The sequence below is a fragment of the Macaca fascicularis genome, chromosome 2, assembly GCF_037993035.2.
Source record: "Macaca fascicularis isolate 582-1 chromosome 2, T2T-MFA8v1.1".
Classification (NCBI taxonomy): Eukaryota; Metazoa; Chordata; class Mammalia; order Primates; family Cercopithecidae; genus Macaca; species Macaca fascicularis.
The window spans coordinates 41,723,459-41,867,637 of record NC_088376.1 but is presented as its reverse complement, the minus strand read 5'-3'; the positions used below and the strand labels follow the sequence as shown (position 1 = coordinate 41,867,637).

At 46.2% G+C, this 144,179-nt stretch overlaps 3 protein-coding genes, 1 long non-coding RNA gene, 1 other non-coding gene and 1 pseudogene across 8 annotated transcripts; 5 read left to right on the top strand and 1 right to left on the bottom strand.

Annotated features, from left to right (window-relative positions):
• The first annotated feature begins 9,181 nt into the window (after positions 1-9,181).
• PRR23A (proline rich 23A) lies at positions 9,182-11,781 on the top strand. Its single transcript, XM_005545913.5, has one exon. It carries the CDS (start codon positions 9,403-9,405, stop codon positions 10,249-10,251), a length of 849 nt encoding a protein of 282 aa, XP_005545970.3. The 5' UTR covers positions 9,182-9,402; the 3' UTR covers positions 10,252-11,781.
• A 55,171-nt stretch (positions 11,782-66,952) lies between these two features.
• Positions 66,953-70,453, bottom strand: FOXL2NB (FOXL2 neighbor). Its single transcript, XM_005545911.5, is given in 4 exon segments — positions 66,953-67,400; positions 68,014-68,040; positions 68,043-68,132; positions 70,206-70,453. Coding segments are annotated over 4 exon segments (525 nt in total). The 5' UTR covers positions 70,306-70,453; the 3' UTR covers positions 66,953-67,092.
• Positions 70,454-70,554: 101 nt separating this feature from the next.
• Positions 70,555-73,454, top strand: FOXL2 (forkhead box L2). Its single transcript, XM_074031159.1, has one exon. The coding sequence runs from the start codon at positions 70,948-70,950 to the stop codon at positions 72,076-72,078; it is 1,131 nt and encodes a 376-aa protein (XP_073887260.1). The 5' UTR covers positions 70,555-70,947; the 3' UTR covers positions 72,079-73,454.
• A 218-nt stretch (positions 73,455-73,672) lies between these two features.
• LOC102115069 (uncharacterized) lies at positions 73,673-82,538 on the top strand. The gene is made up of 3 exons (XR_012430754.1): positions 73,673-73,697; positions 75,049-75,283; positions 79,235-82,538. It is a non-coding gene; the product is annotated as an uncharacterized protein (transcript).
• Positions 82,539-102,456: 19,918 nt separating this feature from the next.
• Positions 102,457-119,904, top strand: LOC135969638 (uncharacterized). 4 transcript variants are annotated; one of them, XR_012430753.1, is made up of 4 exons: positions 102,457-102,561; positions 112,976-113,187; positions 116,299-116,420; positions 117,666-119,904. It is a non-coding gene; the product is annotated as an uncharacterized lncRNA (long non-coding RNA). The 4 variants fall into 4 exon arrangements; XR_010584959.2 differs by having other exon boundaries at positions 112,888-113,187; positions 116,299-116,369; XR_010584958.2 differs by having other exon boundaries at positions 112,888-113,187.
• Positions 119,905-129,475: 9,571 nt separating this feature from the next.
• On the top strand, positions 129,476-130,737 carry LOC123571708 (ATP synthase F(0) complex subunit C1, mitochondrial-like; annotated as a pseudogene).
• The last annotated feature ends 13,442 nt before the right edge of the window (positions 130,738-144,179 follow it).

Genomic DNA, 144,179 nt, shown 5'->3' with positions numbered 1-144,179 from the left:
TCTGAAAAGAATATACCCTATACTCAGGGTTAAGAATCTTCTTGGAGATATCATAAAGGGATTCTAAGCTAAATCAAAGAACACAGATGGAGAAAGGTAGGAGGTAGTAAGAAATGCCATGTATTGAGAATTTTATTATTTCAATCTGGGGTATGGGGAATGAACAGATTCCCACCACGAACTAGTGTAAAAGGCATGAGTACATTAATCTTTATCATCCTATGGCAGATACAGGTGCCAAGGCTTTCAGTGCCCTAGAGAGGAAAAAACAAGGATATTTCTAAGAACATACATAGTTCTGGGCATAGCATAGTACCCTCATTAAGGAAGCATAACAATTTTCACAAATGATAAATAAAAATAAAAACACATTTAAGATTATTAGAATAAGTCTACAAAATGCCAAAGTCAAAGAGATTTTTTAATATGCAAAAAGAGAAGGCCACTACAATGACAAAGCAGTTAGATAACAGGCTTCTCAGCAGCAAAAAATGAATCCAGAAGACAGTGGAATAATAGTAGCAATGTATTGGTGGGAAACAAATGTTTTGACTTGGAATTTTTCAATTAATGCCATATTTTAAAAATAAGCAAAAAAAAAATTATTTCACCTATATGTGAAATTCTAAAAAGTCAGACTCTCAGAGGTAAAGAGTATAATGGGCTTTACCAGAGGTGGGAGGGGTGTGGGGGGATTGGGGCCATGTTGGTCAGAGGGTACAAAGTTTCAGTCAGACAGGAGGAAAAAGTTTCAGAGATCTATCTTACAGCATGATGACTAGAGTAAACAATTATGTGTTACATATTTCAAAATTCCTGAAAGAGACTTTAAATGTTCTCACCAGAAAAAAAGGGGGGTATGTGAATGATGGGTATGTTGATTAGCTTGATTTAATCATTCCACAATCTATACACATATTAAAGCACCACATTTTACCCCATCATTATTACAATTGTTATTTTTCCATTAAGAACTTAAAATTGTGTGTGTGTGTGTACACATTTAGTTTTATTGTAACAAAGCAACTTGTACACTTTTAATGTTTAAAACTGGGCATCATCTTTCCTAAAGATCCAGTGAAACAAAAAGAAAATTTAAAAATAAACAGGAACAAAATTACAATAGAGAATGTCAATTCCAAATAAGATCCTACAGGTTCTGCTGATTCTCCCATTGAGTGGCAGGGCTCAAGTCATCATTAGGAGATAATTTATTTTAAAAGTGTCATCTTAAACTGCAAGGATGTCTGTCAAATACCACAAGGCATTTAATAATCAAACTACCAAAGATCAAGGGTAAAGAAAGAATCCTGGCCAGGTGCAGTGACTCATATGTGTAATCTCAGCATTTTGGGAGACCAAGGCAGGAGGATCACTTGAGCCCAGCAGTTCAAGGCTGCAGTGAGCCATGAGCCATGAGCCATGATTGTGCCGTTACACTGCAGCCTAAGTGACAAAGCAAGACCTTGTCTAAAAATATATATGTGTGTGTGTATGTGTGTGTGTGTATCCTAAAAGCAGGAAAAGAAAAGAAACAAATAACATATAATGTAGCTCCAACAGCAGACTTTTCAGTGAAAATGTTAAAGGCTGAGAGAGAGTGGCCCGACAAACTTAAAGTGCTGAATGAAAAAAAAAACTTACCCTAGAACAGTATATCTGGTGAAAATATCTTTCAACCGTGAAGGAGAAATAAAGACTCCTAGAAAAACCAAAGCTGGCTGGGTGCGGTGGCTCACAACTGTAATCTCAGCGCTTTGGGAGGCCAAGGCGGGTGGATTACTTGAGGTCAGGAGTTTGAGACCAGCCTGGCCAACATGTCTCTACTAAAAATACAAAAATTAGCCGGGCGTGGTGGTGGGCACCTGTAATCCCAGCTACTTGGGAGGCTGAGGCAGGAGAATCGCTTGAACCCGGGAGGCAGAGGTTGCCATGAGCTGAGACCGTGCCACTGCACTCCAGCCTGGGCAACAGAGCGAGACTCCATCTCAAAAAAAAAGAAAAGAAAAACCAAAGTTGTGAAATTTCATCAACATCAGGCCTGTCCTATAAGAAATGCTAAAGGGAGTTGTTCAATCTGGGGAAAAAAAAGAAAAGAAAAAAAAAGGACATCAATGAACAATAAGAAATTATCTGGTAATTTCTTTTTGTTGTTGTTGTTTTGTTTTGATATGGAGTCTTGCTCAATCGCCCAGGCTGGAGTGCAGTGGCGCCATCTCCGCTCACTGCAAGCTTCACCTCCCAGGTTCACCTCCCAGGTTCTCCTGCCTCAGCCTCCCGAGTAGCTGGGACTACAGGCGCCCACCACCACGCCCGGCTAAATTTTTGTATTTTTAGTAGAGACGGGGTTTCACCGTGTTAGCCAGGATGGTCTCGATCTCCTGACCTGACCTCGTGATCCGCCCGCCTCAGCCTCCCAAAGTGCTAGGATTACAGGCGTGAGTCGCTGCACCTGGCCCACGGTAATTTCTTATACAAAACTCACTGGCAATAAGAAGTACACAGAATATTATAACACCATAATTGTGGTGTGTAAACTATTCTTAAGTAGAAAGAAAAAATGATGAATCTATCAAAAATAAAAACTACAACAACTTTTCAAGACATCAACAAAGAGATAAAATAAAAAGTCAGAAAGTGGAGGGACAATGTTAATGTAAAGTTTTTATGAGTTTTTTTTTTTTTTTTTTGCTTGTTAGTTTGCTTGTTGTCTGTGCAATGAGTGTTAAGTTGTCATCCATTTAAAATAATAGACTATCAGATGGTATTTGCAAGTCTCAGGGTAACCTCAAATCAAAAAACATGTAACAAATAAACAAAAAATAAAAACAAGAAATTAAATTATACCACCAGAGAAAATCATCTTCACTAAAAGGAAAACAGAAAGGAAGAAAAGAAGGAAGAGAAGACCACAAAACAACCAGAAACCAAATAACAAAATGGCAGGAGTAAGTCATTACTAATTAATAATAACCTGAAGGTAAATGGACTAAACATTCCAATGAAAAGACACAGAGTCGCTAAATGGATACAAAATAAAATAAAATAAGTCTCAATAATCTGTTGCCTACAAGAAACACACTTCACCTATAAAGATACACATAGACTAAAAATGAAGGAATGGAAAAAGATATTCCATGCCAATGGAAAGCAAAGAAAGAGCAGGAGTAGCTATATTTATATCAGACAAAATATATATCAAGACAAAAATTGTAAGAAGAAACAAAGAAAGTCACTATATAACGATAAAAGGGTCAATTCAGCAAAAGGATATGACAATTTTAAATATATATGCACTCAACAGTGGGGTACCCAGATACATAAAGCAAATATTATTAGAGCTAAAGACACAGATAAACCTCAATACAATAATAGCTGGAGTTTTCAATCCCCAACTTTCAACATAGGATAGATCTTCCAGACAGAAAATCATCAAAGAAACATCGGACTTAATCTCCACTATAGAATACATGGATCTAATAGATATTTAGAGAGCGTTTCATCCAAGGGCTACAGAATACATATTCCTCTCCTCAGCATGTGGATCATTCTCAAGGATAAACCATATGTTAGGTCACAAAACAAGTCTAAACACATTCCATAAAAGTTGAAATAATACCAAGCATCTTCTCTGACCACATGGAATAAAACTAGAAATCAATAACGAGAATAATTTTGGAAACTATACAAACATGTGGAAATTAAACAACGTGCTCCTGAATGACTAGTGGGTCAATGAAAAAATTAAGAAGATTGAAAATTTTCTTCAAACAAATGATAACAGAAACACAACATACAAAAACCTATGGGATACAGCAAAAGCAGTGCTAAGAGGGAAATTCATAGCTATATGTGCATACATCAAAAAAAAACAACTTTGAATAATTAACCTAACAGTACATCTCTTTTTTTTTTTTTTTTTTTTTTGAGACGTAGTTTTGCTCTTGTTGCCCAGGCTGGAGTGCAATGGCACAGTCTCAGCTCACTGCAACCTCTGCCTCCCAGGTTCAAGCAATTCTCCTGTCTCAGCCTCCTCCCAAGTAGCAGGATTACAGGCACATGCCACCAGGCCCAGCTAATTTTTGTGTTTTTAGTAGAGACAGGGTTTCACCATGTTGGCCAGGCTGGTCTCAAACTCCTGACCTCAGGTGATCCACCCACCCCAGCCTCCCAAAGTGCTGGGATTACAGGTGTGAGCCACTGCGCCCAGCGAGTGCATCTTAAAGAACTACAAAAGCAAGATCAAACCAAACTGAAAATTAGTAGAAGAAAGGAAATAAAGATTAGAACACAACTAAATGACACTGAAATGAAGAAAAAAAAAATACAAAAGATGAACAAAATGAAAAGCTGGCTTTTAAAAAAGATAAAAGAAATTAATAAACTTTTAGCCAGACTAACTAAGAAAAAGAGAAGAACCAGCTGGCGCGGTGGCTCACGCCTGTAATCCCAGCACTTTGGGAGGCCGAGATGGATGGATCATGAGGTCAGGAGATCGAGACCATCCTGGCTAGCACGGTGAAACCCCATCTCTACTAAAAATACAAAAAATTAGCCTGGCATGGTGGCACACGCCTGTAGTACCAGCTACCCAGTAGGCTGAAGCAGGAGAATCACTTGAACCCAGGAGGTGGAGGTTACAGTGAGCCGAGATCGCGCCACTGCACTCCAGCCTGGGAGACAGAGCAAGACTCTGCCTCAAAAAAAAAAGAAAAAAAAAAAGAGAAGAACCAAATAAATGAAATCAAAGATGAAAAAGGAGACATTACAACTGATAGTGCAGAAATTCAAAGGACCATTAGTGAGGCTATCATGAGCAACTATAGACCAATAAATTGGAAAATCCAGAGGAATTTTTAAATTCCTAGATACATACAACCTACTAAGATTAAACCATGAAGAAATTCAAAACCTGAACAGACCAATAACAAGTAATGACATGGAAGCCATAATAAACAGTCTCGCAGTTAAAAAAAAAAAAAAAAAAAAAAAAAAAAAAAAAGGGTCTGAGAGCCGATGGCTTCACAGCTGAATTTTACCAAACATTTAAGGAATAACTAATACCAGTCCTACTCAAACTATTCCAAAAAATACAGAAGGAGAGAATACTGCCAAATGCGTTCTATGAAGCCAGTATTAACCTGATATCAAAGCCAAAGATACTTCAAAAAAAGAAAACTACAGGCCAATATCTCTGATGAATATTGATGCAAAAAATCCTCAACAAAATACTAGCAAACCAAATTCAACAATATATTTAAAAGATCATTCATCATGATCGACTAGGATTTATCCCAGGGATGCAACGATGGTTCAACACATGCAAATCAATCAATGTGATACATTATACTAACAGAATGAAAGATAAAAACCATATCACTTCAATTCATACTATAAAAACATATAATAAAAGTCAACATTCCTTTATGATTAAAAACTTCTCAAAAACTGGGTATAGAAGGAACACACCTCAGCACAATAAAAGCCATATATGACAGACCCACAGCTAGTATCATATTGAATGGGGAAAACCTGAAAGCCTTTTCTCTAAGAGCTGAAACAAGACGAGGATGCCCATATTCACCACTGTTATTCAACATAATACTGGAAATCCTAGCTAGAGCAATCAGACAACAGAAAGAAATAACGGGCATCCACACTGGAAACGAAGAAGTCAAATTATCCTTGTTTGCAGATTATATGATCTTATGTTTGGAAAAACCTAAAGACTCCACACAAAAACTATTACTACTGATAAACAAATTCAGTAAAGTTGCAGGATACAAAATCAACGTACAAAAATCAGTAGCATTTCTAAATGCCAACAGTGAACAATCTGAAGAAAAAATCAGAAAAGTAATCCCATTTACAATAGTCACAAATAAAATTAAATACTTAGGAATTAACTGAACCAAAGAAGTGAAGCATCTCTACAATGAAAACTATAAAACACTGATGAAAGAAATTGAAGAGGACACAAAAGAGTGGAAAGATACCCCATGTTTATGAATTGGAAGACTCAATATTGTTAAAAATGTCCATACTACCCAAAGCAATCTACAGATTCAATTCAATACCTATCAAAATGCCAATGGCATTCTTCACAGAAATTTTTTTTTAAATCCTAAAATTTTTATGAAACCACAAAAGACCTAGAAAGCCAACGCTGACCTGAGCAAAAAGAATAAAACTGGAAGAATCACATTACTTGCTTTCAAATCCTACTACAAAACTATAGTAACCAAAACAGCATGTATTGGCATAAAAACAGACACACAGACCAATGGAACAGAATAGAGAACGCAGAAACAAATCCATACATCTACAGTGAACTCATTTTCAACAAAGCTGCTAAGAACATACACGGGGGCCAGGAGCGGTGGCTCACACCTGCAATCCCAGCCTTTTGGAAGCCGAGGCAAGCAAATCACTTGAGGTCAGGAGTTCAACACCAGCCTGGCCAACATGGTGAAACCCCATTTCTACTAAAAATACAAAAATTAACCAGGCATGGCTGTGATCCCACACACCTAGAATCCCAACTACTCAGGAGGCTGAGTCATGAGAATCGCTTGAACCCAGGACCCAGAGGTTTCAGTGAGCCAAGATCACACCGCTGCACCACCTCACTGCAGGCTGAGTGAAACAGCGAGACTGCATTTCAAAAAAAACAGAAAAAAAGAAAAAACAATAGATGAAATAGAACAGCAGAAAAATATGGCAAACACATTATATCTCTTTCTTAATAATAATTTTTTAAAATTGTTCAAGGAATCTGCCCACCTTGACCACCCAAAGTGCTAGGATTGCAGATGTGAGCCACCACACCTGGCCAACACATTATCTCTCTACCCATTGTTGCTAATGACAAGATCTAATTCCTTTTGATGGCTGAATAGTACTCCATTGTGTATATGTACCACATTTTCTCTGTCTGTTCCTCTATTGACGGATACTTAGGTTGCTTCCAAATCTTGGCTATTGTGAATAAAACTCCAACAAACATGGGAGAGAAGATATCTCTTCAGCATCCTGATTTTCAATTGACGGAGCTGGGAAACTGGATATCCATATGCATGAGACTGAAACTAGACCCCTATCTCTCACCATATACAAAAATCAATAAAAATGAATTAAATATTTAAATTTAAGACCTCAAAATATGGCCGGGTGCAGTGGCTCATGCTTGTAATCCCAGCAGAGGATTTGGGAGGCCAAGGCGGGCTGATCACCTGAGGTCAGGAGTTAGAGATCAGCCTGGCCAACATGGTGAAACCCCATCTCTACTAAAAATACAAAAAAAAAAAATTTAGCCAGTCATGGTGGCAGATGCCTGTAATCCCAGCTACTCGGGAGGCTGAGGCAGGAGAATTGCTTGAACCCCTGAGGCGGAGGTTGCAGTGAGCCGAGATCACGCCATTGCACTCCAGCCTGGGCAACAAGGGCAAAACTCTGTTTTAAAAAAAAAAAAAAAAAAAACCTTTAAAATATAAAACTACTATAACAAAACATTGGGGAAACTCTCCAGGACTTTGATCTGGGTAAAGATTTCTTGAGTAATAATCCACAAGCCCAGGTAACCAAAGCAAAAGTGGACAAATGGGATCGCATCAAGTTAAAAAGCTTCTACACAGCAAAGGAAACATCAACAAACTGAAGAGACAACCCACAGAATGAAAGAAATTATCTGCAAACTACTCATCTGACAAGGAATTCATAGCCAGAATACATAAGAAGTTCAAACAACTCTATACGAAAAAAAAATCTAACAATCCAATTTAAAAATGGGCAAAATAACTGAATAAATATTTCTCAAAAGAAGACACACAAATAGCAAACAGCTATGTGAAAAGGTGCTCAACATCACTGATCATCAGACAAATGCAAATCAAAACTACAATGAGATATCATCTTACCCCAGTTAAAATGGCTTTTATCCAAAAGACAGGAAATAACAAATGCTGGCAAGGATGTGGAGAAAAGGGAACCCTCATACACTGTTGGTGGGAATGTAAACTCATAAAAACCATTATGGAGAGGAGAACAGTTGGGAGGTTCTGCAAAAATCTAAAAATAGAGCTACCATATGATCCAGCAATCTCACTGCCACGTATATAATCAAAAGAAAGAAAAGCAGGATATTGAAGATATATCTGTGCTCCCATGTTTATTGGAGTTTTATTCACAATAGCCAAGATTTGGAAGCAACCTAAGTATCCATCAACAGATGAATGGATAAAGAAAATGTGATACATATACACAATGGAGTACTATTCAGCCATAAAAAAGAATGAGATCCTGTCATTAGCAACAACATGGATGGAACTGGAGGTCATTATGTTAAGTGGAATAAGTCAGGCACAAAAAAACAAACTTCTCATGTTCTCACTTATTTATGGCAGCTAAAAATTAAAACAATTGAATGTACGGAAAGAGTAGAAGGATGGTTACCAGAAGCCGGGAAGGGTAGTGAGGGTGGGGGCAAATAGAAATGGTTAATAGGTACAAAAAAATAGAAAAAATGAAGTAAAACTTAGTATTCGATAGCACAACCGGGTGACTATAGTCAATAATAATTTAATTGTACATTTTAAAATAACTAAGAGAGTATAATTGGATTGTTTGTAACACAAAGGATAAATGCTGGAGAGGATGAATATACCATTTACCATGATGTGATTACTACATATTGCAGGCCTGTATCAAAGTATCTCATTTAACCCATGAATATATATACCTACTATGTACCCACAAAAATTAAAGTTTATTTACCAAAGCAAAATTTTCATTTCTAATTTCTATCACAAATGAAAGAACTTTTTAGTACCACGTAGGAAGGATGGGGAAGGAGCAATGAGTATTTTTCGTATATTCCTGGAAAATCTTAGAAGAGACATTTAGCTATAAGCTACTTATAAAAGTAAGCAAGCAGTTTTTGAAATTGTGTTTTGGCTTTTCTTAACCAAGAGTAAAAGCAATTACAGCCATTGGGTCCCACGAGCACACCCACGGAATCTTGCCCTCCAGACACAAAGACCCCCCCCCCACCTCCCCACCTCCCCACCTCCCCACCTCGCTCTTGCTCTAATTGATCCAATCATCTCTAGGCCACGCCCGCCGCAGAGCACTGTCGGGAGGCGGGGCATATACTGACACATTCTGGCGCGCCCAGGTCACCTGACGTCCCACGTTATTAGTCATCGGACGTGCATCCGGGTCCGCGCTAGAAAAGCCGAAGATTCCGTCGCGCGAGGCTCTGAGAGCAGCACAAACTGCGGTCCCCGGGAGGCGTCCCTGGATCTCTGAGGACTCGCCCAGCGCCGCGCGGTCCTTTGCCGCTTCTGCCCCAACCCGCCTCGCCTACCAAAGTCCTCAAAGAGGACTTCGCCGCCCGCTCTCCCCATGTCCTCTGCTAGGCCCAGGAGCGCCTTCCACAGCGCCGTCGAGGTGATGGGCAGCCGGCCCCGCAGCCCCAGCGCCTGCCCTGCGCCCTGGTGGGGGCAGCAGCCGGGAGGACCCGGCCCTGCCAAACGTCTCCGACTGGAGGAGCCCGCGGGTCCCGAACCCCGCGTGACGCCCAGCCTGGAAGACCCGGTGGGGATCCCGGCCGTGGACGCGGTCATCTCCGTGGTGGTCCTGGCCACAGGCTGTGCCCTGCGTGTGCCCCTGGACACCGTCGACCTGGTGCTGGAGCTCCCGCCGACATCGATCCTGCGAGTGTCTCTCGGTGGACACATCCTCATCCTGATCCCCGAGGTCCTCCTGAGCTCCGTTGACGAATGCTCAGGAGCGCAGGGCGACTCGTCTGCCGGCCTGGAAGTGGACGTTTTCCTGGGCGCTCTCAGAGAGGACGTCGTCGTCGAGCAGGAAGTCTTCTGCGCATCTGTCCCAGAGATCGCCGCCCAGGAAGAGGCCTACGAGGAGGAGGCGGACCCCGAGTTCCCGGAGCTCCGGATGGACTCCCCAACCGGCTCAGCCGCTGGGCTATACCCCTTCGCTAGTGGTGTGTTCAGTCTCTACCGGGAGGGCCCCATTCCAGGGCCCTGTGCTCTGGCCCCCAACCCCAGTTCAGAGAGACTCTCTCCACGCCCCATCTTCGACCCAGAATTCCACCTTCTGGAGCCTGTCCCCAGCTCACCTCTCCAACCTCTACCTCCCTCTCCGCGCGTGGGGAGTCCAGGTCCCCATGCGCGCCCACCTCTCCCGGAACGCCCTCCGTGCAAGGCCCGCAGACGACTGTTCCAGGAATGAACTGCTTCCCACAATCCCTTGCCACCAGCTGCGGGTTCTTGTGGATCCTCCAAGACTCACTTTGAGGACTTGCCACCGCCCAGAAATGCAGCATCTTCATTCGTCGACAGTGGGCAGTTGGATTACTGTTGTTTGGGTGGGTGGGTTGGTTGGCTGGCTGGTTGGTTGGTTTCTTGGCAGAATTCCTTGGTAAATGGCAAGCAAGGACATGAAAAAAGAAAAGCAGATTCTGGCAAGCACCTTTACCAAGAAGAGTAGACCACACATAACCAGTCATAGATTTTCAGATCCATTGCCTTTGCTGCAGGAGCTGTTACTTCTGCCTTTACTGCAGGAGCTGTTACTTCTGCCTTTGTCCCCTTCAGCCAACTCTATCCTCAGTTTCACCCCTACTCTTGCTTAAAGCTCCCTTCAGTGTTCTTTCAAATTCCCCCCTTTTTTTCATCACCTCCCTACACCTATCCGTTCTCTCCAATCCAGATCATTGTCTTTCCTTCTTTTTGCAGTTATGAATTTACCTATACGATTTTCTCCCAACATCCTCTGAGGTGCTTCTGATCACTGATTTTACTTTCCGCTTGCTTTCCTTAACTCCTTTTCCTGGTCCTGGACAATCAAGATAAATGCATATTAGATTAGATAGCAAACAAACAACATTCAAATGTAATGAATGCTCTGGACCTTTTGGAAGTGTTTCTACAAATAAGAATTTAAGGGCCCAGCGCGGTGGCTCACGCCTGTAATCCCAGCACTTTGGGAGGCCGAGTGGGGGGTGGATCACCTGAGGTCAGGAGTTTGAGACTAGCCCTGGCCAACACGGCGAAACCCCGTCTCTACTAAAAATACAAAAATTAGCGGGCATGGTGGCGTGTGCCTGTAATCCCAGCTACTAGCGGGGATGAGGCAGGAAGATCGCTTGAACCTGGGAGCCAGAGGTTGCAGTGAACCGAGATCATGCCACTGCACTCCAGCCTGGGCAACAGAGTAAGACTCCATCTCAAAAAAAAGAAAGAAAATGAAAAAAACAAGAATTTAAAAATTAGTGAAAGCAATATTTAATGAGGGAAAGTAGGGAGGAAGTTGTGACACTTTCATTCCAGCAGCAGCTTGTACAATGACATATTCTATGTACTTTAACCAGTGGGTATTCCTGAATTTCAGGGCAGTGTGGGCTTCACCTTGATTTCCTCTCAGGGGTACCCACTCAGCTTCACTGCATGGACATTTGGTCTAATTTATTTTTGAGAGTTTTTTTCATGCTCTTGAGTCCATCGCCCTGAATTGGCAGTCATTATTTCTTGGTAGTATTTCCTTAATGTCTTTTTAACTATAAAGGAAAGAAAATATTACAGATAATGTTGTCATATCCTTTGTGCCCACTCTTCTCCCCCGTTCCCAGAGGATTCACATCATGACACAAAGCTGGTGGATATCATCCTAGTCAATATATGAATGCTACATATACATATATATGTATAGATATAAATAAGCAATGTTTATGTTGTTTTCTGGACAATTAAATTTATGTAACTACCTCATATTCTCCAGTTTACTTTTTTTCTCAACTTTATTTTTGAGATGACTTATAAATATGTGTAGTTCATTTATGCTAAAGATTCCAGTATCCATCATATGATTGTGATATTTTATTTGTTCTTTATTTATTTATTTGTTTATTTGTCAGAGACAGGGTCTCATTCTGTCACCCTGGGTGGAGTGCAGTGGCACGATCAAGTGGACTTGAACTCCTGGACTCAAGAGATCCTTTGCCTCAGCCTCCCAAGTAACTAGGACTACAGGTGTGCACTGCCACACGCAGCTAAATTTTTTTAATTTTTTTTTTTTTTTTTAGAGATGGAGTCTCACTATGTTGCCCAGGCTGGTTTCAAACTCCTTGCCTCAAGCAGTCCTCCTGACTCAGCCTCCAAAAGTGCTGGAATTACAGGAGTGAGCTACTGCACCTGGCCTCAGATTTATTTTTATTTCTTTTTTGTTTTGGGGGGTTTTTTTTAGATACAAGGTCTCTCTCCATCACCTGGGTTGGAGTGTAATGGCACAATCATAGTTGACTACAGCTTTGAACTCCTAGGCTCAAGCAGTCCTCTCACCTCAGCCTCCCAAGTGGCAGGTACTACAGGCACAAACCACGATACCCAGATAATTTTTAAATTTTTTGTGGAGAGTGGGTCTTGCTCTATTGCCCAGGCTTGTCTTGAACTCCTGGACTCAAGTGATCATCCTGCCTCCCAAAATGCTGGGATTATGGGCATGAACCACTGCACCCAGCCTCAGATTTCTTAAATATGACACCAAAAGCACAATCCTTAAAGAAATAATGTGATGATGGGCTTCATCCAAATGAAGAACTTTTGTTCTCCAAAAACACTGTTAAAATGAAAAGACAAGCCACAGATGGAAAAAACATATATTCACAAGGCAAATTAATAAATGACTTGTGTGGCCAGAAAAACACTTTCAAAATTGAGTAAGAAAATGCTTTTAAAAAAGGCAACAAAATCAAGACACTCAAAAATACAACCTTCACAATGACTAGCATCAAATTAAAGATTATTAAATATATGAATGTGCAGGAAAATGTGACCCATAAACAGGAGTAAAAATAGTTGATGAAGTTCTTTATATTTTTTTATATTAGCCCTTTATCAGATGTATGGTTTGTAAATATTTTCTCCTAATCTGTGGGTTGTCCCCTCTTTCTCTTGTTTCCTTTGCTACGCAGAAGCTTTTCAGTTTGATTCAATCCCGTTTGTTTATTTTTGCTTTTTTTGCCTGTGCTTTGGGGGTCATATCCAAGAAATCTTTGCCTACACCAATGTCATGTAGCTTTCCCCCTCTGTTTTCTTCTAGCCATTTTACAGTCTAGGGAGTCTTATATTTAAGTCTTTAATCTATTTTGAGTTGATTTTTTTTCTTTTATTAAAAAATCTAATCGTATTTTCTTTGCCAAATTTACTTCCCAATCGTTTTGTTGTTTTGTTTTGTTTTGTTTTGTTTTGTGATGGAGTCTCACTCTGTCACCCAGGCTGGAGTGCAGTGAAACAATCTCAGCTCACTGCAACCTCTGCCTCCTGGGGTCAAGCAATCCTGCCACCTCAGCCTCCCAAGTAGCTGGGATTACAGATGCAAGTCACCATGCCCAGCTAATTTTCATATTTTTTGTAGAGACAAGGTTTCACTCTGTTGCCCAGGCTGATCTTGAACTCCTGAGCTCAAGCAATCCACTCAACCTCAGCCTCCCGAAGTGCTGGGATTATAGGCATGAGACACCATGCCCAGCCAAGTTAATTTTTTTATGTGGTGTGAAATAAGTATCCAATTTCATTCCTCTGCATATTGATAAACAGTTTTGTACCTGCACTCCCATATGCACTGCAGCATTATTATGAGTAGCTAAGATATGGAGCCAACCTATGTATTTATCATCATATAATGGATAAAGAAAATATGGTGTATATACATGATGGAATATTATTCAGCCTTAAAAAAGAAGGAAATTCTGTCATTTGTGACAACATTAAGAACCTGGAGGACACTGTGGTAAGTGAAATAAGCCAGGCCCAGAAGAACACATACCATAAGATTCCACTTATATGCAGAATCCAGAACAGCTGAGCTCATAGAAGCAGAGTAGAACAATGATTATCAGAGGCTGGAGGAGGAGGGTGGATGGCGAAAAGAGAGATGTTCATCAAAGGGTACAAAGTTTCAGTTAGACAAGAGGAATAAGCTTTGGCGCTCAATTGCACAGAATGGTGACAATAATAAATAAAAATGCAATGTATTTTTCCAAATTGCTGAAAGAGTAGGTTTTTAATGTTTTCACCACAAAAATATGTGAGGTGATGAATTTGTTAATTAGCTTGATTTAATCCTTCTACAATGTAAACACATATTAAAACATCACATTGTACCCCATAAATATATACAATTATTATTTGTCAAAAATAAAACAAAAAATAGTTGATAGAAAGTGGTGTAGATTAACAGAAATAATAAAACTAGCAGGCAAGAACACTAACAGCTGTTATAAAGATGCTCAGTATGTCCCAGGATTTTAAAGACAACCTAAGCATAATAAGGACAGAATTAAAGATATAAAAAAAGAACCTAATGGAACTTCTAGAGATAAAAAATATAGTATATGAAATGAAAACTTTATTGGATGGTATTAAATACTGCAGAAGAAAAAAACTAAGAATGTAAGACTTAAAATCAAATCAAAACTAAAGCACACAGAAGCTGAATAAATAAGTAGCTTTTGCAATAACATCAAGCAATCTAACATAAATGTAATTGGAATCTCAGGAGGAAAGGAATGGGAGAGAGGGGTGATTTTGAAGTTCAGTGAAAGCTATAAATCTCCATATATAAGAAGTTCAGTAAACCTCAAGAGGGTAATCATGCATACACACACACACACACACACACACACATCAAAACATATAGCCAATTTACTGAAAACCAGTGATAAAGATGAAATCTTTAAAACTACCCAGAGGAGACGGCTGGGCGTGGTGGCTCAAGCCTGTAATCCCAGCACTTTGGGAGGCTGAGACGGGCAGATCACAAGGTCAGCAGATCAAGACCATCCTGGCTAACACGGTGAAACCCCGTCTTTACTAAAAATACAAAAAAATTAGCCAGGCATGGTGGCCAGCGCCTGTAGTCCCAACTACTCCGGAGGCTGAGGCAGGAGAATGGCGTGAACCTGGGAGGCGGAGCTTGCAGTGAGCCGAGATCGCGCCTCTGCACTGCGCCTGGAGACAGAGCGAGACTCCGTCTCAAAAAAAATTAAATAAATAAATAAATAAAAGTATCCAGAGGAGGCCAGGTGCAATGGCTCGCTCCTGTAATCCTAGCACTTTGGGAGGCCGAGGCAGGCGGATTACCTGAGGTCAGAAGTTCGAGACCAGCCTGACCAATACGGAGAAACTTTGTCTCTACTAAAAATACAAAATAAGCCTGGTGTGGCAGCGCATGCCTGTAATCCCAGCTACTCGGGAGGCTGAGTCAGGAGAATCGCTTGAACCCTGGAAGCGGAGGTTGCGGTGAGCCGAGATCCTGCCATTGCACTCCAGCCTGGGCAACAAGAGTGAAACTCCATCTCAAAAAAAAAGTACCCAGAGGAAAAGAAAGAAACATTAAATAGAAAGAAAGAGATAAGAAATATAACAGTTTAAATAGAACAGTTTTCTTGTCAGTAACAATACAATGTAATGATATCTTTAAAGTACTGAAAGAAATAAAAACTGTCAAACTATAATTCTAAATACAGTAAAAATATCCTACATGAAGGCAAAATAAACGTTTCCAAGAAAGAAAAAGGCAAGAGTATTTTTAGTAAGTCAATGTGCCTATAAAGAATATTAATGCAAATTATTCAGTTGAAAGGAAAATGATACCATATGGAAACCTGGATCTACACAAAGAATCGAAGACCAGAAGAGGTAAATCATGGATAAGCATAAAAAGATATTTTTCTCACTTTTAATTTCTTTGAAAGATAAATGACTTTATATAGCAAAAATAGCCAAAGTGTATTGTAGAGACTTTAACATACATAGAAGTAAAGTATGACACAATAACTCGAGGAACGTAAGGTGAAATGGGAGTGTCCTGGTGTTAAGTTAGTACAATATTATTTGAGGGAAGACTGTGATGTTAAAGGTGGATATTGTAACGTCTAAAGCAATCACCAAAAACTAAAGCAGAGTATAGCTAATAAGTCAACAGAAGATAAAAATGAAATTCTAAAAATTACACAACTATTCAAATAAAGACAGAAAAAGAGGAGAAAAGGAACAAAGAACTGATGGGAAAAAATAAAATAAATACCAATATGATAGGTTTAAAATCAAATCAACAATTATATTAAGTGTAAATTGTTCACAAAGTCCAGGTAAGAGGCAAAATCTGAAAGAGTTATATACTATATAATTCCATTTGTATAACATTTTTGAAATGACGAAATTGTAGTGAGAAGGATAGAGTAGTGGTTTTCTACTTCCACTCTTGAGCACAACAGGGAGGAGAGAGCTGGGTATCACAAATGGTACTTGTGATGGAGCTGTCCTGTATCTTTACTGCAATGGCGATCAGACAATTCTACACATAAAAAACTACACAGAGCTAAATGTGTGTACACACACACACGAGTGCATGAAAAACTAGTGAAATTTAAATAAAACAGGTAAGTTATCAGTGTCAACTCCCGAATTAGTATATTGTGCTATAGTTATGCAAAATTTTACTATTGATTAAAATTGGATGAAAAGTTTACAAGAGCTCTTTGTATTATTTCTTACAGCTGCATGTAAATCTATAGTTGTCTCAAAATAAAAAATTGGAAAACAGAAACTGTATAAATTATGAACATATATTTAGCCTCTTTAATCATCAGGAAAATGCTAGCAATGTTTTATATTGATGTGGGTGTTCACCAGATGTGTGTGTTCATGATAATTTGTCATGATATACACTTATGATTTATGCACTCATAATTCATAGTTTAAAATTTTTATTTTTAAGTAGTTATGGTAATATCAGAAAAAGTAGACTTTAGAACAAGAACTATTACCTAGATTAAAGAGGACGCTTTCATGTGACTTAATTAATTAAGAAGACATAATCCTAAATCATAATAACAGAGCATGAAGTAGATGAGTCACAAAAACTGATACAACTGAAAGAAGTAGACAAATCCATGGAGATTTCCATGGAAATCCATGGAGTTGGAGATTTCAACATGCCTCTCTCAGTTATGGATAAAAAAGTAGAAAAACAGTAAGAATTTAGAAGAGTAGAAAAACATTATCAATTAACATGACCTGTTTGACATTTATAGATAACTACACCCAGGGGCAGAAAACACTGTATTTTCAAATGCACCTGCAACATTCATGAAGATAGACCATATTCCAGGCATAAGACAAGACTCAATAACTTCAAAGAAATTAAAACCAATCAGAATATGTTCTCTGACAAAATTAAACTTGAAATTAATAACAGAAAGATCAATTACTATTAAATTTAAAGGAAAAAAGATAATTTTTCACAACCAAGTGGCATTTATCCAAGGCATGTAGGTATGGTTTACCATTTAAAACTCAATAAGTAGAATTTACTATATCAATAGACAAAGAGACCATATGATTTCCACAATAGACTCAGAAAAAAATTAACAAAATTCAATATCCATTTGTGATTTTTAAAACTCCAAGGAAACTAAGAATACAGGGGAACTTCCTTAGCCTGATAAAGGTCATCTATGAAAAACCTACAGATAGAATCATAATTAATGATAGACTGGATGTTTTCCCCCTGAGATTGGGAACAAGGCAAACGATGTTTCCAACAATTTTATTCAGCATTATTCTAGAGGTCCTAGCAAGGGCAATAAGGCAAGAAAAAAAAATACATGTAAAAGCCATACAGATTGGAAGAGAGGAATAAAACTGTCTTCTTCGCAGATGACATGATCAAATATGTAGGAAATCCTAATGAATCAACAGAAAAACTTCTAGATGTAATAAGTAAGTTTAGCAAGATTTCAGGTTAGAAGGTCAGTATTCAAAAATGAACCATACTTTTATACACTAGCAACGAACAATTGGATACCAAAATTGAAAACTAACATTCAAATAGTATCAAAAATATTGAATACTTAGAAATAAATTTAACACAACATATGCAAAACTGTTCATTGAAAACCACAAAACACTGCTGAGACAAATTTTTAAAGTCTTAATTAAGAGATTTATTATGTCTGTGGATTGAAAAACAATATCTTTAAGATGTCAATTCTCTATCATGTCAGACTGATCTACACAATCAGCACAAGTCATAATCCCGGTAAGTTTTCATATACATCACCCAGATGATTCTAAAATTTATGTAAATTGCAGAGCACCTAGTATGGCCAAAAATAATTTGAAAAAGAACATAACAGGAGTACTTACAGTACCCAATTTCAAGATTTATTATAGAGCTATAGTAAGCAAACATTGTTATTGGTGTAGAGGCAGACATAGGAAATCAGTGGAACAGAAAGAAAGAGTCAAGAAATAGACCCAGATATATACACAATCAGAGGATTTTTGTTAAGGGTACTAAGGTAATTTTTAGGGGAAAAGATAGTCTTCTCAACAAATGGTGCTAGAACAAGTGGATATCTACATGGGAAAAAAATTAACCATGATCCTCACTTTACACCATACCAAAAAAATTTACTAAAAATAAATCATAACCCTGAACATAAAATCTAAGACTATGAAATTTCTAGAATAAAATTTCTAGATAAAATCTTCATGACCTCAGAATAGTCAAAAACTTCTTAGATTAAGACACAAAAAGCAAGAACTATGGAAAACGAATAGAAGGAAAAAACTGATAAATTAGACCATCAAAATTTAAAGTGTCTGCTGTTCGAAACACACCGTTAAAAAACTAAAAGGCAATTCACAGACTAGGGGGAAAATATTTGCAATACATATATCTGACAAATGACATGTACATAGAATATACATTTTTAAAACTCTTGCAACTTATTAATGAAAAGACAAACTGATAAAAACAAGAAGCAGAAAGGTGAACAAATAAGATATTCAAATGGTCAGTAAGCACATGAAAGGATGCTAAACATCATCAGTCATCAGGGAAATGCAAAATTAAGAACACAATAGCATACTGTTGCACCTCCAGCAGCTCCTGACTAGGTATTTATCCAACGGAAGTGAAACATGCCTCCACAGTATGTGAACATAAATATTCATCGCAACATTATCCATAATAACCTAAAACTGGCATCAACCCAAAGGCCCATCAAGAGGTAAATGGGTAAACAAATCGTGACACGCTTATAGAATGGGATGCTGCTGTGCAATAAAAAGAAATTAACTACTGATACATGCAATAGCATGGATGAATCTCACAAACATTATTCTGAATGAAAGAAGCCAGGCACAAAAGACTACACATTTATATTGTTCCATTTATATGAAATTCTAAGACAGGCAAAAGCCATCTATCATGACAGAATGTAAATCAGTAGTTGCCTATATTCAGCAGGTGGGAGGGATTAATTGGAATTACTTTTGGGGGCAATAGAAATGGTCTATGTCCTTTTTGGAATGGGATGTCCGTGTGTGTGTATATTTTTCAAAATTTATCAAACTGTATAATTAAAATACACATTTTGTTTCATGTAAATTATATCCCAAAGTTGATTTTAAAAGAAGAAAAGCCTGGGCGCGACGGCTCATGCCTGTAATCCCAACATTTTGGGAGGCCAAGGTGGGCGGATCACAAAGTCAGCAGATCGAGACCATCCCGGTCCACACGGTGAAACCCCGTCTCTACTGAAAATACAAAAAATTAGCCAGGCATGGTGGTGGGCGCCTATAGTCCCAGCTACTTGGGAGGCTGAGGCAGGAGAATGGCACAAACCCGGGAGGCAGAGCTTGCAGTGAGCGGAGATTGCACCACTGCACTCCAGCCTGGGCCACAGAGCAAGACTCCGTCTCAAAAATAAATTAATTAATTAAATAAATAAATAAATATTGCCAAGGTACTTTTGAATAAGAATAAAGCTGAAGAGGAAAGAGGGGACAAAATAAAAAAGAATAAAGCTGAAAGATTTACATTACTGCATTTCAAGTTTCATTATAATGCTTCAGAAATTAGGGGATTATTTGATTTACCTACGAATTGACAAATAGATCAATGGAATAGAATAGGAAGTCCATAATCAGACATACATATGTACAATCACCTGATTTATGATGAAAACACTACTGCAATTCAGTGAGGGAAAGGAGGGTCTATTCAATAAACTGTGCTGAGTAGGTGTTATCCAAATGGGAAATGAAAAAAATCTATCCTGACCCTATACTTAGGCTCACACAAAAATTAATTTCAGATGAATCGTAGATCTAAATGTGAAAGGTATAAAAATAAAGCTTCTAGAAAATAACATAGGAAACTATCATCATGACTATGGGATAGGAAAATTTTTCTTAAACAGGACACATCCAAAAAGAGCACTAAAATAAAGGAAAATGTTAATAAATTGGACTACATTAAAACTAAGATTTCTTTTCATCAGAGGACACTTAATAAGAGAGTGAAGCTGGACATTGTGGCTCGCACTTGTAATCCCAGCACTTTGGGAGGCCAAGGCGGGAGGATCACTTGAGCCCAGGAGTTTGAGACCAGTGGGGCAACTGAGTAAGACTCCATCTCTATTTAAAAAAAAAAAAACTTTAAAAATTAGCCGGGCATGGTGGCACACACCTGTAGTCCCAGCTACTCAGGAGGTAGAAGGATCGTTTGAACCTGGGAGGTTGAGACTGCAGCGAACTGTGATTGCACCACTGCACTCCACCCTGGGGGACAGAGGGAGACTCTCTCACAGAAAGGGAGAGAGACAGAGAGAAAGAAAGAGAGAAAGGCAAGTGGGAGAAGATATTTGCAACTTACACTGACGAACGGCTAGTCTCAAGAATATATCAAGAACCACAAAACAATAAGGAAAAGATAGAAACCCGATAGAAAAAAATGGTCAAGTGACTTGACAACAGTGACTTAACAAACAAATTTATCTAAATGGCCAATAACTATATGAACAGATGCTCAGTGTCATTAGTCACCATGAAAATGCAAATTACAACACAAGGTGATATTACTACATACCTCCAAAGTGACTAAAATTATAAAGACTGGAAACATCAAGTATTGGCAAGGAAGTGGAGCAACAGGCAAACAGAAAAGCATGCCTTGCAGTCATTCATCAACGGGAGAAAGGAGAAGGAATGTATCTGTCAACTCCTTCCTGTCTCCCATTTGTCTGAGTTTACCCCATGAAGAATTAATTTCCCCACACTTTTCAACTACATCATCTGGCCCATTAGGCAGCCTCTTGGGAAGACAGACTCCACTTTAATGTGGTGTCTCATCTGAGTCTGGAAGTGACAGGAGGATCCAGACAGTCCACATGTGAAGCTGGTTGGCCTCAGTTCAAGGAACAATGCAGGACGGAATGACTTTGGTCACTCATAGCCATAGTGATGGCAAGGTAGAGAAAGAGTTTAAGCATCCAGGGGCAGATGAGCCTGAGAGAGTCTGAGGGGATCCATAAGGTGAAATAATACAATTATGATCTGTGTACTTTCTACTTGCACTTTCACAGAAGTGATATTTCTGTGAATACATTGTTTTAAAATGCAATAAATGTAGATATTGTGAAGTGACGCTAGTCAGAACATTTTAAAGGTAAAATAACTGTGGTTGAGTAGTCTTTACTCCTTCAGCAAAGTAAGGGTGATACTGCCCAGCATCTCCTTCCCTATAACCATAAAATGGAGTTCATGAATCTTCTGCGAAGTACCCAACAACAGTTGTGTGCACCTTTATTTTCCTTTCTAATTGTGACAAATGTGACTTGCTCTTTACAAATTGTCATCAGATCTAATTTTTCCCAGCCTTGGACATCCAAGTCCTTCTCTTAACTTTTGATCTCACTCATCCAGCAACACTGGAAGGGATAAAAAATTGCTACATATCACTTTCACCATGAGGTTTTTTAATGAGGAAATATTAAAAAACTGGATTGCTGCAGAGCTGAGAAATCTGCAGCTCTCCAGCAATATAGCCATGAAACATCTGGCACATCACATTCAGAAAACAGCTGGATCCTATGCGACTATATTAAACTAAAAAGCTTCTGCACAGCAAAGGGAACAATTAACAAACCGAAGAGACAACCCATAGAATGGGAGAAAAATTTGCAAACTATTTATCCAATAAGGAACTAATACCCAGAATATAAAAGGAATTCAAACAACTCAACAGTAAGAATAAAACAATCTCATTAAAAAGTGGGCAAAGGACATGAATAGTCATTTCTCAAATGAAGGCACATGCCACCACTCCTGGCTAATTTTTATGTTTTTATCTTCATTTTTGTAGAGATGGAATCTCACTATATTGCCCAAGCTAGTCTTGAACTCCTGGCCCCAAGTGATCCTCCTGCATCAGCCTCCCAAAGTGCTGGGATTACAGGTGTGCGCCATCACACCCGGGAGACTATAAACTTAATAGAGAGGCATGAAGTAGCAAAAGAATAACACTGCAGCAGTGCTTTCCAACGTGTGGAACTGACGCCACTGGTGGCAATGGCAAAGATGATTTTAGGTTTTTAGAGGAACAAACCTAATGTGTTTGTATTGTAATGTATATCAGAAAACTAATCACATCAAATCCCTTTTTGCACTACATATTATTGCTTTGGATAAGGCTGAAAGAGGTAGCATGTGAAAAAAGTCAGTGGAACAAAATGTATCAAGTAAACATTTAAAAAAAACAAATACACTAAGTACAAATAATGCCTGGATATGAAAAATTGGAGAAGGTAGTACTGGCTGGGAAGACTAGAATCTAGGGAACATTGTGCTATAGAATAGAACCAAGTGTATATGTGTGTGTGTGCTTTTGTGTCTGTGTGTGTGTTTGTGTCTGTGTGTGTGTGTCTATGTTTGTGTGTGTGTGTGCATGAGTACATGCACATGCATTTGTCCACCCATACGTGGAAGCTCAGAAAGATGATGAAAAGGTCACCGTCTTAGTCATCCAATACCATACTGGATGTCTTAAACCACAGAAATTTATTTTCTCACAGTTCAGGAGGCTAAAATCATTCTTAAAAAGTTCAAGATGAAGGTGCCAACATGGTTGATTTCTGATGAGAGTACTCTTTCTGGCTTGTAGACAGCTGCCCTGTCACTGGTTCCTCACATGGCTGGGAGAGAGAGCATGCAAGCTCTCTACTATCTCTTCTTATGAGGGCATGAATCCTATCATGAGGGCCCTACACTCATGACCTCATCTAAATCTGATTATTTCACAAAGTCCCTCTCTCTAAATACCATCACATTGGGGGTTAGGGGCTCAACATACAAACTTAGGAGAGGGATACAATTCAGCCATAGCTGTCACAGTGGTCTGCAGAGGTCAGGAAATGTCAGGGAGGGGAACTGAGATGGACTTATGAGGATGGGCTAGGAAGAAGGAGAGAAAGGGAGGAACATCTCTGGCCGGGGGAACAGCCTGAAGGAAAGAGCACCTGTGCATGGCTCATAAGGAAAAGCAGGAGCCTGTTCTGGCTGGGATTAGGTGTCTGCTTCCTCCCAAGGGCCCTCTACCAAGGAGGAAGGGTAAGTCACTGGGGAAGGTCAGTAAGCAGAAGGTCAGAGGTGGGAAATCCTCATGAGCTGAGCAGTCAGAGGGGACAACAAGGAGGATCTGAAGTCTCAAGGATGGCCAGGATCTCACCAGAGGATGGAAAGTCCTGGTGACAGAATGCCAGCTGAGGCAGAGTGGTAGGGTAAAAGAAAGCTGTCATATGCAAGGGCGGGTGAGAGGTCTGAGCAAAGCTGATGTGGCTCCATCTGGGCCCAACTTGGCTGTCCAAAGGGCCTTGGATGCCAGGCCTGGATTGAGATATCATCCTGGACGTACCTTCTAACTTTCCCATCACCCAGAGTTCCAAGGCTTGCCCCTGTCCTGGTTATTACACAGCCTCTGTCCCTGAGTCACTAACTGGATTTCAACTCATAGAGGTCATGGAATGAGTCTAATAGCTACTGGCTTTTAGCCAGGGCCTCAGTCAATGCCTTCCACATTGGTTTTCCCTGGACCACTCCCAGGGTTTCTGAAACTGATCTGGGGTTAGAGAATCCCAGAGGACAATACCTAACTGGTAAGCTGGTTCCTGTCCCTGTGGTGATCCCTGGACTACAAAGAGGCAGGGAACTCCCTGTGACCCACAAGATCAGATAATTGCCCACTAACACACTTCGGAAAAGAGGAGACCAGCAAATAGCCCACATCAAAATGGGCAAAGAATTTGAATAGACATTGCTCTAAAGATCTACAAATGACTGATAAGATCATGAAAAGATGTTCAATATCCTTAGTTATTAGAGAAATGCAAACCACAATGAGATACCACTTCATACCCATTAGAATGGCTAAAACTAAGAAGACAATCAATAAAAAGTGTTGGTTAGGATACAGAGAAATTGTAACTCTCACACATTGCTGGTTGAGTTATAAAATGGTATAGCCACATTAGAAAACAGTTTGGAAGTTCCTCCAAATGTTAAACAGTTATCATATAATCCAAAAATTTCACTCCTAGGTGTATACCCAAAAGAAGTCAGAATGTAAGTCCAAATAAAAACCAGTACACAAATATTCATAACAGCCAAAAAGTGGAAACAACCCAAATGCCCACCAACTGATGAATGGATAAACAAAATGTGATATAGCCAGACAATGGAATATTATTAAGCAGTGAAAAGGAGTAGAGCAATGATACCTGCTGCAGCATGAATGAACCTTGAAAATGTTACGCTGTGTGAAAGGAGACAGACACAAGGCCACATATAGTGGATTACATTTATATGGAATGTCCAGAATACACAAATCCAGAGAGACGGAAAGTAGATTCTGGTTGCCAGGAGCTGGGGGAAAGGAGGAATGGGGAGTGGCTGCTAATGTTTATGTGTTTCCTTTTGAGGTGATAAAAATATTCTGGAATTAGATGGTGATCATGGTTACACAACTCTGTGAATAAACTAAAAATCACTGAATTATATACTTTTAAAAGGTAAACTTGGCCGGGCGCGGTGGCTCAAGCCTGTAATCCCAGCACTTTGGGAGGCCGAGACAGGCGGATCACGAGGTCAGGAGATCGAGACCATCCTGGCTGACACGGTGAAACCTCGTCTCTACTAAAAAATACAAAAAACTAGCCGGGGGAGGTGGCGGGCGCCTGTAGTCCCAGCTACTCGGGAGGCTGAGGCAGGAGAATGGCGTGAACCCGGGAGGCGGAGCTTGCAGTGAGCTGAGATCCGGCCACTGCACTCCAGCCTGGGCGACAGAGCGAGACTCCGTCTCAAAAAAAAAAAAAAAAGGTAAACTTATGGTATATAAATTATATCTCAATAAATCTAATTTTTTTTTAGCATAAATCAGATCATCTCAGCCAGGCGCGGTGGCTCACACTTGTAATTCTAGCACTTTGGGAGGCCGAGGCAGGCAAATCACAAGATCAGGAGATCAAGACCATCCTGGCTAACAAAAAAATTAGCCGGGCATGGTGGCGGGCGCATATAGTTCCAGCTACTGGGGAGGCTGAGGCAGGAGAATGGCGTGGACCTGGAAGGTGGAGTTTGCAGTGAGCCAAGATCGCGCCACTGCACTCCAGCCTGGGTGACAGAGTGAGACTCCGTCTCAAAAAAAAAAAAAAAAAATCAGATCATCTCACTTTCCTACTTACAATCATGCCTTCTCAGTGGTTTTAAAATAAAAATCAAATTATTTACCATAATCAAAAAGAAAGGGACAAAAAGTAGGAAGAAAGGAGCTAAGGAATAGGTTGCAGGCACAGAATCACAGGATCTGGTTCTGGAAGAAGAAAGCTATGAACACTGGGAGAGAAAACATAACACAGTTCAAAATGTGTTCTGAAATTAGAAAAATTTATCAGGGTAAAACTACTATGAGAAAATATTACTTCACTTAAAACAGATTATAAATTTAAGTGAAATCTTCAAGATTAGGGCAGGAAAGCACTATTGTCTAGTTTAAAATGCAAATGTGGGTCTATATCAATGTACAATTTTGAATGCAAATAAAAATAATTTTGACTTCAAAAAAAAAAAGAAAGGGAGAAAACATGAGTTCACAAACTCAGATTCTTGTCCAAGATGCTCTGCTAACAGACACGGTGTCAATCAAGGTCCCTGTGCTTAAGTTTTCCCTGCTGTAATGGGATAGTATGTGGGAGCATGCTTCTCTGAGCAGGTTCATTAGCTGGTATGTGTGCCCAGAAACATCCAGCCAGGGAATCATTTTTCTTCCTGTTCCTACAGAGTCCTGGCTCTAACAGGAACTCTCTTCTGAGCTGGATTCCTTTTAAATCCATTCATCAGACTGAGGCCTAGACTCTGCTGCCATCACAGGCTCAAAGCCCTGCAAGCTAAGCCTTCATGGATACAGATGTCCTGTCCACAAACACAGACAAGACTGAATAACAAAACCATCTGTACATGTCATGCTTATTAGAAGGGGTCTTCAGGTCAGGCACGGTGGCTCACGCCTGTAATCCCAGCACTTTGGGAGGCCGAGGAGGGTGGATCACATGAGGTCAGGAGTTTGAGACCACCTGGCCAACGTGGTGAAACCCTGTCCCTACTAAAAAGACAAATATTAGCCGAGCGTGGTGGTGCACGCCTGTAATCCCACCTACTCAGGAGGCTGAGATAGGAGAATCGCTTGAACCTGGGAGGCAGAGGTTGCAGTGAGCCAAGATCACACCAGTGCACTCCAACCTGGGTGACACAGCGAGACTCTGTCTCAGAAAAAAAAAAAAAAAAAAAAAAAAGTTGGAGGAGAGGTCTTCAGACATTTACTCGCGTTTTTCTTCCTTTTCCTTTCAAATTGGCAAAGATTCCAGAAGATTATCATTTATTAACCTATGGCACTCTTATTCCGCTCTATCTTCTACCAACCTATCCATCAAACTCTGTTTCCCTGGAGGCCTTTTAGAGGCCTAGCCCATTAGCATATTATGCCCCCTACCCTAGGCCTCTTGATGCAGCGTTCCAGAAATTTCCATACCTCCCCGACCTCTGGCCATGACTATATGGGCAAGGGCTGAATAGAGAACTGCAATAACAGCATTTAATGGTGGGCACCTGCTATGTAGCAGGCACTTCTCAAACATGATTTCATTCAAGCTGCTGCTAGCTGCTAGCCCTATTCTTACCCTCATTGTGCAAATGATAAAACTGAGGTTCACAGGATATTAAAATGAAGTGCATGTCTCACAGCTCTTAACAGTGAAGCTACACTGTCTGCTATGGTCTAAATGTTTGTGTACCCCCAAAATTCATATGTTAAAATCCCAAGGACAACTCTCTTGAATAGGATTACTGCCCTTATAAATGAGGCTCCCAGACGGGGCGCGGTGGTTCACGCCTGTAATCCCAGCACTTTGGGAGGCCGAGGCAGGCGGATCACAAGGTCAGGAGATCGAGACCATCCTGGCTAACACAGTGAAACCCCACCTCTACTAAAAATACAAAAAATTAGCCAGGCATGGTGGCAGGCGCCTGCAGTCCCAGCTACTCAGGAGGCTGAGGCAGGAGAATGGAGTGAACCTGGGAGGCGGAGCTTGCAGTGAGCCGAGATCATGCCACTGCACTCCAGCCTGGGCGACAGAGCAAGACTCCGTCTCGAATAAATAAAATAAAATAAAATAAAATAAAATAAAATAAAATAGGCTCCAGAGAGTTTCCCTGGCCCCTTCCACCCTGTGAGGACACCGCAAGAATGCATCAGCTACAAAGCAGGAAACAGACTCAGACTTCCCAGCATTCAAAAAAGTTAGAAATATATTTCTGTTGTTTATAAGCCACCTGGTCTCAGGTGTTAGGTTATAGCAGCCTGAATGGACTAAGACACTGTCTCTAGTGAAGCCCTAAGAGACAGAGCCCAAAGGGACTCTCCCTAGAGAGAGTCCCCTGAGTATCCTAATATATGTCCCTTCCAGGCTGCCCTGTCCAAGGGCAGGTAGGTATTATGACTCCCTGCAAAGCCCTCCCTGGAGACCACGAGGCAATGCCAAGTGAAAGGGCAGGGAGAGGAAGAGTGGTCAGGAGGGCGCCAGGGGCCACACAGAGGAGAGAACTGATATCAGCTTCCAAGAAAGGCTTTCTGGCAGGAGAAGAAGTGAGTCTTAGGCACGCAGACTCTGGAACAATAGAAGTAACTAGCCATCGTGCTTCCTTTAGCTGCTTCACTCTGGGCAAATCCCTCCTCCTCCGGGGACCTCATTATCCCCATCTGTCAAATGGGCAGGTCAGACTGGAAGACTTCCAAGGGCCCTACCAGCGCTATCTCTCGAAGCTGAAGCCCAGAAATGGGACAGGCTGGCATAGAGGGTGGAGAGGCATTGGAAAGGGCATGAGAAGTAGAAGTGAACAGAAGGGCAATGCGGCTGGCTAACTTGTCCCCAACCTTAAGACTCTCCCAGGAGTCACTCCTTCCAGGAAGTCTTCCCTGACCCCGCTGTCTTGGTCCTCTTTCAGGCTCACCTTTACCACTCAGCCAGTGTCCAGAGCAGTGCCTGGCCCAGATTGAGGGAACATTAGTGAAGGAGCAAACTTTTGAGGGAGAGAATGCATGAACAAAGTGAGCTGCAGCCCCTGTGAGGCCGGCAGGTGCCAGGAAAGCTCCATAGAATTGGGCTGACATGGTGTGTGAATCGATGATGTATGGGTACACAAGGGAGTGAGTTGGTGAAAGAAGGACTGAGACAGGGAAGCCATCTCCCCGGGAAGGGGCTTGGGAGAGCCAGACCAGCTGGCTGGTTCTGGAAGTGGTGCCAGGGGCTGGGGCCCAGAGGCAGGTTCTAGAATTGGAGTCCTGAATGCATGCCAAGTGCCCTGAGGCCCGAGTCAGGAGCTAAGGATTGGAGGGAAACATGGAGAAGCCGAAAAGCCAAAGAGAGTGAAGGAGTCTGGGAAGACTCCCTGCCCTGCAACTCTGCACCCTGCTAACACCTATTCATCCTTCTAAGGTCAGCTTGCTTGCGTCTGACTGCTGGCACACGGTTTGTTCCCCTATTCCAAACTCCCAAACACCTGATGTGGCTCCTCCCCTCCTTCCACCATAATTTTAGTCGAATGACTTTATTTGGCATCTGATTTCTTTCCCCACAGGTTCTATGAGCTCTGTGATAGCCTGCTCAGCACTGAATAGCCATTTCCCAGCCCTGGTCCCTGGGCCTAGTAGACACTCAGGAAATACTAGTTGAATACAAGAATGAATGAATGAAAGAGAACAGAGATGGCGGTCTGGAAGACCTCCAGAGGCAAGGTGCTCCTTTCAGGGCCCAAGCGGAAGTCAATCCATTGAGGATGGGCACATGGGGAGAGGTGGCCAGGGTGCATTTGGCTGGCACATGCCTGCCATATTGGCCATGATCCACTGTGGTAGGGAGGCAAAATCAGGCAGAAGGATGGCCATCTGAAGCTGCTCAGCACACTCCAAGCAGCAATGATTCTTATCAACGATCCTTTGCCCTGGCTTGAGGGCCAAGCCAGCATTCAAGGGAGCCTGGGAAATTGTTTCAACCAGCTTGCCTTGCCTAACATCATGCCAGCCCCATTTTCCTGCCCTCTCCTGTGGTTTTGTGATTAGGGAGCTTGCCTGTGGCTCGTTCCCCATCACACAAGCCCAAATGAGCTGCATTCTTCTCTAATTCACACATGGAACCAAAACATCCTGGGCCTGGTTTTACTTTCTCTTGTAAGCCCTTATGCTTCCCTGACCGAGGGTCCTTCTGAAATCCTAGAGGTTTGTTCCCAAGTGGTATATTCCACACACAGCCTGAAGTGGGATTACAGCAGAGATAAATAAAAGATTAGTTTCCGAGTTTCAGGACTAAATAAAGGATCGAATTCTTGGTGATTGGGAGATAAAAGGAATTCTAGGGTTTGTTCACGGATGAACCGATTCAGAAGCAGTTTGGGGCAGTGGGTGGGACCAGGAGCTCAGTTTTCCTTGGATCTTTTTTTTTGGGTCTCCCTCACTGCCCACCCTGGCCATCTGGTTTCACTTGTGAGACATGCTGCACAAGCTAGGGCAGCAGGGACCCCAAGAAAGGAGGCCAGTTAGAGTGTCCCTCCCAGCTGGGTACTGAACCAGGGATGGCTGAGCATAGGACAGGCTTCCATGTCCCACTAGAATGCAATGTCCAGGTAACAATTCATTTCTCTGAAAGGTGTTTGCATCGCAATCATCACTTTCCAGAACATCAATAACAGCCTAGGATTAAGGAAAAGCAGCCCTCTGGAGATACTGACTATTGTTTTTCCTACAAGTTTAACAGTGTCTTGCTTGTCCCTAGGGCCTGATGGATTTGGTACAGCGACTTAGAAGGAAGAGTACAGAAGATTCTCTGAAGTGGAAACAGTTGAGACTCTGAATGGGAAGTGTGCACCACAAATAACAAGGAGAAAAAGAACTCAAGAAGCACTGGCTCTGGGCCATGTAGTGGTCCGCCAACCACCAGCTGGTGTTCTAAATTCTGACCCCCACAAAACCAGAGAAAAATTAGGCTGTGCCCATCAAGCCCTGTTTCTGAAGACAGCAGAGTCCAGCATGGCCTGCATCCCAGGTGGCTAAAGTGCACAAGTCTCCTCTCTTAAAGTAAAAGAGTTCAGTTGGCTGAGAATTTAATGTCTGTAGGAGAAATAATTCCCCCATTAGTTTGGGATAATTCAGGAGCTTGCTCCAGTTGGATTTATGTTAACAGGATTGTGCATGTGGTAGTAGTAACAAAGAAGGATGGACATCATTTTAAGAGAATTTATGGCACTATTGTAAGGAAAGTTCACATATTAACTCATTTAATCACATAAGAAGCCCATGAGGTTAACAGAACTTGGCTGTGGAAGAAAGGTCCTGGGAAGAAAGGAAAAGAAAAGAAGCAAAATTTTTTTTATTTGGATTTATTTTGAATATTTAACAGGAATTCAAAATCCAACTCTGTCAGTAATTCATGAAATCAAGCTGAGTAATGAGGATGACGATGACAATGATGATTGTGAATGTAAAGCAAAACAACATCATTAAGAGTGTTGGGTTTTTTTGAGACAGTCTCGCACTGTCAAAGAGTGTTTCGGTTTTTTTTTTTTTTTTTTAACCAGTTGTCTACATATGCAAGATGCATTATCACATACTGAAACATAAAGATGAAACATTTGCATTTCCATCTAATACATGGGTGTTTGCAAAGATCTCCATGTTTATCGACATGCAGGAAAAAAAAATCCCAAACACTACATTTGGTTTTTGCTTTCTACTCAGTGGTTTTGGGAACCACGTAGACAGCCAAAATCACCAGAAAGCACTCTGTCTCTCTCTGTCTCTCTGTGTTTGTGTGTGTGTCTCTCTCTCACACACACACACACATTCCACCTGAGCTGGAGTACCCTGGCTGAGCCCAGGCCAGCAACCTCCTAGCCGCCCTTCCTAAAGGATATCTGTCTTCTCCAGTTTGTGGATGGAGTAGGGAGAGGTGCACATGAGTCACACAGGATAGTTAAGGATGAACAGCATTGGCAGCCTACATCCCAACACTCCTATTTTACTTGGGATAAAAGGGGAAGTGCCCCTAACCTGGTTGCTTGCTGCGTGGGCCACAAGGGTCAGAGCACAGAAACCTAAGAGCATCAGTCACTGAGGACCGAAATCTCAGAGAAGCAGCCAACGAGGGGTTGAGGGGCAGGCACAGTCATCCTTCCCGGTGACCCCCCACTGGTCCAGAGGCTCTGGGAACTCCAAAATGCCACTCTATTCAACTCCTGGTGGACAACTAGCAACAAACTGAGGCCTCTCCATTTATTTTAACTTCCATTCTGGGCCTCCCAACTCTGCAACCCTGTTTGCCACACCGTGGTTTCTGGATCACCTTCAACAGAATTCCCAGGAAACTGGGGGATTTCTGGGTCCTACCCCAGGCATCCTGCATCAGCTCCCTGAAGCGGAGCCCAGGAATCTGCATGTTGAAAGGGCTCCCAGAGCAGCACTGTGCTCCATAAAGACTGAAAACCACATCTCTAGAGACGTAATTGATTGGGTTATAGTTCCTTCCATTTTTACGGGTTTAATATTCTACCATGCTTCTACTGAACAAAACTTCATGAAGGATCGGCTTCAGGCCGGGCCCTCTTCTAAACACAGTGTGACAACGGCAGGGACCCAGGTCTTGCCTCCAGGGAGGCTACAGTGTTTTTGGTCTCACAACAATGCAAATGGCCAGAGCCTATGTAAGGACTCCCCTTTTACAAATTAGAAAACAGGGCTTAGAGAGTGTAAATAACTTGCCCAAGGTCACAGAACTGCTAGATGTGGCTAGAGCTATAATCAACTCCCCTCATTCAGACCCATGCTCTTTGCACTGTCCCACAGAGCAGTCAAGACCCAGCTGGTAGAGTCAGACTAACAGAAATGGAAGGGTCCTTAGACAGCAAACTGTTTCAGGAATACCCAAGAGGTTCTAATAGTCATTTCAACTCTAACCAGTTGGCAGTGATTGCCTCCATGTGTTGGGGAGGGCTCTGCAGCTACATCCAGTATCACCAACAAAGATGGTAAAATGGATTAATCACATCTTTAGTGGGTGCAGAACCAGGGAGTGGCTGCACCTGTACCACATAGGCACACTGGTCCTGTATATGGACACATCCTCCATTTTACTGATGGGAAAGCTGAGACCCAGAGAGACAGAAGTTGTCCAAGTCTCAGAATTGGAATTGGACTAAAACCAAGGTTAGCCTCAATTCTGGTCAAGAGCTCTTTACACTAGCCAGTGCTGCTTTCCCATGCAGCCAAGATGATTAAACTGAGAAATGGGTCATACTGTCAGGAACCAAGGACCTCCTGACACTGCTGCAAAGGGTTCTGTAAAGCCCAGGGGAGGGACACGATGCTGAAATGGTAGGAGGACCAACTAGAGAGAGAGTCCTTCCCATTTCTTCCCTCCCAAACTAAGACGTGGGGCCGGGGAAATAAAACTATATTACTGAGCCCTCACCTGTGCCAGGCACTGTGCTAAATATAACACATTGGCGATCTCATTTAATTCTTGCAATTTCCCTGTGTGGAAGCTCCATTTCACAGATAAGGAAACAGGGTGGGAGAGGTTAAGTGACTGGGTCAAGCTCACATAATCCAAGTGGCTAACTCAATACAGGTTCCCAGGTATTTGTGGCTCTATGTCCCACCCAGGGCTGCACAAGGGTGTTTAGAGCATAGGCTTTGGGTCCCAACTGTATCACATACTAGCTCCATGACTTTGGAAAGTGCCTTAACCTCTCCTCTTATCTTGGTTTCTTCATCTATATAATTGGGAAATAACAGCACTTAGCTCAGAAGGCTATTGTTACAATTAAATGAAATAATACACAGAAAGTATTCAGCCACATCTGGCACGTAGTAATTGCTCAATACATGGCAGCTCTTACTATTGTCCTGACACTACACTGCTCCAGACATATCACCTGGACCCCTGTGACCCAGTGCCGGCCTGAATGTCCCACCTGGAGAAGGCCCCATCCTGAGATCCTCTTAATTCGTTTCACTTTTCCTACCACTGGATTTAAGGACCCAGAGCCCCATATGCAAATGCAGGCAGGTACATGGACACAAAGAGGAACGTACACATCATCAAGCAAGTGCACATAATCACAGGGGAGCGTATCTTTGGAGATATTAGGAGCCCTATCACCCACAGACAAACTCACCTGAGAACAACTGCCACAAGATGGCAGCCTAAGAAGTAGTCGTAAATCGGCTGAGCTCTTCTGACCCCGGCCACGCCCTGGCCTTCTCTGTCACTGGGGTCTCTCCCAGTCTTATGGCAGGGGGGCTGGTTGTGCACAAGAAGCTCTTGAGAACACATGCTGCTTTCGTGACCTCATTAGGGAATGTTGGTACATCAAAGCAGGGTGGCTGGGGTTTTAACCTAGGAAAGTGAGGCATCTGTGCTTTTGTTTACTCTTTGGTGGCCAAGAGTTCCTTTTAAATGCCTCTTTGACAGATTCTGAGTCCCAAAAAATATACTTAGACAAGATGGGTTAGTAAAAGGGACAACAAATAAAACTACTTTATCTCTAAGATATATGCAATAAGGGGCTGCTGGCTGGGGACACTGCAATCTGTTTTATGTCTTCTGCTGGCATTTAACCTGTAAAATATGTGAGTTCTAAATCTGTGTCTTGCTTAACAAGATGGCAGTAAAGGGCAATGGTGTCTGTTTTCCATTTTTGGAAATCAGATCCAAAGGAGTGGTGAACTTAGAAGACCTGCGATTTCACCTCCAATGGTTTCCAGTGTATGCCAGCATCTCCTCTGACCCCCAATCCAGGAAGGAGGGGCACTTCCACCCTCCATTCATTCCATAAACTGGCATTTATTATGTATTTCCTGTTTCCAGGCACTAAACTAAAAGCTTTATATGCATTATTTCATTGACTCCACCTCACAAAACCTTACATAAGTAACATACAATAACTACTATTATGATCCCTGTTTTATAGATAAGGAAACTGAGGCTCAGCAATATTAAGTAATTTGCCCAAAGTTCTTAGCCAAGAAGTGGTAGGTACAGAAAGTAGATTTATTTCCATTTCTCTGACTCCAGTATTTAATTTCTAACTACTTCACAGCCATACCTCTGCCCCCTACCAGGGAAATCCTAAGAACCCATGAAGACCCAGATAGGTAATAGTGGAGAATGGAAAGTTCCTGGTTTCTGTCCTCAAGGGCCTTTCCATCTACTTGGGGGCAGGAACGACAAGTCAGAGTCGCCACTATGACACTGGGGTAGTTTTCCTGGAGAAGTGTCTTAGAAGATAAGGTTCAAGAAAAGGAAAGAAAAGCCCAGGGCCTGGGGCTTCTTCCCATGGCCCACTTTTGCCAGAATCCCACAGACACACCATTTTGGCCAGTATTTCACTGGAACAGGTGATAGGGGAGAACTGAGCCATGTTCTGATGACACAGGTGGCATGATATAATCTTGACTCGACCTTGCTGGCTACCCACGGATGCCCTGTTTCAAAGGTAACACAATCTATTACCTCAAGCAGAAGCTAATATCAAGAATGGAGTCAGAATCATCGTGTTTCCCCCTGTGAACTGCTGTGACCAAGAGAAGCACTTTCAAAGGGCAGCTGATAAAATTGCTATTTTGACCCTCCTTTTAGCTGAAAACCAGACACCATCAAAATAGCTTTTCTTTTTATTAGCTGCATTATTGGAGAAATAGTGAGGGATTGATTTCATAATCGATTATCCAAATAAAGATAATGTCTGTTGAGCAAGGAAGCAAGAGAAGGGCTGACCAAGGACGGTTGTGTGTGTGTGCACTCATCTGCCATGTCATGTGTCCATGTCTCAGCTCACATCATGTGGTTCCCTCAGACCCCCTTGCTCAACCTCCATAGACAAAACCGCTATGCTCCTCGACTTCATGGAATGCAAAGTCATCTAAGCACATCGTCCTGATTTCAGCTTCGTGATTTCATCGTCCTGAAAGCAGCAAGCCATAATGAAGCAGTGATTATATCAACAGCCCTCAAAATGAATAAAAAGTTTAAAACAGGTTATTCACTCAACAACTATTTACTGAGGAGACAAGTAAGATGTTGAGGATACAAAAAAAGCTAGTCCCTGCCCTTACACAGTGTATAAGCTAGTGAGGGAGGCAGACATAACCAAATAATCATGTAAGCAAAAAAAACTACCAAAAAGTAAAAAATTAAAAGAATAAATTACCAAAGATGATGGTAGCTTGGCTAGCGGGGTGGCAATGAAGATGAAGACAAGAGGCCAAGATAGACAGGTCCTTAAAAGGTACTAAAAGCTAAGAAGACAGTGGCTGGGCACGGTGGCCCACGCCTGTAATCCCAGCACTTTGGGAGGCCGAGGCAGGCAGATCACGAGGTCAGAAGATTGAGACCATCCTGGCTAACATGGTGATACCCCATCTCTACTAAAAATACAAAAAATTAGCCAGGCGTGGTGGCGGGCACCTGTAGTCCCAGCTACTCAGGAGGCTGAGGCAGGAGAATGGTGTGAACCCGGGAGGCAGAGCTTGCGGTGAGCCGAGATCGCGCCACTGCACTCCAGCCTGGGCGACAGAGCAAGACTCCATCTCAAAAAAAAAAAAAAGAAAACAGGTACTAAGAGGTGTTGGTGACAGACATGGGCAGTGAATGAGAGGAAACAGTCAAGTATGATTCCTGGTCCCCGGGCCTGGGAATCTGCAGAAGGACCAGGCTGGGGATAAAGGCAGTTCATGAGTTTAGTCTTGGCCATGTGAAGCCCCAGATGCCTTGGCGTGATCCAAGTGGAAATGTCAAGTGAGTCACTGCACATATGGGTTTGAGGGTCCGAGGACCAGTCATGAGTGGAAACATAACTTTGAGAGTCAGGTGGTGATGAAAGCCTTAAGTGTGAACGAAGTTGACTGAGTGAGAAGATGGGTTGGGAAGAGAATCAGCTGCAGAACTGGGTCTTGGAAAACTCCACCACTGAGCTTGGGGTCTCCCCAGTAACAAAGATCCCAGTCATTTTGGCACCACTTCAGTGTGATGACTCCCAGTTCTGCCACTGACCCTGTGTGCCTTCCGAATCCAGTACTTAACCTGTCTGAGCTTCCATGTCGCACACCCTACACATTCTTTGTCAGTCTTTAATCTCTCTGCTTTTACTAACTCCCTACTCATACACAATTCCTGCCTCGAAACTCCTCCTTCACTCCCAGCCCCCACCCCAGCCCGTCGGTGAAAGGGAATGAGAGCTCCAGAACCAGCTGTTTCCTTTCTGAGAGGTCCTCAGGCCTGAATGCTCTTTGGAATCACCAGGGAATTTAACAAGATACTAATGTCCTGGCCCCACCAGGAGATGCTGATGTCATTGGTCTGGATGGCCTGGGTGGTGTGAGTTTTTCAAAGCTCCCCAGGTGGCGCTAGTGTGCAGCCAGAGTTTAGAATCCGGGCTTAGAACCAGAAAAGCTGGCATCCCCCAACTGGCCAACTCATTCCCTGGCTTTGTACACAACACTGTGACAGGAAGGATTTCTCCAGCATTGCAACTGGTAGCCATAGCTGGCTCCCCCCAGGACAAGATGTGGATCTCCAGATCGAGGCCATCTTTGGCTCAGAAGGAGGGCACTCTTCACCTCAGATTTGGGGACACGTGACCCTTAGGGCCTGAGAGCCTAGACTTTGGCATCAGACAGCTGAGTCTTAGGTCCTCTTACAGGCCTGGAGATTTGGACAATCACCAAGGCTTTCGGAGCTTCAGTTTTCACCCTGTAAGAAAAGGAACACAGGGTCGGGTACCGTGGCTTACGCCTGTAATACCAACAGTCTGGGAGGCCGAGGCAGGCGGATCACAAGGTCAGGAGATCGAGACCATCCTGGCTAACAGGGTGAAACCCCGTCTCTGCTAAAAATACAAAAAGTTAGCCGGGCATGGTGGCACGCACCTGTAGTCCCAGCTACTCAGGAGGCTGAGGTAGAAGAATCGCTTGAACCCAGAGGCGGAAGTTTCAGTGAGCCAAGACTGCACCACTGCACTCCAGCCTGGGCAACAAAGCAAGACTCCATCTCAAAAAAAAAGAAAAAAGAAAAGGAACACAGTAGCCAGCAGTGTGGGAGTGTCGCAAGAGGGACTTGCTATAATCTCCATAGACAGTACCAGCTCATAGATGCTCTCAATAAATTGTTATGGGTGTGATTTTTAACAACAGCAAAGTTCCTCCTTCCTCCCATGAGTACCCTCTCTTCTCCCTCCTCTCCTTTATTCTCTGGTCACCCCCTTGACTCCCCAAAATGTCGAACAGGCTAGTGTCATAGGGCATATCCAACAATAAAAATATAATAACTATTACTTTTTTTAACCTTTATTTTAGATTCAAAGGTACATGTGCAGGTTTGTTATATAGGTAAACTTATGTCACGGGGGTTTGTTGTACAGATTATTTCATCAACCAGGTACTAAGTGTCGTATCCAATAGCTATTTTTTCTTTTCCTCTCCCTCCTTCCACCCTACACCCTCAAGTGGGCCCCAATGTCTGTTGTTCCCCTCTGTGTCCATGAGTTCTCATCATTTTTCTCCCACTTATAAGTGAGAGCATTCAGTATTTGGTTTTCTGTTCCTGCATTAGTTTGCTAAAGATGATGGCCTCCAGCTTCATTCATGCTCCTGCAAAGGACATGATCTCATTCTTTCTTATGGCTGTGTAGTATTCCATGGTGTACATGTACCACATTTTCTTTATCCAGTCAGCCACTGATAGGCATTTAGGTTGATTCCATGTCTTTGCTATTGTGAATGGTGCTGCAATGAACATATGTGTGTATGTGCCAATTTATATTGTTTTCGATATATACCCAGCAATGGGACTGCTGAGTCAAATGAGCTACCACTTATTACGTATTGACTCTGTCAGTCTTTACTGATGATTTAGACTTGAGCACAGATGCTCACACCAATGGCATGAGGCAGTAATGACCCCATCTTCATGAGGTTCTGGAAGTTTAAGCATGAAGTTGTGACACAGTAGGCAGTGGCAACTTAGGCCTGTCTGACTCTAGAGACAGAGCTATTCCTGCCCCTTGTAGTAATTCTGGTTCACAACATGCTTATTGGTCCACTTGTCATAGTTAGATTATTTTAGAATTATAGAATCTTAGTTTAAACTCTGGAATGGGTAGTATTAAATTATGCTCCACAGGGCCCTAGGGATCCACAAGGATCCCTTCACATGTTTCCTAAAGCATACCCCTACATGCTTTGGGAAACACGTGAAGCCAGGCTTTGATGCCTGCAACCTCCACTCCAACCAGAGCAACTCTGCTTCCATCTATTGGGAAAACCACCAATTTTACAGATGAGGAAATTTTCAGTTAGTTGGAGGCAGGGCCCTTTCCTCCTCCCAGAATGCAGAAGACACATGACTTTCTCATTCCAGAGCTTGCTCCGTGGTACCAACCCGCCATTTTTGCAACCACAGGGGCCCTTCCTCTGCCTGGTGGGCTGCCATTAGGACACAAAGAGGGGGCACCCCCTCCGCAGGGCCAGAGGCTTCACTGCCCTGTTTGTACTCGATTCCCGGGTCATTCCTACCAACCCCACTGACTGTGGTGTCAGAAAGTGCAGACTTGTACTGAGCGCTGGGTCACCCTGAGCCCCCTGTTTATTTTCCTTCCTGGATACATTGGTGACTCGGTGTTTGAAAAGCTCCAACAAGGCTGAAACAAGAGTTCATAGGAGAATGGACATTCACCTCAAGGAGGCCTGCTGGTGATTTGGAATGTCCCTTTGGAAGGCTTTTTAATAAACTTTGTTTGTATCTGCCTTGATGAGGAACACATTTGCCAGGGACTTTGCAGGGATGTTTGGTTTCGAGGCTTCCCTTTCTTGGCCTTAGAAGTTCTTGGTGGCAGTGGCTGCCTGCAGACCCTTGGGACTCCCCTGTGGAGCGCTGACCTGCCTCCAGCTTTGTCCCAGTAACTTTAGTCGTGCTACACTCCTGGCCCCTGGTGTCCCTGATAAACTCCACGGCGGAAATTACCGGGTCAGAAAGTGTGAAAGTTCAACAGGAAAATAGGTCCCACTGCCTTTTTAAGAAGCTTCCAAGCCTAGCACTGACATTTGTTTTTTCAATCCATCCAGCAATGTCTTTGACTCCTGCCTCTCCCAGTTCTCCACTTTTCCAGCCTACAACAATTATGAGAATCAATTTTAGTCTTTTGCACATGCGCATGCACACACACACACACACACAGCAGCAGCAGCAGCAGCAGCAGCTCCTGGCCAAACAGCAGCTCCTGGCCCATTATAAAGAGGAAAACATTTTTGCTCTTCACAACAATATCCTATTTGGCCAAAAAGAGATGAACATTCAGTCCCAAATGCTCAGTGGCTTGGGGTATGTGCACGTTGACCAGTCACAATCTGGGGAAGTGGTGGCAATGCCACCCTTGCTGGCAGTTATTTCCATTTGGCTCTGGAAGCAGAAAGCAGAAGGTGGTCTAACTAAAGCTGTTAGGTGGGCTGTGATTCCAGGCCGGGAAAAAGGGCAGAGGCAGCAGAGCAGAGGATGACTTCCCTGAGGCCCAACTGTATTGAGTGCCCACCCTGACTGACTGATTTGGCAAAAATAGTAACAACATGGAGAGAGGTGGCAAGAAGACACAAGTAAGAAATGCACTACAATTCATTAAGACCAATAAAAAAAAATTAGCCAGCCATGGTGTTGCATGCCTATAGTCCCAGGTACTCAAGAGGTTGAGATGGGAGGATCACTTGAACCTGGGAGATAAAGGCTGCTATGAGCTATGCTCGCACCACTGCGCTCCATCCTGGGTGACAGAATGAGATCCTGCCTCAAAAAAAAATGCCAAAGTCTGGAACCTGCTGTGGTCAAGGTGGTGCCAGAGGGACAAGGCTTCCCATCAGTCTCTGTAGTCACTCTGGCCTGAATTCAACCCAGCTCTCCTCCTTGCTGGCTATGAGATCTTGGACAAGTTACTTAGCCTTTCTTTGTCTCAGTTTTCTCATCTGCAAAATGGGAATATTAATACATTCCTTGAATGACTGTTTTTAGGATTAGAAATAATATATGATATACATGAATATAAATGCACAGAAAATAATCTGAACAAATAAATACCAAGGTTGAGAGGGGGTGGAGAGAGTAAGGAGGGGATTGAATGGGGGGAGTTCCACTTTCACCAGGCAGATAAGGATAGCAGGTGAGGGGGAAAGAGAGAAGAAACCGTGTGTGTGTGTGTGTGTGTGTGTGTGTGTGTGATTTATTATATCATGTGCTTAGCACATTGTACATAGCAAATGCTCACTATTAAATAGCAACCTTCACCCCTAAGAAGTCTGAGAAAAGAAAAAAATAAATAGTAACTATTATTGATTTTTTTCTCAAAAAGTCCTGAGTACTATAGATGTGATAAAGGGGTTTTCACCATCAAAAGCCCCTTGTAGAAGTCTCTTTTGACTCTGATGGGGAAGAAAGGAAAGAGTTTTGGTCAAGGGCCCCTAATCCCTTCTTTATTGTGATTCAAAAACACCAATGGGAGAGGAAGCTGGATATGTGGACACTCAGTGGGTCACTTTGTTGTGATGAAATCTGAGAGAGTACAGGTCTCCGCCTGGCCGGCCAACCCGTGGCCTCCCTTCCGGCCTCTGCTGGAGCTGCTCTCAGGCTGAGTTCTTGCTGGCCCGGACGGCCTGCAGCGCCTCGCTCCTGATGCCATCCTGGAGGGGCAGCCCAGATATGCGGTACAAAAACACACCAGCAGCAGCCCATTTCATAACATCACGTGTCCAAATAAATGGAGCTGTTGACTCAGGCTAATTAGATGAGGGACCTTTCCTAAAAAGCAATCTGTGTGAAGCTAAGAAAAACAGGATTCTTGGTGGAATTAGGCCCCTAATCCCTGGCTTCCCCAGAAGAGCCGTGGTCTGAAGGAGCCAGGGGACCTCCCAGAGATGCCCTGTCAAGAGCTGGAGAGAAGGCTGCATTCCTGTCCTGCCACCTGCCTCCAGGCTGGCTCATCCTGCCTGGGCAGGAGGATGGGAGACTCAAGGCCTCAGTGGGACCAGGACCCCTGAGCTGTGGACAGCTGGAGTTGGTGAAGCAGCCCCAGGCTCCCTGCATCACCCGAGTTGGGCTTATTTTGACCTCCAGAAAATGGGCATCTCCTCAAACTGTGGCCACTTGGCTTCCCTTCCAAGTGGAAATTAATGAAAGGCAGGGCTGGGTTTACAGAAGCACACACACCACTACCAGCAAACAAAAGAAAGAACAGAAAAAGAGAAGGGGGTGTGCTGCAAGGCATCTGCAAAGAGGCCAGCCACCTCACTGGGCCCTCACATCTCTTACCATGGGCACCTGCGAGCAGGGGCCTCATTTGAGCCAGCTCTATACCTGGGCTAGTCCAGATCCAAAACTTACTCTGGCTTCATGGGTACTCCAGGCAAGAAGAGGGGTCAAGAGTGTGGGCTCCGGAGTCAGATCAAGTCAAGGATGGTCTCCACATCCAGGCAGCCTACTCACCTTCTCTCTGAGTCTCTAGTTGCTGCATCTTTAAAAGTTAATCGTTGACTCATTGCTATGTCATAGGGTTTGCTGCAGGGACGAAACCAGGAAATGTGTGTGAAGGGCTTGGCCCCTTGCCCAGCCAATAGGAAACGCCCCCATCAGTGGCCTACCACTGCCCATAATGCTTGTGGAGCTTGTGGAGAGTGGGTAAGATTGTGACCCCTGCCTGAACATGGGGAGCTTATGAACTGGGGAGATGAGGCAGACTTTAGAAAGAGGCCTACGCACCCTCAACAAAGAACCAGGGCAACTGGAGTAATCAAGAAGCACTTTCAGGAGAAGCAAAAATGGCCAGGGAACCATAAAGAAGTGGCAAGGTTGCAGGCCAGGTGTGGTAACTCACACCAGTAATCCTAGCACTTTGGAAGGCCAAGGCCAAAGGATCGTTTGAGTCCAGGAGTTCAAGACCGACCCGGGCAACACAGTGAGACCTCATTTCTAAAAAAAAAAAAAAAAAAAAAAAAATTAGCCAGACATGGTAGTAAGCACCTATGGTCCCAGCTACTTGGGGGCCTAAGGCTGGAGGATGGCCTGAGCCCTGGAGGTCAAGGCTGTAGTGAGCCATGATCATGCCACTGTACTCCCACTTGGGTGACAGAGTGAAACCCTGTCTCAAAAAAAAAGAAAAAAAAATGGAAAAGGAAAAGGCAGGATTCGGATAAGTAGAGAGGATAGGGGATAATGAGGCTAGGAGGATGATGACATTCAGGTGGGAGGAACAGCAAAGGCCAAGGTGGGGAGCCAGAAAAGAGCCTAAAAAGGCTAATGTGGCAGAAAGGCAGCACATGGGGCCAGCTGGAGGAGTTTGGCATGCTGGGAAAGATGGGCAGATCAGACAGCTGCTCAGCCCTTGAGTGGGCCCAACAAGGCCCTTGACCAAGTAATGGGGCCTGAGCAGGAAGTTCTGCATCAATCAAACCTTCACCTCGCATCAACACCTTGGTCCGGCCACCTGCCTTTGCCTATACAGTTCCTCCCATCTCCAGCTCCTTCTAAGGCTTATACTGTCATCTGCCTCATATGTACCCAAAACTCACCTTCCCCCAGGAGCCTTCTGTATGGGAAAAACATGGGTTTTGGAGTCAGGCTGGGCTTGAGCAAGTCATTTAACTTCAAAATATTTCATGTCTATATTTATACTTGCACAGCTGTAAAACGAGAAAAATATCTACCTCCATGGCTGTAATAAGGATGAAATTAGATACAGTGTGTAGGGTGCCTAGTTGATGTCTGACACATAAAGGTCCTCAGTAAACATTTGTGTATGAATGGATTCAAAGCCATTTAACCTCCAAAATTCCCTCCACTCTATGCAGAAAGGCCTTCTCTCCAGCCCGTGAAACCCTAATCGCCTTCTTTCCTCCCCACACTTGCTATTGTAGGCTCCCTACTGGAAGGCTCTCCTTTCACTCAGCCTAACAAATCCCCCACAAAAGCCAACTCAGGCTCAGCCGCCTCAGGCCTGGCATCACATGGCCTGTCGATGGTGGACCCAGCATTGTGGGTTACTCTCTCAGCGGGCATGTCTGGCCATCCACACCTAGGAGCAGAGAACACTCCACCTTCCCCTGTGCCCTCCACAACACCCAAGACAAAGCTGGGCACATGCAGCATGCTGGGTAGGGGCTGCTACTCAAATACCTTCAAAAGCCAAGCAGGTAATGTAAATGAAGGACGATAGCTTGGTGGGGTGGGCTGGGTGTGGTGGCTCAAGCCTGCATTCCAGCACTTTGGGAGGCCAAGGTGGGAAAGAGAATAGCTTGAGCTCAAGGAGTTCAAGACCAGCCTGGGCAACATAGGGAGATCTTCATCTCTACAAAAAAATTAAAATAAAAATTAGTTGGGTGTGGTGGTGCACACCTGTAGGCCTAGCTACTCAGAAGGCTAAGGCAGGAAGATCTCTTGATCTCAGGCGTTTAAGGTTACAGTGAGCTATGATTGTGCCACTGCACTCCAGCCTGGGTGACAGAGAGAGACCTTGTCTCAAAAAAAAAACAAAAAGAAAAAATGAAAAAGCTTGGTGGGATACAGCAAGGCATGGTGGGGCCTGTGGCAAGGGCAAGAGCCGTGTTGTGTGTTGATTGGTTGATCAAGTGACACGAGGAAGAGGCTATATAGAGATAGAAGTCCTGGATTACTTACTCACCTGGTGACTAGCCAGCTGGCTTCCCCTCTCTCTGGACGGCAGGGTCATTGTGCAAAGAAGCCAATAAAACCTATCCAGGCAACTCCCAAGCTGTGAAAGAGATCAAATGAGTTGGCACTTAGGAGAACACTTTGAAAGCCTGACATTCCTTGAAGACCTGAGGGACCACGCTCAGAAGTCCTAATATTTTCCCCAAATCCCAGATGATCAGGAACAGGTGTATGGTTGGGAGAGCTTTAAAGGCCCCTGCTGCCCTGCTGGGAGCCATCTCCTATCTCCTTGGGATCTCTGCTGGCCCTAGCTCCAAAAGAGGGTGGTAATTGGGTCCCTCTGGAAAACAGCAGAGGCAGCTTAGGGCAGCTGGAGGCGGCAGAAACCCTATACCCTCCAGAGCCCTGACATTCTCATCAGTTCCCTTCCTGCCCGCCAGCCGAGCCTGCAGTTTCCGGGGACCACCTGGCTCCCTGCCCTCCCCTGTTCCCATGGCTCCCTGCTGCTTCCTTCCACTACCCTAGCAGAGGTCAGTGACTGGAGGTGGTCCAAGGCCATCTTCTCCTCAAGGTTTTGGTGGCAGCTGCCAAAAAGGCACAATGACCTCCTCAACCCCCAGCTCCAGCGTCACCCTCACCTCCTGGGGCAGGGGAACACTGGCCCAGCCTGACCCCAGACAGTGAGGCCAGCTGTCACCAGTCACCAGAGGCACAAGCCCATGAACAAGTGTGTCCACTGGCTTCACATCAAAAATGATACTCTGATAGTTACTAGGGCTCAGGCACCTGCTTTTTGCCCAGCACTTTCCATATGCACCCAGCAGCTCCAGGAGGCAGTATTATTATATTATTATATCCATTTTTCAGGTGGGGAAACTGCAGCTTAAAGAGGTTAGGTAACTTTCTAAGAGGCAGAAAGAGAATTCACTCCCAATTCTGACTACAAACTACATGCTTTTGCTATCAAAACGCCTCATGCACTAACTTCACAAACATTAACTGAGCACCTACTATGTGCCAATCTCTGTTAGAACACAGGATATAATGGTGCATAAAACAGATACGATTCTCGCTTGTATGACATTTATGGGGCAAGAGGAGAAACAGACACAAAGGGTGAAATCAGAGAAATATATAAGTAAAAATCATGCAAACACTGTAGGAGAACAGTGCCAGGAGGCTCCTCCCTGTGTGGGGCTCAGGGAAGGCCTCCCAGGGAAGTGTCGTTTGAGCTGAGTCCTGAAGCCAGGGTGCTGAGGGTGGGGTGGGCATGAAGGAGTGCTTCCAGTTGCAGAGAACAGCCTGAGGGAGGAAGGAGAATGACAAGAGCTGAAACACCAGTGTGGCTAGAGTGCAGGAACCAGGGAGAGCTCCTCAGAAAAGGCTACAGGGACAGACTAGGCTTTATAGGCCAAGATAAGGAGTTTGCTGTCCCTTCAAGAAGCCACTGGAAAAGAGCATCAGGTTGGCATATTTCAAAGCCCACACCAGCTGTCATTTGGAAATGGATTGTTCTCACACATACACACACACACACACACTCACACACATACACACACACACGTACCTCATGCCCATGCCAATCTAGGCACTTCCCCTGAGAGCATCAGGACACCCAAGAGCCGAGCTCCTCCTCAGACCCACATCCAGGGCTCGAGTCTTTGCCCTATTCAGCTCAGGTCACAAACATCCTAAACCCCAAACCCCATCTGCGTGCTAAGAGGCAAATGACAGCAACAGGTCCCAAAGACCATGTGACTGAAAGCGGGTTCACTGGAGTTTCAGTGTGGTGTTGAAAACCTCGTGTGTGCAAAGTGACGATTTTACTGGTTTACATTTTTCCGCAGACTTAAATGTCTCTATCCTCTCCAAAACAGTCGACTTTCACCACCATCGAAAGACTATATTATGGGAGTGTTCATTATCCTATCTTTTCAACTTTTCTCTATTTTGAAATTTTTCAAAAAAAAAATAATTTTCAGTTGGGGAGACCTGTTTTACCTCTAAGGGGGCAATTAGGCAGTATCTGCCAAAAATCACATCAAAATCACATGTTCATTAATCCTTTAATCCAGCAATTCCACTTCTAGGATTATATTGAAACACATGCAAAATTAGATACATTTTCTAAAGTACTGGAGGAAGATCCCACATACATGCCTAATTCAAACTGCATAAAAGGAATCACAAGAAGCTGATAATATATGATGCTTGTGAGGAAAAACCAAGTGGTTGGGAAATGGAGTGGGCAAGACTCGTGTATTTTTAATATTTTGAACCATGTGTCGATATTATCCATTCAGTACATTGGATATACGCGTGCAATGGAATACTACCCGAAAATCAACAGGAATGAACTACGGATGTGCTCAACAACATGGATTAATATACCGAATACTGCGCTGTGCAAAAGAAGCCAGATGCAAAAGACAACATACAGGACAATTCCACTCATGTGAAATTCTAGAAAGACAAATCTAATCTATAGTAACAGAAAGCAAATCAATGGTTTTCTGGGACTGAAGTAGAGTGAGGGATTGACTAGGAAAGGGCAAAAAGAACCTTTGGGGGTGGGCCGGGTGCGGTGACTCATGCCTGTAATCCCAGCATTTCGGGAGGCCGACGCGGGCAGATCACGAGGTCAGGAGATCGAGACCATCCTGGCTAATATAGTGAAACCCTGTCTCTACTACAAAATACAAAAAGTTAGCCAGGCATGGTGGTGGGCACCTGTAGTCCCAGCTACTCGGGAGGCTGAGGCAGGAGAATGGCGTGAACCCAGGAGGCAGAGCTTGCAGTGAGCCGAGATTGCACCACTGCACTCCAGCCTGGGCGACAGAGCAAGACTGTCTTAAAAAAAAAAAAAAAAGAATTTTTGGGGGTGACGAAAGTGTTCTATTTTGAGCAAGGTGTTCATCATATGGGTGTTTAAATGTGTCAAACATTGCTGAAATGTACACTTAAAGTGGGAACATTTTATTTTATGAAAATCATATCAGAAAAGTTAATTTTTAAAAGGAAAATATGTGTGTGCAATGTAAATCAATAAGTAAAGAGTTTTAAAGGAACAAAAATCCTTATTAAGAACCTAGTTGGAAAGGCACTGCATAACAAGCCTGACCTCACTTTGAAAGGGATAGTTAGAAAATAGTCAGGCCAGGCACAGTGGCTCACACCTGTAATCCCAATGCTTTAGGAAACCAAGGCAGGAGGAATGTTTGAGGCCAAGAGTTCAAGACCAGCCTGGGCAACATAGCAAGACCCCATCTCTATAAAAAAATAATTAAAATTATCTGGACATAGTGGTACACACCTGTGGTCATAGCTACTCAGGAGGCTGAGTTGGGAGGATTGCTTGAGCCCAGGAATTCGAGATTGCACCACTGCACTCCAGCATGGGGGACAGAGTAAGATCCTGTCTCTTCAAAAAGAAAAATCACAAGCGTTTACAGGTCAATTCTGCCTGCCTGTACCCAATCAAGCCCAAATTATTTTAAACATCAGACTTTTATTGATTCAACAAATATTTTAAGAACCAAACTTCGGCCGGGCGCGGTGGCTCAAGCCTGTAATCCCAGCACTTTGGGAGGCCGAGACGGGCGGATCACGAGGTCAGGAGATCGAGACCATCCTGGCTAACACGGTGAAACCCCGTCTCTACTAAAAAATACAAAAAACTAGCCGGGCGCAGTGGCGGGCGCCTGTAATCCCAGGTACTCGGGAGGCTGAGGCAGGAGAATGGTGTGAACCCGGGAGGCGGAGCTTGCAGTGAGCTGAGATCCGGCCACTGCACTCCAGCCTGCGCGGCAGAGCGAGACTCCGTCTCAAAAAAAAAAAAAAAAAAAAAAAAAAAAAGAACCAAACTTGGACAGAAGTAAATCCATGGGCTAGCCTCTGCTCCTGACTTGCTGTACATGTTTGTCAGCAAATGATCAAACCAGCAGCTCAAACCAGCAACTGCTGCCCACAAGGGAGGAACTGGCCAGTTTCCCAAGTCAATTTCCTTAACCCTGAAGGGATTCTCAGAGCTTCTCCCATGGTGAGGTCCATGTAATCATCACCACGAGTGATGGCCCAATTATTCTGAGCAGGTTCTTCCCCACCACCCAGGGGAAGCCACAACCCCATCTCTCACAGTGGATGCTTGCTGTCCTCTGCAGAGCATCAACAGCCTGAGCAGAGAACGAAGAAAGAATTCTGCTCTCTCTTCTATTGTCAGAATGGCTAATCCCAGCTAGACATCGGACTGGCAGAGGAAAAGATTCAGAACCCAGGACTCTGCCAATAGAAACCAGGGAGTAGCCACAGGGACCTCAGGTTCTGCCAGGGTCTGAGACAGAGGTCTAAGGGGAGGGCAGCCATCGGCTGTCCACTGAGGCCAGGATTCTTGTCCTCTCCCTCCTCTCCCTCTCCTTCCATAAATATGTTCAGTTTATTCTCATTAAATATGTACATTATATGTATATGTTTTATATATGCATATTTAAATCCCTAAACACCCCTCCAGCTGCTACTCTTTCTCTCCCCACTTTTCATCTAGTCATCTTAAGAAACTTGTCTGTGTTTGTGCTCGCTTCGGCAGCACATATACTAAAAAAAAGAAACTTGTCTGTGTTCACTCTGCACTTTCTCATCTCCCTCAACTAACTGCAGTCTGGCTGCTGTGCTACTCTCCTCGCTCCAATGTCATAAAAACTATTAATATTCTTTATAAAATGTTTATAGTAGCTTTAATTCATAATATTTATCAAAAAACCGAATACAACTCAGGCATCTAACAATAGGAGAATGGATAAACTAACTGTGTTATAGCCCAGCAATGGAATACCACTCAACAATAAAAACAAACTACAGATACACACACAATATGAATTAATCTCAAAATCATTATGCTGAAAGAAGGAAACCATACCCAAGAGAGTATACCTGGTAAGAATCTATCTATACGAATTTCTAGAACAGACAAAACTTGTCTACAGGGGAAAATATCAAAAGAGTGACCAGGCACAGTGGCTCATGCCTGTAATCCCAATATTTTAGGAGGCCGAGGCAGGTGGATCACCTGAGGTCAGGAGTTCAAGACCAGCCTGGTCAACATGGTAAAACCTCGTCTCTACTAAAAATACAAAAATTAGCTGGGCATGGTGGTGCACACCTGTAATCCCAGCTACTCAGGAGGCTGGCTGAGGCAGGAGATCGCTTGAACCCAGAAGGTGGAAGTTGCAGTGAGCCGAGATCACACCACTGCTTGAACTCAGAAGGCGGAGGTTGCAGTGAGCCGAGATTGCACCACTGCACTCCAGCCTGCATGACAGAGAGAGACTCCATCTCAAAAAATATATATATATTATTTATATATATAATATATACATGTATTATATGTATGTGTATATGTGTGTGTATATATATATATTTTTTAATATATATAAAAAGAATGGTTGCTTCTGAGGAGGTGTAGGGATTGTCCAGGAGGCGACAGGAGCAAACTGCCTGCAGAGATGACAATATTCTATACCTTGACAGAGATTTATATTACACAGGTGTATGCTTTAGTCAAAACTCATGGAATGGTAGAGTTGAGATTAGTTCACTTGTATCCAGGGAAAGAAACTTTAAAGAAATATTTAACTGTAGTTAATGATATGCACGCTAAACTGTTTAGGAGTATAGTAGACTACTATCTGCAACTTATATTGAAATTCATCACAAAACAAGATAGACAAATAAATAGAAGGATGGGTAAGTGGATATATATATAAAATAAAGAAAATATTGCAAAATGATCATTAGAATCTGGGTGATTAGTAACGTAATGTCTGAAGATTTTTTTTTTTTTTTTTTTTTTTTTTGAGACAGAGTCTCGCTCAGTCGCCCAGGCTGGAGTGCAGTGGCGCGATCTCGGCTCACTGCAAGATCTGCCTCCCAGGTTCACGCCATTCTCCTGCCTCAGCCTCCTGAGTAGCTGGAACTACAGGCTCCCGCCACGGCGTCCAGCTAATTTTTTTTGTATTTTTAATAGAGACGAGGTTTCACCGTGGTCTCGATTTCCTGACCTTGTGATCCGCCCACCTCGGCCTCCCAAACTGCTGGGATTACAGGCGTGAGCAACCGCGCCCGGCCTATCTGAAGACTTTTAAAAGAAAAGGTGTGGGGATGCTATTATCCATAATTTCCTAAGTGCTACATTAAGTGGTATCAGAGAAACCTGGATTCAAATCTGGACAAGGCCAATTCTTCCCTGTCTCATCTGGGACAAGATTTAAACTTGCCAAGCCTCAATATCTTAATGCATGAAAGGAAGTTGATTTGAACATGTTTGTGTTGTGGGGTTCTCATGAGAATAATATGAGAGAACATATGCAAAGGGTTCAGAAAGGTTCATTGTGACCTGAAGCTCTTTTTTTTAAACAAAAAGAACCTCCCATTACAAATTTACAGAAAGTCTATATTATAAAATAACTAATAAAAATGTTCTTTTTTTTTTCCATTTCCTAGATACTAGAAGTGGAGGGAAATGAAAACCAGAAGAGTGGCACATGAGCTGACACAGAAGAAACCCTAGATGGGGGTAGGGGGGTTATAAATTGGAAAATACCCACTAAAGATGAGAAGCTTCAGTTCTAACCTTCCCACAGGAACAAGATACAGGTGTTGGGATCACTCAGGGTAAGGTAAGAGTGAGAATTCTGCATAAAGTCAGGACTTTTGAAAGGCTGCACCCTTAAAAGGACTAGAAAAACTTCCCCACCAGTGCACAGACATAACAATAGGACTTGTCTTTTCCTAGTCTCCCATAGAAGCACTAAGTTTGCACCAGGGATGGTTTGGAGTTGAACTTATACCATCCACATTGTACAGTATTCTCTACTCAAAAAATTAACAAATAAACAAAACACAGATCCCAGGCTGGTTAAACCTCCAGGTAAATTTGGTTTACCTCCTGGTAAAACCAAATAAAACCTCTCTGTAGGGCCATTCTTACAATTCGGGCAGCACAGCATTCTCACAGGGAAAGAAATCATCAATGAAAATGGCAAACTGGGCCTGGCACGGTGGCTCACGCCTGTAATCCCAGAACTTTGGGAGGCTGACGTGGGCAGATCACAAGGTCAGGAGGTCGAGACCATCCTGGCTAACACGGTGAAACCCCGTCTCTACTAAAAATACAAAAAATTAGCCGGGCATGATGGTGGGTGCCTGTTGTCCCAGCTACTCAGGAGGCTGAGGCTGGAGAATGGTGTCAACCTGGGGGGCGGAGCTTGCAGTGAGCTGATATTGCACCACTGCACTCCAAGAGTTTACAGACACAACAAATAAGAGAAAGGACAATGCAAGAGTTTCTGATAGTTGAACATTCTGAAAGACTATAAAATACATATGTTTAAAATGGTTAAAGGGAAAAAGAGGGCCAGGCACAGTGGCTCACACCTGTAATCTCAGGACTTCAGGAGGCTGAGGCAGACAGATCACTTGAGGCCAGGAGTTCAAGACCAGCCTTGTCAACATGGCAAAACCCCATCTCTACTAAAAATACAAAAATTAGCCAGGCATGGTGGTGCACACCTGTAATCCCAGTTACTTGGGAAGCTGAGGCACAAGAATCACTTGAACTTGGGAAGTAGAGGTTGCAGTAAGCTGAGATCGCACCACTGCACTCCAGCCTGAGTGATAAAGACTCTGTCTCAAAGAAAAAAGAGAGAAGAAATAGAAATCATAATGAAACACTAGGCAGGTTTTTTAAAAAACCAAACAAAACTTCTGGAAATGAAAAAATATATAGTCATCACAATTATAATGTTAATGAATGGATAAAATTGTAGATTAGATGGAGTTAAAAAGAGAATTCATGAATTAGAAAATATATATAAGGAAATCATCCATAAGCATGCACAGAAAGATAAAGCAATGGGAAGTATGAAAGATAAGAGAAATAGAAGAGGAAATAATAAGGTTCATCAAATTTGTAATAGGAAGGAGCAAACAGAATTAGAAAGTGGCAATACGAAAAGATACAACCATCAAGAATTTTCAATTTATGAGTGCAAAAGGATTATTGGGGGGAAAAAAGGATTTTCAGTAACAGTGAAAAAGATAAATCCTCACAAAGAAGAATCATCCAATCCCCAAGCAGATTAAATATAAATAACTCCATGCCTAGACACATTATAATAAAATTGCAGAACATCAAAACAAAATCTTAAAATCCACTAGAGAGAAAAGCTATATCACCTGCAAAGGAACAATTAGACTTACTACAGACTTCTCAATAGCGACCACAGAGCTAGAAAATATTGGGATATTCCAACTATCTTCCAGCATGCTGAGGAAAAATAACTGTCAACTTCAGTGCTCTATATTCTGCAATATTATCAGTGAAGAGGAAGAATGAAATTTTAAAATTTTAATCAAAGACTTACTACTCACAGACCTTTGAAGAAAGCACCATGAACGCTGTACTGCCGTAAGAAGGAAATTGAACTCTGAAGGAAGGAATGGGTGAGCAAAGAAAATGCAAACCATACGAGTAACTCTAAACAAGCATTGACTGTAAAAATATACAGATAATAGTGACAAAGGCTTAGCACATAAGTGCTTGACAAATGTCTATTGGTTGGTGATTCTTGACGGTGTATGCCTCTTCTGAGACAATTCTGCACATGTTTTGGGCATGCAACTCAGAAGCCCTTCAGCTTATGGCTGTCACGTTCCATTTACTTGTTTATTTCAGGAACGTTTCACCATTTCTGGTCTAACAAGAGTATTCCTTCATAATTTAAGTGCAACTTTGTGCTTATTATTTTATCTTTTTAACTTTTGCCAACTTTCATTGGTAAGGGAGGGAATTCCAGTTTGCATTCAGCCTACTATTTCAAAATCCCACTCAACAAATTTTTATTGAACTGGAAAAACCTACTCCCACCCCTCTGGTCATGCTTCAAGAAGAACAATCCTCATTGCCTGCCAAATTCGAGTAGTCAGATTTTTACATGGTGGCTCAAGGCTCCAAGTATAAGTATTCTAGCAACCAAAACAAAGCCTGGAATTAATACAGTGTCACTCCAGTTGTACCACATTGGTCAAGGTAGTTATAAGCCCACCCGGATTCAAGGGAAGGGGGCATTGACCCCACCTCTCAATGGGAGGAGTGTCACACAATTTAGAGGTCATAGTTTAAACTATCACAAGCATTTGGAGTGCAGCTAAAATTGTGTGCAACTAAACATAAGAGGTAAATAACAACTGTGAAATGTATAATTTATTGAGCATATACTATGTTCCAAGCACTTTACTTCTATATTTTGTTTATCCTTACAAAAAAACCTGTGAGACATAGGTAGGCATAATACTCCTCATCTTACAGAGGAGGAATCTGCATTCATACTGTTGGCATGAATACCCAAAGTGTTTCAGTTAATGAGTGGCCAAGTTCAGATCCAAGGCAGTCACACTGCAAGGCCACGCTTTTACCCACTGTGCTATACTAATTTTTAAAGTCACTGAGCAGAGATAACTTACTCTAGCCCTCGCTCACTGAAGCTGCCTGTGAGGAATTCAAGCTTGGGGCCAGCCATCAGGAGAGGGAGGTAGCATCCCAGAGCAGGGCTTCCTGTGTAAACAGGAGGCGCATGGGAAGCAGCACTGTGGTGCTGGGACAATGGGCAGTGAGCAGGCAGGGCCTCCTGTCTCCGGTGGGTGCTCAGGGCTGCAGGCGGCTGGGCAGGAACAGCTGAGGTCCTGACTCCCTGACGCCTGGCCCAGGAGAGGAACTGCCCTTCTCGTGGCTTTCCCAGGAGGAAGTTCCCCACTGATTCCCGGGAAGCCCTTCCCATCACAGGCCTTGGCTGTGCCTGGGCCTCCTCTTTCTTCTTAAGGAGCATGTTGTCTTTGGGGCTAATCTGGGATACAGGCCTCTTCTGAAGTCCCCATGGCCTGGAGGTTTGGAGGGCGTGAGCAAGCAGGCCAAGCCCAGATGCCAATGCAGGAGGCAGCCACTGCTGAATGTGCACTAAAGAAAAAATGCATAGGGCATTTAAAAAAAAAAAAAAAAAAAAAAAAACTTGAGGCATGTAAAGAAGAATACTTGACTCCACATCCCAGCTCCAGCTCTAACTAGTTATGTGGCCTTGGGCAAGACACTTAACCTTTCTGAGCCACAATGTCCTCATTTGTAAAGTGAGAAAATAATATTTATCTGGAAAGGGTTGTTTGAAGGTTGAATGAGATAATGTTTGTAAAGTAACTGACAACTAGTAAGAATAATTGCAACTAAGGGTATTTAAAACACATAAGTAGACTCCCACCTTTGACAGGCAACTAGTCTACAGTGTATCACCTAAATTTTCACCATCACAGAGACGGAGTCTCTTTGTACCAATCACCAAATGGGGGACAGAGCACCCAATGCCTGGGAAGCCAGAGAAGGTGGGTCTTGGAGAGGGTTCTGAGTGGACCCTAACCACTATCTTCCCAAGGCTTCCGTGGGACCACACACTTGGCCACCTCTGCTTCTTCAGCTACTCCTGCTCCATCATTTTACCTTCCCCCAACTCTACTTATCTCTTTTCTTTAATGTTCTCCTCCTCTCTGTCTCTCCACACCCTCCTTGAGTGACTTCATCTTGTCTCATCTGTAGACTAAGAACTCCCAAACCTCTCTCCTGAGTGCAGACCCGCATGTCCAACTGCCTCCCAGACATTTCCCCCTGGATGTCCCTCAGGCATTCAAATGTAATGTGTTCCACACAGAGATCATCATGTTCCCAAGAGACCTGTGCCTCCAGCCTTCCCTGTCTCAGGGTAGCCACACCCTATGCCTAGTAGACCAAGTCAGAAAACTGGGAGGTGCTCAATCCTCCCTCACCCTCACACCTAATCAGCCATCAAGACTCATAGATCCCATCTCCTAAATGTCTCTCCAGGTGGACCCTTGTCTCCAACTGTCTGCCCCTTCCTTAGTGCAGGCCCATCTTCTCCCACCTGGACTCTGCTTCCGGTTTAGCACCCTCCCTCCATCCTCCACACTGCAGCCACCTTCACCTTCTTAACATATAAAACCTCTCCTTCACTCCCATTTTACACCCCTCATGTTCACAAGATGAAGTTCAAGCCCCTCAAGGAGGCACCCTAGGCCCTCAGTGATGTAGACCTTGTCAGCCTGTCCAAGCTCATGGCCTGCTGCCCGACACACCTCTCCTACACTGGGCACTGCCAACCCCAGCCACAGGTGCTCTCCCTGTGAGGGAAGGGACCTCAGCTCTGGGCCTTCACATACATGCTTCCTCTTACTGGAATGCCTTCCCCACACCTTCTTTGGCTCTTATGGGTCCCTCAGGACACAGCCCCAGTATCACCTCCTCCAGGAAGTCTTCCCATGCTTCCACAGCCTCAACCTTCCCCCATCACAGTATTTATCAAAGCAAACTGCTTTTGTCTGTTTACTTATCCAACTCCCCACTAAACTGTACCTCCCCAAAGGCAAGAACAAGACATTCCTCTTCTCCAAATCCTCACTCCTAGCACAGGGCGTATAAAGAGGAGGTGCCCTAGATACATATGTTCACTCAAATGCATGAATGACAACTTCTACCAGCCAGGGGGTGGTGCTAAAGGCAGTCCTTGGGAGACAGTCAATCTCAAGTAAACCCACATATGTTGTAGAAGCTTCCTCCTCCCAGAAGGCAGATATGGTTTAAAGTTTGCAACCATCCGGCTACAAAGCCCTCAGAGCCAAAGAAAATCTAGGGGATCCTAACAGAAATCCCCTCCCAGGCATGTTGGGGGCCAAAGTGGGTGGATCCCTTGAGCCTAGGAGTTCGCGACCAGCCTGAACAACATGGTGAAACCCTGTCTCTACAAAAAAATACAAAAAATTAGCCAGGTGTGGTGGTGCATGCCTGTAGTCTCAACTATCCAGGAAGCTGAGGCGGGGGTCAGAGGATCACCTGAACCCAGGAGGCCAAGGCTGTGGTGAGCCATGATCACACAACTGCATCCAGCTTGGGCAACAGAGGGAGACCCTGTCTCAAAAAAGATAAAAGAAAAAGAAATCCCCTTCCAGGCAGGAAAAATGGAGAAATACCAGTAAAAATATTTGGTAAGCACAGACTGCCATATATAGTATGCATTCAATATGGATAGTCTTCCTAAGACTCAACATGGAGAGAAAAGGGGACAAGGACATGGCGGAGGGGAGGCAGGAGGGTGAGCACACACACATGCACACTCCGGCACACATTTATCTGTGTGCACAACTATGTATTCATATCTGTGTGCACGTGTGTGCAAGCATGCAGTGTATACGTGCAACCATGTGCGTGGGCACAGCCAAGCCTACATGATTATATTACTCCATTCATGTACTCTTCAGATTAAGAAAAGACCATCTCTTGGCATATAAAGAATGTCCCAGAAGACTGCCCAGTCCCAAGACCCATGAGCACCCATTTCTCATAGAAAAGTAAAGTTAGGGCAGTCCCACCTGTTCTTAGTGAATGTGCCAGCCATCCCTACACAAGGCACGCACCGCATCTGGACTTCACCGCATCTTAAAGTTGTGCCTGCCTAAAGAATGCCTTCTCTACTCCTTCTTTTGGCCTTAAAAGCCCTCGTTACTCGGCCCTGGAAGCGGCCACAGTAAAACCCCCCGTCAGTCCCACCATCTTAGAACGGATCCTTCCTTCCTTTCCTGGAACAGGCATCCGTGGCAGGACTTCGCCGAGGGTGACATTGGGAGCGTGCAGCGTGGGAGAGCCAGCAGGCATCAAGAAGACAGGAGGAAGGCGAGGTGACCGGTGTGCAGGACCCCAGCTCTCAAGAGCTGCTCTGGGCGCGTGCGTCGGTGCCCGTGCGCCCGAGGTCTGAGCGGCGATGCCGGGGCGCCCCGCGGGCTTCCTGCATCACCCGCCTGTTCCGGGCCCTGGTCCCCACCGCCGGCTGCCGCTTCCGGCCGGCCTCTGCTGGGAAGGAGCGCGGTATAAAAGTGAGGAAGACCCCCTTGCTGCGGCGAGCCCCGCTTCCGGGCCGGAGGGACGCGCCACGCTCGTCCTACACCCTGAGTCCTACACCCCTGAACACCACGTCAGGCCTGGAACAACACCGGGAAACGTGCCTTCCTTCCTCCACCCAGGAACCTGGCCGGACTGCCCGCAGCCTTTGCCTTGCAGTCCTCTCCCATCCTGAATCTCCCGCCTTTTCGTGCTACTGCCTCACTATCCATGAACACATACGAGGACCCCTAACATTTGACCTGGATTCTTCCCCACCCCAACTTTCCACAAAAACTAATAACAATTGCATGTCTAATCCCACACCGGACTAAATCTTCATCTAAAAGAAAGAAGCTCTAAATTCGAAGTCCCCGGCATTCGCTCAACAAACATTTTCTGTCAGAGGTATTACACAGCAGGCCCTACGTAAAACAAAATGAATCAGAACACAGGCCTGCCCTCAGGGAGTTCCGTCTAGTGGAGGGAGATAGACAAATTAACAAATAAATTACAGCTTAAGGTAATATCTGCTGAGATAAAAGCAAGCACAAAATTAGCTGGACGTGGTGGCCGGCACCTGTAATCCTAGCTACTCAAGAGTCTGAGGCAGAAGAATCGCTTGAAGCCAGGAGGCGGAGGTTGCAGTGAGCTGAGATCACTCCACTGCACTCCAGCCTGGGCGACAGAGCTAGACTCTGTCTCCAAAAAAAAAAAAAAAAAGCAAGCACAGACAAGGTGCCATAGGAGCTCAAACATCAAGCTCAGCCTACTGAAATATAGGATTGGGACACGGAAGACCTCCAAGTCCTCTAAGAGGAGGCAACCCTTGAGCGAACTTGAAGGATGAACAGCAAGTAGCTGAGAAGACACTAATAGGCAACTCCCCTTCACCATGCCCAAGTGGGGCAACCTGAAGGCCCACATGGCCAAGGTTGCACCTGGTTCAGTGTGAAAAGTGGGGTGTGCAGGGTCAGAGCACCCAGAACATGGATATGCTGAGATGACCAAATGGCCTGCTGAGGGTAGGGGCCAGGCCCAACTCCCCTTCAGAGCCCTGCTTCTGGCTACAGTAAATACTCAAGGAATATTTGTTAAATTACAGCCAATGCTTAATGATCTCTGTGGGCCATATGTGTGTTTTCTTCCAAACCAGACTAAAGAAAAATTTTCAAGGGTAGAAACTACTCTACATCTTTTCTTATGCTTGCCAGAGCACTTGGCACATACCTGGGCACCTGTCAGGTAAGCACCTGAAAGTTTCCCTTGTTTAAAGCAATGGGAGTCTATCCTCCGGTCCTCAGCACCTGCAGTGGCATGGTGGCCAGCTCAGCCCTACTGTGGCCTCTCCTAGGAGACTTGGCCCTTATCAACAAGGCCTTCCCATATTGCCCAGTTTGAAATCCCTCCTTTCTTCCTCTTCCCTCCTATAGCACCTGTGCCTTGAGCTGAGAGAGCTGTGGAGAGGCTTGTACCTGTCACCTGGGGCTTCCTGTGAGCAGAAATCATGCATTGCTCCTCTCCACTTCCCCACCCATAACAGTCATTGCACAGAAAAGGGGTTCAACAAATGTATGAAGAAACAAATGATGTGATGGGGAGTTGGTGCTTTCTCATTCATTCTTTCTTTTCTTCCTTTCTTCTTCGGGGTGGAAGACATCACCTAATGTCTTTTAAGAGCCCACGAATTCAGCTATTTCCTAAATGACCCCTGGAGTTCCATCATCGTTATCATCAGATATAAGAAGAATCCATCATTCATCCTGCCTGTCCTTCATGGGCCTGAACTCAGGGCAGTCAAATGGTTGATAAGGAAAAATTTTCCTTTATGGAAGAGTTTGATTAATTCAATAAGATGAAATGATAGAATTAAAATATCACTGTTTTGCAAACCCTAATGAATAATGACTCTAGGTGGTGATCATTAATGACTGTTAAAAATCAAAATACAAACAACCCAGGTATTAGTGTTCTGATGGAGCTACACAACACTATCTATGAAATGTTCTTACCAAAATAGCAAACTTGAATCTAACCAAGCTTCTAGTTCTACCAATGTACAGGAAATACAGAGGACAGAGGAGCATGTTAAAGGATGTCACAGGAATGCAGTCAGCAAAATCCAGGTTGTGAGAAACTCTATAGAACAAGTGGTCCAGTGTCTTTAACAGATATATTGCAAGAAAGAAAAAAAGAAAACAATGAGAGATATCTATAGATTAAAAGTGACACGAGACATATTAATCAAATGTCATGTGTAGTATAGATCTTGTTTGCATATTGATTCAAGCAAACTAACTGTAAAATCTTTTTGAGACTGTTGAGAAAATGTGAGCATTGAATACCATGAGCTGGGTATTCACTACACTAAAAAAAATCACTGTTTTTAGGTATGATGATAATATGATAGCCACAGTAGTTTTGGAGATTTTTAAAGTATTTATATTTTAGGGATGTAAACTAAAATATTTACAAAAGAAGTAATAGATATGATGTCTGTGGTTGGCTTCAAAATAATCCAGTGGGGAAGGGGTGAGGAACTGGATGGGGCTGTAGAGGGAAGCAGATGGGGGTTCAGTGTACTATTCTCTCTCCCATTTTGTTGGTTCAAAATGTGCCACAATAACAAGTTAAAAAGAGATCAAAGGTACAATATGATAATATTACTAATAACAAATTAATATTATATTCATACTATTAATACTATGAATATATTACTAATCATTGCTAGAGCCTTTTAGTGTTTCCTCTGTGCCAGACCCTATACTAAATCTTTTCATACAGTATGTCATTTATTTCTCAGGAACCCTGCAACATAGATACTATCATCACCATTTTGCAGATGAGAGAAATGAGGCAAAGAAAGGCTGGATATTGGGCCCAAAGTCACACAGCAAATAAATCACAGAGCCAGAATTTAAGTCGAGACCTGCTAAAACCTGAGCCCACATTTGCTTCCACTCCACCATCCCACTTACGGGCATGGACTCCCTGAGGTATAGGCATCACACTCTGTTTCACAGATGTAGATGAGGCTCTGCTCAACAGTAACTGGTGAAGTTGAAAATCCCTGTAACCTTTCATCCAGCAGTCCCACTTCTTGGTAAACTGTAGCACGTAAGCACTAGCAAACATGCCTAAGAATATCCATAGCAAGACTATTGGTAATAGTAAAGAATAGGAAATAACCCAATGCTCTTAACAGGAACATGGATAAATAAACCATGATGTATTCATACAATGGAATGGTGCAACACAGGGAAAATGAATGGAGCTTGTCTTTGTGTGGCAACCAGGAACTTTTTCACAAACATAAGGTTGAATGAAAAAGCAAGCATGTGTCTTTCTGCAACAGCAGGATACCATTTATATAAGTATTGCCTAGGAATGGGTACACACATAGTACAAGTGCAAAAGCAGGTATGGGAATCTTAAGCACCAAATTTACTGTGGTGATCACCTCAAGAGAGAGAAGGACAGAGGGGAATCGAGGAAGCCAGGGTCCTCAATTATATCTGTAAGATTTATTTCTTTTTCTTTTTTGAGATGAAGTCTCGCTCTGTCACCCAGGCTGGAGTGCAGTGTAAGTTGGCCAGGCGCATTGGCTCATGCCTGTAATCCCAGCACTTTGGGAGGCTGAGGCGGGCAGATCTTGAGGTCAGGAGATCGAGACCATCCTGGCTGACACGGTGAAGCGCTATCTCTACTAAAAAAAAAATACAAGAAATTAGCCGGGCGAGGTGGCAGGCACCTGTAGTGCCAGGTACTCGGGAGGCTGAGGCAGGAGAATGGGTGAACCTGGGAGGCGGAGCTTGCAGTGAGCCAAGATCGTGCCATTGCACTCCAGCCTGGGCCACAGAGCGAGACTTTGTCTAAAAAAAAAAAAAAAAATTCAGCTGGGTGTGGTGGCACATGGCTGTAATCCCAGCTACTCGGGAAGCTGAGGCAGGAGAATCATTTGAACTAGGAGTCAGAGGTTGTAGTGAACCGAGATCGCATGACTGCACTCCAGCTTGGCAACAGAGCGAGACTCCATCTCAAAAAAAGAAAAAAAAGAAAAGACTTGTGTTAGAGTGGCTATGAGGAAACAGGAGTGCCACACACTGTTGGCAGGAGTGTATTCTGGCTCAATCTATAAGGAATTTGGCATAATCTATCAAAGTTATAGGTGCATATATCCACTACCCAATCTTACACTTTTAGAAATCATTTTATAAATATATATACATACTTACAAAATGAGATATATACAAGTTTATACAGTACTGTATTGCTTGTAAAAGCAAAGGATCAGAAACAACCTGCAGTTCTAAAAAGAGAATGCATTGATGTGGAAAGATTTCTAAGGGGCAGAACACTGTGCATACGATGCTGCCATAGGCAAAAATTGAAGGAGTGCGGGAGAATGTATGTGGGTACGTTTGTATGTGCATAAACTATGTCTGGAAGGATATACGTGAAACCAGGGTCACTGGCTGCCTGTGATGAGGGTGACTTGGGGGACAGAAGTGGGAGAGAAACTTTTCACTGCCAGCCTTGTATATTTTTCAGTTTTGGTCCATGTGAACACATTGCCTGCTCAAAAAATGATTTAAAAAAAATTAAAACTCTGATGCAAGGTGAAGTTCCATCATTTCCAAGGATGGTATGAGTACGAATTGGAACAGAGGTCTGTTAGCCACCCAACGGCAGTGCCTCCCAGCCTGTCAGTGGTGTGCATAGATGACAGTGCCAGGCATAAGAACCTCTGCTGCAGCTGCACTACCTCCCTCTGTGTGCTTCTGAATCTGAGTTCCCAGCACCCGCATGAGGAGGTCCCTTCCTGTTCAGATATGCTACCAGTCCTTGGTCCTCGGGAGTACTGCCTCCAAGCAAATGGCCAGGGACAAGAGCTTCCTGGAACAGGGAACATTGGGATCCTGGACTGTCCCCACCCAAAGCTCCCAAATCCTGACTACTGCTTCCCCAACAAAAACCTGCTTGTACCACCACAACAGCCTGTCAGCAATTACCCCCAATTATAAACCCAGAGCCCAGCAAGACCTCAATTAGTCTAGAAAGGGGCCTGAGGAGGGGCCACCTGCAAAGCATAGAAAACCCACATATGGCCTCCACCCACAGAGTAGCAACACTCCTCTCAGTCAAGCTTAGGGGCTTGGAGACTTGGAGATTTGGTAACCCATGGTCCCAAGGAGGAGGCTGCTGGTTCTCCCTCCCGTGGTGACCATTCCGTGCAGGGCCTAGTCAAGCACTGTGCCTAGAGGGGCAGTTCCCCAGACTTCCTGCTCTCTCCCTGCTCAGACCACACACATCCTCCCTACTCACCACGTTCCAGGGCAAAGTGCAACATCTCTCGACAAACCTTGCAGAGGGATGCCTTAGGCATCAGCCTCTGAAGCCCACCATGGGCTTGGCTCAGCATGCTGGGAGGAGGACCAAATTCCCATCTCTTTCCAGGGAAAGAAAGGCTCTATATTATCCTCTGCAGCATCCAGAAACAGGCTGGTCCCTAGTCCAATCTTCTGCAAATTCCCTGAGAGGGACCTCATTAGGTTATTAAGCCCGGGACTTGGCAAGCTCTGAAGTCTTCACTAAATTGGCCCCCATCCTCTCCTTCTTCACAGTGAGTGTGTGGCTGTGGGAGAGAAACTGTGTGCATATGTGTGTGTACACAGATCTCAAATCTAGGTGTGAGAAGGTATGCAGAGAGGACCACAGGTTGATAGGAAATGAGTCTGTTACCTGGCAGCTGGATTTGGTCAGATGGAAGGGAGAACTTCCTGACCTCACAGGAACAAGCAGAGGTACATGTATGGAAGTGAAATTCAGAGCCCACAGTCAAGTGGTCACTTATCAGCTGGGGGCCTTTGGCAAGTTACTCACTCTCTCTGAGCCTCAGGTTCCTCAAGTGTAAAATGGGAATAGTACCAATTCCTTGGGTTTCTCATAAAAACAAAATGAGATAATGCATGTAATGTTTCTGGCACAAAATAAGTGCTTAATAAAGGATAGCTATTTTTTTGGCCAGGTGTGGTGGCTCACGCCTGTAATCCTAGCATTTTGGGAGGCTGAGATGGGAGGACTGTCTGAACCCAGGAGTTAAAGACCAGCCTGGGCAACACGGTGAAACCCCATCTCTACAAAAAATACATAAATTAGTTGGGTGTGGCAGTGAGCACCTGTAGTCCCAGCTACTCAGGAGGCTGAGCCCAGGAGGTCAAGGCTGCAGTGCGCCATGATCACGTCATTGCACTCCAGCCTGGGTGACAGAGTGAGATCTTGTACAACAAAAAACAAAAAAGCTGTTTTTTCCAGTTATAGTAATAGTAATAATAAGTGCAGGTAAATAGTGGTTTTTAGAGAATGCTATCTATAAGGAAAAGGCCCTGTTAAAGTATGTTTGTCTATCTGTGTACCACTGTATTTGGTTTTATCACTTTGGAAACTGTTTGGCAGTATCTACTGAAACTAAATATATGCCTACTCTTACAATTCACTCAAGAGTAGCAAAATGCCCTTCACAAAAAAGACATGTACAACAATGTGGGCAGCAGCTTTATTTATGATATCCAAAAAATGGAAACAAACGTCCCTCAACACATGGATGGATAAGCAAATACTAGAATATTACACAGCAATAAAAAGAAATAAATGTCTAACACATGCAACAAGACCAGTGAATATTAAAAATATGTTGTGCAGAAAAAACTAGACATAAAGGCATATATGCTATACGCTCCATTTATATGAGGCTCAAGGCAGGCAAAGGTTATTTATGGTGATAGAAATCCAAATATGGGTTCCCTTTTGAGGCAATACTGATTGGAAAAAGATATGAAAGAACCTTATGACGTGCCAGAAATGCTCTATATCTTGATCCAGGTGGTGGTTACATACTGCATTATATGTCATAATACATCAACCTGTATATTGTTTACCGTCTACATACAAAAATACGGAAAAAGCCTAAATGCCCATCAACCAATGAGGGGATAAAGAAAATGTGATATATATACACCATGGAATACTACTCAGCCATAAAAAGGAATAAAATAATGGCATTCACAGCAGTCTGGATGGAGTTGGAGACCATTGTACTAAGTGAAGTAACTCAAGTATGGAAAACCAAATATCCTCTGTTCTCACTTATAAGTGAGAGCTAAGCTACGAAGACGCAAAGGCATAAGAATGACATAATGGACCGGGCGCAGTGGCTCACGCCTGTAATCCCAACACTTTGGGAGGCCAAGATGGGCAGATCACTTGAGGTTAGGAGTTCAAGACCGGCCTGGCCAACACGGTGAAACTCCATCTCTACTAAAATTACAAAAATTAGCTGGGCATGGTGGTGCATGCCTGTAGTCCCAGCTACACAGGAGGCTGAGGCAGGAGAATCACTTGAACTCAGTAGGCTGCCGTGAGCCAAGTTCACGCCACTGCACTCCAGCCTGGGCAACAGACTGAGACTCTGTCTCAAAAAGAAAAAAAAAATTATATAATGGGGACTCAATGGTGAAGGGTAGGAGGGGGGTGAGGGATAAAAGATTACACACTGGGTATTGTGTACAATGCTCAGGTGACAAGTGCACCAAAATCTCAGAAATTACCACTAAAGAACTCATCCACGTAACCAAAAACCACCTGTTCCCCCAAAACTATTGAAATAAAAACTAAAAAACTGACCAGGCATGGTGGCTTACACCTGCAATCCCAACACTTTGGGAAGTTGAAGCAGGCAAATCACCCTGAGCTCAAGAGTTCAAGACCAGTCTGGCCCACATGGCAAAACCCTGTCTCTACCAAAAATACCAAAAAAAAAAAAAAAAAAAAAAAAAAAAAAAAAAATTAGCTGACTGTGTTGGCTCACAGCCATAGTCCCAGCTACTTGGGAGGCTGAGGCTGAGGCTGAGGTGGGAGGATCACTTGAGCCTGGGAGGTGGAGATTGCAGTAAGCCGAGATTGCACCACTGCACTCCAGCTTGGGCAGCAGAGTGAGACCCTGTCTCAAAAAAAAAAAAAAAAAAAGTGTTTAATAAAGTTATACCGCATACACACACACACACACACACACACCCATCTTGGCATGAGGAAAATCTCCAAAGGTAGAACAGTAATACAAAACTCAGCCTTTCTCCCTCCCTTCCTCTGGACTTTGTGCCAGCTAGGCATCTAAAACTGCCTTCCTGCATGGCAGTTGCCTATCGTCTTTAGGCAGGGCCCACTTTGTGGGCGAAAATTGAGCCAGGAATGAGGACCAAGGGGGAAGGGCTCTCTCTGGCATCCCCTCATAGGTTAGCATGGGGCTGGAGACTGCAGGCCTTACCTTGCAAGCCAGTTGCCCTGAGTGCAGAGACCTGTTTCCAGTAAAGTCTAGTTTGAATGTTTCAGACAGGTCCTCACCCTGATTGGGGACTAGGGAGGTGTCCTTGTCCTTGCCTAAGGTTCAGCACCATGGTCATGCAGCTATAATGAGCAAGTAACCCCAAATGGCAGAGAACTCTCAGATCCTGAGCTGGCTCTCAATGGTCAAACCACTCTTCCTCAGCTACAGTCCCTTTCTTGGAAATTCTAACTTCATTATAAGGAAAGTGGCATTTCCCAATTCTGTCCAGTGGAACCGCTTTCTAATTCTATTAAAAAGTACTAAGCCCATCCTGGTGGGAAGCACTGAGTGTGGAGCAGAGGGCAGAGTCTGCCCATTAGCGCTTACAGTCTGGGTGTGGAGAGCGGCAATGAGGCAACTTTTAAGAGCACATCATGTTCCCAAGCAAGTCTGAGGCCTACTGGCAAGGCACTCACTGTTCAGAGCTGAACAAAATGGCTTTGGGCCATAGATGTCATGAGGGACATCAGAGGATGCTTGTCAGCAGCTCCCACCACCCTAGAATCCGGCTCTGAGAGCATCCCAGGGGTCTTTGGAGGGAGGAGGGCCTGACTTGGCCCAGGACCCAGCCCCTTCTGCCTTTTTCCCAGTTGGCCTCCACCATGAAAAAGGCCTACAACTGCCTTGCATTCTGCCTGATTGACGGTGAGGCACATACTCCTTGGGACAAAATAGTGTTGGTGGACTCATACCCCCACATCAGCAAGGTAAAGAGGAGCCAGAGCTCTGGTCTACTGCCTCTCAGCCCTTCCTGGGGGAGAAAGAGGGGAGCTCAATGAGACACTTAACAACAGGAAACAGCTCTCATGTGTGAGTTCTTCCCAGAGTAGGAGGTCGCTTCTCTTTCCTCTTTCTCAATCTCTCTCTCTCTCCCCATTCCCCTGTTCTCTCCCAAGCACATAACTGACTTTGCTAATCCCAGCCAGGCAGACTAATACCCACTGACTTCAGACTTGGTGCTATGTGGGTGTCTGCTGCTGCAGCAAGCTCAGCAGAGCTGTGAGACAGAGATGAAACCTGTGTGAGTGGCCTGTGCATGTTAAAGTGTATCTGGAATGTGCTCAGTACCTGAGCTTCTCTGTGGTCTGCGCAGCAATCCCACCATGAAAACACCCAGGTGGCAGCCCAGTCACCCCAATCACAGGCCAAGGACATCAGAGAATCAACAGGCTTCTGGGAGTCAGGCTTGTAAACATGGAGCCCAGAGATCCTCCTGTGCCGTGAGATGGGAAGGTGAGCAGAGTGTGGAAAAAGCTTAGGGTCTGCACATTGGCTTGACATGTTTTCCACCGACATGTGCAGGATCTGAATTAGTATGTGTAGCTGGTGAGTGTGAGAGAAGTAGGAGGGGAAGGAGAACTAGAGGGGATCTGGAGTTGACCGAGATAGAGAGAGAGAGAGAGAGAGAGAGAGAGAGAGAGAGAAGTGGATGGAGTAACGTGACCTAAGTGGAGGGACACCGGGTCCCTGAGGTGTGGGTGCAAAGGGAGGTGTGAGGGGCCAGGAGGGCGTGAGTGCTGACAGTTGTTGAGGAGTGGAGTGTATGGGGATGTACTAATAGACACAATGAAGCGTCCCTTTGCTGGCCAAGCACTGCAGAGGCCATCCCTACAAGCAGAGAGTTGCAGCAGGCTCTATTCTCTCCCGCTCAGGAGTGGGAAACCGGCGGGTGTTTCGGGGTCCCGCTAGGAAAGGGGACCGCGGGACCTGGTTCAGGCAGCCGGCGTCGGCGCGGGACGAGCTGAACGGTTCTAGCGAAGCGCTGCCTGCCTCAGAGCAGCCGCGACGCTCCCCTAGTAGAGCTGGGCCACCGGGAGCCAGAGGCGAGGGCCGCTTCTGCCGCTGTTGCAGGATTCCCGTCCCTGGGGAGAAAAGCGTCTCCATCAGAGCGGAGCAGATTGCTCGCGCCGGCTGTCGGGACCTCCGAGGCGCGGGGCCAGACTGCGAGGAGGCGCGGGAGCTGAGGCTGCGCTCGGTCGGCGGTTCACTGGAACCGTATCCGCAGGCGGCGCTCCGGTGGGACCCGGGTCAGGAGGCACCGTTGGCTGCTCAATTGCAGCTGCGGAACCCTGGAAAACTGGGGCAAAGAGGCAGTGATCTCTGCCCAGCCCACCACCCTGGCCTCTGCCGCCCCAAGGTCACTAAGCCGGGGCCCTGCGTCGCCCCAATGCCGCGGAGAGAAAAGGAACCGGCCCGGGCGTCCACAAAACCTAGGCACAGTATGCCCTGTTCAGAGACGATCCCGACCCCACCAGCAACCAGCCTGCCTCCGAAGGCTGAGAAAAAATCAAGGCGTCCCGCACCGTTTCCTGGAGCGCCCGCTTCACCCACCTCTGGCTGGGCTGGCAAGGAGAGGATTGTACTCTCTTCCTAGGCTCCTCTGTCTCCAGCTCGAAGCCCCTGGCTTTTCCGCAGAGGCCTGGAGGGGACCTGAAAGTAATCATTCTGCCAGGCTTCTTGCCCGCATTTTCTTGCCTGTTTTCTGAGCCTTCGAATGCCGACCGCCATGTAAAGGCACATCTTGGGGAGACTGATTCCAGCCCTTCCCGGGGTGCACGCATCAGGCATCCTCTTCTGCACCAGGGCTGGGGGTTCTGTTCCTCCACGGAACAGTCAGAAATCAATATTTTCAGAGCAGAACTCCTTTCTACTCTGAAAATCCTTTAGAGGAACTCCTTCATTTGCCCCCAACCCCTACACACACACACACACACACACACACACACACACACACACACACACACAGGCTCCTTAAAGGCTGAAAAGGGAGCCGAGTATGGAATTCAGGGAAGTGATGACACACACAACAATGCTGTTACACCTGGCTGCTGCAGGGCTGAGCAGCGGAAATGCCTGTGAGAAGAAGAAAGAAAGAGAGAGAGAGAGGCAGAGAGCCAGCCTGGGTGGTCAGAAAAAAAAAGAAAAAAGAGAGAGAGAGAAAAGGAGAGAGGAGCCCCCACCAGGATAGGGCCAGACCCAGCTGTTTTTCCCCCTGCCCAGGCCCTGGCTGGGGGAGGATAGGCACTAGGCCAATCTGCAGCAGCCCCAAATCTGACTCACTACTCCCACCCAAAGCCTGGGCAAGGATGGGGGTAAGGAAGAAGAAAAACATCTGCACTCCTGCTCAGAAAGCAGCAGCAGGGATTCTGCAGAAGTGCTGCTTCCCCCATGTCTATTGGGTGCAGTGGGAGACCGCCCATAAAAAAAAACCAAGCTACTTTGTGGATAGCCTTGCTCCCTCTCATCCTTGTGACCAGGCAAGGGCTGCCCTGCTGACCTCTCTGGTGTCATCTTCAAGATGCTGAATTCCAAAGAGCCCCAGCACCCTTGTGCTCCCTCCCTTTCATCTCAGAATGCAGATCAGAGGCCTGAGTGAGCAGCAGACAACACTTGTAGATGGCCTGTGGATGCTGGAACTACAGGCCACTGAAGGCTCCTTGGGCTTCTGGAGAACTCTCAGAGTCGAAACAGCCTGGGAGGAAGAAGCAGTGACAGGCATTGAGCCAGCCACTCCAGACATGCCAATCACTAACGCACACCTACAGGACATCCATTCAGTCCACCTTCCTCCATAAGGCAGCCTTGCCCCACTCCTCAGCACCAAGGAGTTTGGGGTTTGAGGATTCAAAACATTAGCCATCTGTCTCATACTTTATAACTGCAGACTTTTTGTTAAGGCCAAGTTAAAAGGCACTGTTAATGAGCATACTGTTAAAAGGCACACCTGATTTTCCCTGAAACAATCTCTGTACATGCTGATATAACTGGATTCCCATCAGAATTCTGCTTAAGGTAGGTGACAACTAACTCCTGATCTTCTGGAGAAAGATCAGAACAAATGTCTCATCAGGAGAGAGATTTGAACAAGTCCCTCCCTCAGCCTGATGTTTTTCTTCCCAGTCTGTGGCGAAATACATGCACTGGGAGGGAAAGAGGCATCGAAGAATTGTGAAAGAAAGGAAGAAAGAGGGGAAGGAAAGAAGAAAGGAGAAAAAGAGAAGACGCTATATCCACCAGCTACATTTACTCTGATACTTGATAAACATATTATGTAACTATCAGTATCAGTGTGTTTTACCTTGTAAATACAAATCTCACACCTTGTACATGTGCATACCTGTGTTTCTGAGCAGCATACATGCACCTGGTATCTCACCCATCTCAAGGACAGCTCTTCTCCATGACTTCCATATGTGACCCCTGTGCACACACATACACAGTCCCGCAAAGTCCCGGCAACATCCCCGGCTGTATTAGCGCAATAGCTGAGGGGCATCTACTTGGTGCTGTTAAAGCACACATCCAAGCTTCACTCCAACCCCATAGGATTAGTACAGGGATTCCAAGGAGGAGCCTGGTTCCTAGATCCACTGGCAACGCAGGGAGAGGCAGAGGTTATTCAGGCGGCGCCCCTGTACGACTATTCCCAGAGATCCTCTCCCCAGCCCCATTCCAGCCCAGTCACTCTGAGAGCGAGAGGGACAGGCCAGTCCGAGGTTTCTTCGTACAGTCACACGCTTTTCTGTGCTCATTTTCCCAAAGACTCAGAGCAGCTCTCCCCACCCTACCCCGTCCGGCCCTGCGCCGTCTCGCCCCTCCCCAGCCCCGAGCTAGTTCAGCCTCAAGACAGCAGCAAACGGCAGAGCAAAGGAGTCGTTTTCTTTCACCTGAAAGCCGCGAGGAGGCTTGGAGCGCCTCTTCTCGCTGGGGCCCGAGCTTCCTGGGCTTTGGCTGGGTGCGAGTGGACCCCACCGGGGTCCTCGTCATCTCCCAGCCCAGCCCGCAGAGAGAGTACCGGCAGATTTCAAGGGCGCGTGAGCCTGGCTGTCGGCTGGGCCCCGGAGGCTCGCCGGGCGGGGGCAGGCCGGTCCAGGCTGTGCGGGGCGTTTACAAAAAGTGACTTGGAGATGAACTCGCCCGTGCGCGGCTGGCCGCCCCGCTATAGGGGCGAAGGCGCCTGACGCAAGCGGAACTCGGTGGAGCCCATACGAATCAGAACAGAGCGAGGCTCCTGGCGCACTAGGGACTCCAGGAGGCAGCTCTGCCAGAGACGCGGGTCGTGCTTCGGGAAACCGGGGGGCGGGGGGAGGGGAAGAGAGCAGAAAAGAAAACCCACCAAGGCGGGGACTGGCCTGGACGGGGAGGGGCGGCGAGGCCGGAGCCCCTCTCTGTTGGGCGGACTCCCCATGGCCAGAGGCTGAGCTCCACTCCCGCCGGCCGCTCCCTAGGGGAAGGGGAAGGAGAGGGGAGAGCAGCGAGAGGCCTCCAGCAAGCAAACGCGGGCGGCATCCGCAGTCTCCAGAAGTTTGAGACTCGGCCGTAAGCGGACTTGTGCGCCCCAACTCTTTGCCGCGCCAGCGCCTGGAACGGAGAGCAGAGGCGGCCCGGCCGCGGCGCTCCGGCTTTGTCATGATGGCCAGCTACCCCGAGCCCGAGGACGCGGCGGGGACCCTGCTGGCCCCAGAGACCGGCCGCACAGTCAAGGAGCCAGAAGCGCCGCCGCCGAGCCCAGGCAAGGGCGGAGGGGGTGGCGGCGGGACAGCCCCGGAGAAGCCGGACCCGGCGCAGAAGCCCCCGTACTCGTACGTGGCGCTCATCGCCATGGCGATCCGCGAGAGCGCGGAGAAGAGGCTCACGCTGTCCGGCATCTACCAGTACATCATCGCCAAGTTCCCGTTCTACGAGAAGAACAAGAAGGGCTGGCAAAATAGCATCCGCCACAACCTCAGCCTCAACGAGTGCTTCATCAAAGTGCCGCGCGAGGGCGGCGGCGAGCGCAAGGGCAACTACTGGACGCTGGACCCGGCCTGCGAAGACATGTTCGAGAAGGGCAACTACCGGCGCCGCCGCCGCATGAAGCGGCCCTTCCGGCCGCCACCCGCGCACTTCCAGCCCGGCAAGGGGCTCTTCGGGGCCGGAGGCGCCGCAGGCGGGTGCGGCGTGGCGGGCGCCGGGGCCGACGGCTACGGCTACCTGGCGCCCCCCAAGTACCTACAGTCCGGCTTCCTCAACAACTCGTGGCCGCTACCGCAGCCTCCCTCACCCATGCCCTATGCCTCCTGCCAGATGGCGGCGGCCGCAGCGGCTGCAGCAGCGGCGGCTGCGGCCGCGGGCCCCGGCAGCCCCGGCGCGGCCGCTGTGGTCAAGGGGCTGGCGGGCCCGGCCGCCTCTTACGGGCCATACACTCGCGTGCAGAGCATGGCGCTGCCCCCCGGCGTAGTGAACTCGTACAACGGCCTGGGAGGCCCGCCGGCCGCACCCCCGCCACCGCCGCACCCCCACCCGCATCCGCACGCACACCATCTGCACGCGGCGGCCGCACCGCCGCCTGCCCCACCGCACCACGGGGCCGCCGCGCCGCCCCCAGGCCAGCTCAGCCCCGCCAGCCCAGCCACCGCCGCGCCCCCGGCGCCCGCGCCCACCAGTGCGCCCGGCCTGCAGTTCGCTTGCGCCCGGCAGCCCGAGCTCGCCATGATGCATTGCTCTTACTGGGACCACGACAGCAAGACCGGCGCGCTGCATTCGCGCCTGGATCTCTGAGAGCCCACCGCATGCCGGTACAGACGGATGCGAGGATGCAGGGACGCGCGACGCCGGTCCTGGTCGCAGCCGACGCCGCCGCCGCCAGCCGGACCTCACACCCTCTGGGCCCGCCTCTGGATCCAGCGCCCGGGGTCCCTTTGTGATTTTTCGCTCTCCTCAGCTCCTCTTTGTTCCCTCTGCTTGTCCTCCTGTGCTCACCTCCCTGACCTCTATGCCCTTGCACTCCCCTGGCCTGAAGCCGCCTCTCTGCGCGCTTTTTACTGGGCTCGTCTCTTTCCGGAGCCCCAGCGTCTCCCGCCCAAGTTGACCGCGGAAAGGGCCCGGGGCCGAGGTGCGACCGGGCGTCGGCGGCGCAGACCTCTTGGCCTTCTCTCACAGGTCGGTGCGCTCGCGCTGGGCGTTCCCCGCCCGACTGCCGTGCAGTCCATGGCTAGACGCGCCGGACAGGACTGGCGGCGGGACCCGCGCTGCCTGAGAAAGGGACAGACCAACACGTGTGTTTGCTCCGCGAACCCTCTTGAAGCTGTTCAGAAGCCGCTTGACGCGGGGTCCACTGGGCGGGGCGGGGGTTGGGACCCAGCGGGAGCCGGGACAGCCTGGCTCCGCGGCCTGTACTCGGTTTACACCGCGGGCTGGCGCGGAGGGAGGCCGCGTTTCCTTCGCTGTCAGTCCGGTCGCTTCGGGCACCTCCGGGCCCCGGCGGCTGGCTAATGTTTTGTTTAAAAGATCGGTGGAGCTTTTTAAGAGAATATTAAAAAAAAAAAAAAAAGTAAGGAGAAAAAACATTCACCGGGCAACCGGGGAAGTATTGTGGCCTTGGAGCTTGCTAAATCCAAACATGAAAATCAAAAGCTTTAGTATTCCTCATCTTCTCTTCTGGAAGATTTGCGTGAGAGTTCCTGTCGGGCCTTCAAAAAGCTGTGTTCAGAGGTAGGAGAATATATCCACTAAATATGGTTTCGTCTACCAATTGGGGAAGTTTCACCCTCTCCCTATCTGAAGAAAAAAATCAAAAACAAATGGCCCCGGATCTTCCGATGCAAGTCCTGGATGCAGGGAGATCACTGCCTGCCTGGCCCACGCTGCAGGGACGGCTCGTCCTCCCTGCTTTTTGTTTTTCAAACGTCCTGCTTCTCCCACCTTGGGAAGGAGAAATGTGAAACCCGGCAGCGGCCGACCTAGGTGGTCTTGTGGCCCGGAGCCGGCCCGGCCTGAAAACCATAGACCTGGTTGTACTGTAACTTGTTTGGGGGACCAAATTTTCTAGAGAGAACTAGAGCACTTTTGTTGTGTTTTTGTTTTTGTTTTGTTTTGTTTTGTTTTTGTTTTTTGCCTTGTCGATTCCCGAATAAATTTTTTGTTCTTTCTTTTAACACGGACTTCTTTATTTCCGTCGCGCCTAAGTTCAGCAGCTAGTTCAAAGCGGGAGATTTTCAGCACAATTTTCTTTTTTTCAGAATGAGCTAAACAAAGATTGAGAGCAACCGGGGTGGCAGGCGTTTGTGGCTGTCGCTGCTGCTTTGTTTTCCTGGGGATTGTTTGTTTTCTGTGTCATCACTGGCCCGTTGCGGCTGTTTAACGTCAGCAGAAAGTTCGTTCACAAGGCGCGACTGTAGGTAGGACTCGGTTTATTTTTGTACCCATTCAAGTTTGTATTCTACCTCATATACAGTTGTACTAGGTATATGGGCTGGCTGTGTTTTTATTATTGTTCTCAAACTTTTCGATTTTGAGTCAACTATAACAGCCAAGAGTTTGTTCCGAATATTAATAGATAAAACTCTGGTTGTGGAAATGCGCTGCAAGCTGCTAACCTCTGTACAAATGTGAGGAGTGACTGATTTGTTATTTTTAATAGTCAGAATTCATTTACCTTGAGATATGGGTCGGAGATTTGGAGGTTTCACTAAGGATTGAACATACTTCGTGGCTGCAGAAATTTAGTCTTTTTTCTTTCTCTCTCTTCCTTTACTGAGAGCTTCAAATAACGAATTAAGATCCGTGCTTCCGCGCAGGCACAAAGGCGTTTGACCTGGTTGCAGTCTGGTTCTCCCAGGCGGATTAGGGGGTGATGGGCCTTCACTCTTCTGATGGGATAGATGACTTCCGACTTCTGATAGGATAGATCCGCTGGCTCTTGCGGGCTGCTGCTCAGCTGAGACTAGACCCCGCACCCAGCGGTGTGTCCCTCACTGCCCCGGTCTATCTCGGGGCCTGGCCAGCAGAGTGGCGGCAGGTCCAGGCCGGCTGGTGGGCCAGGAGCGGTCTTGCACCACGAGAATGAGCCTGCAGGCCTCTCACTTCAGCCCTCCAGTGGTCAGGCGGTAGGAACCTCAGGGTGGTATCCCCGTTATGTGTAGTTGGGCCCAAGTGGCTTCTGCTCAGAATGCCCCCCGCCCCCCACAGGCATCCTGCCAGAGACTACAAGGCAGGAGACTAAGCCATGGGGATTCTCAGGGGGCATCACCTCAAGACTGAGACTGGAGCCTACCAGGAACCGGCAGGAGCAGGATGGAGAGGGAGGCTCAGCTGGAGCAGGAAGCCCTAGAGGCTGGTCAGGGCTGGTGTCTGGGTGCCTTTGGTGCCCAGCTGCTCCACTATCTGGCTGAGGGGAGTTGCAGAACAGAAAGCAGCCTGCTATGTGCGTGTCTGTTTGTGCTTTGTCTAACGTGAATATGTAGCCCATGGGCAATTAATTGTGTAGTCTGTATCTGCTGCAAATGTGTGTGTACAGTGTCAGTTGTGCATTGGTGACAGGGTGGGAGGTGTGTGTGTCTGTCATTCGCCTACAGAGTGGGCATTTATTTTCGGCATTGTAATAATCATATGGCTAACATTTAGGAAGTGCTTACTGGGACCACAGTGTGTGTGGCATTCATACCTCACTGGTGATGTGTGCATTTGTGGGTGTGTATTCCTGGCTTGCTGAAAAATAAAATAATATGGACAGAGCCTTTGCTTCATCAGGCAGAGGCTCCCTGTTCTGAGGCTGGCTGTGAGCACTCTCCCAGCTGCTGTCTGAAGCAGAGAAAGCAGGGGAGGGAAGTCTCCAGGGCCAAGACCCGGTGCGCAGGTAGCAGCCCACCTCCAGTGAGACAGAGAAGTTGTCTGGGGCCAGCAATGGAGGACCAGCCTGTCTGCTCTCTGAGAACTGAAAGGCAAAAGGCACCCAAGGCTGGGAAGAGAGCAGCAGCCTCAGCAAGTAAGGAAGACGAAATGAAGGAATCAGTGAGGGTTTCCTGGGTCTACACAGGGATTGAAGGAGGTGAGAGAAGGGAGCCACATCATACCCCACTTCACCATGAATGCCCACAGGAAAAATCTGTCTAACTCCAGCCCTCGGGATTTCTCCAAAGCTCTTAAGTTTGGTCATTTTCCTCTGTGCCGAAAGTTTAGTTCAATGGCAGGCTGTCTTCGTCTCTCATTTCCTTTCTCTTCTCTCCCTCTTTGCACTTTTGAATTTCTATTATAGAAGCTGATTTAAGCAATTCCTGAGGGCAAAAGTATTTAAAAGAGTTATATAGCAATTATGCCTTAGCATATACAGTCTGGTCTAGACAGCTGGGCCATGCGGATGTATGTATATATGTTGGCCAGTGTGTAAATACAATGTAAATAGAGTTTAATACAAATACCTGGCCAGTTCCTGAATGTCCTGCCTAATGAGTTGTTCTTGCATGAAGAATATGTGTGTGGTGGGTGTAAACATCCTCACACACTGCCGACAGTATGAGCCCCCTCCTCACATTTATACAGAAATTCTTAGAGTCACCTCCACCTCACTAAAATTGCCCAGTCAGAGTAAGTGGGTTGGTTGGGAGAAAGCGGGGGGAGGTGTCCTATTCTTAAGAGGGACCTGGAGAAATCTTTGCCATTGAAGTACATGCACCAAGGGACTGTGGGAAGGGGACCTACAGAGTTCTGGAGATGGTCCTGTACCCTACTACAGAGGGTATTGACGGCCTCTTTTCTGCTTGCATCAGTAAATAGTTCGCAGCTCCACATCTGAGGCTTAGATGAGCAAGAGGCCCTGGACCTTTCATCCGAGATTAGGTGTATCCAGCCTTCGCCAGGGTTTCCTGGAAGCCAAGGCTGGAGATGGAGCTGCAAGGAACCGCCTGGTGGAGGGTGGAAATTGGGGCCAGACCCAGGCTTTATGCAGTCCGACAAGCAGAATATGGGCCAGGAATCTGAGTCTGGCCCAAAACAGTTTGCTCTCAACTGAGCTCTTCCCTTTATGAAGGCCTGGGCCAGGCTTCATGGACAGAATCGCCAGACCAGACTCCTGGCCTCTGTGGGTGGGGGGTCTAAGGCCAGGAAACATCTTGATCAGACTCAGGACCCCTGCAGTGTCCCCATTCTGCAGATCTAACCTGGTGGTGACCCTGGGGCCCTGCCCATCAGGCCTGCCACCACTGTGTGGCAGTCCCTGCTCCTTGGAGTAGACTGTGGGACCCTTAGAATATGGGAAAGGATGGGACTAGGAACCCCATACCTTAGGGACAACCAGGAATTAAGGATTCTTAAAACCAAGCAGTCTTAGCAACTTTCCACTTTCTGGAGAGGGGGCTCCCAGTTGTCATAAAAAGAGTGTCTTGCGTGTAGGAACCCAGAATTACATTACATTTGAGGAATCTCAGGTCCTAAGAAGAGAAGAGACCAACCAGAGGTCATCCAGCTATCTGTGGGGCAAATGGTCTCCGAAATTTTAAAAGGAGACTTGACAGCAGCTGAGCCTAGCTGCCACTGATGCTCAAGGGAGCTGTGTAGTAAAAGAGAGCCTCCCAGGAGTAAGAAGGGAGAGCCTCCCAGGAAAAGAAGGAGGCACAGTCTGAGCTGTGGGCAGACTGTGCCACAGAAACTGCTGCTGTGCAGGCTGTTTGCCGCACAGGCTTGGTGCTGAGCTGTAAAAAGCTTGTTCTGGGATCTTGTCACTTCGGGGAGGTGGCCTGTGCAGAATAGGGCAAAGACCTGGCCTGTTCAGCCAGGAAGAACTGGAATGGAACCTGATGTCCTCTTTAATAACTATGTAATCTTGGGCAAAATACACATTCAAATTTCAGTGTTCTCCTCTATAAAACAGAAATTCTTATGTGTGTGTATCAGAATTATTAAAATAAATTTTCTGATTTTTAAGTGCCCAGTTTATAGTAGACGCTCAGTAATGTTTTTCCCTTCCCCTACATAAAAAAAGGAAGGAAGGAAAGAAGGAAGAAAGGAAGGGGAAAAAAACTTTTAGTGATAACTTTCTAGGATTGGACTTCCTAACCCACCCTGCGAGCATCTTCCGGGGCCAGGCGCACGTGATTGCATCCACCCTGCCTTAGCCCCTTGTCCGTAGTAGTGAGGCGCACGCAGTTACCGTCACAGCTAACACCCAAGCCCTGAAGGCACACACGGTGGGCTCTGAGACCTCGTCCGGCGCTCCTGCAACCGCCCTCTCGCTTCCCCCAAAGCGGTCTTCACACATTTAGGAGGTTTACTCTGAGAAAGGCCGTGCTGACCCGAGAAGCGGCACCGACCCAGGGGCTTGGGGCCAGCCACAGCCCCACTCACAGGCTCTCCGGCTGGCGCCTGCAGTCCTCACGCGCCTCCCTCGACTGGTTGATTTTTCTTTTTTTTTTTTTTTTTTTCTTTTTCTTTTTTTTTCTTTTCTTTTTCAGAAAAACAGAAGGCAGCCACCGGGCCAGAGGTTGCAGGGTCAGCCTGTGGGCGAGGCTCTCCTAGGCCTTTGTGGATAAACGGGAAACCTGAGGGGCAAACGCAGGAAGCGGGTTGGGTCGAGTTGCGGGCGACAGAGGCGCCGCCAGCGGGTGGAGAGCGAGAGAGGCCCGTGGCCGGGAAGACCCCGGCCTGGAGCGCCTCGCGTGCCCGGGGCCCTGTTGCCGGCGCTGCAAGCCCAGGTCTCGGGGCGCCGGGCTAAGTCACCTTGCCAGCTCTAAACAAAATTCGGGAGAGAATGAGTCGGCCAGTCTGGGCACAGGGTGCTCTCGACTGCGGAGCGGTGGACGGAAGCGCAGGGGCCCTGATTGCCCCCAGAGGTGCTAAGTGCACAGGGCAGTGGCTGCAGAGCCCCGGCACAAGGCCGACTCAGATCATCCACGTTGGGACCTCAGCCTGCCCGGTTGTCCTCAGTAATAATAATAGTATGAAACCGAGTTTTAAAAAAACCTTTCCCCGCATTTTCCTCTATGTACAAGGGAGAAAAAGTATTTCTAGGCAGTCAAAGGAAAAAAAGGGGCGGGGGGGGGCGGGCAGGATCCCAGGAAACTTTAATCTGTATGGACGAGGAGCGAAGGGGAATATGCCTTTTGCCTTTTTTGTTTGTTTGTTTCTAGAAGAGAAAAAAAGGAAATTCGACACATATTTTTAAAAATCTTCCCCCAACAACCGCTAAAGGCTGTGAGTGTGAGCAGAGAGCCAGGAAACCAAGCCCCCGCCCGCAGTGACACCGGGCCTTTGTCCTCCTTCCTGAAGCCCCCGCGACTGCTGACCGTGCGGAGATAAAGGCCGGGTCAGGACCCTGTGGAATCCCGAGGGAGGGGCGGCGGGGCCGTCCCACTGGCCACTTTCAACCCCATATAGGGAGGTTTGGTGGGCCCTGCTGATCCCCGGAACAGGGGCTACAAGGCCAGGGGCTGTACCCACACCCAGGCTCAGAGGAGGCACGGATCTGCCTTTCCCCCACGAAAGGCTTCTGCCACTAAATTCCTTGGACCTTGCCCCCACCAGCATTATGTTGTCCTACTTAAGGTCTCCTGAGGCGTTAGGGACTGTGGCTCGCCACCGGACCCGATCCCCAGAAACGGAATCGTGCTCAACCTCTGTGGCGACTCTGGCTTTAGCTACCGCTGGGCTCGGTTGGCCGGCCAGATCCGAACCCGTGCATCGCTTGTTCCAGCTGCGCCTCTCAGGGGCGCCTCTGTGCCTTCTCCGGTCCTCGGAGACTCCTCCAGCGCCCGGCCTCGAATTTTCTGCGCAACACTCTCCTATCAGCCGAACGGGTCTGCAGAGAAGGCGGGAGAGTGTTTGTGACCCTGCCCTGTCCCTTTCGGTGACTTAAAAACCCAGGTCGCGGCGGAACCCAGCCTCCACGGCATTGCCTTTGCAGGCGGCAGCCTTGGGCTTACGCCTGAGGTCGTTTTCTCCACAGACACTTCTGGGTGATGCGAGCGCTGCGCAGCTCAGAACCCTTGGAAGGATGAGAGGAGGACAAGCCCGGCAGCCTGCCGGTGCGGTGATGGAGGGCTCTTCGGTAGCCACACTGCGCGCCTCCCACGCACACCTTAACAGTCTTGGGACCCCGGGCCAGCGCTGCAGCCCAAAGAGACCCTGCAGACGCATTTTCTCCCAGGCGTGGCAAACCCTGGCTTCGCCTCCCTTCACCATGGCTTGTGAGGGCAGGGGGCCCCCCCGGGGGCCGCCTTCCCTGACCTGAATGAGTCAGGGACCCTTCTTTATTTTCAGTGGGGGTGTGACCTGGGGAGATAAAGGAAGGACGACACACCTGGGAAGTGGGGCCCTGCAGCCTCTTGTACCCGGAGCGGCCTCCTTCTCCGCTCCCTCCCCTCACCGGCAGGCTCGGGGGTCTTGGTCCCCACTGAAACTGGAGCCGCTCACCGGCCGGCAGATGAGAGATAAAGGAGCCCGGAGGCGCCGAAGCGCTGACCAGCAGACCCGGATCCGGACTTTCCGGCGCTCCAGAGCAGCACCCGAAACCCTACTTCCCGGGTGGCACCGACTCTGCTCGGAAGAAATGGGTCGGCTGAGCAGCTCCTCCGGTGCCACGCGGTGTCTCCAGGCAGACAGTCGTGCTCGCGTGTGTACTGTGCATGCACAAGACTGCAGGATGATGTCCTGTATGAGCCCTGTATTAGCCCCTTTGCTCTCAGCCAGACGTACACGCATACGTGTGTGCATTTGTCATGTGTCTAGGGACAGGTGTGCACCTTTACACATACGTGATGTGTATGTGCACACATTTGTAGAACGTTCTAGCATCTATCCTGTTGGCTCCTGCAGGCACTTATAGGGCTGGCTGCTCGTAAGTCATCATTACACCTCGCATTTACACAGGCCTTTTCAGTTTTGGCATGATTTTCAGAATCACCCCGGGAAATACTCTCCTTTGAAAGTTTACAGATGAGGAAACAAGCCAAAAGAAGCTAATGGGTGCCCGTTTGCACACACTCTGAGAGAGATCGAGGTCAGCCAAAGATCCCGCCCGCTGTTGAACTTGGGTGTGTTGGCCGAATGTGCTCATAGATGGGTCTGTTTAGCGCCCCAAGCGACCTCAGGTCCGGCGGGCCTTGGCCCTTCACCAGGCTTCCTGGGAGACCCACTGCGCCGGGTGTTGGGTCTCAATTCCTGTGCTGATAAGCACTATCTTCTGGAGCTAGGTGATCCTAGTGCCCAGGGCGGGAAGTAGGGAGTTGGCCGGAGTGCCGCTAAGGCGATCCCGGCGGTTCCACGGCCGTGGCTGCCCACGCGCAACTGGGTTGCAAAGCCTGGCGGGCCTCGGTCTCTAAAGCAGCCACGCCAGGCAAACGTGCGATGATAGGATCCTTTCAGCCCACCTGCAAACCCAGGAACCCAAGGTTGCCGGAGCAGTGAGGAAGTTCCTGCTGTCTGGAATCCCTAGCGCCCCTACAAGACTCGGAGCCCACCATGCCCATTTTACAGACGTGATTAGTCAGAGGCTAGAGCGGTACAGTGAGTTGCTCAAGTTCAACGTCAATTGAGTGACCAGAGTCGGGACTGGAATCCCCAATTACGTGTGTCTGAATCCTTAGTCCACAGTCCCTCTGCCCCAGCACGGATCGCTGGTACCTCTGGCTCCTGCGCGACCAGGAGCCATCCCGCTACTAGCCTCCGACTTCCCTCGCCAAGAACGCGAAGACTATCATAGCTCTCACCAGCATCATTTAAAAGGTTTCCACACGCTTGGAAGCTGTTGCTTGAAAACAAACTCCCTGTATGCGTTGGGTTTTGTTTCTTTCTTTCTAACCCTTCCTGAGGCATCTGGTCCCACTCCACCCTCTAAGCCCTTGCCGTCGCAGAGTGAGGCTGCCTAAGGGCTGTAGCTTGACCACATCTCGGGGGTGCCCTTGGGCCTCTGCGCCGGGCTCCTGCAGACTGAGGTTGCTGGTCTCTGGGCTCCAAGGCCGCCTCTACCCCGCAGAGCCCGGGAGCTGGAAGGGAGCCCGCGGTTTGGCGAGGTTGCCGTTCGGGCTCACGGCCTCGAGGCTGCCCTCTGCTGGCACTGGGCGACATTACCGCCGCCTCCCTCTGCGGCCCAGGAGCTGCACCCACAGAAGGGGCTCGCCCAGAGCCAAGCGAACTCATTCTCGCTGGGTCCCCAGAGTGGCTGCTGCACCTTCAGCCACTGACAAGACCCTCCCATATTTCTCAATCCGAGACTTCTGTTCCTCCCCCCGCCCTCGACACCAGAGGCTCCGGTGTTCGGACACAGAGAAAAGGCAGAGAGCCGGAGCTCTGTGCTGGCAATTCCACCTCTTCGCGGCCCCAGCTGGGATCCGCGGCCAACCAGGCACGGCCACAGGCGGACGCTGGGGGACTCCAGGGGTGGCCCCAGGCTGTGCTCGTCCCCTTTACTCTCCGCCACCATAGCATTGATTGGCGCCCACGGGTCCCGACCTACGCCCAGAGGAGCCTGCCCCCCGCCTTTCAACCCCACTTGATGGTGGCCTACTCGCTTGGCTGCCTTTATTTCTTGCAGTGCACTTGTCTCTCCAACCAAATTAAGAACTCGTTGACGACCGGAAGTGGCTGCTCCCTACCCGCACCGCACAGGCCTCGCTCAGGTTCTGCTGAGACAGAACTGATTCCAGAGGCCCCCATTCTTGCCGTTGAAATAAACCTTAGGCAGACACTTCTGCCTGCTGCATCCATTCTAGACAGAGTGGGGTAAAAATTACTGTCATCGTATCTATGCATTTCCAGTGCTATGTATTAGGACTTTCACATTTTCACTTTTCCCATCACAAAGATAATTCAAACTGAAGAAAATTGGGAAAATAAAACATTAAAATGCACAAAAAACACCAACGCTACAATAATCCCATCCCTCCTCGAGGTCACAAGGTAACCATGGTTAACATTTTGATGGCATCCTTCCAGTCTTTTATTTATATATTTCAGTTAAAATAAGTCTAATTTCCAATAATTAATAAATGTACATAAAATGTGCAGTTTTGCATCCTGCTTGTTTTAACCTTTCGCCATAGGGTTTTTCTCCATATCTTATTATTTGAAAAATGATTTTCAATTATTGCTTAATAATCCATCCTTTGGATGAACCATAATTTTGTTATACATCAGCACCAAGTATCTGTTTTAGGCCCAGGAAAGTTTCCCTAAGCCACACTCTCTGAATCAGTCTTGATCAGTTAATATATAATCAGTAGTTGATCAATAAGTGTTGAGCCTTTCTTTTTAATTTTTTTGTTGTTGCTGTTCTTTTCTTGTTTGTTTTGAGATGAAGTCTCATTCTGTTGTCCAGCCTGGACAACAGTGGCACCAGCTCAGCTCACTGCAATTTCTGCCTCCCAGGTTCAAGCCATTCTCCTGCCTCACCCTCCCTGGGAAGCCGGGGTTACAGGCACCCACCGCTAGCCTAGCTAATTTATGTGTTTTTAGTAGAGATGGGGTTTCACTATGTTGGCCAGGCTGGTCTCAAACTCCTAACCTCAAGAGATCCACCAGCCAGGTGCAGTGGCTCACACCTATAATCCCAGCACTTTGGGAGGCCAAGGCGGGCCGATCACGAGGTCAAGAAATCGAAACCATCCTGGTCAACATGGTGAAACCCTGTCTCTACTAAAAAATACAAAAAAGTAGCTGGGCGTGGTGGTGTGTGCCTATAGTCCCAGCTACTCAGGAGGCTGAGGCAGGAGAATCGCTTGAAACCGGAAGACGGAGGTTGCAGTGAGCCAGGATCGTGCCACTGCACTCCAGCCTGGGCAACAAGAGTGAAACTCTGTCTCAAAAAAAAAAAAAAAAAGAGAGAGAGAGAGATCCACCCACCTCGGCCTCCCCAAGTGCCGGGATTACAGACATGAGCCAGTATGCCTGGCCATTGCTGAGTCTTTTGCTAGCCTAACAAAGAGAGTCATGGTCCCATTCTCAGGACACAACAAAATCTACCCAGATATTAGGGACTGCCTTGACCTAGAAGAGGGCCTTCTAGCCCCTGCTGCCAGCCATCTCCCTCTGCTGGAGACCAGTGTATCTAGAGTGGTGAGAGGGATGAAAGAAAGCAGGAACCAGCAATGTGTCTGAAGAGCTGTCCCAGCCTGCTTCTAGGACCAAAGCCCTGTATTCCCAAATGGCACACAAGATGATGTTTGTCACCTGGGGTACTGTGTGCAGTGTCTTGTAATGGTTAGGAGTCAAACATGCCTTCATGTAATCCTGAGTCTTCCCCTTAAAAGGTGTGTGACCTCAGAAAAGCTGCTCAACTTCCCTGAACCTCATTCTAAAAATTGGAATAATAATGCCTACCACATCAAGCTATTGTAAGTATTCAAATAAATGACACACTCAGCCTGTACAAATAAATCATCAATACACAGTAGCTACTGCTTCTTTTGCCTCTGCAGCTACTATCGCTGTTGTTCTGGCATTAGCTGTGGTCTTGGGGATCACTGCAATTGCCCTCTCCCTCAACTTCTGACCCCATTGCTACTGTTAAACACAAGCCCAAATCCTGGCACTAAGCCGGATCCAGGTCCTCAGGGCTGAAGGAGTCATTTCCAGCATTCTGGTTGGGCTGCTCAGGACCTTCTGACAATCAGGCCTGGGCTTGGGCTGTTTATACTAGAACCGTTAAAACAGGAAAATATGCAAACCCTTCATTCACAGGGATCCGGCTATTGTTGGGTCAGAAATGATATTTTTGTTTCTAGAGTAAAAGGTACATTTGCTGCCTTACACACACACACACACACTTTTTTTTTTTATTCCTTTGGTTGTGTCTACAGAGCTCAGAAGGCAAAGTAAATGATCTGGTTCATTTGACCAGCTCAAGCAGCCAACCTGAAAAGGTCCCTTGGCCTGATTGATGTTTATATGTACTCCAACGAGCCTGAACCTCACTAGGCTCTGTTTAGTCCATCCGCAGACTAGGCCCTTATCCATCTCCCAGACAAAATGCCTCCAAAATCCATCTCCCAGAAATGATAGGTTGATAGCAACGCCGCCTCCATCTAGGAGGCAGTTAAAGAGGAATTTAATTTTTTTTAATTAACCCTACCAGCCTGACCCCAGTAGACTCAACCGCACATCAAAATTTCATGGAAAAAAGTTTTTAAAACACAGATTTCAAGATCCTCTTCAAACTAAACAGCTTCTGCCTCTGGAGATGGTGCTTGGCAATCTATGTGTTTATCTGTAGTTCCTCCAGGTGATTCTCAATAAGCCTATGGAGCCACATTAGGGAATCATTGCAGTTCTCAATTGAATTGAAAACAGGTTTCTCCGGGTGGACTCCAGAAAATACAGAGTCCAAACAGTCTTCCGCTGGGACCACATGGAATTAGAAAGAGCTTGGGTGTAACTGTGGTGGGGGAAGGGAATACATATTTGTTTTTGTGTGCTTTTGATGTGCTGTTGTCTGTGCACACGGCAGGCCTCTTTGGTCACAAGTAACATAAACCCACTAGAGCTGGCTTTAAACCAAACAGGTGGCTGGGGTGGGGGGGTGTTTTTATAAGGATTCGTGAGTAACCCCTGGAACCCCAGGCAGGGTGGTAGCCAGACTCCCTGAAGGGCTGTGCTGCAACAGGGGCTGAGGTGATGGCAAGAACCAACTTTTCCTGCTGCTCTGGTCAGGTCTCTCCTCTGCTCCATTTGAGAGAGGAGCGCCAGTGATAGCTGTAATTTCTGAGTGCCAGTTCAATCTTCCTGTGTGAGACACCTGATTGGTATCCTGGGTCAGGTACTGTCCTGGAGATACACCCCAGTCCTGTCAACTGGAGCTGAGGAAGAGGGTCTGCTGTAGCTTCTGATGGTCCCTCCTTGTGGGAAGAGGGCAGTCATGGCACTCATGAGAGGCTAAGCAGGCACCCCAGAAAGTCTTACTTGTTTCAGTCTAGCCTGTCCAACCACTCAAGCAATAGCGCAAGGATTTTTTATCCTAGCTGCACTACAAAATTGCCTTGGGGGCTTTAAAAAACTATTGTGCCTTACCTTCATATCTTGGGTGTAGCCAGGGTATTGGGATTATTTTTTTTAAGCAACACTGGTGATTCCAATGTTCACCTAAGTTTAAGAACCATGGCCGGGAGCAGTGGTTCATGCCTGTAATCACAGCACTTTGTGAGGCCAAGGCAGGCAGATCACCTGAGGTCAGGAGTTTGAGACCAGCCTGGCCAACATGGTGAAACCGTGTGTCTACTAAAAATACAAAAATTAGCCGGGCATGGTGGCACATGTCTGTAGTTCCAGATCCTCAGAAGGCTGAGACAGGAGAATTGCTTGAACTCGGGAGGCGGAGATTGCAGTGAGCCAAGATCACACCACTGCACTCCAGCCTGGGCAACAGAGTGAGACTCCATCCCCCGCAAAAAAAGAACCATTTAGCCATTTGCTAAAGATATAGTTGAAAAATAACCAATTAAGAGGAAAATTATTAAAATCTAATGGTTTGCACGTGGCTTATTTTCATCTAAATTGGACATACCCTAGTCCAAATTTCAAATGACATGATTATTTACATTGACATTTTCTAAACTTCTTAACATAAATATTATGTTAAGTTCCTTTTGTAAAAAACTTGCCTTTCTGGAAATCCTGAGGCACCAGAACAAAGGATGGCTCCCCATGGCCTCAGCTGACCCCCAGATCCCTATAGACCACCTGCTCTTTCTTTTCCAGGGTCTCCAGCTTGCCAGGGCAGTCTCAAAGCTCCCCAAAGAAAACCCTGAATTACACTGATCTTGCTGTTTTTTGCCCCCACCCACAGGCCTGTGCTTCAGGGTGCCCACCCAGGAGCTTCTGACACCTTTTCTGGAGGTCAAAGAGGATAAACTCTACCCCTTCAGCCAAGCTGGCAAACACTGATCAAAACTTTGTCCTAGTCCAGGTGCAGTGGCTCATGCCTATAATCCCAGCATTTTGGGAGACTGAGGCAGACAGATCATCTGAGGTCAGGAGTTCAAGACCAGCCTGGTCAACATGGTGAAACCTAGTCTCTACTAAAAATACAAAAAAAAAAAAAAAAAAAAGAAAAAGAAAGAAAATAGTGAGGCATGGTGGTGTATGCCTCTAGTCCCAGCTACTTGGGATGCTGAAGCAGGAGAATGGCTTGAGCCTGGGAGGTGGAGGTTGCAGTGAGCCAAGATGGCACCACTGCACTCCAGCCTGGGTGACAGAGCGAGACTCCTTCTCAAAAAAAACAAACAAAACTTTGTCCTAGTGCATGGCAGCCTTGAAGAATATCTTCATTTTGCTTTGTTTTCCTTCCTTATAGTTTTCCCAAAGCAACTAGTCAATCAACAAATATTTCATAAATAGCTATGATGTGCAGGGCACAAGGTAAAAAAAAAAAAAAAAAGGATCACTCCAGAGCTCTTGTCACTGGGAGAAATGCAACAGCGACCCCTCTAGGCTTGGCCTTGAGTGGATACTAAGGTGCCTATTAAAGGTATCCTTCCTCAGCTGCCTGTTCTTTTTAGACTAAACCAGGGCTAGGACTCAAGCAATTACAGAGGGTGAAGGATGGCAGCAAGGAGAAGGGAGCTGTCCTGCCTGGCTGGGTGCAAGAATGAGGGTGGGGTATGAGGGTTGCTGCTCTTTCCATTGCTGAATCACCCTAACAGCTGTTTCCTGCTTCCAGAACCAGAGAGCACAGGCAGCACAAGACAAGACCAAACTGCCTTTTCAAAAGCTGAGAAAGGCAATCAACATGAAGACCAGTGACTGGTGGAGGATGTCCAGAGAGTGGGGCTGGGGACAGATACCATGACATTTGAGGCTATAGAGAGGGCTTGGAGATCCCAAATGAAGTCTAGGGCTGTGATTTTCAAAGTGTGGAAGCCAAATCAGCAGCAGCACCTGGGACCTTGTTAGAAATGCAAACTCTCAACCCCACCTCAGCCCCACTGAATCAGTAATTCTGGGGTGGGGCCAGCAATCTGTCTTACCAAGGCCTCCAGGTGATCCGGATGCACACTCAAGTTTGAAAACAAATGGCTTACTCTAGGGAGGCCCTCATCCCAGACATCCTGCACCTAAAACACAAGGCTGGGTGCGGTGGCTCATGCCTGTTATCCCAGCACTTTGAGCGGCTGAAATGGGAGGATAACTTGAGGCCAGGAGTTTGAGACCAGCCTGGGCAACATAGTGAGACCACCCCCACCATCTCTACAAAGAATTTTAAAATTAGTCAGGTACTGGCCGGGCACGGTGGCTAACGCCTATAATCTCAACACTTTGGGAGGCGGAGGTGAGCAGATCACGAGGTCAAGAGATTGAGACCATCCTGGCCAACATGGTGAAACCCTGTCTCTACTAAAAATACAAAAATTAGTTGGGGGTGGTGGTGCGTGCCTGTAGTCCCAGCTACTCAGGAGGCTGAGGCAGGAGAATTGCTTGAACCCGGGAGGCGGAGGTTGCAGTGAGCCGAGATCGTGCCACTGCACTCCAGCCTGGGCGGCTGAGTGAGACCTTGTCTAAAAAAATTTTTTTTTTTTAAATTAGCCAGGCATGGTGGCTCATGCCTATAATCCCAACTACTTGGGAGGATCCCTGGAGCCCAGTAGTATGAGGCTACAGAGCTATGATTGTGCCACTGCACTCCAGCCTGGGCAGTAGCAAGACCTTGTCTCTAAAAAACAAACAAACAAAAAAAGAAACACTTTCAGGCTTTTAGATCCCTGAATGGGTTCCAAGAAACCAGGCAGGAATTGTGAGGTTACCCCAACAAGAATTGTTGCCACTGTCCTCCCAGCCACCAGTCTCCCCTTCCTACTCCCTACTCCCTACCCCTCACCCCCAAACTCCTCTTGCCAGGAATGACTGGTGGCCCAGGCCAGTGACAGAGAGCCAGGAGCCTTCTCTAGAGGCTAGGCAACTTGAGCAGAAGCATCCCGTAGAGAGACTGCCTGGAGTCCTGAAGCTTTTTCACAGGCTTTTGGCAGCTGCCCATTTACCTGCCCAGGCTGCTGGGAAATTCCAGTCCCTGAGTTTTGGGGCGGGACTTGGTTGATTCACTATAGGACAGGAGTGACCAATCAAAAACAGGCTCCAAAGGGGATGAAAGAAGCTAGGCACAGGCATCAGTTGTTGAGTTCGGAGGTGGCGGGTGGGAGAGCTCTATTGGATCGTTTACCCACTGCAGACCTCTCTGGGACTCAGCCATCTGAAAGCCAGGGTAGTGGTGGTGGGAGACTCAAGGCCAAGTTGCTTCCGTCTCCATATTTACTAGCTGGTTCTCAGAGTTTTCACCGACCGACAGCACCAGCGTTCCCTGAAAAAATGCAAATTCTCAACCTCCACTCCACCTGCAAAATCAGAAACTCTGGAGGTGGGGCTCAGGAATTCGTGCTGTAACAAGCCCTCCGCGAGATGCGGAGGCTCCCTCGCGCAAGTTGAGGACCTCTGGCCTTGGGGTGCCCCAACAAACAAAGGATTCAGGCCCCCGCGGGCCGTTGGCCAGGAACTCCGACTTCCCCGGCCCAGTCGCCCAGAGCCCCTCAGTGCCGTGTCCCCGTGTCTCCGCCAAAGATCGCAGGATGGGCAGGCCCGGGGCCGCCGGCTGCAGCCTCGCAGAGAGGAATGGTGACCGTGAGATTCCTCTCTGACTTATTTTGTTCCATTCTGGGAGTAATAATTTGTTTTGTATTGGAATCAAAGCGCCTTTCGCGGCTCTTCCGTTTTATCTCGGCAGCTCTCGGGCCCAGTGGGAAGAGGCTCCGCCACGGTGCGGCGGCTGCTTCGCATTAGAGCGAGCGTGGTCCCCATTAGGCCACCAGCTCCGTGCAGAGCTTGTCTCCATTAACGGGACGCATCTGACCCGGCTCTGCGCCGCGACACTCAGGGACCACCCCGCCTCCCCCCGCACTGTTATAGATGGCCCCAGAGAAAAGCGGAACTGGGTGGCTGGAACCAGCCTTGGCAGTCCGAAGAGCTCGTGTCCACTGCCTGGAAGTCACGGCCATGAGTGACTCTCTTTAGTGTCAAACACTGACCCCAAAAGAGGGCTACAGGCCTTTATCTCTCCAGGGGAAGTAAATTCACAGGCCCTTAGCCTTTAGGACCCGGGCCTGCCAAAAGTGACTCCTAAGGAGGAAAGCATGGCAGGGTTTCCCCGAAAGGGTGAGGGGGCCCTCACAGATGCTCAAGGAAACACCGTAGACCTGTTTTTCTCCTGGTTTAGCATCCATTTTACAAACAGTATAGAACATCTAATGAAGAGAACATCAAAAACAAAAAGCTATAGCCAGGCCTCCTGCCTTAATATCCCCTGCAGACAGAGAGGCACTGAAAGTAGCCCCCACCACCCACTGGGTAAGGGGATGGTGTCCTCAGTCCTGGCCAAACCAAGGCCACATGGCTTCCACTCACACCTTCTTATGGGTGGCAAAGGATCTGTGCTGGGGGCCTGCCCGGGTGTGGAGAAATAGGCAGACTCCTGCAACCACCAGAGCAAAGAATGTTACACAAAAGGCCCCATTGTTCGGGTCAAATTTCACACTTATTTTCTTTGATTTCATTAAATGTTTGATTGCACAAACAATATTGTAGTAATCATGGAAACTCAGAATTAAGATTGAAAGCCAGTAATCATCCAATGTCTAACCACTAACAAAGCAATTATTTTCATTTTTCCATACTGGTACACAATTCCCAGCTGTTTAACAACTGTATGATATTCAGCCACGTGGATGTGGTCCAATTTATTTAATTCCAACGTTTAGGATGTTTCCAAGTTGTTCACTATTATCAAAGGAAAACATTGCAATGGCCTTTTTTGAGATTTGCTTCTTTCCTTTATTTATTGAGGAATGCACATTATTTTAATAACTTTTATGTGATGAAATAGGCAATAGATATTTTTTGTAGGGAATTTGAAAAATTCAGATCATAAAAATCAGCCATAATCTCAGATGTCCTTTTGCTCATTAAGCTTTTCTCACCTCTGGGCTGGGCACAGTGGCTCATGCCTATAATCCCAGAGCTTTGGGAGGCCAAGGTAGAAGGATCGCTTGAGGCCACGAATTCACAAGTAGCCTGGGCAACATAGCAAGACCTGTCTCTACAGAAAAAAAAAAAAAAATTAATTAGTCGGGCATGGTGGCACATAGGATTCCCTAAGCCCAGGAGGTCAAGGCTGCAGTGGGCTATAATCGTGCCACGGTACTCTAACCTGGGTGACAGAGCAAGACCTTGTCTCTAAAAATAAATAAATAAAGCTTTTCTCACCTCTGAACTCTTACAGCATATGTTCTCTTTACCCCCATGATTCGACTCAGTTGTTTTCATCAAGTCTCACTTTGTGTTTCATGGCTGTTTGTCTTTTCCATACTCCTTAATTGTAATATTATTGAAGGCAAAAACCATGCCTTTTTCATCTGGAAATAACCATGATAGCTAGCTTTTATTTGGTGCCTATTCTATGCCAGCCATGATACATTATCTCACTTAGTTCCCACAGACTATATTTATTTCCTTTTAACATGTGAGGAAAGTGAGACTGAGCAAGATTAAATAACTTGTGCAGGGCCCCCAGCCAGTAAATAGCATGGGGACAGAGGCCAACTCCACATTCTAACTGAGATCTTGCCACTATAGGGATGTAGAGTAGAACTGTATTAGACAGATGACCTCTAAAGTCTCCTGTGATTCATGATGATATTAATCTAGCTGTGATTTAATAACCTGCTATATCTGCATCAATTACAATACAATATTGTGGGATTTTATTTTAAAAAGAATGTAAACAATGAGGGCTTTATTATCTCACAGTAAAGAAGACAGAGATTACTGGCTCTAGGCTATAGTTACAGTCACTCTAAAACTTGGGCACAAGTCCTGCTACTTGTCATCTTTTACCTCTGTAGACTGTAATAGACATCGCATTCAGAATTTTTTTTTTTCCTTTTTTTTTGAGACAGAGTCTCGCTAGAGTAAGACCCAGGCTGGAGTGCAGTGGCCAAATATTGGCTCATTGCAACCTCCGCCTACTGAGTTCAAGCCATTCTCGTGTCTCAGCCTCCCAAGTAGTTGGGATTTGGAGATTACAGGCATGTGCCACCATGCCTAGCTAAGTTTTCGTGTGTGTGTGTGTGTGTGTGTGTGTGTGTGTGTGTGTGTGTTTAGTAGCAATGGGGTCTCACCATGTTGTCCAGGCTGCTCTCAAACTCCTGACTTCAAGTGATCCACCTGCCTCGGCCTCCCAAAGTGCTGGGATTACAGGTGTGAGCCACTGCACCTGGCCCATGTTCAGAATTTAATTTAAAAAAAAAAAAGAAAAGAAAAGAAAGAAAGGAAGGAAGGAAGGAAAGAAAAGAAAGAAAGAAAAGAAAGAAAGAAAAAGAAAGAAAGAAAAAGAAAGAAAAGGAAGGAAGGAAGGAAGGAAGGAAGGAAGGAAGGAAGGAAGGAAGGAAGGAAGGAAGGAAGATTCTGATGGGAAAATGAGCCATTTCTTCCAGACTCTTTCTTAGAAGCCTGATCCACTTTCCCTGAACCCCTCAGTAGAGTTCCCTATTCATCTCATGGGCCTGGACTAAGTCTGTCACATGCTGGTTCCTAAACCAGCTGCTGGCGAAAGAATGAGACCACCATGGCTGACTCAGACTAACTGGGATCTGCCTAAGAGTAGAGGCCAAGGTCTCTATGATTTTGTTGTTGTTGTTGCATATTCTGCTTATGTAATTTTTTTCTTTTTTGAGACAGGGTCTCACTCTGTTGCCCAGGCTGGAATGCAGTGGCACAATAATAGCTCACTGCAGCTTCGAACTTCTAAGCTCAAGTGATACTCCTGCCTTGGCCCCCCAAAATGCTACGACTACAGATGTGAGCCACTGCACGTGGCCCTATGTAATATTTGAGTCACTTATATCCTTGAACAAAAGCAGAGTTCCCTGACAAGGAAGAGAGGATGAAATGGCTGATAGGGAGACAGATAATACTATAATCTTATAAAACAGAAAAAAAAGTGCCAGCTGGGCACAGTGGCTCACGCCTGTAATCCCAGCACTTGGGGAAGACAAAGTGGGAGGATCACTTGAGTCCAGGAGTTAGAGACCAGCCTGGGCAACGTGGCAAAACCCCATCTCTACAAAAAAAATTAACTGGCCGTGGTGGTGCATGCCTGTGGTCCCAACTATTTGGAAGGCTGAGGTGGGAAGATCACCTGAGCCTGGGAGGTGAAAGTTGAAGTGAACTGAGACCTCACCACCACTGCACTCCAGCCTCAGAGACAGAGATGCTGTCAAAAAAAAAAAAAAAGGTACAGAAATAATGAATATATGTGAGCTACAAGTCAAGTTAAGCAGTCTGAATATTTCCTTCCCTCACTTGGAATATTATTACTCTTATTTATTTATTTATTTATTGATGAGACGGAGTCTCGCTCTGCCACCCAGGTTGGAGTGCAGGAGCGCTACCTTGGCCCACTGCAAACTCCGCCTCCTGGATTCAAGTGATTCTTCTGCCTCAGCTCCAGAGTAGCTGGGATTACAGGTGCCCGCCACCATACCTGGCTAATTTTTGTATTTTTAGTAGAGACAAGGTTTCACCATGTAGACTGGTCTCGAACTCCTGACCTCAGGTGATCTGCCTGTCTCAGCCTCCCAAAGTGCTGGGATTACAGGTGTGACCCACCGCACCCAGCCTATTGCTCATCTTTAAATCAGTCTGTAGTTGTAAATAAATCAGCTAGATTTAACTGGGTGTTTGTGTTTTAAACTACGAAGTTTTGCAGGGTAAAGAAAAGGGATTCAATGTATGGTCTTGAGACTGGACTGCCAATGGGATCAGAGCTCTCTCTGTCTCTCAGCAGCCCTGTCTCTCTCTACTGGACTGCATGATCTTTCCCAAGACCTCCCTGCTTCTTTTGCATGTCCCCCTGTTCTCTGCTGAACTGACCACTCCCTCCTGGATTTGGTATACATATGGCCACTGAGGACCCTTCAGCCCCTACTCCTTCTACAAATTGAAAACCTCTCTTGGAAGGCCGGGCGCGGTGGCTCAAGCCTGTAATCCCAGCACTCTGGAAGGCCGAGACAGGCGGATCACGAGGTCAGGAGATCGAGACCATCCTGGCTAACATGGTGAAACCCCGTCTCTACTAAAAAAAAATACAAAAAACTAGCCGGGCGAGGTGGCGGGTGCCTGTAGTCCCAGCTACTCGGGAGGCTGAGGCAGGAGAATGGCAGGAACCCGGGAGGAGGAGCTTGCAGTGAGCTGAGATCCGGCCACTGCACTCCAGCCTGGGCGACAGAGTGAGACTCAGTCTCAAAAAAAAAAAAAAAGAAAACCTTTCTTGGAAATCCTTAATTCCAACCTCCAAGGGACAAACTACTTGAGGCTACTTATCCTATCAAGACAAGTCACCTCAGAGGTTGCTGGCCTACCCAGTACCTGGAATGGCAGCCCTGGGGTCACAGGCCAGCCTAGGTCCAAGGAAGGGGACAGGGTCACTTGTCAGAAAACCTTACTGCTGAACACCTCCTGGGTTCAAGTGATTCTCCTGCCTTAGCCTCCCGAGTAGCTGGACCTACAGGTATATGCCACCACGCCCAGCTAATTTTTGTATTTTTAATACAGACGGGGTTTCACCATGTTGGCCAGAGTGGTCCCGAACTCCTGACCTCAGGAGATCCACCCACCTCAGTCTCCCAAAGTGCTAGGATTACAGGCGTGAGCCGCTGCACCCGGCCAGAGGGGAAGTGTATTTGTATATTTCACCCTGTCTTTCATAGGCATTGTTTCAATGGCAAGCAAGTGAATTGAGCCAAAGAGACCCAATTGCAGAACTTTTGTAGGGACTGAAGGCAAAGAGAAGCCTCTTTCCACTAAGATTGATAGCTATGGGGAAGAAATAAGGCCAAAACTTTAGAGAGCAGCCAAGTGGAGAAAGCCTGCGTGGGAGTAAAGCCAGCACAAAGGAAAGCAGAACAGACAGGAGAAAGACCACTCTGACCACACTATTCAAGCTCCTGGATCCAGTTATACCTGAAGACTTGCCATGAGTTTTCAGTGACAAACCAATACATTTTCTTTCTTTTTAATTAATTAATTTATTTATTGGAATTGTAAACAACTTAAGCTGAGTTTCCATCATCTGCAATCAGAATACTCCTGACTAATACACTGGGCCTGTGTTACGGAGAAAAAAGCCACAGGCCAAGGCAGAAGAATCCTCCTCAAGGAGGACCCCAAGAGCCCCAGGACCACAGGCAGCACTGCCTCCATGCCCAGGTCACAAGGTGCAACTCAGATCCGGGGAGGAGTGCTGGGGTGACAGCCTGGCTGCAAGGGACTGTACAACTGTGTGGACCCTCTGGATCCTCGAAGACTGCAGCTTTGAGCGGCTGTCAGATGCACCCTGGACAAGAACGCAACTCACAGCCATCACAGGCCTATAAAGCAATGGCAGAGTCACCGCCCTCCACAAGGGGGCAGTGTGGTCCAGAGTGGAAGTAGGTGAGAGAAACGCCTGTTACTCGTGAAACATCCCCTATGGACTTCTGGAAGCACCTGGAGGAAGAGCAGTTTTGCAGTGAGCTGAGATCTTGCATTCTGTACATGGAAATGAAGCCGCTGATGCCTGGGTTAGGGCTGGGGGCCCCTAGCCCCCACAGACAAGAGAAGCTCAATAGTTACTTGTTTTAATAACTTTTCCTGAAGATGCCCTGGGAAGATGGCAGGTGTTCAGAGGAGATGAACATAGGCTGCACCTGTGACCCAGGCACACCATCATGGCATGAAATTGAAGAGACGCCAGGCCCCAAGGACATGCAGCCCTGGGAGCAAATAACGTGGTAATAATATCCGAAGACTGATGTCCCAAGACCCCTGACAGTAGGCAGGATGGGAGCTTAGAATCAGAAATTGGATCATTTAAAGAAGGCCACATAGCTGGGCTTGGTAGCACACATCTGTAGTCCCAGCTACTTGGGAGGCTGAGGCAGGAGGATTACTTGAGCCCAGGAGGTTGAGGCTACAGTGAGCTACAATTGTACCACCCTACTCCAGCCTGGGCAACAGAGCAAAAGCCTGTCTCTAAAAAGTAAATAAATGAAAAAGCGGAGCACAGCTAATGCTCTTTGTTTCACACTTGAGTTTGTAAAGCAATAGTAAATTCTCTATATCGGGGTAAATAGTAAATTCTCTATATCAGGGGTCCCGAACCCCCGGGCCACCAAGCGGTACCAGTCCATGGCCTGTTAGGAACCAGGCCGCACAGCAGGAGGTGAGTGTGGCGGGTGAGCGAGTTAAGTTTCATCTGTATTTACAGCTGCTCCAAATTACCACCTGAGCTCCGCTTCCTGTCAGATCAGCGGCAGCATTAGATTCCCACAGGAGTGCGAACCCTATTGTGAACTGTGCATGTGAGGGATCTAGGTTGCATGCTCCTTATAAGAATCTAATGCCTGATGATCTGTCACTGTCTCCCATCACCCCTAGATGGGACCGTCTAGTTGCAGCAAAACAACCTCAGGGCTCCCATTGATTCCACATCACAGCGAGTTGTATAATTATTTCATTATATATTGCAATGTAATAATAATAGGAATAAAGTGCACAATAAATGTAATGCACTTGAATCATCCCAAAACCACCCCCCACCCCCATAAAAAATTGTCTTCCATAAAACTGGTCCCTGGTGTCATAAAGGTTGGGGACCACTGCTGTATATGTGGTCTCTGCCCTCTCCAGGGCAAGCTGTCAGGAAAGGGACAGGCCGCCTGGTGTGCCTGAGGGGACTTGGAAAGGGAATCCCAGTAGCAGAGACCTGCAGGAGCCCAGCTTCTCCATGTCCTGGAGTCTCTATCCCAGAGCATACGGGGTAAGGTCTGAGGCATTTTCTCAAGCCCTGGATGGGACAGCCCCCATTCAGCCATGTGACCTCTCTCCTGAGCATAAATACAAGCAACCCAACTTGGAACCACTTAAGAAGCAGAAATCAAATCCCAGCAAGATGGAAAGCACCTCACACATCATCTAGCTCAACCCCCTCAGGGAGCCAAAAACCAAATTAAAACAAAATAAAATAAAACAAAAGAGGCTGGGGCCTTGCCCAAGGTGGCATAGTGAATTGGTAACTCAGCCAGGAGCCAAAGCCAGGCCTCCCGACCACAAGTCTGGAGCTCTGTACCCTGTGCTGCGGCCCTCTCTCCTGATGAAAATCTCCACGTTCCAGACCAGGAAACGGAAAAGATTTCTGCACCCTGCGTTTATCTTCACACCTGGACTTCACACTCTGGAATTTAATAGTGAGAGCCCATTACTGTTATTTCCTTGGGATAATGCCCATTGCCCTGACCCATAAAGCTGCAGTCTTACTTATTGCCCCAAACCAGTCCCAGCCACTACTGAGTTAGATGGTAACGACAGTAGCAATCACTTATTGAGCATTGTATTCATCAGCATTCTCCAAAGAAACAGAACCAACAGGAGTTAGAGAAGGGCTTATTTTAAGGAATTAACTCCTGTGATTGCAGCGACTGGCAAGTCCAAAATCTTTTTTTTTTTTTTTTCCTTCTGACAAGATGGCCAAAATCCAAAATCTATAAGGCATGCCAACAAACAGTAAATTTCGGCAAGGGCCCACACTGCAAACTTGAGTCCAAAGGCAGTTTGGAAGCAAAACTCCTACCTCTTCAGGGACATCAGTCTTTTCTATTAAGGAGGGTAATCTGCTTTACTCAAAGTCTACTGATTAAAGGCCAGGCACGGTGGCTAACACCTGTAAGCCCAGCACTTTGGGAAGCTGAGGAGGGAGATCAATTGAGGTCAGGAGTTCGAGACCAGCCTGGCCTACATGGTAAAACTCCATCTCTCCTGAAAATACAAAAAAAAAAAAAAAATTAGCCGGGTGTGGTGGTGTATGCCTGTGATCCCAGCTACTTGGGAGGCTGAGGCAGGAGAATTGCTTAAACCCAGAAGGCGGTGGGGTGAGCCAAGATTGCACCATGGCACTCCAGCCTGGGCAACAGAGTGAGATTCTGTCTCGAAAAAAAATTTTTTTAATTAAAATAAAAAAATAAAGTCTACTGATTTAAGTGTTAATCTTATCTTTTAAAACATACCAGCCAGGTGCAGTGGCTCACACCTGTAAGCCCAGCACTTGGGAGGCTGAGGCGGGTGGATCACCTGAGGTCAGGAGTTCAAGACCAGCCTGGCCAACATGACGAAACCCCATCTCCACTAAAAATACAAAAATTAGCAGGGCATGGTGGCAGGAGCCTGTAATCCCAACTACTGGGAAGGCTGAAGCAGGAGAATCACTTGAACATGGGAGACGGAGGTTGCAGTGAGCTGAGATCGCGCCATTGCACTCCACCCTGGGCAACAAGAGCAAAACTCCATCTCAAAAAAAAAAAAAAAAAAAATACCTTCAGACTGACATTTAGGCTAGTTGTTTGACCAAAAATCTGGATACCATTGCTTACCCTAATTGACACGTAAAACCATCACAAACATTTCCTCTGTGCCAGGCATTCAGATCATCTCAACAGCATTTTGAGACAGCTGTCATTATCCCTATCTTACAGAAGACAAAACCAAGGGCTTAAGTCCACAGGAAGTTGCGGACTATATCTGGAATCCCAGTCTCCTCCTTCCTTGTCCATGACTTCCCCCATCTCACCACTGGCTCTCAGTTGGTTGCAAGAGCCCAGAAAGTGTGTCTAGGCCACAGGTTCTCAGCCACTGATGCACATTATGATCACGTCTCAGAGACGAAGCAAACCAACAAACAAAAACCCATGTTCAGACCCTACCCCCAAAGAGCCTAATCGAGCTGGTCAGAGATGGGCCCCTGAGCATCAGTATTTTAATCTCTCCCAGGTGCTTTTAATGTGCAGCAAGGCTGAGAACCACGGTTATAGAAGGTGGGACAATGCAAAGCATGGGTCCCTCATCTCTTTGGAGTATACATTGCCCAGCAGAAAATAACCACAACCTAAATGAAATCAAGTAGCTATAAAATAGCCTGTGGGAAAAACTAGCAAATATATTTCCTTTCTCAGCATGATGTTAGCCATTTCCCCTCTCATATTTCAAGCAGTGTACAGTGAGTATTTCTTTTATTATTTGGAGATACAAGAGTGAAACTGAGTTTAATTCATGTGGGCAACAGGCATTTGGTGAGCACTTGCTGAATGTTGGGCAGCCAGCAGTCAGATCTAATGTGGTTCCTGTCTTTAGCCAGCAAACCCCGGAGGGGGGCAGTAAAGCTCATGAAACAATGTGGGGACTGCAATGACAGAAATTTGTCCCAAAGGTGCCAGAGTACAGAGATGGTGACCGCAACTGGCTGGGCAGGTGAAACACTGTGTTCGACACTGTGAAGCCTGTATTTCGAGAGATTCACAACCACAATGAATATCCCTCCCTTTGTTATCAAGGCCTTGAGTACTCGAGGCAGCCACCCAACCGTGAAAGGAACCGGCCCGGTGTACCACCAGGTCCTTACCTATTCTACCAGTCCTTGGTGAAATGAAAGGAGCTTCCATTTAGAAACTCCTGGTGTTAAAATAGCCCTTCTTTTCTGAATTGATTATAGAATTTGGCTTTGCTAATAATATCCTGATGTGCCAAATCAACAATTGACAAGTCTATGTGGTTTGCCCAATACTCCACGGGCTCATGAACTCCAAAAAGCTGGGAAGCACCACACTAGACAATGGCCTGGGGCCTCACAAGAGCAGGAACCTCTGTGATCCTTGGTTTATGAGCAAAAACCTGTCCTCACTCTGTCCACCCCTGAGCTGCCTGAATAAACCACAAGATATAGATTGTCAGCTCCTTTTCTTTTTTTTTCTTGAGACAGAGTCTCACTCTGTCTTCCAGGCTGGAGTGCAGTGGTGTGATCTCGACTCACTGCAACCTCTGCCTCCCAGGTTCAAGCAATTCTCCTGCCTCAGCCTCCCGAGTAGCTGGAATCACAGACGCGTGCCACCACACCTGGCTAATTTTCTGTATTCTTTTTTTTTTTTTTTTTTGAGACGGAGTCTCACGCTGTTGCCCAGGCTGGAGTGCAGTGGCGCGATCTCGGCTCACTGCAAGCTCCGCCTCCCGGGTTCCCGCCATTCTCCTGCCTCAGCCTCCTGAGTAGCTGGGACTACAGGCGCCCGCCACCGCACCCGGCTAATTTTTTGTATTTTTAGTAGAGACGGGGTTTCACTGTGGTCTCGATCTCCTGACCTTGTGATCCGCCCGCCTCGGCCTCCCAAAGTGCTGGGATTACAGGCTTGAGCCACCGCGCCCGGCCGCTAATTTTCTGTATTCTTAATAGAGACGGAGTGTCACCGTGTTAGCCAGGATAGGATTGTCAGCTATTTGAAAGAAGACACCTATATGTTTGAGCATAATATCAGCAGAATTGTTGAAGTGGGCATTTTCAGGTGTTTATTAGGAACAAATAGGAAATACATTCTATTTTATGAAATGAAATGTTCTAATAAAAAAATTCTTAAGTAACAAAAAATGAACAAACACGATTTTGTACTACGTAAGGTAGAAAATAAACACCGCATGGCTGGGCGCAGTAGCTCCCGCCTGTAATCCCAGCACTTTGGGAGGCCGAGGCAGTCAGATCACTTGAAGTCAGGAATTCAAGACCAGCCTGGCTAACATGAGGAAACCCCGTTTCTATTAAAAATACAAAAATTAGTCTGGTGTGATGGCACACATCTGTAATCCCAGCTACTTGGGAGGCTATACTCAGGAGGTGGAGGTTGCAGTGAGCCAAGATCTTGGCACTGCACTCCAGCCGGGGCTACAGAGGAAACTGTCTCAGAATAAAAAAAAAAGAAGAAGAAAAAGAACAAGAAGACAGCATAACTTTCCTATTATCGGAATCTGGACTTCTCGGACTGGACACCCCTGGCTAAAGTGGGAAAGTGGACCACCAACCTTGGTTTCTGCCACCCCAGATCTGGGATACTGGCCCATCACTGATGTGACTCTTTGTAAGAAAATCAGATCAACTGAGAAGGGGGCAAACGTGGTATGAGTGGCTACTAATAAAACAAGGTATACCTAATACAGAAAATAAAACTGGCTGGGCGTGGTGGGTCACACCTGTAATCCCAGCACTTTGGGAGGCCAAGGCAGGGTTCACTTGAGTCCAGGAGTTCAAGATCAGCCTGAGGAACATGGCGAAACCTCATCCCTACAAAAAATACAACAACAACAAAATTAGCTGGGTGCGGTGGTGCTCACCTGTGGTCCCAGCTATTTGGGAGGCTGAGGTGGGAGGATCACCTGAACCCAGGAGGTGAAGGTTGCAGTGAGCCAAGATTATACCACTGCACTCCAGCCTGGGCAACAGAGTGAGACCCTGCCTGGAAAAAAAAAAAAAAAAAAAAAAAGGCAAATCTACTACAATGAAATAAAACTGGCTAGGCACTGTGGCTCACGCCTATAATCCCAGCACCTTGGGAAGCAGAGCAGAGTGGATCGCTTGAGCCCAGGAGTTCAAGACCAGCCATGGTGAAACCCCATCTCTACAAAAGAAAAAAAAAAGAAAGAAAGAAAAGAAAAAAAAAAATTAGCCAGGCATGGTGGTGCATGCCTGTAGTCCCAGCTATTCAGGAGGCTGAGGTGGAAGGATCACCTGACCCCGGGGAGGTGGAGGCTGCAGTGAGCCGTGATTGTGCCACCGCACTCCAGTCTGGGTGACAGAGTGAGACCTTGTCTCACAAAAATAATAATAATAAATTAAAACTGTTTTCGAATGGGCAAGAACAAAAAATTAATCAAGTTATGCAAAAGGAAAAAAAGTGAGAAACATTTGAGGATGCCCAGTGCCTCCCTTCTGACACACCCTACCTCCCACCCCCAAAGTCTCACCAATTCCAGAGCTGCCTCCAAGGTGCTTCCAGTCCTGGAGACAAATGGGCCATTCCTGTCCACACCAGGAAGGGAGTGGACTTGACCCCCGGCCAAGAGTCCTGACAGGGTTAAGGAAGGACAACCAACAAACTTGCATTTCCAGTGAGCACAGACCCATGTTCTCAAGAAGGGGAAAACTTCCAACAGGAACCACAGGAACTGTCTCCATTTTTAAAAACAGCGACTATGTATTCATTTTATAGGCACACACACACGTTATCAAGACCGAATAAAAGGAACAATAGAGACAGGGGGGGAAAAAAGAGAAGTATAGAGAGGAGGGAGAGCTATTTTGAGCCCTCAGGGCATCCATGAAGTCAGGAAACTTGAGTTAACACAAGCCATTTTCATGCTTGGACTGGTCATTGCTCAGCTCTTTTATATATTGTTTTGCTTTTTTTTTTTTTTTTTTTTTTTTTTTGAGACGGAGTCTTGCTCTGTCGCCCAGGCTGGAGTGCAGTGGCGCGATCTCTGCTCACTGCAAGCTCCGGCCTCCCGGGTTCACGCCATTCTCCTGCCTCAGCCTCCCGAGTAGCTGGGACTACAGGTGCCCGCCAGCATGCCCGGCTAAATTTTTGTATTTTTAGTAGAGACGGGGTTTCACCATGTTAGCCAGGATGGTCTCCATCTCCTGACCTCGTGAGCCATCGCGCCCGGCCATTTTTTTTTTTTTTTTTTTTTTTTTTTTTTTTTTTTTTGTGACAGGGTCTTGCTTTATCGCTCAATCTGGAGTGCAGTGGTGCAATCACAGCTTACTGCAGCCTGGACCTGCCAGGCTCAAGAGATCCTCCCACCTCAGCCTCTCGTGTAGCTGAGAGTACAGGAGCGCGCCACCATGCCCACCCGGCTATTTATTTATTTATTTATTTATTGTAGAGGCAGGGTCTCCCTATGTTGCCCAGGCTTGGTCTCGAGCTGTTAGGCTCAAGCGATCCTACTGCCTCGTCATCCCAAAGTGCTGGGATTACAGGAGGGAGCCACCATGCCCAGCCATTGCTCAGCTCTTCAAAGTCCAATCCTACCTTAGCGTAGGGTTGTCATACCTTATGTATGTCAGTGACTCAGGCCCGCAACCACTACGGGAAATGGACCCAGGATCCTGCAGGAGGGGTAGGGTCTGCAGATCCCGCTGGCCAAGCAGCCCCTAAGGCGCGTCTGGGTTCTGAGGGCTGAGGGCAGCGGGCTACGGGCTGCGGGCTGCGGGCTGTGGGCTGTGGGCTGCGGGCTGCGGCCGCCAGGTGGCGTCCCGACTTCTGTTCGGTCGCCTCCGGCCTTCCCCTCCCTGCGGATCCCTGGGACTGCCCCGGGCAGGGCGTTCGCCCATACCGCGCCCGAGGGCTCGCGCGTTATGTTCACAGACCGTGAAGAAGCTCGACCCCAAACACAGAGGTACTGCTTGCTTTGGCCCCAAAACCCTGGTGCAGGACCTAGGGGACCTAGGGCGGCGGGACGGACATTGGCCCCGCCCTCGCCTCCGCCTGTGACCACGCAACCTCTCACCTCCCGCGGGGAGAAGGGGCGTAAGGTGGGAGCCGAGCTGGGCCCGGAGGAAAGCAAGGCCCTCCAAGAATGTGGGGTCTTCGCCCTTGAAAAAGCGGGTCTTCCAGATGACGCCGTGGCAGAAGGTGCCAGAGCCCCAGCCTTCCTGCCCCGCCCGCGCCGGCCTTGCCCTGCGCTGCGCCCTCCCCCAACCCTCCTTCCTCTTCCCGCCCCGGCCGAAAGCAGAACTGTCCGAAAGTTGAGAGGAAATGGCCCGGGAGCTCCCGGGGTTTCCAACTCGCCTGCAGAGCGCGGGGCTCCGGTGCGGCGCGCGCGGGGCCGCCAGGGGGCGCTGTGGGGGCGGGCCTGCTGCCGGGGACGCGGCTTTTGCGCCGGAGGGAGAGCCGTCGCTGCAAGCCTTAGATTTCTTTAGGAAGGGACAAAGTGATCTGGAGCCCAAGGCTGGGAGAGCCTCTTCGGGCTCCCACCATCAGACAGGATTAATGTCGAGCCCTGAAGGCGGGGTCTCTGTCCCTCCCGCCGCTGCACTCCCAGCACCTGGCACAGTGAATAGGTGCCATATTCACCAAATACTGACTGAGTGGCAACTAACACCAGGAAATGTCCTAAGTCCCGGTGATGAATCAGTGAACAAACAAAGCCTCTGCCTTAGTGAGGTTCATATTCTCCCCTGCGGGGATGGGGAAGACGATAAGCAAAACAGAAGTGTAAATGCATGTAAGATGGGGATAGATGCTGTGGAGAAAAACTAAGCGGGATAAGGAGGGTAAGGAGTGCATGGTGCGGTGGAGACAGAAAGGTCAGGCAAGGCTCTGATGGGAGAGGGACGCTTCAGCAGATCCTTCCAGGAAGGGGCGAGTCAGCTAGGAACCGAAAAATAAGGAACACTTCAAATGTGTTAAGTGAATGAGTTTTAGAGGCAGGATGCCACACTGAGCAATGGCCCCTCTGGTGTAACCTGTCCTCCCTCTCTCCACACCTGTCTGCTCCCCTTCATCCATCCATTCATCCATCCAGCCATCCCACAGGCACCTACCTGCTCCATGCTGGACCTTATGTGGAGTATATTTCATTGCCATATCCCCTACACGCAAGGATATAGAAATGAAAAAGACATACTCCTGCCAGGCGCGGTGGATCACGCCTGTAATTCCAACACTTTGGGAGGCCGAGGCGGGAAGATCACAACATCGGGAGTTCGAGACCAGCGTGACCAACATGAGGAAACCCCATCTTTACTAAAAATACAAAAATTAGCCGGGCGTGGTGGCGCGCGCCTGTAATCCCAGCTACTCGGGAGGCTGAAGCAGGAGAATCGCTGGAATCCGGGAGGCAGAGGTCGCAGTTAGCCAAGATTGTGCCACTGCACTTCAGTCCGGTCAACAGAGCGAGACTCCGTCTCAAAAAAAAAAAAAAAAAAAAAAGAAAAAAGAAAAGAAAAAGACATACTCCTTGAAGGGAAAAAGGGCCTCACTTTTACTCTGGTGGTACCAGAGAATGGCATAGCCCTTTCAGAGAGTAATTGGACAGCTTCTCACTTTTAAATATGGCCACCGTTTGCACCCAAAGCCCCAGTCTGGGACTGGCAGCCAGGCATTTCACAGAGGTCAGTCAGGCCCACTGACTGGAACTAGACTGTGGATTTTAACTCCAACCACATCCCTTATCAGCTCTAAAACCCTGGACATGCCATTTATCTGTCTGCCTCAGCTTTCACATCTGTAAAATTAAGCTAATAAAAATATCTAATTAATCCGAGTTTTGAGCTAATACATTGCAAAGGGCAGGGCAGACACATAGGAAGTGTTCAATACATGTTAGCTATTATTATTAGCTCAGGCAAGGGTTTGAGCAGAAGTGCAATTTGTCTTTTTTTTTTTTTCTCTTGAGACAGGGTCTTACTCTGTTGTCCAGGCTGGAGTGCAGTGGCGCCATCTTGCCTCACTGCTACCTCCATCTCCCAGGTTCAAGAGATTCTCCCACCTCTGCCTCCCCAGTAGCTGGGACTACAGGTGCCTGCCACCACACCCGACTAATTTTTGTATCTTTTGGTAGAGATGGAGTTTCACCATGTTGGCCAGGCTGGTCTCAAACTCCTGACCTCAAGTAATCCGCCCACCTCAACCTCCCAAAGTGCTGGGATTACAGGCATGAGCCACCGTGACTGCCCCAAATGCTCTCTGCAAAATTATCTGCATAGCTCTATACGGAGGCAACCTCAATAAAGTTCCATCAATAGGGAAATAAATTTGATTACAGTCTATCTGTACTATAGAAGAAAATGTAATTTTAAGAAGATTGTGCTAATGGGAGACAATTTGAGACCCATATCAGCAAGTCAGACCAAATGTGAAAAAGCAGTGAGTCCTGTGAAACATTGGGATGTGTGACATAGGGAAGCCTGGAGGGGACTTGGCCTCTGGGGGCCTCTGTTTCTCCAGTGAGAGACAATTGAGCTGTTATCTGAACTGTCAGTCAATACTAATCAAATTTTTTAAATGCACACATCTTTTAACCCAACAGTTCCACTTTTAGGAGCTTATTCAACAGATACACTTGCATATTTGCACTAAGAATCATAAAAAAGATTTGCAGAAATGCTGTCAAAGGCAAGAACAACCTAAATGTCCATCAACAGAGGAAGTGTTAAAAAATTATGATGTAGCCATCCAGTGAAAGCTTATGTAGCCTTTAAAGTTATCAAAGCAGGTCTAGATGTGTGGATGTAGAAAAATTACATGTAAAATAGTCTTCAATTACGAAAAAAAAAAGACAAAGAAAAGTTCAAGTACTCACAATAAGAGTCATGAAAACTTTTGAGAGGGCAGGCAGCCGCTCTGGGGACCCCCAAGGAGATAGCCTCGGATAATGATGAGTCCTGAAGCCAGAATGCCCCCTCATTCAGCTTCGTTTCTTCTCTCCACCCTCAGTGCCTAGGACAGGACAGGACGGGACAAGTACTTATTGAGCACCACAGAGAGAGAGAGAAGATCGGACAGGCTCTCGGTCCTCTGAGGCTCACAACAAACAAAATGTGATGGGACAGCCCCTTGGAGTAACTCCAAGTCTGAGCTCAGCAGAGCTACAAGACTTCAGGATGTGCAGAACCTAAGTTTCCCATCATTTCATCCCTGCTAGTGCTCTGGGCTGGGCTGAAGCAGCTTGTTCTGCTAGATTTGGAACACACAAGCGCCTCGAGGAGGCAGAGCAACACACACTGACCCTATCAGGCCCAGCTGAGCCCAAGAGTTTCCCAGCCTTGCCCCATCTAACCATACCCTTTCAGGCGTCTTATCTGGATCCTGTAAGTCTTGGCCCCCAGTCCATCTCGATGCAAGCAAAAATCCCTTGGACCCCGAAAGCTACTGAAATTTTAAAAATAAAAAAAATTAAATTAAAAACAGAAGAAATCTGAAAAAAAAACCTGAGATCTACAATCTCACAAAGAAATAAAAGAATATGAAATTGCTAGTATTCAATGATTATTGTTACTTTAAAAATGGCAGCTTTATACGGCTAATCTTAAGTAATTAAAACAACTTTGAGATATTATTTTTATCCTTTCATATTGGCAAAGATTAAAAAGGTTTACTGACATCTTGAATCAACAAAACTTTGGAGAAACAGGCACATTAAGGGCAAAAGACAAACTTGTACCATCCCTATGAAAGGTGATTTTGGCAATTAACTGTTAAATAACAAATCTCAATACCCTTTGGCCCAGCTGTTCCACTGGTAGAAGGTTATTCTACAGATATACTCACATACCTGGAATGTACACAGTTATTAATCACAACATTGTTTGTAATCACAGAGAATAAGAAAAAACCAAATACTCATCAATTAGTGGACTGGTTAAATAAATTATAGTACATTCTCTCTCTCTCTCTCTCTCTCTCTCTCTCTCTCTCTCTTACACACACACACAAAACAAAACAAAACAAATTATCAGTAAAAATTAAATAAGAAATCTCTTTAGGGGCCAGGCGCGGTGGCTCAAGCCTATAATCCCAGCACTTTGGGAAGCCAAGGCAGGCAGATCACCTGAGGTCAAGAGTTTGAGACCAGCCTGGCCAATATGGTGAAACACCATTTCTACTGAAAATACAAAAAACTAGCCTGGCATGGTGGGGTACGCCTGTAATCCCAGCTACTCAGGAGGCTGAGACACTAGAATTACTTGAGGTGGAGGTTGCAGTGAGCTGAGATGGCACCACTGCACTCCAGCCTGGACAACAGAGCAAGACTCTGTCTCAAAAAAGAAAAAAGAAATCTCTTTAGGTACTGATTTGAAATGCTCTCTAAGATCTAATCTCATCTCTATGCAAATTTTTAAAAACACGCACACAAGGTACAGAACAATGTGTATAGTATGTTACCATCTGGGTAGAAAAGGTGTGTTATGGTGTCTAAAAAATTGAAAACGTGTTGTAGAGGGGAACTTGGATAGCTGGAAAATAGAAGTAGGAGGGAAACTTTTCATTAAATTGCTGTTTTGTGCCTCTTGAATTTTGAATCCTCGGAATAATTGCCCAGTCAAAACCAACAGCAAACAAAGCACACCTGAGGAAACAATGAGGCTTTCTAGAGTGGAAAGCCAGGAACCTGGAGCTTAGAGGCAACCTGAGGAGGCAAAACTAATCCAAGTGGGGTAGAGGGAGACTGCCACAAGGCCATAGCTCACCTAAGCCAGGGAAGAAGGCGATCTGCAGTGGGCCGAGAACCAAAGGAGTGGCCCCATTACCATCAGTCCCAATGACCCACCCTGTGCTTCCTGTCCCTGTGACTCTAGGCTCTGCAAGGTTAGAGACCCTAGTCCCCAAAGGCGCTGCACCCTTGCCAGGGGACATAACAAGGGTCCCATTGAATTACAAGCTATAGCTACTCACCAGTGTCTAGCTGATGAGAGGAAGAGTCCCCATAACAGCAGGAGTAATTGATGGCAATCAGATCACTGCAGCCTCCACCCCCAACTCCCCTGACCGCACCACCCACTCCATCTTGGGTTCAAGCAATTCTCCTGTCTCAGCCTCCCAAGTTGCTGGGACTACAGGGGCACACCACCACATTTGGCTAATTTTCGTGTTTTTTGTAGAGATGGGGTTCTTGCTAGGCTGCCCAGGCTGGTCTCCAACTCCTGGGCTCAAGCCATCCGCCCCCCTTTGGGCTCCCAAAGTGTTGAGATTACAGGTGTGAGCCACCACGCCCTTCCCCTACACTGTAATTGTGAATGGACATGTGTAGTAACCCCAGTCTAAGAGGGGTATAATTACCAAGGGTCAGTCCATTGCATAAGATACAACCAGCAAAAGTGATACATGAGGGTGAGGGGGATTGAGTAGATAGTGGAGGAGGGAGAAGATAAGTACCAGTTACAACCGTGAGATCAGCTGCAGCAATGGGAGCTGTAGCTGTCCAACTAGTTAGAAAAAGAGGCCTCGAGGAACCACAGGGGAACTTCTCCCTGGACCTGTGTGGAAAAGCATGTTTGTGCAATACCAGGAGGTGAACTGAAGCAACTATGAGAATGTGTGTCTCAGATCTCACCTGCAGGGAGTATATTTGACCAATGGTCCCATGTGTGTGCTCTGAAATCTGTCAGAGCACAGGCTGCTCCCAGTCAATGTCTGAGCATTGTGGGAACACTGTACCCAGGAGATGTAGGACTCCTCTCAGAGGCAGTTTTGGCTCAAAGACTCCCCCCTCAAAAGTGATGCCAAAACTTTCTTATAATTGCACTGCACTGTAAGATTCTTCCCATCTAACTTGCCTTCCTTCCTTCCTCCCCTCTCTTCTCCATCACAGCCTGATGCTCTCCCAGCCTTTACCAGCTTCACTTCTATTTTCCCTTTCAGGCCTTTTCTCAGTAAATCTCTCCAGATCTAACCCAATCTTGGCATCTACTTTTTGGAAGGCCTGCACTAACACAAAAACTATTGCTATTGTGTATAAAAGTGAGTTCCAAGCTTCCCGGAAGTCAAAGGAAAAATATTATATTACTATATAGTATTCATTAGTGCTCTTCATGAAACACTTCTAGCTCCCCCACTTCCAGGCACCTTGGTACGATTGATTCCTTGAATTGGATAGGGCCATGTGACTAGATATGTTTTTTGTTTTTTTTTTTTTTTTGAGACGGAGTCTTGCTCTGTAGCCCGGGCTGGAGTGCAGTGACCGGATCTCAGCTCACTGCAAGCTCCGCCTCCCGGGTTTGCGCCATTCTCCTGCCTCAGCCTCCGGAGTAGCTGGGACTACAGGCGCCCGCCACCTCGCCCGGCTAGTTTTTTTTTTGTATTTTTAGTAGAGACGGGGTTTCACCGTGTTAGCCAGGATGGTCTCCATCTCCTGACCTCGTGATCCGCCCGTCTCGGCCTCCCAAAGTGCTGGGATTACAGGCTTGAGCCACCGCGCCCGGCCGCGACTAGATATGTTGCTTTAAGTTAGTAAGATTTAGGGAGGCCAGGCACGGCAGCTCACACCTGTAATCCCAGCACTTTAGGAGGCCAAGGTAGGCAGATCACTTGAGCCCAGGAGTTCAAGACCAGCCTGGCCAACATGGCAAAACCCTGTCTCTACTCAAAACACAAAGAAATTAGCCAGGCATGGGCCTAGCGCGGTGGCTCACGCCTGTAATCCCAGTACTTTGGGAGGCCAAGGAAGGTGGATTGCCTGAACTCAGGAGTTCAAGACCAGCCTGGGCAACATGGTGAAACCCTGTCTCTACTAAAATACAAAAAATTAACCGGGTGTGGCAGCGTGTGTCCGTAGTCCCAGTTATTCAGGAGGCTGAGGCAGGAGAATTGCTTGAACCCTGAAGGCGGAGGTTGCAGTGAGCCAAGATAATGCCACTGTACTCCAGCCTGGGCGACAGAGCAATACTCCGTCTCAAAAAAAAAAAAAAAAAAAGGCCGGGCGCGGTGGCTCAAGCCTGTAATCCCAGCACTTTGGGAGGCCGAGACGGGTGGATCACAAGGTCAGGAGATCGAGACCATCCTGGCTAACCCGGTGAAACCCCGTCTCTACTAAAAAATACAAAAAACTAGCCGGGCTAGGTGGCGGGCGCCTGTAGTCCCAGCTACTCGGGAGGCTGAGGCAGGAGAATGGCGTGAACCCGGGAGGCGGAGCTTGCAGTGAGCTGAGATCCGGCCACTGCACTCCAGCCTGGGTGACAGAGCGAGACCCCGTCTCAAAAAAAAAAAAAAAAAAAAGAAGAAAAGAAAATAATAAAAAAAGAAATTAGCCAGGCCTGGTGGCACAAGCCCGTAATCCCAGCTACTCGGGAGGCTGAGGCACAATAGTCATTTGAACCTGGGAGGCAGAGGTTGCAGTGAGCCAGGATTGCTCCACTGCACTCCAGCATGGGTGACAGAATGAGCTTCTGCCTCAAAAAAAAAAAAAAAAGGCGAGGGGAAATCATTTTTGTAACCATAACCCAGACTCTCCTGACTAACGTACATTGGTTCCTATTATCTAATTATCTAATTCAGTGTTTGCCAATAGCAATGCTATCGACATTTGGAATCATAATTCTTTGCTGTAGGGACTGTACTATGCAAGTAGGATGTTTTAGCAACATCCCCGTCCTCTACCCACTAGATAACAGTAGTAAGATTTTCACAGTTGTGACAACCAAAAATGTCTTCAGACATTGCAAAATACCCACTGCGGGACAAAATCGCCACCAGTTAAGAACTACTCATGTAATGAAGAGCAGTAAAACCTTTCTTCAAAAGAGATCAAGGGGCCGGGCCCAGTGACTCACACCTGTAATTCCAGCACTTTGGGAGGCTAAGGCAGGAGGATTGCTTGAGGCCAGGAGTTCAAGACCAGCCTGGGCAACATGGTGAAACCCTGTCGACAAAAAAGTGGCTGGGCACAGTGGCTCACACCTATAATCCCAGCACTTTGGGAGGCCAAGGCAGATGGATCACCTGTGGTTAGCAGTTCAAGACCAGCCTGACCAGCATGGAGAAACCCCTTCTCTACTAAAAATACAACATTTGCCAGGCGTGGTAGCACATGCCTGTAATCCCAGCTACTCAGGAGGCTGAGGCAGGAGAATCACTGTAACCTGGGAGGCGGAGGTTGTGGTGAGCTGAGATAGCGCCATTGCACTCCAGCCTGGGCAACAAGAGAGAAACTCTGTCTCAAAAAAAAAAAAAAATTAGCCAGGCATGGTGGTGCGTGTCTGTAGTCCCAGCTACTTGGAAGGCTGAGGTGGGAGAATTGCTTGAGCTGAGGAGGTAAAGGGTCCAGTGAGCCAAGACAGTGCCACTGTACTTCAGCCTGCATGACAGAACCAGACCCTGTCCAAATAAATAAATAAGATCAAGTTTACAATGGAATCATATAAAATGCTCAGTTTAAAATCAGAAAAGGCAGAAAAAGAAGGAAGAGAATATAACAAGTAGAAAACAGTTACAAACATGGTGAATATTAAGCTGCAGTGGGCCGGGAAGTCCTCCTGGGCCTGGGAACTAAAGGATGGAAGCAGGCGTGGCCTATATCAATAATCACTTTAAAGGTGAATAGTCTCAAGAGAATGAGATGACAAGCCACAGACTGGCAGGAAATATTTGAAATTCTGTACTTTCAGCTCAATTTTACTAAAATCCTAAAACTACTCTAACAAATGAAGTCTATTTTTAAAATATTTTTGAAATGTGACTAGCCTAAATACACAAAATAAAAGATATTGTCAGAATGGGCAAAATAACCTACAGCTAGCATTACAGTTAGTAGTAAAAAATTGGATGCCTTCCCCCTAAAATTGGGAACAAGGCAAGGATTTTCTCTCTTACCACTGTTACTCAACACCGTACTAGAAGTCCCAGCTACTGTGATAGGCCAAGAAGAGGAAGCAAATGCAGATTGCGAAGGAGCTACAGATGACATGATTGTCTATGCAGAAAATCCCAAATAATTGGCAAAACAACTTCAGGAACTAATACATAAATATAGCAAGGTCGCAGTTCACAATGATATAAATAAACAATTAAATGAGAGAGAAGTGATAAATATTCTTTGTAGAAGGATTCTAAATAATATATATAGTCCAGGCACAGTAGCTCCTATCTATAATCCCAGCACTTTGGGAGGCTGAGGCAGGAGGAGTACAGGAGTTTGAGATCAGCCTGGACAACATAGCGAGACCTCGTCTCTACAAAAAATAAACAAAATTAGCTAGCATAGTGCCACACACCTGTAGTCCCAGCTACTCAGGAGGCTGAGGTGGGAGGATTGCTTGAACCCAGGAGGTTGAGGCTGCAGTGAGCCAAGATCATACCACTGCACTCCAGCCTGGGCAACAGAGAAAGACCCTGTCTCAAAAAAATAATAATAATCAAAAAATCAATGTATATAGATACTCCCCCATTGTTATAGGTTTAACTGTGTTCCATAAAAAGATAGGTTAACTGGGCATGGTGGCTCAGCCTATAATCCCAGCACTTTGGGAGGTCAAGACAGGCAGATCACGAGGTCAGGAGATCCTGGCTAACACAGTGAAACCCTGTCCCTACTAAAAATACAAAAAATTAGCCGGGCGTGGTGCCTGTGGTCCCAGCTACTCCGGAGGCTGAGGCAGGAGAATGGCATGAACCCAGGAGGCGGAGCTTGCAGTGAGTGGAGATCGTGCCACTGCACTCCAGCCTGGGCGACTGAGCAAGACTCCGTCTTCAAAAAAAGAAAAGAAAAAAAAAATATGTTGAAGCCTAAACCCTGGTACCTGTGACCTTATTTGGGTAGGGTCCTTGCAGGTAGAATCAAGTTAAAATGAGGTATTTAGTGTGAGCCCTAACCAAGTACGACCGATGTCATTATAAAAAGAAGAGGAGAGCCACAGACAAAGACAAAGAGAACAGAAGGAGAACATCATGTGCACACAGAGGCAGAGAGTGGATTCATGTGTCTATAAGGCCAAGGGTTGCCAGCAGCACCAGAAATTAAGAGAAAGGTGCTGCGGTTTGAATGTGTCCCCGAAGTTCATGTGTTGGAAACTTAATCTCTAGTATATCAGTGTTGAAAGATGAGGTCTTTAAGAGATGAATAGGTCATGAGGGCTCTGCCGTCATCAATAAATTAATACCATATTGTGGGAGTTGGTTAGGTATCTTGGAAGTGGGTTCCAGATAAAAGAATGAATTTGACCCCCATTCCCTTCTCTCTCACAAGTATGTTCTCTTGTCTTTCTGCCTTACACAATGGAATGAGCAGCAAGAAGGCCTTCACCAGATGCAGTGCCCTTGAATGTGGCCTTCCCAGCCTCCAGAACTTTTAAGAAATAAGTCTCTGTTCTTCATAGATGACCCAGTCTCAGGTATTCTGTTATAGCAACATGAAATGAACTAAGACCGAAGACATGGATCAAATTCTCCCCTAGGACCTTCAGAGAGAGCATGGCCCTGCTGACATTTTGATTTCAGACTTCTAGCCTCTAGAACAGGGGTTCCAACCCCTGGGCTGAGGACCAATACCAATCTGTGGCTTGTTAGGAACCGAGCTGCACAGCAGGAGGTAAGTAGCAGGCGAATGAGCATTGCCTGAGCTCTGCATCCTGTCAGATCAGTGATGGCATTTGATTCTTATGGGACCGTGAACCCTATTGTGAACTGCGCATGTGAGGGATCTAGGTTGCACATACCTCGTTGAGAATCTAACTAATGCCTGATGATCTGAGGTGGAACAGTTTCATCCCAAAACCATCCCCCCAGCCCCCACATCTGTGGGAAAACTGTCTTCCATGAAACTGGTCCCTGGTGCCAGAAAAGTTGAAGACTGCCACTCTAGAACCATAAGAGAACACATTTCTGTTCTTTTACGCCACCAGTGTGTGGTACTTTGTCACCATTGCCTTAGGAAACTGACATACTCCTCAAGGAGGTGGAACATAACTCCCACACTTAAGGAGTGGGCATAGTGACTTCCTTCCAAAAAGAACACAGTGGAAAAGGGCTAAAAAAAGTAACTTTACATTGGTGAAACCTGATGAAGCCAGGTGACCAAGCTCAACATCAATGGCGATGACTCATGTTGATTGTATGTATTGCATGTACCTTGATATGATGTGATGAATATGTGGTCTTCCTCCCAAAAACCTGTAACCACCAGCCAGGCAGTGTGGCTCATGCCCTGTAACCCCAGCACTTTGGGAGGCCGAGGCAGATGGATCACCTAAGGTCAGGAGTTCGAGAACAACCTGGCCAACATGGTGAAACCCCATCTCTACTAAAAATGCAAAATTTAGCTGGGTGTGGTGGCAGGAGCCTGTAATCCCAGCTACTCGGGAGGCTGAGGTAGGAGAATTGCTTGAACCCAGAAGACGGAGGTTGCAGTGAGCCAAGTTCCCACCACTGCACTCCAGCCTGGGTGACAGAGCGAGACTCCATCTCAAAAAATAAAAAAAAAAATTAGCCAGGTGTGGTGGGGGGCACCTGTAATCCCAGCTACTTGGGAGGCTGAGGCAGGAGAATCACTTGAACCTAGGAGGCAGAGGTTGCAGTGAGCCGAGATCACACCACTGCCCTCCAGTCTGAGTGACAGTGAAACACGAAACTCCATCTCAAAAAAAAAAAACACCCTATAACCCCAGTCTAACTGTGGGAAAAACATTGAAAACACTGGACAGATTCCAATGGAAGAGCATTCTACAAAATACCAGACCAATACTAATCAAAACTGTCAAGGTTATCAAAACCAAGGAAAATCTGAGAAACCACCCCAAGCCAACAGGAGCCTAAGGAGACATGATAACTAGATGCAGTGTGATATACTGAATGGTATCCTGGATTACAAAAAGGACATTAGGTAAAAATTAAGGAAATCGGCTGGGTGCAGTGGCTCACACCTGTAATCCCAGCACTTTGGGAGGCCAAGGCGGGCAGATCACGAGGTTAGGAGTTGGAGATCAATCTGGCCAACATGGTGAAACCCGTTTCTATTAAAAATACAAAAATTAGCTGCGCACAGTGGCAAGCATCTGTAATCCCAGCTACTCGGGAGGCTGAAGCAGGAAAATCTCTTGAAGCTGGGAGGCAGAGGTAACAGTGAGCCAACCTCGCACCACTGCACTCCAGCATGGGTGACAGAGCAAGACTCTAGCTCAAAAAAAAAAAAAAAAAAAAAAAATTTAAGAAAATCTGGGCCAGGTATGGTGGCTCACACTTATAATCCCAGAACTTTGGAAGGCCAAGGCAGGAGGATTGCTTGAGCCCAGGAGTTTGAATTTACAATGAGCCATGGTCATGTCACTGCACTCCAGCCTGGGTGACAGAGGAAGATCTTGTCCCTAAATTTAATTTAAAAATAAATAAATAGGCCGGGCGCGGTGGCTCAAGCCTGTAATCCCAGCACTTTGGGAGGCCGAGACGGGCGGATCACGAGGTCAGGAGATCGAGACCATCCTGGCTAACACGGTGAAACCCCGTCTCTACTAAATACAAAAAAGTAGCCGGGTGAGGTGGCGGGCGCCTGTAGTCCCAGCTACTCGGGAGGCTGAGGCAGGAGAATGGCGTAAACCCGGGAGGCGGAGCTTGCAGTGAGCTGAGATCCGGCCACTGCACCCCAGCCTGGGCGGCAGAGCAAGACTCCGTCTCAAAAAAATAAATAAATAAATAAATAAATAAATAAATAAATAAATCTGAATAAACTGTGGACTTCACTTATAATCATTGATCAATATTGGTTAATTAACTGGAACAAATGGGCCATACTAACATAAGATTAATAATAGGAATAATAGGAGAAACAGAGTGGAGTATAGGGGGAACTATATCTTCAATTTTTTCTTTTCTTTTTTTTTTTTTTTGAGCTGGAGTTTCACTCTGCTCACATAGGCTGGAGTGTAGTGGCGTGATCTCAGCTCACTGCAACCTCTGCCTCCCAGATTCAAGTGATTCTCCTGTCTCAGCCTCCTAAGTAGCTGAGACTACAGGTGCAGGCCACCATGCCCAGCTAATTTTTGTATTTTAAGTTGAGAAGGGTTTCACCATGTTGGCCAGGCTGGTCTCAAACTTCTGACCTCAAGTGATCCACCTGCCTCAGCCTCCCAAAGTGCTGGGATTACAGGTGTGAGCCACAACGCCTGGCCTATATCTTCAATTTTTATATAAGTCTAAAACTGTTCCATAAAATCTATTTCAAAAAAATTTTTTTTTTTTTGAGACAGAGTCTTGCTCTGTCAGCCAGGCTGGAGTGCAGTGGTGCAATCTTGGCCACTGCAACCTCCGTCTCCCGGGATCAAGCAATTCTCCTGCCTCATCCTCCCGAGTAGCTGGGATTACAGGCATATGCCACCATGCCCGGCTAATTTTTGTATTTTTAGTAGAGACGAGGTTTCATCATGTTGGCCAGGCTGGTCTTGAACTCCTGACCTCAGGCAATCCACCCGCCTCGGCCTCCCAAAGTGCTGGGATTACAGGTATGAACCACCGAGCTCAGCTTCAAAATTTTGTAAGATGAAAGAAAAGCCAGTGCTGCAAAGATGTCAATATTCCTCCAAAATGCTATAAAAGTTAACTTTTTTTAAGAGAACAAATTTATTATGGTGCTTACTCTAAGAAAATTTGCCATTTGATCTTCATATCATTGCTGGTTGTCATCATAATGAACTTTTTTTTTCCATTGTAGTTCTACGTTCTTTGTGGCAGAACTGTTTCCTATGTGAATGCCTCACTTGATGATCTTGGTTGAAGATGAGGGTATGCAGTCATGTCATTATTCCCTGAAGGATGGTTTGCAGTGGGCTGCAGGTGAAGAGCTTCGCAATAGACATGTCCTTCAGGGAGGCCCTCAGCTTTCCTGAACAAGACCCCACAGAAAGGCTGCATCTGAGTGGGCTCACCATGACTTAAGACCTAGAATCCATTTTTACAAATTAAAACCCTTAGTTCTGTCCCTTTTGCCCAGAGCCTATATACCTATAGAAGGCTGGTCTGACTGAGCTCCACGGGCAGATGTAGAAGCCAGAACCAAACCTGTAAGAGGCCAGAAAACCAATCTGGCCAGGTGACCCTTCAGGAAAATACGGAAATAGTAATAATCCCACTAACACATAATATTTGCCAAGTAAACATTTTTATTGGCCAGGCGCAGTGGCTCACGCCTGTAATCCCAGCACTTTGAGAGGTTGAGGCAGGCAGATCACTTGAACCCAGGAGTTTGAGACCAGCCTGGCCAATTTGGTGAAATCCTGTCTCTACAAAAAAAAATTAATAATAATAATACAAAAATTAGCTGGACGTGGTGGCATGTACCTGTAGTCCCAGCTACTTGGGAGGCCAAGGCAGGAGGATCACCTGAGCCCAGGAAGTTGGGGCTGCAGTGAGCTGAGATTGAGCCACTGTACTCCAGCCTCACTCTAGGGTCTCACTCCCTCACTCCAGGACAACAGAGTGAGATCCTATCTCAAAATATATATATATATATAAAATATATATATTAGTATGATGACCAAGGGTTACCCCATACTACCCCATTACTGTGCATATTAATAGCAAAAGGAGGAAAGAGCCTTTACAATGGAGGGACTTGGCAATTACTATCTGAACACAATCTGCAGATGTAAGATCACCAATGGTGGGGCAACCTGACATGATGTCTTGCTGGTATGATGCAATATAAAGTAATTTTTTTTTTTTTTTTTTTTTTGAGACAGAATCTTACTCTGTCACCCAGGCTGGAGTGCAGTGGCATGATCCTGGCTCACTGCAACATCTGCTTCCCAGGTTCAAGCAATTTTTGTGTTTCAGCCTCCTGAGTAGCTGGGATTACAGGCATGCATCACCCAGCTAGTTTTTGTATTTTTAGTAGAGATGGGGCTTCGCCAAGTTGGCCAGGCTGGCCTCAAGTGATTCACCTGCCTCGGCCTCCCAAAGTGCTGGTATTGCAGGTGTGAGCCACCACGCCCAGCCTACAATGTCACCTTTGAAAAACTTCTTACCATAAAAGCAAACTCAAATCCAACTGAAGCTACAGAGTTGACTTTTATTTTACAGGAAGTACAAGAAGCAGAGGAAGAAGTTAAATAACAACGTGAAGAAACCATCAGACAAGTCCTAAATGTGGGGATATTCTACAACTGTTCTTGTCTTTTCAAAAACTCTGTGTGAAATAAAAAAGATGAGGGGATTGGGGAGCAGTTCTCTATTCCACACATTCAGTAACATAGACTTCTACGATCTGTGATGCTGTCATGGTTAACACACTTCCTACAAGGCCACCCAGAAACAGGAAGGGATCATGCAGAATCTTTTTTTTTTTTTTTTTTGAGACGGAGTTTCACTCTTGTTGCCCAAGCTGGAGTGCAATGGCATGATCTCGGCTCATTGCAACCTCTGCCTCTCGGGTTCAAGCAATTCTCCTGCCTCAGCCCCCCCAAGTAGCTGGGATTACAGGCACTACAGGTGCCCGCCACCACACCCAGCTAATTTTTTGTATTTTTAGTAGAAATGGGGTTTTACCATGTTAGCCAGGCTGGTCTGGAACTCCTGACCTCAGGTGATCCACCCTCCTCAGCCTCCCAAAGTGCTTGGATTATAGGCATGAGCAACCACACCCAGCCACCACACAGAATCTTACAGGATGGGCCGGATGTCAGGAGTTCAAGACCACCCTGGGCAACGTGGTGAAACCCTGTCTCTACTAAACATACAAAAAATGAGCCAGGCATGGTGGTGTGCGCCTGTAATCCTAGCTACTCAGGAGACTGAGGCAGGAGAATTGCTTGAACGTGGGAGGTGGAGGTTGCAGTGAGCCAAGACCAAGCCATTACACTCTCTCCTGGGCAACAACAGTGAAACTTAGTCTCAAAAAAAAAAGTATTACATGATGGTTTTTAATAGGCGAAGCCTCAAAGGGCTATATGTCAGCTCCTACTTACATTTTTTTGGCCATAACTTTATAAAGCTTCCTATCTAGCTGCAAGAGAGCTAGGAAGTGCGACCTGGCTAGAAGCTTAGGAAGGAGAGGAAAGGGTTTTGGTGAGCATCTAGTCGGTCTCTCCACACATATGGTAAGCACCACTTACCCCTCCAGTAGGAGAGGTCTCAGCGTGGTCTCTGCCAGGCAACCCTAAACTATGCATACCCTCAGTCCCACGCCAGTCCTCGATGTGAGATGGACTGGCAACCTAGCGTCCGCCTTCCTGCTGTCATCCCCCAGAGTCAGTCAATCACTAAATAGCAACCTCTCCACCCTTACACATGTCTCCAAATAGCCACTGCCTTTCTGTCTGCAACTGCCAGAGCTTTGTGCAACAGCCTTCCACCTGGTCTCCCTTCATGCAAGGTTTCCGCTCTCAGGGAGTTTATTTTCTTCTATGAGGCTGCAAGTGAGCAAATACATAAAGGAACAAGAGAATGGCAGGTTCTATGCGGAAGCAGATGTTGAAATGGTAGAGATAGCTGGGGCGGAGAGGAGGGGTTAGTAGGTAGAGAGCAGTCAGTGAAGACCGCACTGTGGCGGTAGCTGTGGCAGATAGTATTATCCAAAAATTATCCAGAAAAACAATATTTCAATTTCCAGTGCTGTTTCAGAACCCTGCCACTCCCTCATCAAGTGGCAGACTCTGTGTTCCCTTCAGTTGAACTCCAGTGGGTCTTTTGTCCTTCTCAACTAATAAAATACAACAGAACTCCCAAGTCTAGGTCAGAAAAGACATTACAGCTTCGACCTGACTTTTGTTTTGTTTTTTTGAGACAGAGTCGCACTCTGTTGTCCAGGCTGGATGACATGCCATGCCATGCAGTGGCATGATCTCAGCTCACTGCAACCTCCGCTTCCTGGGCTCAATCAGTTCTCGTGCCTCAGCCTCCCAAGCAGTTGGGATTACAGGCACACGCCACCATTCCCAGCTAATTTATGTATTTTTTATTGTAGAGACAGGGTTTCACCATGTTGCCCAGGCTGCTCGCAAACACCTGAGCTGAAGCCATCCACTCTCCTCAGCCTCCCAAAGTGTTGGGATTACAAGCGTGAGCCACCGTGCCCAGCCTCTACCTGACTCTTTCGGGACACATTCCCAGGAGCCTAGCTACGTGGAGAACAGCTAAAGCCCCAGCCTTCAACTCTGGCTTAACTCGCAGATGACTGCCATGTGAGTGAGCCAACTCAGAGGCGAATTCTCAGTTAGCCGATTTGCCCCAGCTGATGCTGCGTAGAGCAAAATGAGCCTTTCCCATGAAGCCCTGCCCAAAATACAGATATATGAGCAAAATAAATGATTGTCGTTTTGAAGCCACTGAGTTTTGGAGTGTTTCACTATGGAGCAATAGTAAATGAACTCAGGCCTAAATACCAAGGAGTCAGCCATGAGGAAATATTCATAGAGCATTGTAAGCATAGCCAACAAAAAATCCCATGGCTTGAAGACAGGAACAAGCTTGGCACACTGAGGAACAGAGATGGTCAGGTAGCTGACGGGGAGAGCACTAAGAAGTGTGGTTGGAGAGGAAGGCTGAGCCACATTATGCAAAGCCTCTTGGGCTGTGAAGAAGTCTGAAATGATCAAAAGTTCAGTAGGAGTTCATTCTCCCCATAGCCGCAAGAGCCAACAAGGGTTGTGAGCAAGGCAATGATGGGATTTATTGTATTAAAAGATGGCTCTAGCAGCTATGGGGAGAATGATACATAGCAGTATAAGAGTGGAAGCAGATGGTGGGCACGGTGGCTCATGCCTGTAATCCCAACACTTTGGGAGGCCGAGGCGGGTGAAGAGCTTGAGCCCAGGAGTTCAAGACCAGCCTGGGCAACATGGCGAAACTTCGTCTCTACAAAAAATACAAAAATTAGCTGGGCATTGTGGTGTGCACCTGTAGTCCCAACTCCTCAGGAGGCTGAGGTGGGAGGATCACTTGAGCTGGGGAGGCGGAGGTTGTAGTGAGCTGAGATCACACCACTGCACTTCAGCCTGGGTGACAGAGCAAGACTGTATCAAAAGAAAAAAAAAAGGAAAGGAAAGAAGAAAGGAAGAAAGAAAGGAAAGGAAACAAAGAAAAGAAGAAAGAGAGAGAGCAAGAAAGAAAAAGGAAAGAAGGAAGGAAAAAGAAGGAAGGAAGGAAGGAAAGAAAGAAAGAGAGAGACAGAAAGAAAGAAAAAGAAAGAAAGAAAGAAAGAAAGAAAGAAAGAAAGAAAGAAAGAAAGAAAGAGAAAGAAAGAGAGAGAGAGAGAGAAAGGAAGGAAGGAAGGAAGAAAGGAGGGAGGGAGGGAGGGAGGAAGGGGAGGGAAATAGAGAAAAGAAAAACCAACAGTGGAAGCAAGATCAGTTAGCAATTGTCCAAGATGAACACAATTGACACCCAATAGTGAGGAGAAGATAGACTCCAGGCACATTTTGTAGAAGCAATAAGCTTTGCTGATGAGAGGTGCGGGACAAAAAAGAATAAAAGTAAACCTCTAGGTTTTTGTCTCAAGCAGACATGTGAATGACAGTGCTGTTGGCTAGATGAGAAAGGCTTGGAGAGGAACAGGGTTGGGGTGGGGAAAAACTTCCCTTTCCCTCAGGACATCCGATTTCAGTGTGGTTGTAGAAAGAATCCAAGCTGGCTAAATAATTCTCTCTAAGCAGTTACCGGGAGGCAAGTACAGAGCTTCCGACTCTGGTAGGGGTGGAGATTCTGATAACTACTTGGCTTGCCTGAGGAATTCCTTTCTATTTATGTGTTTGCCTGTATAGCTTTTAGAGTCTCCTTGCAGAGTGTGGCTGTTATAATTACTATGGCAAAAATCCCAGCTGGAAGCTAAAACACACCCAAAGGAGGAAATTGAACTCAACATGTAGGACACCCAGCCAAGTGCTTTTCCCAAACCGTACTCCATTAGCCAGTCTGGAGAAGAGTTCCTGAGTGACCAAGAGGAAGGAAACAGGCCTTAGGTGCCTATTGAAAAATAGCTTCAGGAGCTTGCAGTGAGCCGAGATCGCGCCACTGCACTCCAGCCTGGGCAACAGAGCCAGACTCCGTCTCAAAAAAAAAGAAAAGAAAAAAAAAAAAGAAAGAACTAATTCAGCAGATTGGCCTTTTGGACATCATAAATTTGAAGTGCTTATTTTATTTGTGTGTGTGTGTGTGTGTGTGTGTGTGTGTGTGTGTGATGGAGTCTCACTCTGTTGCCCAAGCTGGAGTGCAGTGGCGCGATCTTGGCTCACCGCCACCTCCGCCTCCCGGGTTCAAGCAATTCGCCGGCCTCAGTCTCCCGAGTAGCTGGGATTACAGGCATCTGCCACCATGGCCGGCTAATTTTTGTATTTTTAGTAGAGATGAGGTTTCACCATGTTGGCCAGGCTGGTCTCAAACTCCTGACCTCAAGTGATCCATCCACCTCAGCCTCCCAAAGTGCTGGGATTACAGGCGTGAGCCACCGCGCCCGGCCTTTTATTTATTTTTTTGAGACGGAGTTTTGCTCTTGTTGCCCAGGCTGGAGTGCAATGGCACGATCTCTGCTCACTGCAACCCCTGCCTCCCAGATTCAAGTGATTCTCCTGCCTCAGCCTTCCCAGTAGGTGGAATTACGGGAATGCACCTCCACGCCCCGCTAATTTTGTATTTTTAGTAGAGACGGGGTTTCTCCATGTTGGTCAGGCTAGTCTCAAACCTCTGACCTCAGGTGATCCACCAACCTCAGCCTCCTAAAGTGCTGGGATTACAGGCATGAGCCACTGTGCCCGGCCTATATATTTTATTTATTTATTTTTTTTAATTTTTTTTTTTTTAGAAGGAGTCTCACTCTGTCGCCCAGGCTGGAGTGCAGTGACGCGATCTTGGCTCACTGCAAGCTCCGCCTCCCAGGTTCACGCCATTCTCCTGCCTCAGCCTCCCGAGTAGCTGGGACCACAGGCGCCCGCCACTATGCCCAGCTAATTTTTTGTATTTTTTTTAGTAGAGATGGGGTTTTACCGTGTTAGCCAGGATGGTCTCGATCTCCTGACCTCGTGATCTGCCCGTCTCGGCCTCCCAAAGTGCTGGGATTACAGGCTTGAGCCACCGCACCCAGCCTATTTTATTTTTTTGAGACAGGGTCTCTCTATGTCACCCAGTCTGGAGTGCAGTGGTGCGGTCTTGGCTAACTGCAGCCTCTGCCACCCCAGTTTCAAGCAATTCTCCTGCCTCAGCCTCCTGAGTAGGTGGAATTACAGGAATGCACCACCACGCCCGGCTAATTTTGTATTTTTAGTAGAGATGGGGTTTCTCCATGTTGGTCAGGCTAGTCTCGAACCTCTGACCTCGGGAGATCTGCCCGCTTTGGCCTCCTAAAGTGCTGGGATTATAGGCATGAACCACCGTGCCTGGCCTATTTATTTTATTTTATTTTTTTGAGACAGTCTCACTCTGTCACCCAAGCTGGAGTGCAGTGGTATGATCTTGGCTAACTGCAGCCTCTGCCACCCCAGTTTCAAGCGATTCTCCTGCCTCAGCTTCCCCAGTAGCTGGGAATACAGGTGTGCACCACCACGCCTGGCTAAGCTTTGTATTTTTAGTAAAGACAGGATTTCACCATATTGCCCAGGCTGGTTTCAAACTCCTGACCTCAAGTGATCCGCCCGCCTTAGCCTCCCAAAGTGCTGGGATTACAGGCGTGACCCACCGCACCCGACCTGAAGTGCTTGTTTAGATATTCCAGCGTTGATAATCAGTAGCAGTCCAGAGTTCCTGAGAAAGGTCCAGGCTGGAGATAAAAATTTTCAAATTCTTAGCCTACCTTTCTCTGTTAATAAGCAAAAACAAATGTTGAAATTAGAGGGAGCCTGCAAAATTGCAACTAACAAATATCAGGAAGTATAAGGCTGACCAAGAGGGCTGAGGGTGGTAGTTCATGCCTGTAATCCCAGCTACTAGGGAGGCCAAGCAGATGCCTGACTTGCGGCCAGGAGTGCAAGACCAGCCAGGCAACAGAGCAAGATCCCATCTCTACAAAAAAATCAAAAAACAAAAATTAGGCCGGGCACGGTGGCTCATGCCTGTAATCCCAGAGAGGCTGAGCGGGCAGATCATTTGAGCCCAAGAGTTGGAGACCAGCCTGGGCAACATGGAAAACACCTCTCTCTACCGAAAATACAAAAAATTATCCAGAGGCCGGGTGTGGTGGCTCACACCTGTAATCCCAACATTTTGGGAGGCCAAGGTGGGCGAATCACTTGAGATCAGGAGTTCGAGACCAGCCTAGCAAACATGGGGAAACCCTGTCTCTACTAAAAATACAAAACTTAGCAGGGTACGGTGGTATGTGCCTGTAGTCCCGGCTACTCATGAGGTTGAGGCAAGAGAATTGCTTGAACCTGGGAGGCGGAGATTGCAGTGAACTCCAGCCTGGGAGACAGAGCAAGACTCCATCTCAAAAAAAGAAAAATAAAAAGCCAAGCTTGGTGGCATGGGCCTGTAGTCCTGCTACTTGGGAGGCTGAGGCAGGAGGATTGCTTGAGCCCAGGAGGTTGCAGTGAGCTGAGAGGACACCACTAGCACTCCAGCCTGGGCTACAGAGGGAGACTCTGTCTCAAAAAAAAGACAATTAGCTGGGTGTGGTGGCACCGCCTGTTAGTCCCTATTATTGGGGAGGCTGAAACAGGAGGATCATTTGAGCCCAGGAATTCTAGATTACAGTGAGATATATGATCACACCACTGCACTCCAGCCTGGGCAACAGGGTGAGACCTTATCTCTAAAAGAAGAAGGAAAAAAGTCTAACCAAGATGTCTAGAAATATTGTTGTTGGCATTACCTGACAGAGTAGGCAAGTGACCTCTCTCTCAGAGATTAAATGAGATGACATATCTAAGTATACTTTAGAGCTTCTTTTTTTTTTTTTTTTTTTTTTGAGACGGAGTCTGGCTCTGTCACCCAGGCTGGAGTGCAGTGGCCAGATCTCAGCTCACTGCAAGCTCCCCCTCCTGGGTTCACACCATTCTCCTGCCTCAGCCTCCCGAGCAGCTGGGACTACAGGCGCCCGCCACCACGCCCGGCTAGTTTTTTTGTATTTTTTAGTAGAGACGGGGTTTCACCGAGTTAGCAAGGATGGTCTCGATCTCCTGACCTCGTGATCTGCCCGTCTCGGCCTCCCAAAGTGCTGGGATTACAGGCTTGAGCCACCGCGCCCAGCACTTTAGAGCTTCTAAGATCTTTTTTTTTTTTTTTGAGACGGAGTCTCCCGCTGTGTCACCCAGGCTGGAGTGCAGTGGCACGATCTCGGCTCACTGCAAGCTCCGCCTCCCAGGTTCACGCCATTCTCCTGCCTCAGCCTCCGAGTAGCTGGGACTACAGGCGCCCGCCACCACGCCCGGCTAGTTTTTTATATTTTTAATAGAGACGGGGTTTCACCATGTTAGCCAGGATGGTCTTGATCTCCTGACCTCGTGATCCACCCGCCTCGGCCTCCCAAAGTGCTGGGATTACAGGCTTGAGCCACCGCGCCCGGCCATGCTTCTAAGATCTTTTACAGATGGGCACCATCATTGAAAGTGTCTCTGGTGGTCTTCTGCCCCATAGAGGCTTGCTGTGGGAACAATTTTACCATACTCCCTCCACCCCCACTCCAACCCCAAATGATAATGAAGCAGGGGCCTTTCTAGACCCCTTTCCTCTCCAGGTCAATATCAGTATTAAAAGCCAAATACCCTTTCTTCCTTCAACAAAATTCCTTTCCCCTCTCTTTCTTCATCTCAGTCTCTCTCTTCTCCTAGTTACAGAATAAAAGCTGTCATTCATATTGATGAAGACAAACAGCCGGGGGGGGCAGTGGCTCATGCCTGGAATCCCAGCATTTTGGGAGGCCAAGTTGGGCAGATCACTTGAGGTCAGGGGTTCAAGACCAGCCTGGCCAACATGATAAAATCCCATCTCTACAAAAAATAGATGGGCACGGTGGTGCACATCTGTAATCCCAGCTAATCCGGAGGCTGAGGCAGGAGAATTGCTTGAAGCTGGGAGGCAGAGGTGCAGTGAACTGAGATCATACCACTGCACTCCAGCCTGGGTGACATAGCTAGACTGCATCTCAAAAAAAAAAAAAAAAAAATTAATGAAGACAAACAGAGGGTAGGGAGAAAGAGAGTAGGAAATAGGGCATGACCATACCTAGCAATAGCTAACTTCAAATTCCTCATGAAGTGTATTTTTTTTTTGAAAAATGTCTTGTTTTGTTTCAATTAAGATGTTTCCTGTCCATGTAATTATTATTACTTTGTTGCTTATTTGTGTTCATTATATTTTTTTCTCTACATGTCTTTTTTTGCCTTGAGGTTTTTTGTTTTTTCCAAATAAATTTAATTTTTTTTTTTTTTTTTGAGACAGTTTTGCTCTTGTTGCCCAGGCTGGAGTGGAGTGGCATGATCTCCGCTCACTGCAACCTCCACCTCCCAGGTTCAAGCGATTTTCCTGCCTTAGCTTCCGGAGTAGCTGGGATTACAGGAGCCTGCCACCACACCCAGGTAATTTTTGTATTTTTAGTAGAGACGGAGTTTCACCATGTTGCCCAGGCTGGTCTCGAACTGCTAACCACAGGTGATCCATCTGCCTTGGCCTCCCAAAGTGCTGGGATTACAGGCATGAGCCACTGCAGCCGGCCAAATTTAATTTTTTAGAGCGGTTTTAGGTTTACAGCAAAGTTGAGCAGAAAGTTTCCATTTACCCCCTGGCTCCTGCAAACACACAGCCTCCTCCATTTTCTTTTCTTTTCTTTTTTGGGACAGACTTTTGCTCTTGTTGCCCAGGCTGGAGTGCAATGGCGCCATCTTGGCTCACTGCAACCTCCGCCTCCTGGGTTCAAGCAATTCTCCTGCCTCAGCCTCCCAGGTAGCTGGGATTACAGGCGTGCACCACCATGTCTGACTAATTTTTTGTATATTTAGTAGAGACAGGGTTTCAACACCTTGGGCAGGCTGGTGTTGAACTCCTGACTTCAAGTGATCTGCCCACCTCAGCAGATTACAGCCATGAGCTGCCACACCCGGCTTGAAATACGTCTTGATTGCTTTCTGGATGCTTTTAATGTAATCTTCCTGTCTTTGATCTGCAGCTTCTCTATGAGGAGTCTAAGTGTGGATTATTTTTATCATTCTTGAGATCCATTGTGATTTCTGAAACAGGATTTTAGGAGTGCAAAAGGTTTATTGGAAAAAGAAAAAGAAAAAAAGAAACAGGATTTATATTTTTCAGCAATTCTGGAAAATTTATCAGGCATTTTCTCTTTGAATGTTACCTGTCCATTTTCTCTATTCTTTTCTTCTGGAACCCTAGTTAGCCAAATGTTAGATCTTCTCCTTGTATCATTATTGTATCATGCATATTTCCTGAAATCTCTTTGTTTCTCTGTGCTATATTCTGAATAATTTTGGTAGTTCTTCTAGTTTATTAATTTCCCCTTCAATTATATCTAATTTGTTTGCTAACCTTTTCATTTAGTTTTTTAATGATTTATTTTAATTGTAAAAAACACATAACATAAAATTTATCATCTTATCCATTTTTAAGTGTACATACAGTTTAAGGCTGTTAAGTGTATTCACATTGTTGTGCAACTTATCTCCAGAACCTTTTTTTTTTTTTTTTTTTTTTGAGACAGGGTCTCACTCTGTTGCCCAGGTTGGAGTGCAGTGGTGCTATCATGGCTCACTGCAGTTCCTCCCTGGGCTCAGGTGATCCTCTTACCTCAACCTCCGGAGTAGCTGGGACTACAGGCTCATACCACCACACCCAGGTAATTTTTTATTTTTTGTAGAGACAGAGTTTCACCATGGGACCCAGGCTGGTCTTGTTTCCGGGCTCAAGGGATCTGCCCTCCTCAGCCTTCCAAAGTGCTGTGATTACAGGTATGAGCCACCATGCCCAGCCTCCAGAACTTTTTCATATTGCAAAACTAAAACGCTGTACCCATTAAACAACTCCCCAGTTCCTCCTTCCTCCACCCGACGGCAACTACTGTTCAACTTTCTGTTTCTATAAATTTAATTAAATAAATAAACAAATAAATAAAATTTAACAAAATTGTATTTTAGATAGCGAAATCATGCAATATTTGCCTTTTTGTGACTAACTTACTTCTTTTTTTTTTTTTTTTTTGAGACAGTCTTGCCCTGTTGCCCAGGGTGGAATGTAGTGGCGTGATCTTGGCTCACTGCAGCCTCTGCCTCCCTGGTTCAAGCGATTCTCCTGCCTCAGCCTCCTGAGTAGCTGGGATTATAGTCACCTGCCACCAAGCCTGGCTAATTTTTTTTTTTTTGTATTTTAATAAAGATGGGATTTCACCATGTTGGCCAGGCTGGTTGCAAACTCCTGACCTCGTGATCTGCCCACCTCGGCCTCCCAAAGTGCTGGGATTACAGGCGTGAGCCACCGTGCCTGGCCATGACTGGCTTATTTCATTTAGCAAAATGACTCAAGGTTTACTCATATTGTAGCATGTGACAGGATTTCCTTCCTTTTTAAGGCTGAATCATATTTCACTGTATGTACACACTACATTTTGTTTATCCATTCTTCCTTTGATGGACACTTGGTTTGCTTCCACCTCTTGGCCATTGTGAATAATGCTGCTATAAACAAGGGTGTGCAAATATTTCTTTGAGGCCCTGCTTCCCATTCTTTTGGATATATACCCAGAAGTGAGATTGCTGGGTCATAGAGTTGTTCTTGTTTTAATTTTTTAAAGGAATTTCCATGCTATTTTCCACAGTGATCTGTGCCATTTTACAGTCCCATCAACAATGCATAAAGTTTCCAATTTCTCCACATTCTCACCAACACGTGTTATTTTCTGAATTTAGAGCTGCATGAGGTTTGTTTGGGTCAGAATAAAGGACAATTGCCCTGGAACAACCAACGCAGGCTCTTCAATTTTTAAGTTCCTCATTTTTGAGGAAAGTTTCCAAACACCCCACTTGTGGTTCATTGTTCATTGGCCAACCTGAGATCCTGACTCCTAAGTGGGGAGTTTTATGGATGTGTGTGAATAACTAGTGGAACCGTGTTCTCCAGCAGCTTATGAAGATCAGAGAACAGAGAAACTTGAAAACAGAACTCTGGACCAGGCGCGGCGGTTCACACCTTTAATCCTAGCACCTTGGGAGGCCGAGGCGGGTGGATCACCTGAGGTCAGCAGTTCGAGACCAGCCTGGCCCACTTGGCGAAACACTGTCTCTACTAAAAATACAAAAATTAGCTGGGCGTGGTGGCTGCCTGTAATCCCAGCTACTCAGGAGGCTGAGGCAGGAGAATCTCTTGAACCCTGGAGGCAGAGGTTGCAGTGAGTCAAGATCGGACTACTGCACTCCAGCCTGGGCAACAGAGTAAGACTCTGTCTCAAAACAAAAGAAGAAAGAAAGAAAGAAAGAAAGAAAGAAAGAAAGAAAGAAAGAAAGAGAGAGAGAGAGAGAGAGAGAGAGAGAGAGAGAGAGAGAGAGAGAGAAGGAAGGAAGGAAGGAAGGAAGGAAGGAAGGAAGGAAGGAAGGAAGGAAGGAAGGAAGGAAGGAAAGAGAAAAGAAAGAAAAGAAAGATAAGAAAGATAAGAGGCCGGGCGCGGTGGCTCAAGCCTGTAATCCCAGCACTTTGGGAGGCCGAGACGGGCGGATCACGAGGTCAGGAGATCGAGACCATCCTGGCTAACACAATGAAACCCCGTCTCTACTAAAAATACAAAAAAAAATTAGCCGGGCGAGGTGGCGGGCGCCTGTAGTCCCAGCTACTCGGGAGGCTGAGGCAGGAGAATGGCGTAAACCCGGGAGGCGGAGCTTGCAATGAGCCGAGATAGCGCCACTGCACTCCAGCCTGGGCGACAGAGCGAGACTCCGTCTCAAAAAAAAAAAAAAAAGAAAGATAAGAAAGAAAAGAAAGAAAATAGAACTCTGGAGGAAAGTTAGGGCAACCAGGAAGACTCCTGAGCAGTAAGAACCACAGCTAATTCTTTGGGCAGATTTCTCCAGTCTCTTTACATCCAAGGAGAAGAATTCCTCTGCCCTCCCCAGGGAACAGAAGCCTGCTGTGCCCACTCAGAGGAAGATTCTGATCAGAGTACACATCAGCATTTAGAAAACTGCAACTTCTAAGTCACCTTGGGCAGAGTGAATGCTGTGGGCCAAGCTGGAGATGCAGGGAAGTGGGAGCGCAGACTGAAAAAATGCAGACCGCTGGGGCACTACTCATTTCTCAGGCTCTGATCTGCTGTAGTACTAGGAGTTTACTCAGGTCTGTGTCTGCCTCCTTTCTGAATAGGCCAAATAATTTATCCAAATAGCCTTCCTACAGCAGCTCCCCACTCCACGTGGCCAGATACGGGTTCCAGACCAGTGTTGTCTCCTGGGACATTGACACAGCAGCCAAGTTTATTGATGCTGGGGCAATCACAGTTGGTTGGTTGGTTTGAGATAGGGTCTCACTTTGTCATCCAGACTGGAGTGCAATGGCACAATCACAGTTCACTACGGCCTCAACCTCCCGGGCTCAAGCGATCCTCCCACCTCAGCCGCCTTTGTAGCTGGGACTACAGATGCATGCCACCACATCCAGCTAATTTTTTAATATTTTGTAGAGACTGGGTGCTGCAATGTTCCCAGGCTGGTCATGAACTCTTTAACTCAAGCAATCTGCTGGCCTGGGCCTCCCAAAGTGCTGGGATTACAGGTGTGAGCCACCACACCCAGCCCATGATTGTAACTGGCTCAAGGGCTGGCAGAGGAATGGTGTTTGGCAGCTTGATCATTCGCTATGCCATGAGCCCATCTCTCAAGGAGCAGCTCTTCTATGCCATTCTGGGCTTTGCCCTGTCTGAGGCCATGGGGCTCTTCTGTTTGACAGTCACCTTCCTCATCCCCTTCGCCATGTGAAGCTCCATGGGGGTCACCTACTCACCCCAGGTGCTACGACTCCATAACATTCCTGGTGCTGGCATGTGCTAAGTTTAACCACTAAACACGATTCTCCCTCTTTTTTTTTTTTTAAAGGGGTGGGTGGGGGCGACTCTATTGGTAGAACGAATACTGCACTGGGAATCCAGAGCTTAGAACCCTGGTTTTCAGTTCTGGTGCTTTGGCTAAGAGGCTGTGTTATGTTAACCAAACTTCCTCCAATAATTTCCTTTTTCAGAAGATACAACTAAGTTAACCTGTTTTAGACCCAAGGCTGGGACAACAGCTGTCCGAGTTTTCTGAATGTCCGTTCTGGTTCAGCTATACCTTGCTTTCTTTAGTTATCTTTATAGAGGAGTGAAAAATTCACCTTTATGACAAATGATTGCATTACCATGTAAAACTTTCCACCACAGCAAGCCAGGCAAAAATATGACTGTATATGATCCCTGCTCAAGGGAAGTATGTAGAAATAAAATGATTCTTGTACTGCAGTAGTGCAATTGCTGAGTGGGAATGTGGGCAGGACATGAGGATTTCTTTTTTAAAAGTTTCTGCAACATACATCATGCATCATGCATGGTGTCTCAAGCCTGTAATGCTAGCACTTTAGGAGGCCGAGGCAGGAGGATCCCTTGAGCCCAGGAGTTCCAGACCAGCCTGCAAAACATAGGGAGATCCTGTCTCCTAAAAAAAAAAAAAAATACAGTGGCTCATGCCTGTAATCCCAACACTTTAGGAGGCCAAAGCAGGTGGATCGTGAGGTCAAGAGATCAAGACCAGCTGGGCGTGGTTGCTCACACTGGTAATCCCAGCACTTTTGGAGGCCGAGGCAGGCGGATCACGAGGTCAGGAGTTTGAGACCAGCCTGGCTAGCATGGTGAAACTCCGTCTCTACTAAAAATACAAAAAATTAGCCAGGCATGGTGGTGCATACCTGTAATCCCAGCTACTCAGGAGGCTGAGTCAGGAGACTCACTTGAACCCAGGAGGTAGAGGTTGCAGTGAGCTGAGATCGTGCCATTGCACTCGAGCCTAGGCGATAGAGTGAGACTCTATTTCAAAAAAAAAAAAGAGAGAGAGAGATCGAGACCATCCTAGCCAACATGCTAAACCCTGTCTTTACTAAAAATACAAAAATTAACTGGCCATGGTGGCGCGTGCCTGGAGTCCCAGCTACTCAGGAGGGTGAGGCAGGAGAACTGCTTGAACCTGGGAGGCAGAGGTTGCAGTGAGCCTAGATCATGCCACTGCACTCCATCCTGGCAACAGAGTGAGACTCCATCTCAAAAAAAAAAAAAAAATATATATATATATATAGTAATAATAATAAAATTAAATTAAATTAAAAATTAAAAATTAAAATTAAATTTAAATTTAAATTAATTAAAAATAAAAATTTCAAATTAAAATTAAAAAGTTACTACAACGTTGTCATGTTTTCTACTTGTTGGTAATATTTAAGCACCTAGGCTGGGTAACATAGCGAAACCCCATCTCTACAAAAAAAAATACAAAAATTAGCCAGGTATGGTGGCGGCACCTGTAGTACCAGCTGCTTGGGAGGCTGAGGTAGGAGGATTACATGAGCCCAGGAGGCTGAGGCTGCAGTGACTGTGATCATGCCATTGGACTTCAGCCTGGGCAACACAGCAAGACAACGTCTCAAAAAAAAGATAAACACAAATTTAAAGTGATATAACAGATATAATAGGCTGGGCATAGTGGCTCACACCTGTAATCCCAGCCCTTTGGGAGGCCAAAGCAGGCATATCGCCTGAGGTCAGGAATTCAAGATCAGCCTGGCCAACATGGTGAAACCCCATCTCTACTAAAAACACAAAAATTAGGGCCAAGCATGGTGGCTCACGTCTGTAATCCCAGTACCTTGGGAGGCTGAGGCAGGTGGATCACCCGAGGTCAGGAGTTTGAGACAACCCTGGCCAACATGGTGAAACTCCCATCTCTACTAAAAATACAAAAATTAGCCAGGCATGATGGCCCGTGCCTGCAGTCCCAGCTACTCGGGAGGCTGAGGCAGGAGAATCGCTTGAACCTGGAAGGCAGAGGTCGTAGTGAGCTGAAATCTCACCATTGCACTCCAGACTGGGCGTCACAGCAAGACTCTGTCTAAAAAAAAAAAAAAAAAAAAAAAAAAAAAAAATTGGCATGTGTGGTGGTGGGGCCCCTGTAATCCCAGCTATTCGGGAAGCTGAGGCAGGAGAATCACTTGAATCTGGAAGGCAGAGGTTGCAGTGAGCCGAGACTGTGCCATTGCACTCCATCCAGCCTGGGCAAGAGCGAAACTTTGTCTCAAATAAATAAATAAATAAATAAATAAAATATAATAGATGATTAAAAATTATTCAAGTTTACTTAAGACAGCAAAATGTGAAAAACTCATCTCTCCTCACCACCCAATCATTTATTGCCCATTGTAGGCCAGGAACCCCAGGAAGTAGACTCTGGAACAAACTTGTGTGCAGGTGGTTCATTGGCAAGTGCTCTCAGAAACATGTGTAAAGCAGTGAGAAAAGCAAGCTCTGGCACAGAGAGAAGTTAGGCTGTGATGCAGTTGCGACAGAGGCTTCAGCAATCCTTCAGGGAGCTCTGAAGCTAGGATGGCCATTCAGAATTGTCCCAAACTGAGGCAAAGGGGAGATGCATTTATATCCCATAATAATCAGTCATTGGATGCAATCTATCCTTAGGCAGGAACTTAAACTTGGCAAAGCAGCTACACACAACTAAAATTGCAGTCTGGGGAGGCACTATACAGTAAGCTGTCAGCAGGCAACATTCCTGGCAACTAGAATAAGTGGTTTGTACTAAAGAGGGGCACCTAGACAACACACCACAGTAGCTACTACAGCTGTAAACGTAAACTCCTATTCCTCTCCTGATACAAAAATCAGCAGAGTTACATGTGTATCCTTCAAGACCTGTGTTTTTGTTTCTTTTTCTTGTTCTTTTTTTTTAGTAAAACAATTGCATAATATTTCATATTACAGATGTTCAATTTCATCAGATGCTTTTTTTTTTTTTTTTTTTTTTGAGACAGAGTCTTGCTGTCACTAGGCTAGAGTGCAGTGGCACGATCTGGGCTTACTGCAACCTCCACCTCCCAGGTTCAAGCGATTCTCTTGCCTCCCAAGTAGCTGGGACTATAGGCGCGTGCCACTACGCCCGGCTCACTTTTTGTATTTTTAGTAGAGATGAGGTTTCACCATGTTGCCCAAGATGGTCTCAAACTCCAGACCTCGTGATCCGCCCACCTCAGCCTCCCAAAGTGCTGGGATTACAGGCGTGAGCCACTGCGCCCGGCTCATCAGATGCTTTTTTGACATTTCTTGGAATTATCATATGGTCATCCTCAAGCTTATGTGATTCTCAAGGTTGAATTGAAAATGTGTGCGCACAGCAAAGAACATTTTGGAAAATAATCAATAATGAAGCAAATTGCCTTAGCAGATAGCAAATCATAGTAAAAAGCAATAGTAATCTACACAATATGATATCATTGCATGAATAAATAAATGAATGGAAATGAATAGAAAATCCAAAAACATATTCTTTTATATATGAAAATATTTTTAGTTTATAATAAAGATGGATTTTTTCCAGCCTGGGCAATATAATGAAACTCTATCTCTATAAAAAATTAAAAAATTAGCCAGACATGGTGACATGCATCTGTAGTCTCAGCTATTCAGGAGACTGAGGTAGAATTGCTTGAGCCAAGGAGGTTGAGGCTGCAGTGAGCTATGATCAAACCACCACACTCCAGCCCGAGCAACACAGGGAGACCCTGTCTGAAAGAAAAAGAAAAGCAAAGGCTGGCTGCGGTGGCTCACTCCAGCCTGGGCAAAAAATGCGAAACTCCATATAAAAAATAAAAAAATAAAAAAAATAGTTGGGTGTGGTAGCACACACTTGTAATCCCAGCTACTTGGGAGGCTGAGGCAGGACAATCACTTGAACCTGGGAGGCTGAGGTTGCAGTGAGCCAAGATCGTGCCACTGCACTCCAGCCTAGCCACAGAGCGAGGCTCCATCTAAGAAAAAAAAGAGAAATGTGAATTAAAACAACATAATATCATCAGGGCAAGTAGAATTATCAAGAATTTTTAAATATAGTAATATTTACTACTGGCAAGCTGTGGAAGAATGATCAATGTTTCTTATTGTTGAGCAGAAAATAAATTAGTGGGCCTTTGGAAAAGCAATTTAGCATGTTATATCCAGAATTTAAGTGCATATACCTTGGGCCCATAACTTCTACTTCTCTAAATTGGTCCTGAAGAAACACACATGTATACCGGAAGCACATGCAATAATTTCAAATGCAGAATAGACTGTAATTACAAAAGATTGTGAATGACCTCTATATTCATTAATAAGAAATTTAATCAAATTATAATACATTCATGCTATAAAAGACTAAGCAGCAATTTCTTTTTTTTTTTTTTTTTAGACGGAGTCTCGCTCTGTCGCCTGGGCTGGAGTGCAGTGGCCAGATCTCAGCTCACTGCAAGCTCCGCCTCCCGGGTTTATGCCATTCTCCTGCCTCAGCCTCCCGAGTAGCTGGGACTACAGGCGCCCGCCACTGCGCCCGGCTAGTTTTTTGTATTTTTTAGTAGAGACGGGGTTTCACCGTGTTAGCCAGGATAGTCTCGATCTCCTGACCTCGTGATCCACCCATCTCGGCCTCCCAAAGTGCTGGGATTACAGGCTTGAGCCACCGCACCCAGCCCTAAGCAGCAATTTCAAAGAATGAGCTATTGAATGTCAGGAAGATAGTGAAAAAAAGAATGAGGCCAGGTGCAGTGGCTCATACCTGTAATCCCTGCATGTTGGGAGGCCAAAGTGGGCAGATAGCTTGAGGCCAGGAGTTCGACACAAGCCTGGCCAACGTGGTGAAACCCCACCTTAACTAAAAATACAAAAATTAGACAGGTGTAACGGCCGGGCGCAATGGCTCACACCTGTAATCCCAGCACTTTGGGAGGCCAAGGTGGGTGGATCACAAGATCAGGAGTTTGAGACCAGCCTGGCCAATATGGTGAAACCCCATCTCTAAAATATAATCACAAATTAGTTCAGTCACACTGACTGAACTTTGATCCCGCTGTCTGGGTGGCAAGGCAGTCTGTGCTGGAAAGAGGGAGTTCTCCTGGAACTGAAACCCAGTCAGGAATATCTTGAGCCTAGTCCAATACGAGAGTGTTGACTTAGACACCAAGGCGAAATTCACACTGCTGGTTTAGAAAGGAGTTTAAACAATGCTCCCTTAAACTTGAACAATGAGCAATAGGAGCAGGTCAAGCTTGGGCATGGGTCTCAATCTGAAATCTATTTGCAGCATCCTCCCAGGTCCCAGCCACACCTGCACAGAACAGCACCAGCACAACTGACGAGCAGAGCCTGACGCATAGGTGACAGGGCTCTGGCATGTAGGGCAACAGCCACCAGATGGATTAGTATCTGAATTTAATCCAGTCGGGATCCTGCATAGAATGGGATAAGAATCCGGCCGGGCGCGGTGGCTCAAGCCTGTAATCCCAGCACTTTGGGAGGCCGAGACGGGCGGATCACGAGGTCAGGAGATCGAGACCATCCTGGGTAACACAGTGAAACCCTGTCTCTACTAAAAATACAAAAACTTAGCCGGGCGAGGTGGCAGGCGCCTGTAGTCCCAGCTACTCGGGAGGCTGAGGCAGGAGAATGGCGTGAACCCGAGAGGAGGAGCTTGCAGTGAGCTGAGATCCGGCCACTGCACTCCAGCCTGGGTGACAGAGCGAGACTCCGTCTCAAAAAAAAAAAAAAAAAAAAAAAAAAAAAGAATGGGATAAGAATCCATTGAGCCGGGCGTGGTGGCTCAAGCTTGTAATCCCAGCACTTTTGGAGGCCGAGACGGGTGGATCACGAGGTCAGGAGATCGAGACCATCCTGGCTAACACGGTGAAACCCTGTCTCTACCAAAAAATACAAAGAAACTACCCGAGCGAGGTGGCAGGCGCCTGTAGTCCCAGCTACTCGGGAGACTGAGGCAGGAGAATGGCGTCAACCCGGGAGGCAGAGCTTGCAGTGAGCTGAGATCCGGCCACTGCACTCCAGCCTGGGCGACAGAGCGAGACTCCATCTCAACAACAACAAAAAAAAGAATCCATTGATAGGCCAGGTGCAGTGACTCACACCTGTAATCCCTGCACTTTGAGAGGGATAAGGCAGGAGGATCGCTTAGGGCCAGGAGTTTGAGACCAGTCTGCACAAATTAGTGTGATTCCATCTCTCTCCTCAAAAAATAAAAATAAAAAAGAATCCATTGATAAATTATAACATTGAGTGTAAAGCAGGCACAGTGGCATATGCCTATAATCCCAGCTACTTGGGAGGCCAAGGGAGGAGGATTGCTTGAGCCCAGAAATTTGAGATCAGCCTGGGCAGCATAGCAAGATCGCATCTCAAAACAGAGCAAGCAAAATATTTGGTGTATAAGAGTCAAGAAGAAGGCTGAGTGTGGTGGCTCACACCTATAATCCTAGCACTTTGGAAGGCCCAGGTGAAAGTATTGCTTGACCCCAGGAGTTTGAGACCAGCCTGGGCAACATAAGGAAATCCCATCTCTACAAAAACATTTAAAAATAATGATAATAATAAAGCGTGGTGGCCTGTACCTGTAGTCCCAGCTACTCGAGGGGCTGAGGTGGGAGGATTGCTTGAGCCCCAGAAAGCTCCTTTAGCAAACAGATGCTGACTTATAAATAAAAAACTTTGGCAATAAGATTCATCTTTGAGGCCGGGCACTGTGGCTCATGCCTGTAATCCCAGCAATTTGGGAGGCCAAGGCGGGTGGATCACTTGTGGTCAGGAGTTCGAGACCAGCCTAGCCAACATGGTGAAACTCCGTTTCTACTAAAAATACAAGAGTTAGCCTGGTGTGGTGGCTTGTGCCTGTAATCCCAGATATTTGGGAGGCTGAGGCAGGAGAATCACTTGAACCCAGGAGATGGAGATTGCAGTGAGCTGAGATTATGCCACTGTACTCCAGCCTGGCGGCAGAGCGAGACATCATCTCAAAAAATAAAAAAAAGATTAATCTTTGGAATGGCCAAGGTCTCTATGAGGCCAGGAAACTGCCACCTCTTTACACCCTCAGTTCTCCTACTATACAAGGAGTGCCACCAATGTTTATGGTTGGTGGCGAAGGTATTGAGTTTCTGTAGTCAAATCTGATCATTCCCACCAAGGGAGTGGACAGAAGGCACAAATAATCTAAAATAATGACTCCATGAATATATTTGGTTTTGAAGTGCATTGTGTGATAATTTTATGGCAAATTACTTTTATATTCGCCTTTTAGTGAAAAAATAGTTCCTGAGCACAAATTAATTAATACAGGTATCTGTCCTCACATTAAAGAAACTGCAGATGTCCTTGGAGGATCCTTCCAACAGAAATGTACTCTCCCTGGCCGGGCACAGTGGCTCACGACTGTAATCCCAGCACTTTGGAAGGCTGAGGTGGGAGAATCACTTGAGGTCAGGAGTTTGAGACAAGCCTGGACAACATGATGACAGCCCCATCTCCACAAAAAAATGAAATTAAAAAATTAGCCAGGTGTAGTGGCGTGCTCCTGTAGTCCCAACTACTGGGGAGGCAGAAGTGGGAGGATCACTTGATCCCAGGAGGATGAGGCTGCAGTGAGCAGCGATCACTCTACTACACTCCAGCCCGAGCAACAGAGTGAGACCTTGTTTCAAAAAAAAAAAAAAAAAAAGAGAGAGAGATCAACTTAAAATGTAGAATTAACCTTATTTCAGCCAAGTAAGTATTAAAATTTACAGTTTCCAAAAACACATTGCTGGTAGGAAAGGAAACTGGCAAGGAGGGAGACTCCAAGAAAGAATGAGTGGAGACTCACACACCAATATCAACACACACAGAGTAGGCAGATCAAGGGGGTGAGCCACAAACAGCCCATAGAAGGCCGGTGGCTGCAAGTGAAAGAAATCCAAGTCAACTAGCTTAGACAAACCGCAGAAAGAGCCTCAAGGTCAACTGGAGCTAAGTCTGGCTCTCTCTCTTCCCCACCCCCCCTCCACTTTCTTTTCTTGTCTGTGAGTCTCTAGATATCAACTCTGCTCTCCCTCAGACAAGTTCCTACAAGTGAATGGAAGAATAACTGTTGGCAGTTTTCAGACCACATCTCCCAACTACCCCACCCAAGAAGAACTGCACTCTTTCCCTTAGTATCAATTCAAACATCCTGGTGCAGAACTGGGGGTCTAGGGAGGGACAGGAGGGAATGTCCAGAAGAAATGAGAAGACATGAGCCTGCAATTAAAATATTAAACGTCTTCCACGTGGAATCATAATTCTAATTGGCTTCTGTTCTTTCTGGTTATAAATGCATCATTGTTTCCATAAATTTAGGAAAGATGTAGATAAAACAGGAGGTTAATGAGCACAACTGTATCCCTCATCTACATCAGCAGCATCATTATTTTCATTTGTGGGTATATTCTGTTGACTAGCTTTTATGCTTATTAGCTTTTGATGGAAAATGACACATGAAAATTTGAACATGCTGATCAACTTTGATAACCATCCTACATCCATCATACATTTTTTTCTGTAGTTCTACATTGACTCTTCCCTTCTACTTCTTTTTTTTTTTTTTTTTGAGACGGAGTCTCACTATTGTTGCCCAGGCCAGAGTGCAATGGCGCTACCTCGGCTCACCACAACCTCGGTGTCCTGAGTGGCTGGGATTACAGGCATGCGCCACCATGCCCGGCTGATTTTGTATTTTTAGTAGAGACGGAGTTTTTCCGTGTTGGTCAGGCTAGTTTCAAACTCCTGACCTCAGGTGATCTGCCCATCTCAGCCTCCCAGAGTGCTGGGATTACAGGCATGAGCCACTGCGCCTGACCCCCTTCTATTTCTGTTATGTGGTCCATTAACAAGAATAATTCCAAAGACTTAAATGTAATATTTCAGAATTGATCACACATTGTATAGCCCAGTAGATAGATTCACACCAATGTCTACTTGGAAAGGAATTCATTAAAGCTCTAGATCTGCACTCTGTGACCTTGGGCAGATCCTTTAGTAATTTAAACTTCAGTATCATTCTTTGTGAAATGGATACTATTACCCATTTAGCGCGGATACTGGGAGGACTAGAGATAACCAATGTTTAACACAGGGCATGAAAGGCCCAATATATGGCGCTAATTGATTTTAGCCAAAGCTGTTCTCCTATAGATGCCCTGGGAGATCTGTATCTAGGTTGGGAGGACTCAGAAGTCCTCCACTATGCACTCACCTGCCCCAGGTACACACAAAGCAAGCAATCATTGGTTTACAGGGGTCTTCCCTCTTTCAGCCCAAATTACCCTGCACAGCTCACAGCCCATTTGATCTTCTTATTTCACTTCCTTGCAACATGACTTGCATTAACTCAAACTACCACTAACTCCTACATTGTTCAATGTTTCACTATCAGTTGCCAAACTGACCTCATTTCCTGCCAGGCTAAACTCATTTCCGTTTTTGATAGGGTTACTAAACTGGATGGTTTCCGAGAATACTAGAGACACAGTGTATCTGAATTCTGCAAGAGGGTAGATAAGGTCCCATGGTGTCTCTGCGGCCAGGAGGCAAAGTGGGAGACAGGGCAGTTAGCAGGAGTCATAACTGGCCAAGTAACAGCTCCCGAATCCCTTTGATTGGACTAAGAAGTCTGGTTGTGAGATATACATAAGTGAAGATATGTTACCTTAGAACGTGAGAACTGAGGTCGTAAAAAAAGTACCGTAAGAGCTAGAGTAGGGAGCCCATTCACTTATTCATTAAACAAATACTTATTGAGTGCCTATATGTAATGTGCAGGGCACTGTATAAAGGATCTGGGAATAGAAGAGAATGAAAAAAAAGAGAGTAAAACAGGCTGGGCACAGTGGCTCATGCCTGTGATCCCAACACTTTGGGAGGCCAAGGTGGGCAGATCATTTGAGCCCAGGAGTTTGAGACCAGCCTGGGCAACATAGTGAGAACTTGACTTCACACATACACACACAAAAAAAAGGTTGTTTAATTTAAAAATAAAAATAAATTTTTAAGAAACAAGCTGGGCTAGGCACAGTGACTCATTCCTGGAATCCCAGCACTTTTTGGGAGGCCAAAGTGGGAGGATCACTGGAACCTGGGAGTTCAAGAACAACCTGGGTAACAAAGTGAGATCCCGCCTCAACAAAAAATTTAAAAAATTAGCTGGGTGTGGTGGCACACGCCTGTGGTCCTAGCTACACAGTAGGCTGAGGCAGGAGAATTGCCTGAGCCCAGGAGGTCGAGGCTGCAGTGAGTTGTGATAGCGTCACTGTGCTCCAGTCTGGGAAACAGAGCAAAACCCTGTTAAAAAAAAAAAAAATTGGTAGGAGGAGGAAAATATGCATATTGGCTGAGAAGACTCAATATTATAAATATGTCAATTCATAAGAAATTATATATTTAATATAGTCAAGATTAAAATATTTTTAAAAAATTTTTAAGTTTTGCTCTATAGACCAGGCTGAAATCTCCTACAAGCAATTATCCTACAGATGCCCTGAGTGTAGTGGTGCAATCATAGCTCGCTGTGGCCTCAAATTCCTGGGCTCCAGTGACCCTCCTACCTCAGCCTCCCAAGTAGCTGAAACTACAGGCTCACACCACCACGCCCAGCTAACTTTTTAAAATTTTTTTTGTAGAGACAGGGTCTCACTATATTGCACAGGCTTGTCTAGAACTACTGGCCTCAAGCAATTATCCTGCCTATTAAAATACTAGGGTATAGGCTGGGCACAGTGGCTCATGCCTATAATCCCAGCACTTTGGGAGGCCAAGGTGGGCAGATCACCTGAGGTCAGCAGTTCAAGCAAGACCAGCATGGCCAACATGGCAAAACCCTATCTCTACTAAAAATATAAAAAATAGCTGGGCATGGTGGCTCATGCCTGTAATCCCAGCTACTCCAGAGGCTGAGGCAGGAGAATTGCTTGAACCCAGGAAGTGGAGGTTGCAGTGAGCCGAGATTGCACCACTGCACACCAGCCTAGGCAACAGAGCAAGACTCCAACTCAAAAATAAATAAATAAATTTAATATATTATGAAGGTGATATTTTATTTCAGCAGAAAAAGATGGATTATTCAATAAAAGGTGGGAAATCTGGAAAGCCATCTAGAAAAAAAGTAAATTAGATCAACACTTCATGCTTTGTATCAAAATAAACTACTTACAGAGTGTTATATGTAAATGCTCGTTCCCTGGTGCCACAAAGAAATAGCACTTGAACATAAATTTAATCCTCTTAGCAAGGCAATCTTTACTTTCTGCAGAAAGGGTGTTCATTGCAGATGGTATAATGGCGAAAACACACCCGAACAAAGGTGGGAAGCAATTTTTATTCCTTACGCAGTTTGTCCCTGTACTGTGTCCTGTCTCCATTGGCTGGAGCCAGACCACACAATCTAAACTAAAACCCGATTGGCTACCAGTTTAAAACTTTTCTAAATAGGTAAAAGTAATGGAAAGACAAAGGAAAAGAGGAAGTTGCTTATGCCAGACAGGGAAGGGGCACAGGCTGCGAGCTGGAACGTGCCTGTGAGCATGTTCAGCACAAATAATTTGGTTAAATAATTTGGTTAAGACATAGAATGTACTACGTGCCTGTGAGCATGTTTAACAGCTACATAGGATAGAGCCTAACTAAAAGTTATTAGCATAAAGTAAGGAGGCTTAAAGGAAGTTAGTCTTTAAAAAAAAAAAACTATTATTTCTAACACTTATGATTTATTCCTTAACAAGAAGAGAAAGTTTAAAGAGGAACTTTTTTACTTTCTACATGGAGGAAAGATTGAAATATGAAAAGTGAAAGCACAAAAGTACTAGACAAAAACATGGGCGAATTTTTTTTTTTTTTTTGAGACAGAGTTTTGCTCTTGTTGGCCAGGCTGGAGTGCAATGGTGCGATCTCGGCTCACTGCAACCTCCACCTCCAGAGTTCAAACGATTTTCCTGCCTCAGCCTCCCAGAGTAGCTGGGGTTACAGGCATGTGCCATCACGCCCAGCTAATTTTGTATTTTTAGTAGAGACGGGGTTTCTCCATGTTGTTCAGGCTGGTCTTGAACTCCGAGGTAGGTGATGCACCCACCTCAGCCTCCCAAATTACTGGGATTACAGGCATGAGCCACCACGCCAGGCGAGTAATTTTTATATATATATATATATATATATAATATATATATATTTTTTTTATATATATATTTTATATATATATATATATATATATAAACAATCTTGCTGTGGACAAGCTTTCCTCAGTATGGTAAAGCAAACACACAAATAAATAAAAAAAAAAAGAAGCTATAAAAGAAAATGTTAATGGGCCAGGCACAGTGCCTCATACCTGTAATACTAGCACTTTGGGAGGCCTGAGACAGGCAGGTTGCCTGAGCTCAGGAGTTCGAGACCAGCCTGGCCAACATGGTGAAACCCTGTCTCTACAAAAAATACAAAAAATTAGCCAGGCTTGGTGGCACGCCTGTAGTCGCAGCTACTCAGGAGGCTGAGGCACAAGATTGCTTGAACCTGGGAGGTGGAGGTTTCAGTGAGCTGAGATGGTGCTACTGCACTCTAGCCTGGGCAACAGAGAGAGATTCTGTTAAAAAAAGGAAAAAAAAAAAAGAAAAGAAAGAGAGAGAGAGAAAGAAAGAAAGACAAAGAAAGAGAAAGAAAGAAAGAAAGAAAGAAAGAAAGAAAGAAAGAAAGAAAGAAAGAAAGAAAGAAAGAAAGAGAAAGGAAGGAAGGAAGGAAGGAAGGAAGAAAGAAAGAAAGAAAGAAAGAAAGAAAGAAAGAAAGAAAGAAAGAAAGAAAGAAAGAGAAAGAAAGAAAGAGAAAGAAAGAAAGAGAAAGAAAGAAAGAAAGAAAGAAAGAAAGAAAGAAAGAAAGAAAGAAAGAAAGAAAGAAAGAAAGAAAGAAAGAAAATTAAGAAATTCAAGCAGTGGCTCATGCCTGTAACCCTAGCAAAGAGGGGTGGATCACCTGATGTCAGGAGTTCGAGACCAGCATGGAGAAACCCCATCTGTACTAAAAATACAAAAATTAGGCCAGGCGTGGTGGCTCACACCTATAATCCTAACACTTTGGGAGGCTGAGGCGGGTGGATCACCTGAGGTCGGGAGTTCAAGACCAGCCTGACCAACATGGAGAAACCCCATATCTAATAAAAATACAAAATTAGCCAGGTATGGTGGTGCAGGCCTGTAATCCCAGCTATTTGAGAGGATGAGGCAGGAGAATCCCTTGAACCCAGGAGGTGGAGGTTGCAGTGAGCCGAGATCGAGCCATTGCACTCCAGCCTGGGCAATAAGAACAAAACTCCATCTCAAAAAAAAATTAGATGGGGGTGGTGGCGGGCACCTGTAATCCCAGCTACTCAGGAGGCTGAGATAGGAGAATCACTTGAACCCGGGAGGTGGAGGTTTCAGTGAGCCAAGATTGAGCCATTGCACTCCAGCCTAGGTGACAAGAGTGAAACTCCATCTCAAAAAAAAAAAAAATTTATATATATATATTTGGGCTGGGCATGGTGGCTCATGCCTGTAATCCCAACACTTTGGGAGGCTGAGGAAAGTGGA

What these genes read in the sequence shown, in the direction of transcription:
- PRR23A (XM_005545913.5), top strand. Translation starts at nt 9,403, where the DNA reads ATGTCCTCTGCTAGGCCCAGGAGCGCCTTCCACAGCGCCGTCGAGGTG.
- FOXL2 (XM_074031159.1), top strand. Translation starts at nt 70,948, where the DNA reads ATGATGGCCAGCTACCCCGAGCCCGAGGACGCGGCGGGGACCCTGCTG.